The following is a 144,179-nucleotide window of genomic DNA, read 5'->3' as shown; positions in this document are numbered from 1 at the left end:
GTCAGTATATCAAATTTACCATGAATATAGGAAAATACGGCTTTGGATTCGTCAGGGAGGTCACATGTATCAGAACGGCATTGATGGCGTTGTGAATCCTTAATGATCCGGGTTATAAATTGTCTTCAGTACCCCATGCTTGTCGTAAGAGACGACTAACGGGATCGGACGGTCAAGCTCGCTGACTTGGTTGACACATGTCATCGTTAAACAAACAAACAAACACTGGCCCGAAGCTCATTCTGCTGATCACTGGATTGTCTGGTCCAGATTCGATTATTTATAGCCCGCCGCCATATAGCTGGAATATTGCTGAGTGCGGCGTACATCTAAACTCATTCACTCACTCAAACACTGGCCTTGTGAGCAGAACGTCTGCAATTTGAAAAATTACCCATAGGACGGCATGTCAAAAGGTTTTGAAGCAGTAATAGTTCTTGAAATATCCATGTACTTCACAGGTAACATGATCAGTCTCACAATGTCGGTAGAACGACTTGCTACAACAAAAATATATCATATACCTGGACTTACCCAATAAGGGTTGAAAATGTTAAACACCTACGGCGTCCTCCTGTGGCTTGCACGGGTGTTCTGATAAATATTGCGAATTGAAACTCACACCAAAAGGAGAAATTTCCTGTTCATTTAGGAGCGTGTGGTAGCCTCGTGGTTAAAGCGCCCGCTCGTTCGGCTGAAGACCCGGGTTATACTCCCCACATGGGTACAATGTGTGAAGCCCATTTCTGGTGATATTGCTCGAATATTGCTAAAGGAGTCGTAACACCATACCCACTCACTCACTCTGTTCAATTAATATAACAGTAATGCATGCAAAGCTTGTTGATATGGACTCTTGTCCTCTTCTGCAACAGCGGTTTAAGGATTTTACTTTTATTACAGGGGAAAGGTGTGATGTCTACATATTGGTTGCTGGCGTCCTCCCCTAGTCTCCTGACACTGGCGGAAGATCTCCCCCAATCGTCTTTTGTGACTAGTGATTATTGTCAATGTCAAACTTTCCTGCCTAACTTATATAAACATTAAGTGTTCATTCTTACAAAGTATTGAATAAGCACGACATGGCCACTAGCTTTGGGAGGGAGTAATTAAAGGAAGCCACAGAACTTCACCCTGAGGAAATTGGAAACGTGTGAAATCCCTCAATCAGTTAAGATTTCAAGTAACGTGAGAAACGAAGCCTCGTTTGGATACAGAGCAGCAGTTGAAATCACCGCTCGATGACTACCCTCAAGTGCCTCACCGATGTGGTACCAACAGAGACAGATTGTAATAATGTCGTCATATACTTGCATGGTTCTTGAGACAGATTGTGATGATGTCATGTGAAGCCACTCCTACCTCAAATGTCAATTATATTCAAAGGTCGACTTAATCTTTGAAGAAAACTTCAAACGGAGAAACGTTGTAATTAAGTCGTTTCATGCATATATTTGCATAAATCTTTATCAGTCCTGCCTGAGATGTCAAGTTCATTCATTGGTCGATGTAAACTTTGATAAAAGAAATTCCGTGGTTGTGGTAAATATGGCAAATGATTTATGGCCACCATTGAAGTCGAACTCTTGTCCGTGGGGTGAGAATGTCAAGGTCATAATCAAACAGAAATCATGCTAAAGCTTGTGCCGCACTTTACAAAACAAATGTTACAGCACATGTGATTAAACGATTCTGATTGGATATTACATTGAAAAGGTCAAGGTCAAAATGACTTACTGGTCAACTTCAGCTTTTGTTGTGTAAACCATAATATCTTTGTCATCATCTGAGATAAAGGATACTCTCTACAGCCTATACGCCTAAAGCAAAGCTTAATAGGAAACTCTCCATGGAGAGGACAGCACAATACAATTTAAAACGAATGACATCGGAAACCAAGCTAACTTTAAGCTTTTATTAGGATGCCTGTTAGTAAAAGAGTTTTAGTGCCCGAAGTCCATCAAGCTGGAATAGAAAGGAAAATAGATAGATAAAAACAGACAAAAATAATTTGAAAGATTTCATAAATTAAGCCTAGGCAGTCCGCCTGTCTTAAATCATTCGTCCCAGATTCTCTGATTATAATACCACAATATATATACACATTGAAGTGAATCACGATATTCCAATGAATATGTCTCGAAGATGACGACGATACTCACGTGTGTTTTGCGGAACGACACACATGCTTCCTCCGCAGTTGGTTCCGCAGCACAGCGTTCCTGTTGGCATACACACAGCAAATGGGACGTCATCGGTTATACCACAACGGGGAAATAGTTCAGTAGTTACATCACTCTTATAAACAGAGATATAGAGATACTAGCCACAAAATGACATACATGCTATGGATCATGTTTTGATATATACTCATGTCAATAATGGTTGTCACCCCCTCCACCCCACCCCACACCCCTCTCCAACTAAAACAAATGAAGGGGGTGACAACCATTATTAGCATGAGTATATTATAACAAATCGACAACGAGGATCAAAATGAACTAATACGTAATTATCTGGTAACCTCTTTTGGGCCTAAGTTTTATGATGAACTGAAAGAGGCCTGCAATACTGGGCACGGTTTTGAAAATCCAGCGTATGACAGGATCATTGCACACGCTTATCCGTGTGCAACATCAGCTACTGAAAATTGCACCTAAATGCACTTTTGCCCCGTGGTAATCCAGACAGCATGACTCAAACTAGGTCAAAGAAACATGCCATTGCAAACCACTTTCTTTGAGTGATAATAGGGTATACTATCAGTATTGGACTTTCGATCAGCTACTCGGCGACATGCAGGTGGTCGACAGTGTTCCAACCTTTCAGCGTAAAGACGGGTTTCTCATGATTGACATCACGTCCATACACACATCCAAGCATACGACAACAGCAGACCTACCTTGAGGGCACCCCGCACATCAAGCATGCGGCAACAGCAGACTTACCTTCTGGGCAGCCTGGTAGGTCATCCCGTCCACACATGATAGGGCAGATGCCGGAATAAGGCGAACGAACGCGAGGACAACCTGTTGAAAGGGGTGAGAGCTGATAGATATACCCTGCAGATGAATTCCAAGTTATATAAAAATTATAATAAAAAGGTAAGCGAGGTAATGATATCCACATGTAGAATAGGCATTCACAGAGACAGGTGGAGACTTTAGACTCATTTCCTTCCGAGGATTGCACCAAAATGCACTTTTGTCGCTCTATCAAGCGAGGGACTATTTCAGGGCGATTCCTTGAGTCCTTTTCTTCTCTGTTTGTCAGTCAATCGTAAAGAGGAAGGTTGTCGTTGCCAACCAGGAACCCATTCAGAAGAGATCTCCAAAATCTCACCTCAACTCCTTCACATAGTACCTTGAAATTATTGCCAGGGTAGAATCCACCTCGGGAAGGCGATTCTTCCTTGTCGGCTCGCCGCGAATAGCTGCTCACTTGCTGATACGGCGTTAAACAACATTTACTCTCACCCAATCCTTGTTGAGTCTTTCAAGCTCCACAAAACCAACATCATTCATCATCATTCATCTGAAACGTAGCAAAGCACAAAGAGTTGATCGGCAATTGACCTGGTGCAGAATTGATTGACTATCTGCTGGGTGGTCAAATCTGTAATACTTATGGAGACAGGTTAGAACGTCCTACCATATTCATGCGGTGTTTTTGATTGGACGAAACAGGAATTTGACACACTGACACAAAAACATTCACGTTAGACAATATCAAAATCTGTTTGAGTTTGATCTTTCCTTTGACTGCCGAAACATTAACTGAGAACAATAATATATAATATAAGGACGGGGTTCGGCCTCTAACACCAGTTAAGAGGGTGAAGCATATTCTGTCTGTCTCTCGCCGTGACAATGCTGAGGGAGTGGTGAGCTGTAACATCTCAATTCAAGTCTCTAATTTTCACAAGCTTAAAATATATTACATACTGATTATTTACATTAGATTAATCTAAATATGTATTAATATTCATACTGAAAATATCCTACTTACCACCCGTTGTTGGCCATTGCGGAAAGTTCACGCTTGCTGTAATTAAAACGAAATTATTGAAGATCTATAAATGCCAGTGCACCTGAAATCATCAAATAATTACAGAGTGGTTTACAAATATACTTACGTTATTGTTTGTGAGCATATCTTAGACGTTTGCATATGGCAACACATACCCGATGTAAGGTTATACTCTATATTACATCGTGTAACAGAACCGTTTCTATCTGAGTGAGTGAGTACGATTTTACGCCGTTCCTAGCAATATTCCAGCTATATCCTGGTAGAGGCACCAGGAATGAGCTTCACACATTGTATCCATGATGAAAACCGTAGCCTTCGACGTGATAGACCAACGCTATAACCACTAGGCTACTCCCACAGCCCCTTAAATAGACGATGTTATCTGAGACGATATTATCTGTGAACTATGTTCATCTTTTACACCAAAACTATTTGAAAAAATGGCAATAAATTCCATATTGTTCAGTGAAGCCTATTCGGGTGTCCCCTGCTGTGATATTGCTGGAATATGGCTAAAAAGCGGCGTAAAACTAGACTCACTCACTCGGTCACTCACTCCATGTTGGTCCATGCTGATCCTTGTCCTTAACCTAAATCTACTGTCAAAACCTAAATAGGGTGCATATAAAATTAAATTCACTCACTCACTCCATGCTGATCCCTATACAGTCTCTATTACAGTTACATATAGACGTTGTCCTTAATCTCTATCTACTTTCAAAACCTAAATAGAGTGAATGTAAAACCGGGGATCGTTGCGGAACGAAATATCATCATAATTAGAGGTAAAGAAAAAGGTTGTATTCATAAATTTCATTCCACCTTGAAATCATGTGATTTTGATATATATATACTCATTTCCAAAAAGAAATTTGAATCACGTGAAATTGAGACAATGGTGAATAAGGAGACTCTGTGCTCATGATAACATGCTTAGTGAACACTGCCATTACATTACATTGTAAGAGTCCTTACATTGAACACACGAATGATGTTTATTCATACTATGTAAATAAGACGTCGTATTGCGCTGTTTAGTAACGTCATTGAAGACTCATGGAACATGGCATTCCAGTCTCCATTAGCAGTCCCTACCGCCTTGATTTATGTTTCATGTCAATATGAACATTCTCGTATCTTTTGAAATTCAGTGTACTATCACAGTAACCTTCTGATCAGCAACCAATGTTAGCCGTAAAAATCAAAACAGAGTAGCGGGTGGTCATTCTCGCTGATTTGGTTAATAGATGCCATTGTATCTCATTTGCATAGACCCGTGAAGGTCCGGGTTAGAATGAGCCTTCAGTAACCCATGCTTGTCGTAAGAGGCGACTAACGGGATCGGGTGGTCAGGCTCGCTGGCTTGGTTGACACATGTCATCGGTTCCCGATTGCGTAGATCGATGCTCATGTTGTCGATCACTGGATTGTCTGGTCCAGACACGATTATTTACAGACTGCCGCCTTATAGCTGGAATATTGCTGAGTGCGGCGTGAAACTTAACTCGAGCATGACCATCGATCCCGTTAGTCGCCTCTTACGACAAGCATGGGTTGCTGAAGATTCATTCTAACCCGGGCCTTCGCGGGTCTTCTCATAACCGAACACAAACAAGTTTGGAAGTTATGGAACACTTGTTTGCATTAACAATATTTTTCACAAGGTTGTTTTTTCTGTTGCATTTCATAAGCACTACAAAGCTCGTTCTAAGTCATGATTGAAAACATCTTATAGACTAAATTTATATTCATAACATACCTGTCTTCATTTAAGGATGTGAAAATTGCAGATGCTTTTGTGCAATTTGCAAAAGAAATGGAAAGAACTACCTGTATCTATCTTCTTTATTGTAGGTGCACTGACAAATATAACCAGGAAAAAATTTGATAAATGACGCTAACCATTTATCTTTGATGATTGATCGGTTGTATTGAACCGATCACCATTTATAAGATTTTAATCAAGTCCCAACACTAGTGTCTAACACTGCGGACATGTTGGAATATCACTATGACAGACGTGCATCCAGTTTTACTGCAGAAAATAAATGAAATATGTTACCGGACAGAGCCACAGAACAGAGGCACAGCACACACCAGTAGAATCTTCATGACTTTAATAACCACTGTCTTGAACAGTGGTAAACTGGCAGATGTCTTTGTGATAACACATGCTGATTAGACATGCCTCTCATATTTCGGGTTTTTTTTTCTAAATAACTTGATAAAGGGTTATTTAAAGGCAACTAAATAAAGCTCGGTTGGAAAAATGGTAACTAATGTTAGGGTACGATGACCCGCAAGGAAGAAGGTTTTCAGGCTACCCGTGGTAAACCTGTGGGAATTTGTCATATGCATAGAGCCATACTGACTGCTATTACAGAGGTCACTAGGAACCGTTAATAATTTATGGCTAGGGGGGCTGATGATGATTTTTTAAAGGGGATTGGGGTGGGGGTGTCATCCGTATTGTTCTGGGGGAGTCAGGGGGTCATCAATTTTGTACACATGTACCTGGGGGCAATTTTGTACATAGATATATTAAAAGATATACTAAAATTATCGGAAGGGAAGGTGGGGGAGGGGATGATTGTCTTTGTACATGACATGTAGGGCGGGTGGCTTACTTTGTGTCAAAAAAAGGTAAAGGGGATGGGGTCATTCCCATTGTACACGCTTCTCCATGAAATTAAATATAGTCAAATGAACCAAATCTAAGGTTCTTAAAACTTCTTTTTGCGATTCCCGGACGCCATAAATAAACAGATTCATTTAGAAAGAATATTAACCACTTTCTGTCACGATGGAAGAACTACGCACTGCATGTCCAAGGTTACAGCAAAAATATCTGACATTCCATCATATAGATAAACATGTAGATGTCCCACACCTGTCCCATTCTATTTAAGTCCTTATCATGGTGTACAACTCAGCCAACTGACGTGGAGGTTCATTTGAACGCCTTCAGTGACCAGTCCCAGTCGTTGTTTTACAACATGAAGGTTTTACTGTGTGCGCTGCTCTCTGTACTGTGGTATTTTTCAGGTACCACATTGGCTTGTTTTGTACATCAATATTGTCAATATCTGGTTTCACGGCACAGCTAGATGTTGATACAGAACCAAACGTTCAAAATTGTCTTCGCATCAAATCTCTGTTCTTTGGTATTATTTATTTAGCTGATGACCAAAGTCTGATATTGACAAGGCAAAATGAACATTAGTTCAAATTATATACGTGGATCGGGTTATTACAGGCCCCGTTCCACTAAGCGATATCAACTCTGCGACAGGGGGCGTTGGGTAGTCAAGTAGTTAAAGCGTGGGTACAATGTGTGAAGCCCATTTCTGCAATTGTCCCCATCGTGATATTTCTGGAATATTGCTGAAAGCGGCTTGCAAAACACAACTCACTCATTATAACTTGACTCTCTTAGTGAAGGAAGGCACGACGGTTTCTGCATGCTGTACCTTTCATGCCACTGGTTACAGTCCTAGCCTTGTTATAATGCCATGTGGCATTGTGACCTGGTTGAACCCACAGTCCGCCTGTCTGTCAATAGTGCCAGCAGCAAAGCAGCAACCAGAGCTGTTAACGTATCCTTGAAATATTGGGGTTTAGAACTGGCTGTAACTCAAGCTCATGACATAACTCCATACTGAAATTCTGTCTTTTTATACAAGTGTATCCATTCTTTTTCAGCCCTGATTCCGAGTCAGTCGAATGGTCGGTATCAATTAGCTAAACATACATATATATATAAGTATTAAGTCAGTAACATGACAGCACTCAGCAATGTGATATATATATGTTGTGTGGCTTTGAGTAAAATTATAATACAATGTGAAACAGTGTGTGAGATTGTTGCTGTTATTGATTCAGTAATGGACAGTGGGGTGGATTTGGTGTGAATGCCTGCAATGTCCAAGATGGAAATGTCAGGATGATTTGCAACCTTAGAGGATCCATGTCTGCATTACACTATCCACTTATTCCACATACAACAGCGCATGCAATGTTCCATTTTGTAGGTATTTGTGAGGGCGCATTTCTGGTCAACTGTTTCTGTTGACCCCTTGCATGTTCGCCAAACGTCCATCGAAGACAACAGCAACCTGCAGGTAAGGCTATCCGACGTTATCTGTCCAAAGATGCAGGTTGAGCTAGTTTGGCGTAAGTGTGCAGTGTGTACCTGTACAGTTAGGCAGGTTAAACGAGTTTGGTGTAAGTGTGCAGTGTGTACCTGTACAGGTAGGCAGGTTGAGCTAGTTTGGTGTAAGTGTACAGTGTGTACCTGTACAGCTGGAGGCAGAGTTGAGCTAGTTTGGTGTAAGTGTGCAGTGTGTACCTGTGTACAAGGGGCAGGTTGAGATAGTTTGGTGTAAAGTGTGCAGTGTGTACCCTGTACAAGGAGGCAGGTTGAGCAGTTTGCAGTGTAAGTGTGCAGTGTGTACCTGTACAAAGGGGCAGGTTGAGCGAGTTTGGTGTAAGAAGTGAACTGTGTGTACCTGTACAAAAGGAGGGCAGGTTGAGCTAGTTTGGTGTAAGTGTGCAGTGTGTACCTGTACAAGGAGGCAGGTTGAGCTAGTTTGGTGTAAGTGTACTGTGTGTACCTGTACAAAGGAGGCAGAGTTAAGCTAGTAGTTTGGTGTAAGTGTACTGTGTGTGTACCTGTACAAGGGGCAGGTTGAGCTAGTTTGTGTGTAAGTGTGCAGTGTTTACCTGTAAAAGGAGGCAGGTTGAGCTAGTTTGGTGTAAGTGTGCAGTGTGTACCTGTAAAGGAGGCAGGTTGAGCTAGTTTGGTGTAAAGGGTACAGTGTGTACATGTACAGGGGAGGCAGGTTAAGCTAGTTTGAATTGTAAAGTGTACTGTGTGTACCTGTACAAGGAGGCAGGTTGAGCTAGTTTGGTGTAAGTGTACTGTGTGTACCTGTACAAGGAGGCAGGTTGAGCTAGTTTGGTGTAAGTGTGCAGTGTGTACCTGTACAAGGAGGCAGGTTGAGCTAGTTTGGTGTAAGTGTGCAGTGTGTACCTGTACAAGGAGGCAGGTTGAGCTAGTTTGGTGTAAGTGTGCAGTGTGTACCTGTACAAGGAGGCAGGTTGAGCTAGTTTGGTGTAAGTGTACTGTGTGTACCTGTACAAGGAGGCAGGTTGAGCTAGTTTGGTGTAAGTGTGCAGTGTGTACTGCCTGTAGAGGAGGCAGGTTGAGCTAGTTTGGTGTAAGGGTACTGTGTGTACATGTACAGGGAGGCAGAGTTAAGCTAGTTTGGTGTAGTGGTGTACTGTGTATGCCTGTACAAGGAGAGCAGGTTAAAGCTAGTTTAGTGTAGGTGTACTGTGTGTGTGTACCTGTACAAGGAGAGGCAGGTTAAGCTAGTTTGGTGTAAGTGTACTGTGTGTACCTGTGTGTACAAGGAGGCAGAGTTGAGCTATGTTTGTTGTAAGTGTGCAGTGTGTACCTGCCTGTACAAGGGGGGCAGGTTGAGCTACTTTGGTGTAAGTGTACAGTGTGTACCTGTACAAGGAGGGAGGTTGAGCGAGGGTGGTGTAAATGTGCACTGTGTATCCGTGTATGTCCATACGCTAAAAAACTTGGGTTTAACCACTGTTCAGTATCTAATTTAATACGTAGTGTAACTGTATACACTTTTATCTCTTCCTGCTCAACTCCCAACGTGACATTTGAATACATATAATACGGCATAAAATCGTGTACATTCTCAATACTATTGACAATGAGGTTTAATTTAATGTTTAAATTTCTTCCTTTTTGAGATCTTGAAAGAGTTTAAGAAGTAAGGTACTGAAACACGATGTAATACATAACTGTAAACCTACTGTAAAATGGAATATATTTATGTCAAATAATTATTTACTGTTGAAATGTCATACATATGTACATAATCAATCTTCTTCCTGTTGTATTGGAGCGGGCAATAAGATAGGCCTTTGGCTTGTTGGCCAATCCTTTCATTACGCAGAATGAATAAAAATTCTTTACATCAAATATTCCTGTTTTCAAGTCTTACAACTCGATAGCTTCCCTTCTATACCTGCTTTTAGCTCCCTAATACAGCACTGACATTGACATAGGAATATTCAGTCACCATCTTACTGGCCTTTAATGAGTTCATCTTACCAACCAAATACCCGACGTGACTTTGGTTATATACACGGCGTAAAATCACAATCATTCTCGATAATATTGACAATGAGGTTTCATTTTAATGTTTGAATTCTCTTTTCTGTTTTAAGGTCTAACTACTGTGGCGGTTGTAATGCCGACTTCTACCTGGGAGGTAAAAGCGATTGCGGCAGTTCAATCTGAATGACATATGACAATTTGAAAAATAAAATGGTCTCTCAATGACCACATTCTTTTTTATCGCCTTTGTCCGTGGTGTGCCAGGTGTATGGTACATCTCCCCATGGAAGCAGACTGACACGGCGGAAGACACGAAGATCCGGGCTATAATTGGTCTTCAGTAACCCATGCTCGTCACGTAAGAGGCAGCTAACGGGATCGGGTGGTCAGGCTCGCTGAGCTTGGTCGACATATGTCATCGTATCTATTTTACGTAGAACTATGCTCATGGTGTTGATCACTTTGGTTTGTATGGAGACTCGATTATTCACATACTGCCGCCATAAGAGCTTCATTTCTATGTTCAAATGATAAATGTGTGTAGTTATCGTACGGATATATGCGGAAGAGAGAACCATTAATTAGTTCACAACACGTTAACACATACAACGGAGAATTGCAAATTATATGAAAATATGTACGCATTTATTATATGGACCCGTGGCCTACATACCGAATAAAATACTTGACATATAAGGAAATGGCGGTCCATAATAACTTATGTCCCCTAACTGAACTGTTCTAGGACCATAAACATTTTCGTTGCTGACACAAGAGCACTTAATTCATACCAGTGTAAATATCACACTCGGTAAGAACCACAAATTGATATGGAAATGTTGGAGTCGTAACACTGAAGGACTGTTTTCGGCTGCCAACATTTCATGCAAAGATCCTTGTCAGGTATATTATTCCGCCATGATTCCTGGCACCGCGTTCTGAGGCAGGTTTAAGCTTAAACAACGCGTATATATGTATGAAGGCCGGCTCTTACTGCATGACATACTTTCCAAGCCTCATCAAAGATCACACTAGTCATAATCCGCTTTGTTTATGCTCCAGGATTCACTATCTCTTTGTTGTTTATAGTGCGGGCTTCACTATCCCGTTGTTTATACTCGCAGGCTTCAATATACTTTGTTTATAGTGCAGACTTCACCACTACCTGTTGTTTATACTCGTATTTCACTATCCCTTTGTTTACTACTGCAGGCTTTATTATTCCTTTGTTTTATACTCCAGGATTCACTATTCCTTTGTTTATAGTACAGGTTTCTGCTTCATGGAGTTGTTTATAGTGCAGGCTTCGCTAACAGTTGTTTATAGTGCAGGCCTTCAAATATCCCTTTGTCTATATGCTGCAGGCTTGCAACTATCCCTGTTTTTGCTCTGGGCTTCACTATCCCTTTGTTTTATACTGCAGGCTTAGCTCTCCCCTGTTTTATATCAAGCAGGCTTCACTCATCCCTTTGGTTTATGCTGCGGGCTTAATCCTCTGTTTTTGCTACTGCAGGCTTCACTATCCCTTTGTTTATGCTGGAAGCTTAACTATATGATGTTTTATACTACAGGCTTAACTATACCATTCTCATCTCTGCAGGCTTTCACTCTGTAAACGCTTCTATCTACGGAAGGCTATGCCTTGCAGTCCTAATCCCCATTGTATTGTATTGTGGCCAACCTCCGCGCACTTGTCTGCTATGCCTCCTCTATATTCAAATTCTCTTCTTCACTTGTTTGATAACGGTGTTGTGAACTCTACACCGAAACGTTGCCTCCCACTGTCCTGTAAAATTGTTCATCCATATATTGTCATCCTTTCTAGGAGCTCCAACTTCTAACTACTGCCTCTCAAGTAACATGATCTTTCTTGAATACTCCCCACATTCATATTGCACATACTGCGCCATGCGAGTAAGCGAACCCTATATAGGTTGCTCTGTTTTGCTGGTAAAGATAAACTTGAAACTTTGGCACACATTTTCATAGAAATAAGGGCTATGACACGTTTTGTAGATAACGACGCCTATTTATTCTTTATCATGACGCTATACCAGTCTACGATGGATTAACCTTGTGCACTGACTCAGCATTTACCCAATGAAGGAACTAGATTTAGCCTCAAAACGTCGTGTAAAGAACAACCAGAAGTGGTTAATATATCCATTAAACATGTCTTCAAAGCCCAAATGTACTGTTGCGTCAGATCTACAAACACATTTATTGTCGGTACATGTTCGTTATCTCATGTAAGCTGTGTGCATGTCACGTCTAGCAACAATACAAATATGGCAACCAGGAAATGGCATTGTACAACACCTCCTGGGAGCAAGTAATGATATTTGGAGAGGAAAGTTACACCAACTCAACAACTTCAGCTTGTGTAAACTGGCCATTACAGCTGTATATAGTTCAGGTATTTCATTGAAGGCAGCCAAAGTTATACCGTATATACTAATTTATCATAGAACATGCAATGTTTTACAGAAGTATTTGTGGGATCAATAAAGTTATACCAGTATATAGCTCAAATTTATCATGGGGCAATGGCTTTACCGTATATTACTCAAGTATCTATTATTATAAGTTAGAGGAGAATTTATGATATTTATTATATAGAACAGAATTTATAGCGTATATACATAGAGTATTTATTAGCATAGAGACAGGAGAGGGTTATATACCGTATATACCCTCAATTATTTTATTATAGAACAAGACAGGGTTATGCCGTATATTACTCAAGTATTTATTATAGAACAGAGGTTATACCGTATATACCTCAAGTATTTATAGGATTATACAGTATATACCTTAAGTATTTATTATATGGACAGGATTATACCGTATATACCCTCAAGTATTTATTATAGAACAGGAGAGGGTTATACCGTATATACCTCAAGTATTTATTATTATAGAACAAGGACAGGATTATACCGTGCCTACCTCAGTATTTATTATAGAAACAGTAGACGGTTATACCGTATATACCTCAAGTATTTATTATAGAACAGGACAGGTTTTATACCGTATATATACCTCCGTATTTATTTATTATAAGGTATACCGTATATACATCAAGTATTTATAGAACGGATTATTCCGTATACCATAAAGTATTTATAGAACAGGACAGGATTATACCGTATACCGCAAGTATTTCATTATAGAACAGGACAGGATTATACCGTACCGTATATACCAGAAGTATTTAGCTTATAGAACAAGTCAGGTTTATACCGTACATACATCAAATAAATATTATACCACATTTACCCTCGAGAATTTAATGCATGAACAGAACGGCATTATACCGTATATACCTAACATGTGGTAATCAGTACACAGGATTTTCTCTTCCCTTCATAATCTCAGTTATTCTGACATAGGTCATACATGGATCTACTCCCTGATTTCCACCCGCAGTTAATCCGACCATAATTAACGAATATCGGATTATAATTAATCCCTCTAATTTGGGAGAGTTCTTGGCTGGCTGGATATTGCCAGTTTCGGAGCATGTGGTGGACCTCCATAATTTATGTTCCTTCTGGTTTCTTTGCCAAAGAAGTACGAGTCACAGGCCAGTTTTCAAAATGTGCAGCTTTTAGTGTAGGTGATTAGCAATGTTCACCAATAATTATTAAAGAACTGTCCTATCAAATGTCATCTATAACAGTACCATGTACATTTTTATATATACTGACATATGGGTAAAGTGTAGAACTGGACTTGCGTTTTTAATCTCCTACTAATCATTTTTCTATCCCCACACTAACTTTGTTGCATCATAATCATTTTTAATCAGTTTATTGACAAAGGTGCCATTAAGGTAATACGTAAGCAAACTGACATTGCCCCTTTGGAGGTTCGACTCTATTGCAGCTAATCGTAGTAGTGTAAAGCTTCTGATTATTGTTCAAATCGGCTTCAACAATTCAAATTCGGCTTAAAGGATCAAATCAATAAATAAATAACATCTGATTAGAAACTAGTTGGGTTGGCGACAAATCCCCGCGTAACCTTGTGCATGGTCATCTTTATCTCACTATTGACATTGATCATGTATGTTGTGTGATCGTTAAGCATTAAATCCACCCCCGTCATAAATATAACGGGTTTCAGGATATTAGCTTTGGTTGGCTTATCACTGACTGCTACCGCTTGGTAATGGGAGTGATTCTGTAGGCCTGGCATGGACTGCACGTAGGTAAGTCGAACACACACATTCACAATAGTTGTTATCCGTGAGAAGATCCGGTTTATAGTGTTGGCTAGGTGAAGCTTACTATCCTGCAAGAATATCGGAGCCGTCGGTTTCAGTCTTGGGTCCTTTGGTTTCAGTGCCGATTCCCCTGAAACATGTGTTCCTGAATTAAGAATAAGTGCCAATTCCAATGTGTAAAATAGAGAGGTTTCAGCGACCCATAGAGAGGGCGACTAACGGGATCGGGTCGTCATGCTCTCTGACTTGCTGGTTACGTGTCATCAATTAATCATGATGTTGATCACAGGATTGTCTGGACCTCAGACTCGATATATTGAAGTAATTATGGAATATTGATGAGTGCGGCAGTAACCAACAAAAGAAACACATTTTGCGAATTGCAATCCATACTAGTGAAGCTAGTGCGCCTTAGGCGAGTGAAAAGTTGTGTCCGATTAGCGTAGCCTCAATCATATGACCGAGGGTTCGATGGTCCCGATTCGCAGTTCCAGGTCGGTATCACCTCGAATTCAGAAAAGCCGAAGTCCTTTTATTACTTCCGGTATTCAAACGCACACCAAGCCGACACACAGCGATGTAACGGGGACACTGTTCAAGACAGGGTGGCACGATTTAATTCACACCTGGTCGTCTGGACATACAGCGATATAACGGGGACACTCGTTCAAGATAGGGTGCACTATTTACCTCACACCGGCCGTCTGGACAACTGAGGGGTAAACTTATCATTATCGTTACAGTTATTAGTGTTAAGCATATTGATAGATTATTATCATTATTACTTTTACTGTTATCATTATCATTTACAGATTAAAATGCATAACAACAGCGGACTTTCTTAACATATACAGTGTCCTAGTTCATCATTATGCGCTCTCTTAAAATACCCATATAAACGTGAACAAGAACAGTGTATTTATTTTATATTTTTTAAGAATATTAAAACTTCACTACCTCGTCCCTTGCGCTGCAAAGCACAGGGAAGATGTCTGTTAGATAAACTTAGTTGATCTTGCGAAATCTTCATTACCACGGGTGGGTAATAAATTACCGTTAATTCTGGTAAATATCTTGAAACCGATTGGATACACACGCGTCTATGAAAGTCGAATATAAGGACTCCTCTGAGTTCATTGTCTACACCAGCAGAGTATGTGGCTCGCCAGGTGGCGGAGTAGCCCTCCGTGGTGTAGTGAGTTAGAGCGTCCGCCCGGAGAGCGGAAGGTCGCGGGTCTGATCCCCGACCCGCGTCATACCAAAAGACGTTAAAATATGGTAATTTGCTGGTCCCTGCCTGGCGCTCGGCATTAATGGGTACAACAAGGACTGGTCGGCCTGGAGTCAGTATAATGTGTCTGAGTGGGGTATTCATGCTTCACTGCGGCATGGTATCCCAGTGGGCTAGCACTATAAAACCAGCTTCAGTCTGGGCTAGTACAAGCAGCCGCACATACACATACACGCATGCATCGCGTCGTCATATGAGCGAAATATTCTCGCTAATGACGTTAAACCCAATTTCACCCTCACCTCACTCATAGCACGCTAAATACCACTACATCGCATGGTGGGAACAAAGGAAGAATTTAACAGCGTCTGTGACAAACACCTCCAGTCTGTTATTAATCGCAGTCTCAAAGCCATAAGGTCATAGGTTGAGTCAGGGTAACGCCTTGACTTGCTGCGGTGTATGTAAACAGGGCGTAATGGTCTGCATTTACAACTAGCCAGCCCGATGGTCTGGTTGAAGAAATTTGAATGGCATCATTCCATGCATCTGAGTAAATTCACCAAAATCTATTTTTTTTCAAAATTGGGCGTTACATTTAGACTTGATAATTACTGTTTGAACATTGGACTATCGCATCACAAGCTCCGTAAAGCACTGCGTTGACATATATTATCGCTACAAACAGAGACACCTGTAGCAGATGCGTGGAGTCAGATTCTCTGAAGAAAAAAGACTGTTGTAAATAGGACTTTTAGACAGAAAAATACATGCCCTCAGGTTCATTAAAGAGTATATTCATTGTAGGATGGATTGATTTAAACGACATGTATTGTTCACTGTAGAAGGCACTGTGTTCTTAATCTGATTGGTTGAAAACGTATTGATCAAATGGTATTCGATTCCCGGAAATTCGCTGCGTATTAATACATTCAAACATCGCTCACACCATTGTATTGTTATTGTCAGTCAGCTGTGATGACGTAATTAAATCATATTGTGACGGCGTAGGTCGGAATGACGTCACAATAGAGCAGCGTTCCAGATGTCTACCATGGGAGACAGCTGAAATGGCCGGCTGATGACATTCTCTCACTGCTGTCGATGTCAATGGAGCAGACACAAAAAACGTGCAGACCTTTGGCTACTTTTGTATACAATGTCGATAACATCATAAGTTGAAGCTCTCCGGGTCTTATTGGAGCATTGGAAGCACGGGAATATTTCCATTTGAAACCTCCCGCTGACGAATCTGGTTGCCAAATGAATCTCCATGCTGCAAATGTTCAATAACACCCGCAATTGGCCAATGCAGTGTTTATCTCCTAAATATGTGCAGCAGTAATAATATATTAACAAAATGGAGTGGACCTGCAAAATAAGCGCAACGAAACTATCGATGCATTTCCACGTTGCCAGAATATACAATGACGGTACACTCACATAATACAAATATATTAAAAACAAATATACACGACAAACATAAAACATAAATTCTAGTGAGCATGGAAGATCAATTTTGAATACGATAAGATGATAGATGTTAGAATCACACATTTTCTTAACATGCACTTATTTTGGTGAAATAATGCCGTACACGTGGCGGATACAGGGAAAGTGTCTTCTTTATTCAGTTTAAAAGATTAATCATCGCAACAGGAAAGAATAAAACTTGGAAAAGAAACGTGTCAGATGGATATTACATTTTGATTTCCTCGTACATTTTTATGATACTTCTTTAATGCATATTTGTAACAAAGTGTGCTTAGAATTAAATAACATTTCTACTTTGACTTCATTGTGCTACATTTCTGATTAATCTATGGACTTTCTCAGCGTAATGTTGAATTTGACTACTTCTACGTATAACGATACATGTATAATATTCCAGCTGCATCTAAAGGACTGTGAAACTAGGAATACTTACCAAATGCCTAATTCTGGTCAGTAGTTTGTAATGTAATATAGAAGAGGTGCAATGACGCAATAAAACACCTGCTGATTTTATTGTACATTATCGCATGCAAAGGAACGTACTTTATGTGTATCTAGTTGACAAATTAAACCTGGAACAATACACACATGTGTATTGAAGACTGTGCATATGACAAATTGAGAACTGGTGATTAACTAGGCAGGGAGCAAACCCTAGTTTAGAATGTGGAAGGCCGATCGCTTCGGGCTGATTTCATAGCATATGCATCATGAGATACATGGTGTAATCGAAGCTGTCAGTGTTCTTTTATTCTTTATTCTACATCGCCTTTGCATGTCCCATACATATAAAACAAGCATGAGCTCTTCTCATTTATTTTCCCAGCGAAATAAATCCACAACCATGCCGACATTCATCATTTGGCCACCCATTGATAAATGTCGCGCTTTGAATATCCGAACAAAGAATCGGAGGTCATCACAGGCATCGAGATTCCGTGGCCCTGCACGGAGATCTTGGCCTTTCACGGGAGGTCACGGGAGGGTATTGGCCTTTGATCAGGATCTTCACAGGAGGTTTGGGCCTTTGAGGGAGGTCTTGCCCTATCACAGGAGATTTGGCCTTTAACAGGACGGTCTTGCCCTATCACAGGAGATCTGGCCTTTCACAGGAGGTCTGGCCTTTAGCAGGAGGTCTTGGCCTGTCACACTAACTCAAAGCATGTTCACGGGCCAGGAAGCTGTTTCTTAGTATATCACCCAATGTTCTGAATTTTTTACAAAGTCCACAATTGAAGCAGCATATATTTGACAGAGGCCCGTCATGCATATTTCCATGTTGTATTAATAAAATGATAACTTGAAAGGCGTGTTGGTTGTTCTGGAAAATAATAAGAAGACATGAATGGCTGCTTTACACGTTCCGAAACTTCATCATTTGTGTAATGATGTCCCCGTTTATTGTGTGTTTGGTTTTAATTCTAGACATCAAGATATTCTACTGCAAGAAAAGCACATGTATATTTCAATCATTCTGAAATACATAATTGGACCCAGGACTGATCAACATTTCATGTAAAGATCTTATTTTAACTGGACCAAGCTTCAACAACACGATGCTTACTGATGTCGTCCAGGACCTGTTGTTTTTCTCCAGGAGCGAACAACCATTGCGTGACAACACTCTGCGTAACAATTGCATCTCGGTCGTCGTACAGGAAGTAATATCTTGAATAATATATGCCTCATTGCTAGGAATTGCTGTCAGTACAGGAAAAAACAGCCTCATATTCCAAAAATCAAAAGAACTCAACATACTCTTTAATATATCTTTCACCGGGGACATCCACAATCAGCCTTCGACGCGCGTGTTTCGGAGAAACAATATAGCGCTTGCGACCACCAAGCTCCTTTAAACTGCCTGATGGAAATGTTGAAGTCTGGGGTTTCTTCAATCATGGAAGTATTTCCACTGCGGCATCAGAGCCTCAATAAAAAGAAGTTCATCTTCAGACAAAAAATACATCGATCCAGTGCGGGACAGTGTTTTGAAAAATACACAAATAAGCATACAAAACCGAAGACTGTTATCGGGATTCACGTTCGGCGCCGCACGCGCCATGACTTCTGGAGGAAAGAAAAGTTATATGGCTGCCCCCTTTGTCGTATATTAAAAGGCCATTACGGCACATATGAACACAAAGTTTCACAACCCTCTGTTCCTTTATAGCTACTGGATGACAAAAATTGGTGCAGAAAATATGTTGTTTCCTCGGACATTATAATACTCATGGAAAATTCAGATCCTTGTAGACTTTGCGACCTTGACCTTGTGCGACCACAGCATAATAAATGACTGTGGGGACATTTGGATGGTGGGCTGCCTTGGCTTGGAGACGGTGCGCTGTATATTACAGAGATTTTCCCCAGGCCAGGATCGTGAGTTAGCTAAGGGATATCTCATAAAGGAAGACTCACTTTCTGCCCCACTGGGTTCCTCTTGGTGCTTGATAATGTCTCATGTGAAGATCCAGGAATAAAGCTGAGTCTGCGGCGTAAAAGTAAAGTCAATTCGCTTACTCATTTGCTGCCACTCGAATTGCCAGCTCTGTATTTCCTGCTTGTGTGTTGTGTGTTAATCGACTGCATGTGCCAGAATATGTTCCTGAAACTCTATGAATACAGATATCACTACCACATATCATTAATTTATGTGTTTAGTACAGACCCGAGTATAATAACATTCTCTGGAAACCCCCAGACAACAGTACTTACAGTATCCTCAACATAACATGTAATTTAGTGGGCTGTGGGGGTAGTCTAGTGGTTAATTTAAAGCGTTCGGCTCGTCACGCCGAAGACCGGGTTCGAATCCCAACATGGGCACAATAAGGTGAAGCCCATTTCTGGTTTTACACGCCGTGATGTTGCTGGAATATTGCTAAAAGCGGCGTAAAACCAAACTCAGTCAGTCAGTCAGTCGCCAATTTAGTGATTGTCTGAAATTTTTTAATGATAATCTTTTGACAATGAGAGAACTTCATGTTAGTGACTTGTTCGAAAGGATAAAATATTCTTGTCGTGGGAAGGAGGCGATTCACGGGATCGGGTGGTCAGGGGCTCGCTGACTTAACCCCTTGTCATCGTATCCCAATTGCGTAGATCGATGATCATGATGCTGATCACTGGATTGTCTGGTTCAGTCTCGATTTTCATGGGTAGACCGCTGCCATATCGCTCGAATATTGTTGAGTGCGGCGTTAAACACCCAGCCAACCAACCAAAGCCAACCAACCAACCAAACTTCAAAACTTCACAAAACTTCCAAGCCAAAATCGTAAAATGGCACGTTTCTTTGACTGATTCTGAAATAGCCAATGTTCATCACCAGTTGAAGTAAAATTAATCTGTGGTAACGAAAATAGCATAGCATGAAAATCTTTGCGAGACAGTGTTCCCTATGTGACAAGTATGTACAAAACTACGTAAAATGTATATATACAATATCCCTGTACATCCTAAAGGACTTGTAACTGACTGTATATATATGCCAGAGTTGCCATTTATATTCCTAAACATGATGACGACATTTGTCTGCAGTTGGTGCAGCTGCGTCATTACAAACCATGGAACCTGTATGCTGCTTGAATGTCCCTCGGTGATTGGAACCTGGAAGATTACAGAAAACACACATACGCAGACAGTTACCTTTAAGGGACTAATAAATATGTCACATTAACAATCATTCAACGTAATGTGGTAGTTACGAGAGTATGTTACGAAACATACCCAGTTGAAATGTCAATGTAAGGTGAGGAAGTGAAAGTGAGACTTAACGTCGCACTTTAAGAAGAATATTTCTCTCATATAAGGACGTGCATGCGTGTGTATGTGTGGCTGCTTGTACTAGCCGAAAGACTTAAGCTGGTTTTTATAGTGTGCTAGCTTACTGCGATATCATACCGTTGTGAAGCGCATAGAATACCCCACTCAGACATATTAAGTACTGACTCCGAGACGACCAGTCCTTGTTGTACCCATTAATGCCGCCAGGCCATATTTTAACGCGTCTTTGGTATGATGTGGCAGGGGATCGAACCCACTGACTTTCAACTCTCGGGCGGCGCTCTAACTCACTACTCCGCGAAGTCGAACAAATGCCTGTAATGGTCTACATTTGCTAATAACTTCAAGTATCAACAGCATATTAAAATTGAACTTATAATGTTGGCATATTTTAAGAAGCTGTGTGTTGCTGTGTTGTAGCATAGACACAGTTTTCGACTCTCGCTGTAAGTTTAGTGATGAGTACTGAATGAGTATAGTTTTACGCCGCTATGCAGCAATCTTCCAGCAACATCACGGCGGGGACATTCCAGAAATGGGCTTCACATTGTACCCATATGGGGATTCGAACTCCGGGCCTTTGGCGTGACGAGCGAACACTTTAACCACTAATACTCCCACCGCCCAAGTTTAGTGATGAAAGCAAGCGTTACGTCAGACATAACAGTTCCATGGTACGTCTGCAAAAAGATTGAAATATTGTGTGCAAATATTGGGAAAACTTACAAACTGGCTGATAAAACAGGTCAGTAGGTCAGTAGAGGGGAAGTAAGTATTAAAAGGTTCGGTTATAAACTTTACACAAATGTGTTTTTTTGTTTCCATGTAATGTTACCGAAAAACGATATAAAAAAAGAGACAGCCCCCTCTTAAAAGACGTCAATTACAACACACGAGCTCATAATCTTGAAAAACTGAAGATACGAACTTTAAAATTTTAACTTATTTTCACAAAGTGTCTTGAAAATATAACGTGAGCTTACATTGCATTCCAGGTTTTTGGCTTGCTGTTTTCTTCTTGCACATGATGCCTATAGATGGAGAGTTGGACTAGGAGATACATGAATTATTACGTAATGAAAATATGAACAGCTGTTGTTCATAATATCATTCACTAGATTGTATCGTACATACTGAGCATACGCTAAATACAGCAAATTATATAATGTTCGTATTGTGCCTACAGATGGATAAAATGACTTCATAGCACGAGAAAATATTAATAGGATGTCGTAGAATCAACCTCCCATTGCGGGTACCGGGTGAAGGTCGAGGTAAAATTGGTCTTCGGTGAAAAACCCATGCTTGTCGTGAGTGAGGCGACTGACGGGATCAAGTGGTCAGGCTCGCTGACTTGGTTGTTACATGTCATCGGTTCCCACGTGTGTAGATCGATGTTCATGCTGTTGATTACTGGATTGTCTGGTCCAGACTCGATTATTACATATTGCCGGCGCTATGGTTGGAACATTGTTGAGTGCGGCGTTAAACAACAAACAAAGATCTCTTCATCAGCTTGCGCAAGAAACGGACTTGTAAACAATGATCCCTTTAGTTTTAGATGAGTGGTGAGTGACTTTGGTTTTACGCCGCTTTTAGCAATATTCCTGTAATATCACTGCAGTGGACACCAGAAGTGGGCTTCATATATTGTACATATGTGGGGGAATCGAACCCGGGTCTTTGGCGTGACGGAACGAACGCTTTAATCCACCATACAATACCAACGCCCGTAAGTAACAAACAAACTGATGACGAAGTCCTACCTGGTTGCAGGAAGGCGGAGAATATTAAAGATGGAAAGGGTCATTGGGTCCTTAGGTGATATTTACGAACACCACTGTTTCAAGCTAACTTGCGCTGAAAAGGAAACACAAGATGAAACATTTAAACATATGTTATTAGATCGAGTGAGTTAAGAGTGAGTTGAAGTAACATCGACAGTATTTCCCCAGAGACATCGTGACGAAAACAAGGTCATTCTCAAGTGAAACCTAAACACAGTCTACAAATTCCTGTCGACGAAGGAAAGTTAAAACGACTTGGAAAATCATATACACGTAAAACAAAGCTCTATCAATCTAAATATTTTACCAGTAGAGAAAATACAATGTATACTCATGCCAATAATGGTTGTCACCCCCTTCATTTGTTTTAATTGGAGACCATGATTTGCATGAGTATATATAGATCATAGCCAACTGAAGGCAGATTGAGTGAGTTTAGTCTATAGCCCATTCAAAACTGACACTCACCACTGATGTGAAATATATCCGTTTCTTTGAGACATTTTGCTCAAAGTTCCATCTCCGGTACTAATCGATAATCTATAGATGTGTAGTTAAGATATCAGACTCTGTGATCTATATCGATAGACAGCCACCAAGATGGGCATATTACCAGTATTTACTGTTCCAGTAGCGACTTGGCATACAGGGTAGCAGTAGGTGCCGTCTGTGGACACGGTGGTAAGGGCGATGTCGATGTTGACATTGAGGTTTTCTCTTTCCAAAATATGTATCCTGAAGTCGGTTCTTCCGCCACCAACATGCACAGACCCCACCTTTCACAGCGTTGGCTGGATATAAAGAGGGATACAATTTAAATACATTGGACTAGCGATTCATTTAATGATCGTCACCACCTTCTGTACCATGTTCTATTCATTCACGTATGTGCATCCTAAGGCTGGAGTAAGCGACTATAATGGTTTACGCTGCTTTAGCATTATTCTAATAGTAATATCACTCAGGGAAATCAAAATGGGCTTCACACATTGTAAAAACTTGTGATTAATTAATACCGAGCGATTAAAAGTTGCCAAAAGCCGTCTGCTTCACTCTTTGCCCGCCAACGAAACCACAGAGAGGTTCCATAACACTGCAGTGAACCGGAAGTGACGTCATTCGAGGAAAGATTTTTAGTCAGTTGTATATAAAGCGTGCCAATAAGCTCGTCATTTTTGCTGATTTCTCAAGTTAAAATAAGCAACTTTACCAGTTGTTGTGAAATATGTAATATGATTGATAACCAAATTGATTTTGCATGACACAACTTTGAAACAGAACGATTTTCTTGTTCAGAAGCGAAGGTTGTGGTCGAAGTGGCAATAATATTGTAAGTAGTATTGACACCCACCTCGCTTCCAAGAGAGAAAGTGTTATGGTATAAGCCATGTCATGCAAACTCTAATATTAGCCATCAATCAACTACATAATTACTACAAGTACAAAGAAGTTTTGATTATGGAACTCGGTGAAAACAATCCTAGTAGCATTTATTCTCTGACTGTCGGATGTTCGGAGACACTACGCCGCCATGTTTACCAAAATCGTACGTCACGGCAAAAGTGTGTTCGAGAATAAATGAAATTATGGTTTGTTTTCATCCAGTCAGAAAATCAAAACTACTTTCTACATCAGTTAAATAATATTTGAATCAATGACGAAAATGATTTTGCTTGACACAACTTGTAACATAACGATTTCTTCCACGGAAGTGAGGGTGGGGAGTCGAAGCGACAATATTGTGATATTATGCGATGAATTTCAATTGTGTATCCAGGTATATTGGGAACCGTGTACTGGAGTGTCGTTTATGTAGCCACTTGGCTGTTCGCCTATCCGGGTTTTCTGCATTGACGGATTAAAATATGTTTAAAAAAGAAGTCTTGCTTCATTCACGTGGTTAACGTCCACTCCACCACTATGTAGATACTAGTCGATCGTGATGAGCGAGGCTGATCATCGTTTCATCTATCACTAGCGTCTGGGCTGGCCAAACAAATAAGACTCTAGCGTTGTTTCTTCCATTGAAGATTGAATGGAAATATTGTCGCTGTCTGAATTACTTCCGACATGTCAGAGTCTGCTTTTGTACCGAAATGCCAACCCAACTGAATTAATATATTGAAATCACTCTGGACATAAATTGTTTAGCACCTGAGTAAATTGTAGAACAAGAGCCAGACTAGCCAACAGAAGCAGGTAACCGTTATGACAAACGTGATTTTGATACAGAATCAGTCTATGAAAAACAAGCTCTAACTCGGAAGCTAAGCAAAGCAGGTGACAAGATTAAAATGACAGTAGATTGTGAAAATATAAAGCTTTATTTCTCACAACAATTGTCACGATTTCACGTTCAGACAAACCTGTAAACAAGATAATTCTACCCCTGGAAATGTATACATGAATTCTACAGTGCCCCTCATATCAATGCCTCACATTACGTCACGGAACGGGCCCTCTGATTGGTTGAAATTTCGTTCACGGGGAGAGAATTGTGCAGTGTTGTCAAAAAAAGGTCGATTTAAGTTAATTTATGGTCGAAATGAGTAGTTTTAATGACGGGGTTTCATTTATAACGATGCCATTAAATGATTTATGCATTTGTATACTCTTGAGTATATGTGTGATCTTTAAGTGAAAAAATAGCATATATTCAAATTCGATTTGATTCCATCACATTCAAGCAATGTTCTGTTTAACACTCCGCACTATATTCAGAAGCTATATGACGGCGGGGAAGTAAACAATCGAGTCTGACCAGACAATCATGTGATCAACAGCATGAGCATCGACTCACGCAATTGGGATATGTTGACATGTGTCAAACAAGTTAGCGAGCTGACCGACCACCCGATCCCGTTAGTCGCCTCTTACGAAAAGTATGGGTTACTGAAGATCAATTCTAGAAATGGGCTTCACACAGTGTACCCAAGTGGGAATCGTACCTGGGTCTTTCGGCGTGACGAGTGAACGCTTTAACCACTGGGCTACTGGACTGCCCTTCGGCGAACATAGCGAAAAACGAAAACTATTATGTAACGATGAAAGTCACACAGCTGAATCTTACCTGGGACACACGGTGGTGTAATCGGTCCAACGATCTTTTGTTTTTTGCATATTTGTTGGCCAGAGATTAGTCAATATTATACTGGATCCCTGTAGTAAAAAGTAGGTGATCATGAAACTAGATTGTATATTGATATTAAGGAAACTCTTGTGCATAGAGAAATACAATGTACTTAACCAATATTGATGTTAAGAAGAACAGAATTGCACTTAGACATTTCCGTCTCAGTTCCCATATGCTTGTGATTGAAGAAGGAAGATGGAGTGTACCTCAAACTCAACTTGCTGATAGATTATGTCCATTTTGTACATAACGACATAGAAGATGACTACCAATTACTCTCTTGATTTGTCCAAAATATGGAGCAATACAAAAATAATATTTAAGTAATATTTCATCATTGGAAAATATAATTGTGTTTAAGTTTACTAAATTGTAAATATGTGGAAAAGAGTTTTGAAAGCATTAAAACTGCGTAAGTATATTTATAAGTTTAAGTTTCATTTTTGGGATATTTAGTTTTCATATATTCTCATTCTTGGGGAATATTATTATGATTGTTGTCTATATCAGTACCTCGCCATGTGTGCACAAAACAATATGCAAATATTTCATTGAGTTGAAATGTGCATTGGTTCTTGTATGTATCTTGCCTCCTTGGCTTAACTCTTGACTTAACTACCTTTGACTTAACTACTTTGACTTAACTACTCTTGACTTAACTCTGACTGAACTCTTGACTTAACTCGGCGAAAATGTAAATAGCGTGAATCGTCTTCGGATGGGCACCATCATGATTACATCTCATTGGGTCTCGCTTTTGAATTTAAGCAAGGAATTGATTGTTTCTATCCATATATATACATACATCGAAAATCTCACCCGACTCTCTTTTGATATCAAATAGACAAGTTGATAAAGATGCACTATTTCCTTTTACTGTTATCAACTAGTGTTGATATATTTGATATCAGAAGACACAAGAGGAGATCCCATTTATTATAAAAAAATCATTCTTCAATAGTTTCCAATGAAAAATGTCCATCTCTGAACACGGTACTTCCATTAGACTTGCAGTGCAGCGATGTCATAGCATTGTAACGTCATCAGAGTTCATGACGTCACAACATTGTCAGGTATTGTACAAAAATCTACTATCAAAACGATATTCAAGGAGATATCGTTTGATCTTACACAAGCAATATTCCAGTGGAACTCAGTTTTATATGATACATATACTGAGAGACCAAGCGTTAGTTTATTATAAACGTCATTGTAAACAGGTTTGTCAACCGTGTAGTTCCCATGTTAGAATTTCTCTTCAGCAATCCATGCTTGTCGTAAAGACGCGACCACTAACGGGATCGGGGGTCAGGCTCGCTGACTTGGTTGATATACATGCCATCGTATCCTAATTGCGTGTATCATGATGTTGTATCATCGGACTGTCTTGGTCCAGACTTGATTACGTACAGACCGCCCCATATGACCTTGAATATTGCCCAGAAGTGGGACCAAACAAAACCATAACATTAACCAAACTTTGTTGCTGGTAGTCGTTAGTCGCCTTTAACGACACGAATGGCTGCTAAGCATCAATTCTAACCCGCATCTTTACGGGTAGTTCATGTTATAAATGTTATATGAAATATACCTCAATATACGTATTTCTGCCACGATAAAGAGTGACATTACTGTATTCATATCAAATTAAAATTGATATATAGCTATTCGTATTATTATTACTAAACATGGGTTTGTGAATACGGAAACAGACGTACTGGTGTACTGGCTTAGCGGATCCTGATATCGTAAGGGTAGATTACTGAAAGTACCCACCTTGTTGTAGTTTTGTATGACTCGAGTCACTGTCTGGACGGACCCATTTGTGCTGTTCACGATAAGAGCAAGTCTCGATTTTTGTTCCGTCATAGGAGATGACATTTGTGACCTGGAACAGATATACAATAAAACAGGATAAGGCAGATGAAGATTATTACACTTATGCAGCGATGGGTGCGTGTGTGCGTGTGCGTGTGCGTTCACTAATTCCACTGTCTTGTATTTCGAAATTGCTTTGGAGGACGATGGGGTAACCTAGTGGTTAAAGCGTCCGCTCGTCACGCGGAAGACCCAGGTTCGATTCCTCACATTGGTATAATGTGTAAAGCCCGTTTCTTGTATCCTTTGATATTGCTAGAATGTTGCTAAAGGTGGCGTACAAACTAAAATCACTCACTTGAGGACTTGCACTTCAGTAGACGTACACTGTCTCATAATCCAATGCCGTTGATTGTGTAATATTTTGCCTCTTTGATTTTTGCTAACGTTTTACCGATACACCTAACTTGGAGTTAGTGAACGGCAGTCGGTGGGTAGCTTTGTCACATCGAGGATCGGAGGCTCGATTCCCACATGGGTACACAATGTGAATGGGTACAATTCCAGTTATATGGCGGCGGTCGACCACCAGACAATCCAGTGATCAACAGCATGAGCATCGATCTGCGAAATTGGGATACGATGACATGTACCAAGTCAGCGAGCCTGACCACCCGATCCCGTTAGTCGCCTCTTACGACAAGCATGGATTACTGAAGATCAATATTGGTAACCCGGACCTTCAAGGGTAAGAATCACAAATATAACATGTGTCAATTAAAATAACTGTATCTTTTACGAAGCGCTGGAACTTGCGTGTTCACGTATTGGGGGTTTATGACGAACGCTAATTGTCAACTCCGAATTGAGCTATTTTTGAGTTCTTTTCGTCAGGAAAAACCCACAAACCAAAACCAAACCAAAATACCAGAAAATGTTGCAGCCTTCCACTCGTGACTGACTGTCCAATTTCATTCTGAATTCCCTTCCCATTGTTTTGGCATACAGCAACTTACTCCAGCAGCACGACACGAAGGTCAAGAGAAGGATTCCTCGTAGCATATTGAAGGTCTCGACAATCACAGTCTTCTTTGCTAGACTCCAGGTACTCTTTATCAATAAAGTCTGGACACGTTGAATCAACTCTGATATAGAAGCACGTGACTCACCTTGAAGAGGTCACCTTGAAGATAATACGCATTATTTTTCCAGAACAGTCCCTGCAATGTGTTGGTTGGTTTGCTCAGCAATGTTCCAACTATATGGCGGAGGTCTGTAAATAATCGAGTCCGGTCCAGACAATCCAGTGATCAACATCATGAGCATCGATCTACGCAATTGGGTCACGATAACATGTGTCAACCAAGTCAGCGAGCCAGACCACCCAACCCCCGTTAGTCGCCTCTCACGAAGCATGGGTTACTGAAGACCAATTTTTACCCAGACCTTCACGGGTACCCGCAATGGAGGTTGATTCTACGACATCCCATTAATATTTCTCATCATGCTATCGGCCATATATCCATCTGTGGGCAATACGACCATATAATTTGTTGTATTTAGCGTCTCAGTATGTACGACAATCTAGTGAATGATATTATGAACAACAGCTATTAATATTTTCATTACGTTATCGGTCATAATTCATGTATCTCTTAGTCCATATCTCCATCTATAGGTCATCATGTGCAAGAAGAACACAGCAAGCCTGATTCAATACGAGTGCACTTGCTCCCCGTCATGTCACTAAAGTACTGTCGGAAATAGAAAAAAAAAATGTATTTAGGGCTGTCACTCTATATCACTAAAATGTTCACAAAATGCAAATAGCATATGTCGAAATAACCCACTTTGGCCTAACTTGGCATTCAGTGGGATGCGTAGTAGGATATCCAGAAAAGCATGTTTACTCGTAAAATCGGGCAAAACTTAGAAAAAATACAAATAGCTGCTGAAAACTTAGATCAGACTATAGATGGCAATTAGGTCGCTCAGCCAGGTATGACGACGGACCGTCGACTCACCTGGCATGAAATGCATGTGCTGCCTACGGGTACGGGGGGTCACGTCAAAGATATTTTATGCTTTTTCATGTGTGTTGACTATGCCTCATCTATTGATTAACATCTTACGTGTCTTTCTTTCATGAAGTTTATGTTAAGATATGTAAAAGAGTATGATACCTGATAACCATACAAATGCATCGTCTTAAATGTCTCAAAATATATAGATCGACCGGACTGGATATTATTTGAAAATTGTTATGACATGCCGTGTACTTCCCATTATAATTGCCCTAAAGGATTATCTTATCTTAGCTGATATCTGTTTCCCCCAGCCCGACCCCAAACGATCGTATGCGACACCCGTCCAGGTTTTCCTTTTGAGACGAACCCTCCTATCTGTTTCTTTTTATAGTGACAGTGAGACTCCATGGTAGCTACATCCTTAATTGTTTCAGGATGAAAGTTATTATTTTTTACGCCAGCTATCGTTTATAATGAAGCTACGTCTAATTTCAAATTGGGCATTTAAAAAGTGTCATTTGTAATACAATATCGTTGCACACTAATTTGCATAAAGCCATGGTCTTTCCAAATAAATCGTTTTGGACTTAAAACCGCATTGCTCATTTTGCACTAATTACCCTCAGTAAAGTCCTATTTCTCCGCTTCCTATCTCTACCACTGAGACTGTAGTTAGGGCCGAACTTAGATTAACAGATATTTCACACTTTCACTTATCAACCACACAAATTGTAGAGGCAAATGAGCAAATACAGCTCTTTTCTATTTCCGACAAAGTACTTTGAAGTGAGTAGCGCCGTGTCTCACGCATCGAAGATTCCTCGTCATTTCAGTAATACCATCGAGGGTTGTTCAAAGAGATCCATAGCCGTGAAGGTCCGGGTATTGGTTAGCAGTCTGTGCGGATCTTACTCACAATTCGTCTGTCTCTCGTGCTCACGCCTTTATCAGAAACAAACAGTTTATTCTTAATTGATTCAAATAATTTACTGCCACATTGCCCTGATACACACAGGAGAATGACTGTGTTTACATACGTGACGTCACGCTCTATCCTTGATCAGCCATGCATGTCGCCTGTGTTGTTTCCGTGGTTCATCGATATGTATGAGAACTATTTCTCCGGAACATGTGATCAAACAAACACATCTTACAACCGAACGATGTGGAAGAAAACCCAGGCCCTGCTGTAAACCATGATTACTTGAAAACAGATATTAGAAATGATATGCGGACAGAGTTAAGAGATTTCAAAGAGATGTTTTTACGTCAGAGATGAATGCAATTAAAATTCAACCAAGTGTGCTGACTAAAAAATGCACCACATTAGAAGAACCCATTTCCGATATGCGTGATGAAGTCGAGAGAATCAAACATGAGCAAGCGATGCATATACGGACATGGACACCTGCGTACAGAAAACCGATAATCTCTAGAAAGTAGTGGCAGCTCACGGGGCTCCGCTCACGAGTCAGACATAGACAGACTAGAGCTTGAAGCGTTCAGTAGAAGGCACAGTATATACTTCTATGGTCTACCTGAAACAGCAAATGAATCGTTTGAGTCGTGTAGGATTATATCGTGTTAGTTTCTGAATTAACGTGAAAAATTAAAGATTGAAATAGGGCGATATTTTGGCGAGCGCATCGCATAGGTAGACGACACTCCAGACCTGATAAATCACGCCCACTTATAGCCAAGTTTAATCTCACTGATGAGAAGATCTCCGCACCAAACATCAAGACACGTTGGGAAGTTGTGGATAGGCGTGGCTAACGATCTCCGAGAGACACGTTGAGAAGTACTCGGATAGGCGTGTCTAACGATCTCACAGAGAGGCATTTAGAGAAGTAGTGGGATAGGCGTGGCTAACGATCTCACAGAGAGACACGTTGAGAAGTAGTGGGATAGGCGTGGCTAAGGATCTCACAGAGAGACACGTTGAGAAGTAGTGGGATAGGCGTGGCTAAGGATCTCACAGAGAGACACGTTGAGATGTAGTGGGATAGGCGTGGCTAAGGATCTCCGAGAGAGACACGTTGAGAAGTAGTGGGATAGGCGTGGCTAACGATCTCTCACAGAGAGACACGTTGAGAAGTAGCGGGATAGACGTGGCTAACGATCTCACAGAGAGACACGTTGAGATGTAGTGGGATAGGCGTGGCTAAGGATCTCACAGAGAGACACGTTGAGAAGTAGTGGGGTAGGCGTGGCTAACGATCTCACGGAGAGACACGTTGAGAAGTACTGGGATAGGCGTGGCTAAGGATCTCACAGAGAGACACGTTGAGAAGTACTGGGATAGGCGTGGCTAAGAATCTCACAGAGAGACACGTTGAGAAGTAGTGGGGTAGGCGTGGCTAACGATCTCAGAGAGACATTTTTGAGAAGTACTGGATAGGCGTGGCTAACGATCTCACAGAGAGACACGTTGAGAAGTAGTGGGATAGGCGTGGCTAAGGATCTCACAGAGACATTTTGAGAAGTAGTGGATAGGCGTGGCTAAGGATCTCAAGAGAGACACGTTGAGAAGTACTGGGATAGGCGTGGCTAACGATCTCACAGAGAGACATCCTGATGAAGTAGTGGATAGGCGTGGCTAACGATCTCACAGAGAGACACGTTGAGAAGTACTGGGATAGGCGTGGCTAAGGATCTCGCAGACACGCTGAGATGTAGTGGATAGGCGTGGCTAAGGATCTCACAGAGAGACACGTTGATATATAGTGGGATAGGCGTGGCTAACGATCCTCACAGAGACACGTTGAGAAGTAGTGGGGTAGGCGTGGCTAACGATCCGGCCAGAGAGACACGTTGAGAAGTACTCGGGATAGGCGTGGCTGAGGATCGCCACAGAGACACGTTGAGAAGTACTGGGATAGGCGTGGCTAAGGATCTCACAGAGAGACACGTTGAGAAGTAGTAGGGTAGGCGTGGCTAACGATCTAACAGAGACACGCTGAGAAGTACTCAGGATAGGCGTGGCTAACGATCTCACAGAGAGACACGCATTGAGAAGTAGTGGGTAGGCGTGGCTAATGATCTCACAGAGAGACACGTTGAGAAGTAGTGGGATAGGCGTGGCTAACGATCTCACAGAGAGACACGTTGAGAAGTACTGGGATAGGCGTGGCTAACGATCTCACAGAGAGACACGTTGAGAAGTACTGGGATAGGCGTGGCTAACGATCTCAGGAGAGACATTTTGAGAAGTAGTGGATAGGCGTGGCTAAGGATCTCACAGAGAGACAAGTTGAGAAGTACTGGGATAGGCGTGGCTAACGATCTCACAGAGAGATCACCGTTGAGAAGTAACTGGGATAGGCGTGGCTAAGGATCCGCCAGAGAGACACGTTGAGATGTAGTGGATAGGCGTGGCTAACGATCTCACAGAGAGACACGTTGAGAAGTAGTGGGTAGGCGTGGCTAACGATCTCCACAGAGACACGTTGAGAAGTACTGGGATAGGCGCGGGCCCATGATCTCACAGAGAGACACGTTGATATGTAGTGGGGTAGGCGTGGCTAACGATCCTCACAGAGACACGTTGAGAAGTAGTGGGTAGGGCGTGGCTAACGATCTCACAGAGAGACACGTTGAGAAGTAGTGGGGTAGGCGTGTCTAACGATCTCACAGAGACACGTTGGAGAAGTACTTCTGGATAGGCGTCACAACGATCCTCACAGAGAGACACGTTGAGAAGTACTGATAGGCGTGGCTAACGATCTCGCCAGAGGACACGTTGAGAAGTAGTGGGTAGGCGTGGCTAACGATCTCCGAGAGACACGTTGAGAAGTAGTGGGTAGGCGTGGCTAACGATCACAGAGAGACACGTTGAGAAGTAGTGGATAGGCGTGGCTAACGATCTCACAGAGACACGTTGATATGTAGTGGGTAGGCGTGGCTAACGATCTCACAGAGAGACACGTTGAGAAGTAGTGGGGTAGGCGTGGTCTAACGATCTCCGGAGAGAGACACGTTGAGAAGTAGTGGGTAGGCGTGTCTAACGATCTCACAGAGACACGTTGGGAAGTAGTGGGATATGCGTGGCTAACGATCTCACAGAGAGACATTTTGAGAAGCATTGGTAGGCGTGGCTAACGATCTCCGAGAGAGACACGTTGAGAAGTAGTGGGGTAGGCGTGGCTAACGATCTGGCCAGAGAGAGACACGTTGGAGAAGTAGTGGATAGGCGCGGCTAACGATCTCGCCAGAGAGACACGTTGAGAAGTACTGGGATAGGCGTGGCTAAGGATCTCACAGAGAGACACGTTGATATGTAGCGGGTAGGCGTGGCTAACGATCTCACAGAGAGACACGTTGATATGTAGTGGGTAGGCGTGGCTAACGATCTCACCAGAGACACGTTGAGAAGTAGTGGATAGGCGTGGCTAACGATCTCACAGAGAGACACGCTGAGAAGTAGTGGGTAGGCGTGGCTAACGATCTCCGAGAGAGACACGTTGAGAAGTAGTGGGGTAGGGCGTGGCTAACGATCTCACAGGAGAGACACGTTGAGAAGTAGTGGATAGGCGTGGCTAACGATCTCACAGGAGACACGTTGGAGAAGTAGTGGGGGTAGGCGTGTCTAACGATCTCACACAGAGACACGTTGAGTAGTGTGGGTAGGCGTGTCTAACGATCTCCCACAGAGAGACACGTTGAGAAAGTGATAGGCGTGTCTCAACGATCTCCGAGAGACACGTTGAGAAGTAGTGGGTAGGCGTGGCTAACGATCTCCGAGAGAGACAACGTTGAGAAGTAGGGGTAGGCGTGTCTAACGATCTCCCAGAGAGACACGTTGAGAAGTAGTGGATAGGCGTGGCTAACGATCTCACAGAGACATATTTGAGAAGTATTGGGGTAGGCGTGGAAGTAACGATCTCGAGAGAGACACGTTGAGAAGTAGTGGGATAGGCGTGGCTAAGGATCCCCACAGAGACACATTTTGAGAAGCAGTGGGGTAGGCGTGGCTAACGATCTCACAGAGAGACAATTTGAGAACCCGAAGTGGGGTAGGGCGTGTCTAACGATCTCACGAGAGACACGTTGAGAAGTACTTGATAGGCGTGACTAACGATCTGGCCACAGAGACACGTTGAGAAGTACTGGGATAGGCGTGGCTAACGATCTCACAGAGAGACACGTTGAGAAGTAGTGGGATAGGCGTGGCTAACGATCTCACAGAGAGACATTTTGAGAAGTATGGGATAGGCGTGGCTAAGGATCTCACAGAGACACGCTGAGAATACCGGGATAGGCGGCTAACGATCTCACAGAGAGACAACGTTTGAGAAGTACTGGGATAGGCGTGGCTAACGATCCCACCAGATATAATAACGCCGAGAAGCACCGACAGGCGTGGCTAAGGATCTCGCAGAGACACGTTGAGATGTAAGTAGGACAGGCGGCTAAGGATCCCGCCATATATATCGTTGCCGATACATGGTGGGGTAGGCGTGGCCAACGATCCTCACAGAGACACGTTGAGAAGCAGTGGTAGGCGCGGCTAACGATCCTGCAGAGACACGTTGAGAAGTAGTGGGTATGGCGTCCAACGATCCACAGAGAGACACGTTGAGAAGCACTGCTGGATAGGCGTGGCTAACGATCCTCACAGAGACACACGCTGAGAAGCAGTGGATAGGGCGCGGCCAACGATCCCGAGAGACACGCTGAGAAGTAGTGGGTAGGCGTGGCTAACGATCACAGAGAGACACGTTGAGAAGTAGTGGATAGGGCGTGGCTAACGATCTCACAGAGAGACACGTTGAGAAGTAGTGGGTAGGGCGTGGCTAACGATCTCCGGAGAGAGACACGTTGAGAAGTAGTGGGTAGGCGTGGCTAACGATCACAGAGAGACACGTTGAGAAGTAGTGGGATAGGCGTGGCTAACGATCTCACAGAGAGACACGTTGATATGTAGTGGGGTAGGCGTGGCTAACGATCTCACAGAGAGACACGTTGAGAAGTAGTGGGATAGGCGTGGCTAACGATCTCACAGAGAGACACGTTGAGAAGTACTGGGATAGGCGTGGCTAAGGATCTCGCCAGAGAGACACGTTGAGAAGTACTCGGGATAGGCGTGGCTAAGGATCTCACCAGAGACACGTTGATAAGTAGTGGGTAGGCGTGTCTAACGATCTCCGAGAGAGACACGTTGAGAAGCAGTTGGTAGGCGTGGCTAACGATCCTCTGGCCAGAGAGACACGTTGAGAGAAGTAGTGGGTAGGCGTGTCTAACGATCTCACAGAGAGACACGTTGAGAAATAGGTGGGTAGGCGTCTAACGATCCCACGAGAGAGACACGTTGAGAAGTAGTGGGTAGGCGTGTCTCAACGATCTCCGAGAGAGACACGCTGAGAAGTAGTGTGGTAGGCGTGTCTAACGATCTCCGAGACACGCCGAGAAGTAGTGGGATAGGCGTGGCTAACGATCTCACAGAGAGACATTTTGAGAAGTATTGGTGTAGGGCGTGGCTAACGATCTCCGAGAGAGACACGTTCGATGCCGAGTAGTGGTGGTAGGCGTGGCTAACGATCCTCAGAGAGACACGTTGAGAAGTAGTGGATAGGCGTGGCTTAACGATCTCATAGAGAGACACGTTGAGAAGTACTTGATAGGCGTGGCTAACGATCTCACAGAGAGACACGTTGAGAAGTACTGGATAGGCGCGGCTAACGATCTCACAGAGAGACACGTTGAGAAGTAGTGGGTAGGCGTGGCTAACGATCTCCGAGAGACACACGCTTGAGAAGTAGTGGGTAGGCGTGGCTAACGATCACAGAGAGACACGTTGAGAAGTATGGGATAGGCGTGGCTAACGATCCTCACAGAGACACATTTGAGAAGAAGTAGTGGATAGGCGTGGCTAACGATCTCACAGAGAGACACGTTGAGAAGTACTGGGATAGGCGTGGCTAACGATCCTCACAGAGACACGTTGAGAAGTACTGGGATAGGCGTGGCTAACGATCCCACAGAGAGACACGTTGAGAAGTAGTGGGATAGGCGTGGCCATGGATCCGCAGAGAGACACGTTGAGATGTAGTGGACAGGCGTGGCTAAGGATCTCCGAGAGAGACACGCCTGAGAAGTAGTGGGGTAGGCGTGGCTAACGATCCTCACAGAGACACGCTGATATGTAGTGGGTAGGCGTGGCCAACGATCCCTCACAGAGAGACACGTTGAGAAGTAGGGATAGGCGTGTCTAACGATCTCACAGAGAGACACGTTGAGAAGCAGTGGGGTAGGCGTGGCTAACGATCTCCCGAGAGACACGTTGAGAAGTAGTGGGTAGGCGTGGCTAACGATCTCACAGAGAGACACGTTGAGAAGTAGTGGGTAGGCGTGGCTAACGATCTCACAGAGAGACACGTTGAGAAGTAGTGGGTAGGCGTGTCTAACGATCTCACAGAGAGACACGTTGAGAAGTAGTGGGTAGGCGTGTCTAACGATCTCACAGAGAGACACGTTGAGAAGTAGTGGGTAGGGCGTCTAACGATCCCGAGAGAGACACACGTTGAGAAGCAGTGGGTAGGCGTGGCTAACGATCTCCCGAGAGAGACACGTTGAGAAGTAGTGGGTAGGCGGCGTCTAACGATCTCCCGAGAGACACGTTGAGAAGCAGTGGGATAGGCGTGGCTAACGATCTCACAGAGAGACATTTTGAGAAGTATTGGGGTAGGCGTGGCTAACGATCCCGAGAGAGACACGTTGAGAAGTAGTGGATAGGCGTGGCTAACGATCCTCACAGAGAGACATTTTGAGAAGTACCGGGATAGGCGTGGCTAACGATCCTCAGAGAGACACGTTGAGAAGTACTGGATAGGCGTGGCTAACGATCTCACCAGAGACACGTTGAGAAGTAGTGGATAGGCGTGGCTAACGATCTCACAGAGAGACATTTTGAGAAGTACTGGGATAGGCGTGGCTAACGATCTCACAGAGAGACACGTTGAGAAGTACTGGGATAGGCGTGGCTAACGATCTCACAGAGAGACACGTTGAGAAGTACTGGGATAGGCGTGGCTAAGGATCTCGCAGAGAGACACGTTGAGATGTAGTGGGATAGGCATGGCTAAGGATCTCACAGAGAGACACGTTGATATATAGTGGGGTAGGCGTGGCTAACGATCTCACAGAGAGACACGTTGAGAAGTAGTGGGGTAGGCGTGGCTAACGATCTCACAGAGACACGTTGAGAAGTAGTGGGTAGGCGTGTCTAACGATCCTGCCACAGAGACACGTTGAGAAGTACTTGGATAGGCGTGGCTAACGATCCACAGAGAGACACGTTGAGAAGTAGTGGATAGGCGTGGCTAACGATCTCACAGAGAGACACGTTGAGAAGTAGTGGGGTAGGCGTGGCTAACGATCTCCGAGAGAGACACGTTGAGAAGTAGTGGGGTAGGCGTGGCTAACGATCACAGAGAGACACGTTGAGAAGTAGTGGGATAGGCGTGGCTAACGATCTCACAGAGAGACACGTTGATATGTAGTGGGGTAGGCGTGGCTAACGATCTCACAGAGAGACACGTTGAGAAGTAGTGGATAGGCGTGGCTAACGATCTCACAGAGAGACACGTTGAGAAGTAGTGGGGTAGGCGTGTCTAACGATCTCCGAGAGAGACACGTTGAGAAGTAGTTGGGTAGGCGTGGCTAACGATCCTCACAGAGAGACACGTTGAGAAGTAGTGGGGTAGGCGTGTCTAACGATCTCACAGAGAGACACGTTGAGAAATAGTGGGTAGGCGCGTCTAACGATCTCGCCAGAGACACGTTGAGAAGTAGTGGGGTAGGCGTGTCTAACGATCTCCGAGAGAGACACGTTGAGAAGTAGTGGGTAGGCGTGTCTAACGATCTCCGAGAGAGACACGTTGAGAAGTAGTGGATAGGCGTGGCTAACGATCTCACAGAGAGACATTTTGAGAAGCATGGGGTAGGCGTGGCTAACGATCCCTCCGAGAGAGACACGTTGAGAAGTAGTGGGTAGGCGTGGCTAACGATCCTCACAGAGGGACACGTTGAGAAGTAGTGGATAGGCGCGGCTAACGATCCACAGAGAGACACGTTGAGAAGTACTGGGATAGGCGTGGCTAACGATCCTCACAGAGAGACACGTTGATATGTAGTGGGTAGGCGTGGCTAACGATCTCACAGAGAGACACGTTGATATGTAGTGGGTAGGCGTGGCTAACGATCTCACAGAGAGACACGTTGAGAAGTAGTGGATAGGCGTGGCTAACGATCCTCACAGAGAGACACGCTGAGAAGTAGTGGGGTAGGCGTGTCTAACGATCTCCGAGAGAGACACGTTGAGAAGCAGTGGGTAGGCGTGGCTAACGATCCTGCCAGAGAGACACGTTGAGAAGTAGTGGGGTAGGCGTGTCTAACGGTCTCACAGAGAGACACGTTGAGAAGTAGTGGGGTAGGCGTGGCTAACGATCTCACAGAGAGACACGTTGAGAAGTAGTGGGGTAGGCGTGTCTAACGATCTCACAGAGAGACACGTTGAGAAGTAGTGGGTAGGCGTGGCTAACGATCTCACAGAGAGACACGTTGAGAAGTAGTGGGATAGGCGTGCCTAACGATCTCACAGAGAGACACGTTGAGAAGTAGTGGGTAGGCGTGTCTAACGATCTCCGAGAGAGACACGTTGAGAAGTAGTGGGATAGGCGTGGCTAACGATCTCACAGAGAGACACGTTGAGAAGTACTGGGATAGGCGTGGCTAAGGATCTCGCAGAGAGACACGTTGAGATGTAGTGGGATAGGCGTGGCTAACGATCTCACAGAGAGACACGTTGAGAAGTAGTGGGGTAGGCGTGGCTAACGATCTCACAGAGAGACACGTTGAGAAGTACTGGGATAGGCGTGGCTAACGATCTCACAGAGAGACACGTTGATATATAGTGGGGTAGGCGTGGCTAACGATCTCACAGAGAGACACGTTGAGAAGTAGTGGGGTAGGCGTGGCTAACGATCTCACAGAGAGACACGTTGAGAAGTAGTGGGGTAGGCGTGTCTAACGATCTCACAGAGAGACACGTTGAGAAGTACTTGGATAGGCGTGGCTAACGATCTCACAGAGAGACACGTTGAGAAGTACTGGGATAGGCGTGGCTAACGATCTCACAGAGAGACACGTTGAGAAGTAGTGGGGTAGGCGTGGCTAACGATCTCCAGAGAGACACGTTGAGAAGTAGTGGGTAGGCGTGGCTAACGATCTCACAGAGAGACACGTTGAGAAGTAGTGGGATAGGCGTGGCTAACGATCTCACAGAGAGACACGTTGATATGTAGTGGGGTAGGCGTGGCTAACGATCTCACAGAGAGACACGTTGAGAAGTAGTGGGATAGGCGTGGCTAACGATCTCACAGAGAGACACGTTGAGAAGTAGTGGGGTAGGCGTGTCTAACGATCTCCGAGAGAGACACGTTGAGAAGTAGTTGGGTAGGCGTGGCTAACGATCTCACAGAGAGACACGTTGAGAAGTAGTGGGGTAGGCGTGTCTAACGATCTCACAGAGAGACACGTTGAGAAATAGTGGGGTAGGCGTGTCTAACGATCTCACAGAGAGACACGTTGAGAAGTAGTGGGGTAGGCGTGTCTAACGATCTCCGAGAGAGACACGTTGAGAAGTAGTGGGGTAGGCGTGTCTAACGATCTCCGAGAGAGACACGTTGAGAAGTAGTGGGATAGGCGTGGCTAACGATCTCACAGAGAGACATTTTGAGAAGTATTGGGGTAGGCGTGGCTAACGATCTCCGAGAGAGACACGTTGAGAAGTAGTGGGGTAGGCGTGGCTAACGATCTCACAGAGAGACACGTTGAGAAGTAGTGGGATAGGCGTGGCTAACGATCTCACAGAGAGACACGTTGAGAAGTACTGGGATAGGCGTGGCTAACGATCTCACAGAGAGACACGTTGATATGTAGTGGGGTAGGCGTGGCTAACGATCTCACAGAGAGACACGTTGATATGTAGTGGGTAGGCGTGGCTAACGATCTCACAGAGAGACACGTTGAGAAGTAGTGGGATAGGCGTGGCTAACGATCTCACAGAGAGACACGTTGAGAAGTAGTGGGGTAGGCGTGTCTAACGATCTCCGAGAGAGACACGTTGAGAAGTAGTGGGTAGGCGTGGCTAACGATCTCACAGAGAGACACGTTGAGAAGTAGTGGGGTAGGCGTGTCTAACGATCTCACAGAGAGACACGTTGAGAAGTAGTGGGGTAGGCGTGGCTAACGATCTCACAGAGAGACACGTTGAGAAGTAGTGGGGTAGGCGTGTCTAACGATCTCCGAGAGAGACACGTTGAGAAGTAGTGGGGTAGGCGTGGCTAACGATCTCACAGAGAGACACGTTGAGAAGTAGTGGGGTAGGCGTGTCTAACGATCTCGAGAGAGACACGTTGAGAAGTAGTGGGGTAGGCGTGTCTAACGATCTCCGAGAGAGACACGTTGAGAAGTAGTGGGATAGGCGTGGCTAACGATCTCACAGAGAGACATTTTGAGAAGTATTGGGGTAGGCGTGGCTAACGATCTCACAGAGAGACACGTTGAGAAGTAGTGGGATAGGCGTGGCTAACGATCTCACAGAGAGACATTTTGAGAAGTAGTGGGGTAGGCGTGGCTAACGATCTCACATAGCATTTCCCCAACTAAATGCGTATGAGATGTACGTAGCAAAAGCCCATTATATTGCCAAGGCTGGGAGACTCTCGCGGGGAGTTATGGTGTTTGTGCACAACTCAATTGCACAATACTGTCAACAAATGGAGACCAGCATACATAATACTTTGAATAGACACATCTATGCTATTCAGTAACCGATGCTTGTCGCGCGATCGTAAGGGGCGACTAACGTGATCGGGTGGTCAGGCTCGCTGACTTGATTGACACATGTTATCGTATCCCAGTTGATCAGATCGATGCTCATGCTGTTGATCACTGGATTGTCTGGTCCAGACTCTATTATTTACAGATCGTATAGCTGGAATATTGCTGAGAGTGGCGTTAAAGAACAGAAAAACAGAAAACAAATCCTAGCAAACCTGTACATTGGTTTCATGAGAAAGTTGGGACCATGATTTTCTGATTCAAACACATGTTCATTTTTTTTATTATCAGTGCACACTGTACTGATAATTGATTACCCGCACGAACCGACTGCTCGCCATGCTCTTATTAAACACAACAAAGTGAAGCTTGTGGAAGACCAGGAAAATGTTCAGTTAATTAGCTGTATATTTTCAAGTTGACCACACCTTAAAAGAATATAATATCACCTTAATAACATTGAACCAGTGAACGCATGGTATAATAACAATTTGATGGTGATTCATTAGCACGTGAAATGGCTGGACAGGTAAAGTAGATTCATTTTGAAGCAGGTGTTTCTTAAAATGGAATTAATTTTGTCGCTTTTATCGATATTATTAGTAGTCCTTTCACATTGTAAATAACTGTATGGGTTATGATTCAAATAAAAATGAGACTGATATTTTGAAATAAGTTATTTCCAGCCATGTCGCATTATTTAAAATATAAATGAGTTTAGATTAATAGAAATGGGATGGTCACGGATGCTTTTTGATTCAAATAGTTGATTGATACCAGTTATTCCAAATGAAAGCATTTCATTCATAAAATATATTGACCAGGATTAATATAAACCTGATCACGTGATATTTTAAGGGTATATAAAGTAGGGATGTTGAGAGATGACCTGTGTGCCAGTTGACATTTCGGTAACAGAGTGACCAGCAGCTATGATGTTTGGGTTGATCTGTATTGCTGTCGTGGTCGGTTGTTCCGTCGCTGAACAACTTTGTCCACCTGCTTCATGGCGTGCAGAAGAAGTATCCGCAGCTCTGTTTCTACCAAAAGTCGACCACGAATACCAGCCGAGAAGAGAAGAGGTGACTATTTTAACCATATCCAGTTTCTGTATGTCCTGGGCTCGCGGGAGGTGGGTGGCCTAGTGGTTAAAATGCCTTTGCTCGTCACGCCGAAGACCCAGGTTTGATTCCCTACATTGGTATAATGTGTAAAACCCATTTCTCGTATCCCTTGATACGATATTGCTGGATTATTGCTAAAAGCAGCGTAAAATCTAAAATCCCTCACTTAAGGACTTGCCCTTCAGGAAACATACACTATCACATAATCCATTGCCGTTGATTTTGCGATCTTTTGCCCTTGATTTTGCTGACAGTTTTACCGATAGACCTTAACATGGAGCAAAAGAAATAGTTCAAATGATAAAGAAATAGTTCAAATGATGAAATGTAACATCGCATTGACATTTGTCAGCCACGTAATCAGCGATGAAATCAGCGAAATAAAATTTCTTCGGAAAGCTCGGGAAAACAAACTCAGGCCAACTTTTACTCGTCCAGCTGGCGCCATTTGAATTAGCCCACGTAATCACCGGATGCCAATCAGCGACTCAATAAAATTGGTTTCGGACCAGCTGAGTGAATAAGTATGGAGCCACTTTTACAAATAGCAATAACGGCAGGGGGTATTCCACATATTTGGTGATCAGCCAGACCACAGGGTCAGCCCCTGACCAAAACATAACTTGTAATTCGTGGATCTGTTGAGAGACAAAAGCGTTATAATATTTGCATTGCCAAATCGTTATAGAAACAATATCAAAGATAAAATGTCTGTTAACTGGCTCATTTGTATATCTTATCAAAGATAAAATGTCTGTTAACGTGTATATCTTATGTAAAGTGAGGTAAGTGAAGTTTATTGCCGCACTCAGTAATATTCCAGCTATATGGCGGTTCTCAGTAAACAATCGACCACCCGACAATCCAGTGATCAACAGCATGAGCGCCTATCCACGCAAGTGGGATACGATGACATATGTCAACCTAGGCAGCGAGTCTGACCACCCGATCCCGTTATCCTCCTCTTACCACAAACATGGGTAGCTGAAGATCAATTCTAACCCGGATCTTCACGGGTTCGTTAGAAAGCGGTCAAATGTATAGGAAAGGACAGTTTCAATTACCGCTTTGGGCTGGGTCCCGTCCGGGATTCGATCACACATTGTCATAATTATTACATATAAATTATGTCTAAAATATTATTTTTTTGGTGTGCATTTCTTGATCGTAAAGCACGAAAACAATTTAATCTATGTTTTTATTGTAACCATATTATACAGTATTCACTGCCATGCATATCATATATAAATGATATGTGAAATAGTATTTATTTAATCAAAATTTCATCTTCGTTTATATTGTTAAAATATTATACAGTATTAAGAATGTCATACATATTATAGACAAATTATATCTTAGATAATATTTGTTTACATTACTTGATCGTAAAGCAAGGATACAATTTAATTGTTTATATTGTTACCGTATTATACAGTGTTTATCTTTAACCACAGGACCACGCCCTAGTGTACTATGACGCTGATCAACAGAAAACTGCCCTCGTCGCGAACTATTCCGGTGCCACTGGGAATGGGGACATCAAAATCATCTACGACTATGCAGCGGTGAGTAACGTCAGCAGATTGGACAACGGACGACGATGGGACAGTTTTCTTTCCTGTGCCCAATTTCACCCCACTCCATATTGTGCAACACCTGTTCTTCTTTTGTTGTTATTTGTTCATGCCCCTTTAATCTTATTGGCCCACTCACTACCCGTCAGTGACGTTTGTATGGAGGCCTAGATTTACATTTTTATGTGTTCAGAAAAAGGAATACAGGATCGATCTGGCGAAGAACACATGCAAGTCGAAGGCCCTGACAGACCCTTTCAAGAAATGGTGCATCTCAGGTAAGTCTAATAATGATACTAGTCCATTATTCCAATATGGATTTGGTTTCTTATGGATATCTCAAGACATAGGCTGTATATCCACATTCATGGTAATTTTTAAACAGAGATTCTATGACTGCTTCACTCAAAACTGGCATGCGTCTCTATTTTCGTCACCCAAATGTAAATACTATTCACAATTTAAATCATCTCTAAGCGTCGAACCATATTTAACCAGTGAATTGCTACCAAATCAACGTAAAATTATAACTCAGTTTCGGTGATGTAACTTCAGACTCGCAGTGGGATGTGGCCGTCATACAAACACCCCGTATAATGAACGTCTCTGCCTCTTTTGTCATGCTGCTGGCCTTGATTACATCGAAGATGAACTCCATATTTTATTAATATGTCCAAAATATTCCAAACAAAGATGATTGTGTTTCAATACAACTGACTCAACCACCGACAATTGAAACCTTCATCCGATTTTTGTCATCGGACAATATACATACTTTAAAATCATTGAGTAAATATCTTTCACAAGTTCGCCGTAGAAGGAATGAATAACTGTAAAACAAAAATACTAAACTTTACTTAGCTTTACTCAGTATGTATTAACTTTCGTCAAATGTATGTATTATGGGCCTTGGGCCTAAGGGCGGCATGGGGTAGCCTAGTGGTTAAAGCGTTCGCTCGTCACGCCGAAGACCCGGGTTCGATTCCCCACGTGGGTACAATGTGTTAAGCCCATTTCTGTTGTCCCCCGCCTTGATATTGCTGGAAAATTGCTAAAAAGCGGCGTAAAACTAAAATCACTCACTCACTCACTTGGGCCTAAATTACCGAATAAACCTGTCTGTCTGTAATAGTCTGATACCCAGTCCAGATGATCACTCAGTGACCCAAACGTTATCTGTCGCTCTGCCGTTAAACAGCCAACCAGCAACCAGAATCACACGTATTTTCAGACGACGCAACGTTCCTGTACGACGCCAAGATAGGTTTTTCTTCTGACGGCTCGGACACAGTGACTGCTAAGGTCTACTACGTTGAAAACGTCTACTCCAGCCACACAATCGGCCACGTGATCGCCATCACCAGCGACCTCAACGTGCCTGTGCAGTCTTCAACATTCGGGCGTGGTGGTGGTACGTACTATCGTATTGGTGAAGCTGAGGATGCACTGGTCGTAGAGAGTATTACACGAGCAAGTGTGTCATATGACTTATACGAAACGATTGTGAAATTTTGTAGAGCGAGGGCAATGCAAAATATTGCACGAGTTTCGTATAGGTCGTGTGGCACAGTTTCGAGTGTAATAATTTCTTTATTATCCGTTTTATTCATGTACATTTGTGCAGTAAAACACGGTAAGCAAGTGTGACTGCCCTGTTCATTGACGTCAAGTTCGGTTGTTTAATGACGTCACAGACGACGAAATACAAACAAACATTTGTATAGCGCACAATATCCAGTACAACTGCTCAAAGGCACTTTGTTTTCCCTCGATCATTGGATGTCCATCACAGCGGCACATCGTATTTTGAATCTCAACTCCCTGGGGATCATACAACTCTTGCTGCCTACTAGGCGCACCGAGTTAATGTGGCTTTCCCATCCTAACGAGGTACCCATTCACAGCTAGGTGGACTGGGACACATAGTCACAATACTTTGTCCAAGTTTACTGCACGTTGCTGTACCTGCAGCTAGGTGTTTGCACGTATTCATGTGGGTTCTTTTAAGTGCACAGGGTTGTGTACTGTACACTAGGGGTTGTGACAACACTGAAAGAGTCTGCACACAAAGTTGACTCCAAGGTTTTTTACACCCGGTCACAGGTGGGCTCGATCCCGGCACCTCCAAGCTCGCTGGATTACTAGCCTGACCCCTTAGACAGCTCGCCCACCGAATGAATTGTGTTGTCTTTACCAATGACCAGTGGTCAAGGGATCGAGTGACCAGGTAGCATTGAGGCACAGCCGCCCAAGGTGCTTCGATATGCCAATGCAATAACATCCTTTAAAATATGCTTGTCTGAAACTTATGAGTGCGGATTCGAATCCGATAAACTCGGTGATCTTCAGCCACCAGTGCTAGTTGTTATAGATGACTAATGGGATCGAATGGTCAGGCTCGATGACTTTTCTGACACATGACATCATATCCCAGTTGCGTGAATTGATACTCATGCTGTTGATCACATGATTGTCTGGTCCTGACTTCATTATTTACAGACCGCCGTCATATAACTGGAATATTGATGTGTGTAGCCTTAAACAACAATGAAACAAACACCACTGCAAACTGTAAGATCATTTTGGACTTTCGTCCCGAATCAAACCGACAGTAGTGATCTAATGTTCAGCCTGGGGACGGTGGGGTAGCTAGTGATTACAGAATGCCATTTAGAAAGTGGTCAAATGCATCATATGTGATATTTAGGATTACACTTTCTAAATGACATTGTGTAATCATAGCTTTCGGCCATGGGAGCAGTTCCGATTTACACTTATCAGAGGGGTACACAAAGTCCGCAGTCTAGACTACCAGTTGTCCGACTTCCATTTTTGTGGAAGCCGCGGTGGCTGAGCGGGTTAGGGGGCTGACTTTGTGTGCAGGCGATTAGGTGCCTTATTCTGAGATGGGACTCAACCCCAAAAGTACTAAAATCTGTACTTTACTGGAAGTGTAATTCCAATATAACATATGATGGGTTGCTAGTGGTTAAAGCGTCCGTTCATCCCACCGACAATTCGGGGTCGATGCCCCACAAGGTTAGAATGTGTGAATCCCGCCGTGATATTGCTGGAATATTGCTAAACGCGACATAAAACCAAATCCACTCACTCATATCAGCATGATTTCAGAGAGAACAACTCCAATTTTGTTTCCACAGATCTCTACCTGGACATAGCTCTGACAGGCAACATTGCATCTCCGATACCCGAAGCTGATGCCAACGTCTTCACCCCTCCGGATAGTTGCAGCAGTTCGGTGAGACGTTCATGGCGATGTTTATAAATATGTGTTCGTCAGGGATTTCTTATTTCTTTTCAGAAAGAATACACGAAGAGAGAATTTGAATTATCATGATCAGGTTGTAACGTCCGAGTAAAGGTTTTCATCAGTAATCAATGTTTGTCGAAAGAGACGAATATCAGGATAGGGTGGCCGATGACCGCTGATCAATCACGTGATTGTATGGTCCAGACTCGATTATTTAGAGCCGGCTATCCGGTTGCTGGAATATTGCTGAGAAACATGACGATGACCAATCATCCCCCCAAAAAGATGAACTCACATTAATTTCGACTCATTAAAACAGACCGTCTTTGTCACTAACGGCCATTGAGACAATTGAATGTCAAGATTAAGGTCAGTTCTCAATATATTGCATGGTCATATTCCACAACTGTAAACAAATACTATTATGAGTGAGTGAATTAGTGCGTATGAATTTAAGCCGCTTTAGCAATAAGGCAGCAAAATCACGGTGGGGGATACCATAAAATGGGTTTCATATTATAATATCATGCGTAGAGTTCATATATAAAGAAGCCGTTTGGTTTCCATACAAAGTGTCATGTATTCCCATAAGTCGATGATGAATTAGTACCCTAACACTGTGGTTTATCCTTCAGTATTTCCCTGAAGAAGAGCTGGAAGTGCTACGAGTGGGTGCTCTGAGGAGATTGTTCCAGTGAGGACTGATCAATGATGGCCGCCTTTCCCCAAAGACTGAAAATGTGTTTTGTATATGAGATTGTTCTCCGGCTTTGACATGCGTCACATATTGCTGTATCTGTGTGTTTATCTATTGTGTTGATGTTCATTTTGTTTATATTATTGCAATGTCAATAAAACTACTCTTGTAGTAAAGCAAGAGCTTTGTTCCGTGTTTGATTAACTGTAAACTACCCGTGACGATCCGGATTAGAATTGATCTTCAGCAACCCATGCTTGTCTTAAGAGATCCGCCTTCCTGACACAGTATCCCATTTTGCGGAGGACTAACAGGATCGGGTTATCAGGCTCACTGACTTGGTTGACACATGTCATCGTAGATCGATGTTCTTGATGTTGATCACTGGATTTTCTGGTCCAGACTCGATTATTTACAGACCGTCACTATATAGCTGGAATATTGCTGAGTGCGACGTAAAACTAAACTCACCCACACCCTCACTCACTCTTAAAAGCATACCATCTGACACTACTTCAGCCAAATAGTCCGTTCTAAGATATTTGTTCAGCTCTGTTTTGTGAACGAAGGTTTTTACCAAAGAGTAGGCAGCATTATTGAACTGATGGTAATAGGGTGGCATTTCAAATTGGAGTTCCTGAAGATGTAGTTTGCTACCTTGATGTTCAATGGTTGTGAGGACACTGTTTATTCCTGCTCCCCTGTCGGTGGCCTATGGGGTAAATCTTGCGAGTCATCAGTGTGATACACCTTGAACAAAATCACACCCTGGGTTGAGTATTTGAGGGCCCTGATGTCATAGACTTGTGGATCTCCAACGTTGTTACCTGGACTGATTTTAGAATAAGTGAACCTTGGAGGGAAGTCTTCGAAAAAGGCAAAACTACCATACTTGGCTTCACAGGGCTTGCTTTCTTTGGCATGCGAATAACATCCATTTGAAGTATTATAGATAGATTTGTGCCTCATATTTGAGTCTGACCCTTTTCACGGTACCTCTGGATGATAGTCACCTGCTTCTCAGATGCTAGGCTCAACGGCGCATTGGTTGGGGTTGTTTTTCTACGCATTGCATTGTGACTGTGATCCAAAGAAGTTCTGATGTCCGTGATGCAGGAGGAAACACATGAACATTTAGCTCCCCTTGACCTTCATGCCAGAAGTAGCACATGATGTCATGTGAAGCACGATCAAAGACCTTAAAGTCTCACCTGGTGTTATATTACAATGCACTGGCATTCTGTGATGACGATCTGTTTTTAATTGTTGGTAAAATTTATAAACTGTTTTTAAGTTGTATTACCTCCTATAGTTAAAAATATATTTTTAGATTTTCATAATAATTTTAAATCTCTATCTGTCATCATCTGAACATTTTACACACAAACACTCATTCAGTGACGGCGCCATCGACACAGTTTGTAGATCCGTGGTCGGAACGCATCATTAGCTTAGATTTTGTTCTGTATGTCAGATTCCTTTTCAGTTCTGGCTTCTTCATTGTGCTTCATGTGACTTAAAACACTTCATCAGATACATTGCCTGCTTTATGACCCATACATGGACCTCAAAGCTCGTTTGTAGGCCTGTTCGTTTGCCGAGTGGGGTTTAACTGTGCAGTCTTATGCGTAGATACGTTAGAAGATTGGGGTTTATGTATACGGTGTATAGTGTGGGCAAATGGGCTTAAATTCTGCAGTATGTGACTCTCAACGTAGATACGTTGTTGTTTTTTAGTTTCGTGTAAATGTGCAGTGTGTATTTGTACTGGTAAATACATTGGCGTTTAGTTTTGCTGGGCGAGTGGAGTTTAAGTGTGCTGTGTCTAAAGTTACACTTATGTACGCTGTGCGAGTGGGGTGTAAGTGTGATGTGCCTACAGTTTCACTTAGATATATTGGATGTTTATATAGCGCAACATATCCACGCACTAGTGCATGCTCAAGAAGCTGGTATTTTATTTTCCTCGATCATTGGATGTCAATCTCAACGGCACATCTTATTATCATGCGCAGCTGCCACAAGGCGCACTGAGTTATTGCGGCTTTCCCATCCTTATGAGGTACCCATTCACAGCTGGTGGACTGGGACACATAGTCACAGTACTTTGTCCAACTTCACTGCACGTTGCTGTACCCGCAAGTAGGTGTTTGCACGTATTCATGTGGCCACCATCTGGTCATATACCAACGGATTCGTGTTAAATGCACAGGGTTGTGTACTGTACACTAGGGCTTGTGACAACACTGAAATAGTCTGTACACTAAGGTTTTACACCCGATCACAGGTGGGCTCGATCCCGGCACCTCATGCTCGCTGGATCATTAGCTTGGCGCCTTAGCAAGTTCGCCCACCACGCCCAGCGCTGGGCAAGTGGGGTTTAAATCTGCAGTGTACACACGTACAAGTAGATAGTGGGGGCCTTAGTGTGTAGTGTTTACCTGTAACTGAACATGTAGTAAGTGTTAAAACGCGAGAGTTGGGGAATCAGCTCGCTTGGCAAGAGGTATGACTACACCAACCCACACACAACACAACACCTGAGTAAAATAAACAAGGAGTTTATTACACAGCAGTCACAGGATCATTTCACATAATCAATCAATAATTGTGTGGTTTATAATTAATCATTAGAACATGTTAACACTGTAATCATCTATCAAAGTACATAAATATCACACTTGGATTCGTTACACATACTACATTAATCATGATACACATTCAAAAGTATACCACGTAATGTGATTGGTCAATACTCAGAGGGCGTTCATACCGCACAAAACAGCATATTGCTCATTCATACCGCACAAAACAGCATATTGCTCATAACGCAATGTACTAGTTAGGATACACACTCAATACAATCTAGACATCACGCCAGTGGGCGTTCATACAATCTGCATTCTACAACAGTCAATAAACAACATCGTGTTTGCAAGTAATGCAACAGTTAGGATGCCCGACACACTCTATACAATCTAGACATCACGCCAGTGGGCGTTCATACAATGTGCATTCTACAACAGTCAATAAACAACATCGTGTTTGCACGTAATGCAATAGTTAGGATGCCCGACACACTCTATACAATCTACAATAGCCACATAACAACGTAGAGTTAATCATTATCAAATAAAGCAGATTAAAGAAGATCGTTGGAAAGCCCCCCCCCCCCCTCCCCCAGACGTTTTCAAGATTATAAACTTATAATTACTAGCTTGAAGTAATGTAATATGTGTAATATGAATTGTGACTCTCTAGTGATATCGATAAAATAATTAACCATGCCAGAATTGAATTGTACATGTTTGGTGCAATATTTGATACATTGATATTTCATATGATATGTATCATCTTGTGATTAATTGTGGTAACACCAAATAAATAATGTCATGCAATGTAAAATATCAGTTTAGACTTATGTCATTTCTTTACCACTTCAACTTTTCTTGTCAACCTTGTTCCTGTAAAAACATGGAATGGCCCTTATTCGAGATCAGATCATGAAGGTAATCCCCCCAAGCTCACTCCTGTGTTTTTAGAATTCTACTTTCTTGGGAACTTAATCCATAATCCTATTCCCTAACTCGACTGACGATAATGTGCCTACTGAGAAGTTAAGTTAATCTATCTTGAAAGGATTATCTAATGTTTTTGATAACGTTTTGAAGACAGCGGTGTTGATGAGTGAAGTTCACGACCAATTCGATAAGCCTATCTCAATCTGCCGACACATACAAGACACTCGTCTCGGACGTTCGTTATCAATGTGACCCTTGGCAGCTTGCAGATTGTGACACGTGGTCAGTTAGTCTGTAACATTTCCGTATTTCAATAACGTATACTGTCATGAAATATGTTAAAACATTGTGCGTTTCTATGTTAATATAAGCATGACTGAATGAATATGCCTGAGGGACTTTTGTGTGGGTGAGTTGTTTTTTAATGTCTTCCAACTTAACACCTATCCTATTACATCTCTAAACGATGAGACCCGTGAAGATCCGGGGTAGAATTGGTCTTCAGCAACCCATTCTTGTCATAAAAGGCGACTATGCTTGTCGTAAAAGGCGACTAACGGGATCGGGTGGTCAGGCTCGCTGACTTGGTTGACACATGTCATCGGTTCCCAATTGCGCAGATCGATGCTCATGCTGTTGATCACTGGATTGTCTGGTCCAGACTCGATTATTTACAGACCGCCGCCATATAGCTGGAATATAGAGTGTTGACCCTTTTGTTTGTAAACAAACTTGTTGGACATAGACGATTTCTATTTCGGCAGTATCATTGATTTTTGTAAATTAAAAATTATTAAAGCAAATCGTTTGAACCTAATACCAGTGAAGAAACTACGAAGATAGAAAATTTCGTCAGCAGCGTTCGGGTTTTAAATTAGCGGTCTTAAATATACGATAAAGGACCGCAAAATTTAAAACAGACTAGTTTCATCTTCTAATTTCAATTCAGTCACTCGTACGAATCGTGGATTTTACAAAACACGAAAAACGTAATTGTTGGACATTATCCATCCGGTGTAGTATTGTAACGCACAATGTGATTGATATAATACCGAGTCCGTACCAGACCGCCAAACCTATCTTGCGGCAGAGCCTCGTTTTGAGATTTCCAGATGTCCGTTTGTCAGAGCCCGCTGTACGACAGAGCACGATGATCCCAAACTTATTTTGTCCATTATGTACTAACTGATAAAGCGCTAGTGTTAGCAAAACACAATTTATATGTTTGAGTGAATAGTCCACATTGTCCTCCCGAACACAGACACAGTTGGCCCCCATTGATTGTCATCAATATTCCAGTTATATATTAGTAGTCAGTAAATAATCGAGTCAATCCGGTGAATAACACGATGAACATCGATCTACACGAGATGGGATATGATGACATGTGTCAACCAAGTCAAGAAAGCATGGGTTGCTGAAGACCAATTCTAACCAGGATCTTCACGGATAGTTTACAGTTAATCAAACACGGAACAAAGCTCTTGGTCTACTACAGGAGTAGTTTTAATTACAATGCAATAATACAAACGAAATGTACATCAACACAATAGATAAACAAACAGATACAGCAATATGTGACGCATGTCAAAGCCGGAGAAGAATCTCATATAACAAAACACATTTTCAGTCTTTAGGGAAAGGCGGCCATCATTGATCAGTCCTCACTGGAACACTCTTCACAGAGTGCTACCTTCACGACTTCCTTCCAGCTCTTAGTTAGGGACACCCTGAAGGATAAACCACAATGATAGGGTTCTAATTGATCATCGACTTATGTGAATACATGACGCGTTTTATGGGCACCATCCAACTTCTTTATATTTTACCTTTAAGTATGGTATTCTATGTATGTCCATACCTGTAATTTTGCTGGATACTTGCTAAAGTTTATTATTAATCATACTCACTATCATGTTCATAGTTCTAGAATCTGACAGGAGCCATGCAATATATTGAGAAAAAAGATGGCCTTCATCTAGGCAATCAATATTTTCATGTGAATCACAATGAACCTTCGCGAGTGATAAAGAATTGTTATCTATTTATTGTGAGCTGTTGATTTTGTAATATAATACAAAAAGGATACATCTCTCTTTTGTAATATAATACAAAAAGGATACAATCCTCTTTGGCGTTTCCGTTTTTTTCCTGTGAGTATATTTTCATTTGTCAGTATTACGCGTCTACCGTCTACTGACGTCCTCGGTCTGTTATTCTGATAATTGTGTCTTTCGATCAATATATGATAGTTCAAATTCCCTCATGTTGTATTTTTTCCAAAAAGGGAAGTCCCTGACAAACTCTTAATTCTGTTCTGAAACATCGTCATGAACGTCTCACCGAGCTGCTGCAACTATCCGGTGGGGTGAAGATGTCGGCGTCCGCATCAGGTATCGGAGATACAACGTTGCCTGTGAAAGTCTGGTCCAGGAACTCATCTGTGGAAACAAAATTGCCGTTGCTCTGAAATCACGCTGTTTTGAGTGAGTGAGTGAGTTGGGTTTTACGCCGCTTCTAGCAATATTCCAGCAAAATCAAGGCAGGACACACCAGAAATGGGCTTTACACGTTGTAACCGTGTGAGGAACAGACCCTGGGTCTTCGGTGGGATGAACGGATGCCTTAACCGTTGACGGCGCTATATGACGGTGCTACAGAACACAGACCCATTTGGTCCCCGTTTTACAAGTTTGTTTGTTTGATTGTCAGCAATATTCCAGCTATATATTATTGTCGAGACCGGGCCAGACAATTCAGTGATCAACAAAATGAACATTGATCTACGCAATTAGGACACGATGTGTCCACCAAGTCTGCGAGCCTGACCACCAGATACCGTTAATTGTCTGTTATGAACAGGATAGGCTGCTAAAGGGCAGTTCCAACCCGAATCTTCACGGGATTGTGGGGCTGTCAGGCTGGGAATATAACAGAGTTTACTCGATTCGAACCCGTACTGATAAGTTTCAGGCATTCATATTTTAAAAGAAATGATAGCATTGGCATATCGCAGCACCTTGAACGGCTGTGCCCCAATGCTCCCTGGTCACTGGATCCCTTGACCATTGGTCATTGGTAACGACAACACAGTTAATTCTGGGGACACGCTATCAGTGCCAGATCTTAATGCAGTTGACATTCCATGTATTGTACCTTTTCAAAATGACATTTATTAAATAGCTTATTGTTTTAGTAAATGCAAGCAAATGTGAAATGTGTAGTGACCAATTTTGGTCAGGCTCCCTACGAATGGACGAGTAATAAGAATGAGACCATATCTTCACCAACTCAATGCGACAGTACATACCTCCTTTACGTCCGAGTCTTGTAGACTGTATCGGAACGTAGGAGTCGCTGGTGATGGCGATCACTTCTCCGATTGTGTGGGTTTCGTAGACCTCTTCAATGTAGTAGACCTTGGCAGTCACCGTGTCCGAGCCATCAGAAGAAAAACCTATCTTAGCGTCGTACAGGAACGTTGCGTCGTCTGAAAGGACATGTGGTTTGTTGGTTAACGCGGTCTGTAAATAATGAAGTCTGAACCAGACAATCCAGTGATCAACATCATAAGCATCAAGTCAGCAAGCCTGACCACCCGATATCGTTAGATAACTCTGAAGACAAGCATGGGCTGTGAAGACCAGTTCTAACCCGGATCTGACTGGCACGGCAGGCTGGCAACCTAATCACCGGTGTTTACTGGATTCGAACCCGTACTGAAAAGTTTCAGTCCAGACCGAGCAATAATGCGATCTGAGATTGAATATAATTTTACGCTGCTTTTAGCAACAGACCAGCAATGTCAAGATCAGAAAATGGCCTTTACACAGTGTACCAATGTGCGGAATCGAACCGGGACTTTGGCGTGTGGAGTGACCGCTTTAACCACTAGGCTATCCTACTGCCCATGTCAGTGTCAGTTTACACCGAACAGGCGCTAATGGTCCATTCCAGACATTGTTTAAGCGTCAGTTTCTCAATAGAATCCAATGATGGAATTGGGGAGCTTCGTGGTTAAACCGTTCGCGCGTCACGCCGAAGGCCCGGGTTCGATTCTTGTGGTGTCCACCGCCGTGTTATTGTTAGAATAAGCAGCGTAATACTTAACTCACTCACTCACCATAGATTGGAGTACTGTTTTTCTGATTTCGGTATGTTTCAGCAACAGACAAACGACATACGCGTCACTTCCTCGCCCCTATGTGGCTAAATCGTCATGATCCGGATTAGAATTGGTCTTCACACGAACATCGTAAGAGGCGACTAACGGGATCGGGTGGTCAGGCTCGCTGACTTGGTTGACACATGTCACCCTACCCCAATTGCATAGATCGATGCAATCGCTTAAATGTCTGCACCAGGCTTCATTAATTACAGACTGCTGTCATACAACTGGGATATTGCATTAAACAACCAATCTTAAGGTTGATAGACGCACATGATGTCAATCACTGAATTGTCTGGTCCAGATTGAATTAATTAAAAACCGATTTCATACAGCAGGAATATTGGGTTAAACAACCATGCTTTAGGTTGATAGACGCACATGATGTCAATCACTGAATTGTCTGGTCAAGACTCAATTAATTAAAAACCGATCTCATACAGCAGGAATATTGCGTTAAAGAACCATTATTTAGGTTAATCAATGTCAATAGTTGGATTGTATGGTCCAGACTCGATTATTTACAGACTGCGGTCAAATATTGTACTACTGAGCTTGGACGAACTAAAAGCTACGTTGATGTATACATCCAAAACGTAGTGCTCATAATATCACCGAGACTTACCTCCAATGCACCGTTTCTTGAAAGGGTCTGTCAGATCCTTTGACTTGCATGTATTCTTCGCCAGATCGACCTCGTATTCCTTTTTCTAAACACATAAAAATGCATCAAGGCGTACATACAAACGCCACTGACGGGTAGGAGGTGGACTGATGAGATTAAAGGTGTGGAAGTGTTGGTAGGGGGTGGAGGTGGGGGTGGTGGGTTGGCTGCGCAGCAAAAGCAGTTGCAGCCATATTACTTACCCCTGGATAGTCTAAGATGATTTTGATGTCTCCATTCCCCGTGCCACCCGTATAGTTCGAGACGACAGCAATTTTCTGTTGACTAGCGTCATAGTAGACTAGTTCGTGGCCCTGTGGTTACAATTAAATACTGCATACTATGGTAACAATAAAAACAAGAATTACATTATGTCCTGGTTTTACGACCAAGTAATATAAAAAGGATCAATTTTGCATATATTTGTATGCAATAAATCCAAGCGCAATCAATCAACCTATTGTCGATTAATCCTTTGACTAAACATTTTTACACCAACATGCAAGACATTCGCGACATTATTGCTGAGTGCGGCGTAAAACTAAACTCACTCACTCAATTAGAGATACATAAATCTTATCTGATGGTATTTACCCTCCTGAGAGGTTACATAAGTCCCAAAACATTTCAAGTAAATTTAAATCTACCAGGTTTTTAATCGTAGTATTTTTGTCATTTTAATGTATGGCTAAATCTCAGCATAAACGCCAATGGTTGAAGGGATGGTGTAAATCCAGCTAGGGTCAATGCAGGTAGCAAGGCACTGTAAGTCCCCATGGTCCCTAGGATGGGTATCTACCTTTAGTTGTTGGCTTTGGTCTACTTTTAAAGATATATGCTAGCTAGTTTTAACTCAATCTGTGATAATCTAGTAAATTTACTGTCCTTTGCTGACAGGGTTTTATATATTACATGTATGTATTATGAATTTAGACTAGTTTTAGTCACGATATGGCTGAACTATTGCCGCTGTTACTTTAACTCACTCACTCACTCACTCAATGATGGTATTTACCTCTTCTCTGTCAGGCTCGTATTCGTTGTCTTTTTTGGGTAGAAGCAGGGCCACAGATACTTCTTCTCCGCGCCATGAATCAGGCGTACACAACTGTTCAGCAACGGAACACCCGACCAGAACGGCAACGAACATCAACCCAAACATCATGGCCGATGGTGATTCTTTAACCAAAATGCCAACTAATACATTCCTACTTTATATACCCGTAGAAACGCCATGTCACCTGGTTTATATTAATCCTGATCAATTTATTGAGTGAATAAATTATTCTTATTTGGTATAACTATCATTTTTATTTCAATCATGATGTGCACCCTGTGACGTTTCTATTCTGACCCGATTCCTTTTAATCAAAAAAATAATATTTATTGACAAAAGTGGTTTGAATGGAAATAGCTAGTGTAAATTTAAAATATTAATTTCATTTTTATTTCAGTCAAAACGCATACTATGTGACCCCTCGATGTTAATTACCATTAATTTAATTTGTCCTTTAATTGGTTTACATGAAAACCAAACCTACCCACTCGCTCCGTAAGGTAAAAATCATATGCTGAAAAACAGATTTAGGAATCAAACCTATTTGGGGGAAATTCGTTATGCAGTTGTATTCTCACTCACTCATCAAACGGAAAGTTTAGCAAAATATAATCTTTAAACCAAGGTTCCTTGGAAATATGAATAAATACGTCTGAGTGAGCCGAACAGCTTCTGAAAAGTACCTGGCTTATTACAAATATGAATAGTATCTCATGACCTTATGTTGAGATGTACTAGCACATGATCGCATGCTCTTAATACTTATGTTGTAAATACACGAGCACATTATCGTATACTGTTAATATACCAGCACAAGCTCGTATACTGTTAATATACCAGCACGTAACCGAATGCTGTTAATATACCACCACATGATCGTATGCTCTTAATATAACAGCACATGAATCTATGCTGATAATAAAAGCATACGATCGTATGCTCTTAATGTAACATCACATGAACGTAAAGCTGTTAATATTCTAACATATTATCGTATGATGCTAATATACCAGCGCATGACAGTTTGCTGTTAATGTACCAGAACATGGTCGTATTCGTTTAATATTCTAGCAAACAATGGTATGCTCTTAATATATCAGCACATGATGGTATTCTATTAATATACTAGCTCATGGTGGTATGTTGTAAATATATTAAGACATGATCGTTTATTCACGGTTTAGGGTCATTCTTCAATAGTCCAGGTAATTATCGGTGGTCTGTATATCCATGGTCGGGGCCATATTACAATCGTCAAGGTAATTAACGGAGTCCTGTAGATCCATGGTCGAAGCCATATTACAATCGTCAAGGTAATTAACGGAGTTCTGTAGATCCATGGTAAGGGCCATATTACAATAGTCAAGGTACTTAACGCCGGTCTGTATATCCATGGTCAGGGAGTGAGAATACAACTGCATAACGAATTCCCCTAAATAGTTTTGAGTCATGAATACATTTTTAATATATGATTTTCACCATCCAGAGAGAATGAGCCAATTTGGTTTCCATCTAACGCAAGTCATTTACGAGATAAATTAAATTTATGTTAATTCAAATCGAAGGGTCATAGAGTAAGCGTTTTGATTGAAATAAAAATGAAATGGATGTTTTAAAATTATGCTACTTACTTCCATTCAAACCACTTTATTCAATCCATACATTCTTTTGGATTGATAACAAGACAGCCTTCACGGTGTATGCGTCGTCATTGAAATAAAAAACAAAATGATACCAGTTATTCCAAACGAAAGCATTGTATATAAAAAATGATTAGGAGAAATTGACCAGCTTTGTCCACCTGCTTCCTGGCGCGGGGAAGAAGTATCTGCAGATCTGCTTCTACCCAAAAATGATAACGAATACCAGCCCGACAGGGAAGAGGTAGACAACATCAGATTTGGTTTCTGTATCTCTATGGTTCGCTTCGGTAGTTTAGTTTTGTTAAAGCATTTCTCGTCAGGTGATCGGAAAAAGGAAAAAAGTCGCAATAACAAAATTAATTAAATTCAATAATTTAGGTTAATATCATCATGATCATAAATCATACATTTATAATTAAATAACAGATTCAAGCACTCAGGTATTTAATTAGATAATGGAAATTGATATAGTACTCACAGTTCTACTAGCTTTCATAAATCGATAAAAATTCTTTGTTAAGTCGAATGGCTGCTTGCTTCTTCTTTTAGAGTCGAACTTTGGTCATCTCAGTATGTATAATAGCTAATTGTTGTCAAAGTGTCATTATGACCCGTGAGAAGCCACAGAGTAACTACTGTATTAACAAAGCATAATCAAAGTAATATACCAAATAATTGATTTAATTAAGAAACAGTTCAATAGCGTTTTTACAACCAACTAATATATACAGATTGTAATGTGACTTATTTCCTGTGACTTTTTCCGGGACTTTTTATCATGTGACTTTCCTCTCGTGATACGTTCGTCACGCCGAAGACCCAGGTTCGATCCCCCACACAAAAACCAAAAATTCAAGAAACTCTCCGCATTGTGGCCAGTTTCTGACAAATGATTTGACGAAATTCAACATGCAGTTATAATAAGTGTATGCTGAGGATGAACAAATAGAAACTTGAAAACAAACAGCGACAAAGTTAAACTACCTCGCTAAGAATATTTACTTTTGCTTAAAAAATCATGTTTTTACCAGGTTTGGGAGGTTGTAAGTGAATGAAAGTATTTTAATAAGTATCATGGCACAAATGTCAACTCATTTTGACTTAATTTGGCTAATGTAGAGCCCATGGCGAGAATATTTACTTTTGCTCACAATTCATGACTTATTATCATGTATCGTTGCATCGAAGAAAAACGATAAATACTTTGTTACAGACTTACCAATCGCAATATTAGTGGAGGCCAGTTTATTTTCATCAAAGAAGATAAACGAAAAAAAACCCTCCATTGTTTCACATGCCCATCCAGCGCCATTTTCTAACGGTCATCTTCTCTCAATACTGTCCATTACCCCTGTCAGATTCCAGAACAGCTAATCCCCTGGAGTTCCAATGTTTGATCGCATTATGCTCGCGAAAACCCTTCGCCTTGCAGACCCGTATATGTGTTTAAATCGGAATGTATATTTATGTAAACAAGTGAATCTCAATGTCTTTAGTTACTGTACTCAAAACAAGTTACGAATTGTGCGGACTGTACTGACAACAATGTTTTCAGCTGATGTACTCAAAACAGTAACAATCACATAATACAGCAAATTACGGATTGTGCTGACTGTACTGACAACAATGTTTTCAAATGTACTCAAAACAGCAACAATCACATAATACAGCAAATTACGAATTGTGCGGACTGTACTGACAACAATGTTTTCAGATGATGTACTCAAAACAGTAGCAATCATATAATACTACAAAATACGAATTTTGCGCATTATACTTAGAACAATGTTTTCAGATGATGTACTCAAAACAATAACTATCACATAATATAGCAAATTACGAATTTTGCGCATTGCACTGACAACAATGTTTTCAGATGATGTACTCAAAACAGCAACAATCACATAATACAGCAAATTACGAATTGGGCGGATTGTACTGACAACAATATTTTCAGATGATGTACTCAAAACAGTAACAATCATATAATACAGCGAATTACGAATTTTGCGCATTGTACTGACAACAATGTTTTCAGATGATGTACTTAAAACAGCAACAATCACATAATACAGCAAATTACGAATTGGGCGGATTGTACTGACAACAATGTTTTCAGATGATGTACTCAAAACAGTAACAATCATATAATACAGCAAATTACGAATTTTGCGCATTGTACTGACAACAATATTTTCAGATGATGTACTCAAAACAGTAACAATCATATAATACAGCAAATTACGAATTTTGCGCATTGTACTGACAACAATATTTTCAGATGATGTACTCAAAACAGTAACAATCAAATAATACAGCAAATTACGAATTTTGCGCATTGTACTGACAACAATATTTTCAGATGATGTACTCAAAACAGTAACAATCACATAATACTGCAAATTACGAATTTTGCGCATTGTACTGACAACAATGTTTTCAGATGATGTACTCAAAACAGTAACAATCACATAATACTGCAAATTACGAATTTTGCGCATTGTACTGACAACAATGTTTAAAGATGATGTACTCAAAACAGTAAAAATAATATAATACAGGAAATTACGAATTTTGCGCATTGTACTGACAACAATATTTTCAGATGATGTACTCAAAACAGTAACAATCAAATAATACAGCAAATTACGAATTTTGCGCATTGTACTGACAACAATATTTTCAGATGATGTACTCAAAACAGTAACAATCACTTAATACTGCAAATTACGAATTGTGCGCATTGTACTGACAACAATATTTTCAGATGATGTACTCAAAACAGTAACAATCATATAATACAGCAAATTACGAATTTTGCGCATTGTACTGACAACAATATTTTCAGATGATGTACTCAAAACAGTAACAATCAAATAATACAGCAAATTACGAATTTTGCGCATTGTACTGACAACAATATTTTCAGATGATGTACTCAAAACAGTAACAATCACATAATACTGCAAATTACGAATTGTGCGCATTGTACTGACAACAATGTTTTCAGATGATGTACTCAAAACAGTAACAATCACATAATACAGCAAATTACGAATTTTGCGCATTGTACTGACAACAATGTTTAAAGATGATGTACTCAAAACAGTAAAAATAATATAATACAGGAAATTACGAATTTTGCGCATTGTACTGACAACAATATTTTCAGATGATGTACTCAAAACAGTAACAATCACATAATACAGCAAATTACGAATTTTGCGCATTGTACTGACAACAATGTTTTCAGATGATGTACTCAAAACAGTAACAATCACATAATACTGCAAATTACGAATTTTGCGCATTGTACTGACAACAATGTTTAAAGATGATGTACTCAAAACAGTAAAAATAATATAATACAGGAAATTACGAATTTTGCGCATTGTACTGACAACAATATTTAAAGATGATGTACTCAAAACAGTAACAATAATATAATACAGCAAATTACGAATTTTGCGCATTGTACTGACAACAATATTTTCAGATGATGTACTCAAAACAGTAACAATCAAATAATACAGCAAATTACGAATTTTGCGCATTGTACTGACAACAATGTTTTCAGATGATGTACTCAAAACAGTAACAATCACATAATACTGCAAATTACGAATTTTGCGCATTGTACTGACAACAATGTTTTCAGATGATGTACTCAAAACAGTAACAATCACATAATACTGCAAATTACGAATTTTGCGCATTGTACTGACAACAATGTTTAAAGATGATGTACTCAAAACAGTAAAAATAATATAATACAGGAAATTACGAATTTTGCGCATTGTACTGACAACAATATTTTCAGATGATGTACTCAAAACAGTAACAATCACATAATACAGCAAATTACGAATTTTGCGCATTGTACTGACAACAATGTTTAAAGATGATGTACTCAAAACAGTAACAATCATATAATACAGCAAATTACGAATTTTGCGCATTGTCCTGACAACAATATTTTCAGATGATGTACTTAAAACAGCAACAATCACATAATACAGCAAATTACGAATTTTGCGCATTGTACTGACAACAATGTTTTCAGATGATGTACTCAAAACAGTAACAATCATATAATACAGCAAATTACGAATTTTGCGCATTGTACTGACAACAATGTTTTCAGATGATGTACTTAAAACAGCAACAATCATATAATAAAGCAAATTACGAATTTTGCGCATTGTACTGACAACAATGTTTTCAGATGATGTACTCAAAACAGTAACAATCATATAATACAGCAAATTACGAATTGTGCGCATTGTACTTAGAACAATGTTTTCAGATGATGTACTCAAAACAGTAACAATCACATAATACAGCAAATTACGAATTTTGCGCATTGTACTGACAACAATGTTTTCAGATGATGTACTCAAAACAGTAACAATCATATAATACTGCAAATTACGAATTTTGCGCATTGTACTGACAACAATGTTTAAAGATGATGTACTCAAAACAGTAAAAATAATATAATACAGGAAATTACGAATTGTGCGCATTGTACTGACAACAATATTTTCAGATGATGTAGTCAAAACAGTAACATTCATATAATACAGCAAATTACGAATTTTGCGCATTGTCCTGACAAGAATGTTTTCAGATGATGTACTCAAAACAGTAACAATCACATAATACAGCAAATTACGAATTGTGCGCATTGTACTTAGAACAGTTTTCAGATGATGTACTCAAAACAGTAACAATCATATAATACAGCAAATTACGAATTGTGCGCATTGTACTGACAACAATGTTTTCAGATGATGTACTCAAAACAGTAACAATCATATAATACAGCAAATTACGAATTGTGCGCATTGTACTGACAACAATGTTTTCAGATGATGTACTCAAAACAGTAACAATAATATAATACAGGAAATTACGAATTTTGCGCATTGTACTGACAACAATGTTTAAAGATGATGTACTCAAAACAGTAACAATAATATAATACAGGAAATTACGAATTGTGCGCATTGTACTGACAACAATGTTTTCAGATGATGTACTCAAAACAGTAACAATCATATAATACAGCAAATTACGAATTTTGCGCATTGTACTGACAACAATGTTTTCAGATGATGTACTCAAAACAATAACAATCAAATAATACAGCAAATTACGAATTGTGCGCATTGTACTGACAACAATATTTTCAGATGATGTACTCAAAACAGTAACAATCACATAATACTACAAATTACGAATTTTGCGCATTGTACTTAGAACAATGTTTTCAGATGATGTACTCAAAACAGTAACAGTCATATAATACAGCATTAACTTAACAATTCGGGTCATCTATGTTTCATCATATGTGTCCTATATTTAAGTTAAAAAAATGACTCATTACAAGTATCAATTACTGATGACAGCACTCAGATTATATTCTTTCTACTTCACCTTGACTGAGAGGGTGTGCGTGAATGGGGGAGTGAGTTTGCTTTTACGTCGCACTCAGCAATATTCCAGCTGTATGGCGGCGGTCTGTAAATAATCGAGTCTGAACCAGACAATCCAGTGAACAACAGCATGAGCATCGATCTACGCAATTGGGATACGATGACTTGTCAACCAAGTCAGCGAGCCTGACCACCCGATACCGTTAGTCGGCTCTTATGAAAAGCATGGGTTACTGAAGATCAGTTCTAACCTGGATCTTCACGGGCTGTAAGGATGTACAGCAATCACTGTTTCTCATTTGGCATTGAACATGTCTGGTGTAATTATTCAATCTAAGACTGGGTTATGAAAGGGTTAATGCCGTGAATGTCTTGCATGCTATGCAATATGCACGTGACAGCACAACAAGAAATTAATGGCCAGTTGAGGTGTAAAAATTCACTCAAAGGATTAACCAATAGTATATATACTCATGCCAATAATGGTTATCACCCCCTTCAATTTTTTTAATTGGAGAGGGGGTGTGGGGTGGGGGTGTGAGGTGTGGGTGGTTAGGGTGGGGAGGGGGGTGACAACCATTATTGGCATGAGTATACATACATTGATTGATTGCACGATGGATTTTTATTTATGAATAATATCTAAAATAGTATTGTTTAAGCTACTTGAAAATAATTTAATATCTCACCTACCCGTAAGTGACGTTTGTATGTATGCCTAGATACATTTTTATATTTTTAGAAAATGGAATATGAGATCGATCTGGCTGCGAATACATGCATGTCAACAACCCTGACAGACCCTGTCGACAAGGGCTGGTAAGTCTCGGTAATATTATGAGCACAACGTTCTGAATATATACTTCCACGTAGTTTTTTGTTCGTCCGAGCTCAGTAGTATTCCAGTTATTTGACCGCAGTCTGTAAATAATCGAGTCTGGACCAGTCAATCCAGTGATTGACATTGGTTATCCTAAAGACTGGTTGTTTAAAGCAATATTCCAGTTGTATGACAGCAGTCTGTAATTAATGAAGTCTGGTACATTCAAGACATTCAAGAGATTGCATTGTCCAACGCTTTTGGGATGCGACATGAGTAGTATTATAATGATGGTTCTATTACAGGGTACCCTATGGTATATTTTGGTTTAATTCCGCTCCCACCATCCAGTGTCCCCCGACCGTGAGACATCGTTCGATGTTCCCCATCTTATTGACTACACAACTGTCTAGGTCTCGATGTGCAGAGTGGAGTTTCTTTATAGGGGTTATAAGAATCTCATTTTCGCTAGGGTAACCCATTTTTTCAGCAACCACAAATCCATTTTCAACCAGCAAACTATATAGTTCTAGTCCATATAGTGTGGGTGCCTGAAGGGGTCCGTGGAAACTGGTTTGGGCGTTTTTGTCTTCGTCTTGTCGGCCTGTCTGTCGACTGGTCTGTCGGTCGGAAAGGTAGGTCCCCTTTTGGGCCACTTCTAGCATATGCCGCACCTTATGGATATCCAGACGCGTCTCTTCTTGTTCCTCCTCTATTTCCTCGTCGTCGTCGTCGTCCTATTCAAGCCTAGACAAGATGTCGACCAACAAATGCGCGGTTTGGTCCGCACGAGCCGACAACATGGTCGTGTTTTGCTGCACACGAGCCAACAACATCGTTGCGTTTTGATCCACACGAGCCTCGAGCCTTCCGAGACGATCGTAAAAGTCCTGGATGGTAGGCGGAGCTATCTCGCCGGCGGGCAAGAGGGCCGACGGTTCTGCAGCAGGCAATACATCTGTGCTGGAGGGTGGAGCTATCTCGGTTGAAGGTTCTGTAGCAGGCTCTTGCCATAGCTCGTACAGCATTGGGGACCCAATACCGAACCGGTTTTTTTACCAGGCTTGCTGTGAGCAAACCGTGAATGGAGCATATTTCTTGTATCTGGTCTGAAGACAAATCTCTTTTTGGTAGCGTGGTTGTTTTTCTCCTGTATATATCCCATACTCCCCATATGTCTATATGGAAATCCCAATCCTATCCCAATCCTCTCCCATTTGTTTCCTGGGGAATCCCCTCCTCTCCCAATACTATCCTAATCCTATCCTATTTGTCCTGGGAAATTCCATCCTGTCCCAATCCTGTCCCAATCCTATCCCAATCTTATCCCATTTTCCCCCAGAAAGAACTAGCCAGACTCCTAGCAAACTCCAAGCAAAGCGATAGCCTAGATCGATATCTCTGACCTACTTTTCTGTATAATGCTGTGGCTGAGAATGAAATGTGCATGGACGTTTCAACATTCATTTAGAGATTTGACTTTGCATATGGTATACAACATTTGGCCCTTGGGAACTTATTTTTGCAAATGGGTATTGCTCGGCAAGCCCACAACCTGCGCTAAACGCTATACAGATGAATATTGTCTCTTGCATGCCCACTGAGGGTCATTTCAATTACGTGTGCAAAGTATGCCGTATAGGGGTCAAATGTCATTATGGCTTGTGCAAAGCCCACGGGGCGAACATAATTCGAAATAAACTTATTTACGACAAGAAGAAAGATTATCTCAACGAACGTAGCCGACTACTCAGAATAGAAAAATAAAAAAGATTTTATGTGGGCTTCATTTCAAAACGCGTCAAAGGCTGGCGGAGTTATCTGCACATTGATAACAACCTATTAGACATTTGATTTTGCATAAGGTATACAACATGGCTGCAGTCAGCGAACTCAAAGCTATTGCAAGAGAATGTGGATTGGTTGGTTATTCTCACACGAGGAAAGCCCAACTGCTCACCTTGCTCGACATGAAAATACAGTCAAAGGGCTCAAAATTCGAGCTAAAGAACGTGGGTTGGAGGGTTATTCTCGCATGAGGAAAGCCAAACTGCTCACCTTGCTGGAAGACACCGAGCCAGTCGAATTGCGATTCGCGCTGACCTACCATGCCGTGGGTATCCATCTCCGAGGCTGGAAAATGGAAATTGATTCTAATATCACACCGTGGGTTGAGTATTTGTTAGTGACTTGTGGATCTCCAACTTTGTTAACTGGTCTGATAGAAGAATAAGCGAACTTTGGAGGGAAGTCTTTGAAGAAGTCAAAATTACCATACTTGACTTCATAGGGCATGTGGGGGCGGTGGGGTAGCCTAGTGGTTAAAGCGTTGGCTCGTCACGCCGAAGACCCGGGTTCGATTCCCCACATGGGCACAATGTGTTATGTCCATTTCTGGTGTCCCCCGCCGTGATATTGCTGGAATAGTGCTAAAAGCGGCGTAAAACCAAACTCAGTCAGTCATAGGGCATGTGAAAAACATCCAGTTGAAGTATTATAGATAGACTTGTGCCTCATATTTGAGTGTGACCCTTTTCAAGGTACCTCTGGATTATAGTCACCTGCTTCTCAGGTGCTAGGCTCAACGGTGCATTGGTTTGGGCTGCTTGCCTACGCATGACATTGTGACTGTGATCCAAAGAAGTTCTTCTGATGTCCATGATGCAGGAGGAAAACACATGAGCATTTAGCTCCCCTTGCCCTTCATGCCAGAAGTGACCTTCATGCCAGAGGTAGCACTTGGATGTCATGTGAAGCAGGAAGAAACACATGAACATTTAGCTCCCCTTGACCTTCATGCCAGAAGTAGCACTAGATGTCATGTGAAGCAGGAGGAAAACACATGAGCATTTAGCTCCCCTTGACCTTCATGCCAGAAGTGACCTTCATGCCAGAGGTAGCACTTGGATGTCATGTGAAGCAGGAAGAAACACATGAACATTTAGCTCCCCTTGACCTTCATGCCAGAAGTAGCACTTGATGTCATGTGAAGCAGGAGGAAACACATGAACATTTAGCTCCCCTTGACCTTCATGCCAGAAGTGACCTTCATGCCAGAGGTAGCACTTGGATGTCATGTGAAGCAGGAAGAAACACATGAACATTTAGCTCCCCTTGACCTTCATGCCAGAAGTGACCTTCATGCCAGAAGTAGCACTTGATGTCATGTGAAGCAGGAAGAAACACATGAACATTTAGCTCCCCTTGACCTTCATGCCAGAAGTAGCACTTGATGTCATGTGAAGCAGGAGGAAACACATGAACATTTAGCTCCCCTTGACCTTCATGCCAGAAGTGACCTTCATGCCAGAGGTAGCACTTGGATGTCATGTGAAGCAGGAAGAAACACATGAACATTTAGCTCCCCTTGACCTTCATGCCAGAAGTGACCTTCATGCCAGAAGTAGCACTTGATGTCATGTGAAGCAGGAAGAAACACATGAACATTTAGCTCCCCTTGACCTTCATGCCAGAAGTAGCACTTGATGTCATGTGAAGCAGGAGGAAAACACATGAGCATTTAGCTCCCCTTGACCTTCATGCCAGAAGTGACCTTCATGCCAGAGGTAGCACTTGGATGTCATGTGAAGCAGGAAGAAACACATGAACATTTAGCTCCCCTTGACCTTCATGCCAGAAGTAGCACTTGATGTCATGTGAAGCAGGAGGAAACACATGAACATTTAGCTCCCCTTGACCTTCATGCCAGAAGTAGCACTTGATGTCATGTGAAGCACGATCAAACACTTTAAAGTCTTAACAGTCCAACCTGGTTTTATATAACAATGCACTGGCATTCTGTGATGGTGATCGATTTTCAGCTGTTGGCAATTTATAGCCTGTCTTCATATTGCATTGCCTTCTATCGTTAAAATACTTTTTGTAGATTTTCATACTAGTTTTAAATCTCTATCTGTCATCATCTAGGCATTTTATTGCTCTATGTTGACAGCTTTTAGTTTGAAATCTTTCGTTTAAAATTATCCTACAACTGTATTACTTGATCAAGTCACAATATGGCTGACGTGACATAAGTAAACTCAATACCTCACTCAGTGATGGCGCCATCGACACAGTTTGTAGATCTGTGGTCAGAACGCATCCTTTACCTTTGATTGCTTTCAGTCTGTCAGATTATTTTAAAGATCTGGCTTCTTCCTTGTGCTTCATGTGACTTGCAAAAGCTTCATCAGATACATTGCCTGCTTTATGACCCATACATAGACCTCAATGCTCGTTTGTACACCTGTTCGTGGGGGTTTAACTGTGCAGTCTTATGCGTAGATACTTCAGAAGATTGGGTTTTAAGTATACTGTGTCTAGCTTAATACGTAGATACGCTGGGCGAGAGTTGTTTAAGTCTGCAGTATGTAACTCTATACGCATATACGTTTGGCGCAAGTGTGCAGTGTCTACCTGTACAGGTATATACGTAGAGCGATTCGTAATTAAGTGTGCAGTGCGTTCCTGTGCAAGTAGATTTTGGTGATTGGGTGTACATGTGCAGCGTTTAACTGTGTACGTAGATACGTTGGGTGAGAGGGTTTTAAGTGTGTTGTGTGTAACTGTGTAGGTAGATACGTTCAGTGGGTGAATTTTATGCGAGCAGTGTCTGACTGTGTGGCGAATGGGGTTTACGTGTGTTTTTTAACTGTGAACGTAGCTACGTTGGGTGAGTGGATTTTATGCGTGCGTTGTTTGACTGTATGCGTCGATACGTTAGGCGAGTGGGTTTTAAGTGTGCAGAGTGTGGCTGTATACATAGATACGTGTGGCGAATGGGTATTAGGTGTGCGTTGTTTGACTGTATGCGTCGATACGTTAGGCGAGTGGGTTTTAAGTGTGTAGTGTGTGACTGTATAAATAGATACGTGTGGCGTATTAGGTGTGCGTTGTTTAACTGCGTACGTAGATCCGTTGGGTGAAGGGGATTTACATGCACAGCGTCTAAGGGTATACGTCGATACATGTGGCCAGTAGGGTTTATGTAGTGCAGAGTGTACATATACAGGTAGATAGTTTTGGCAAGTTGAAGGTCTTCCAACTTTAAACCTATCCTATTTACATCCATTAACGGTCAACTGTTGACATTGAAATCGAATATCAGTCTCCATCTCAAAAAATCCAGTCAGGCCAGTAAATCTCCACAGTCACTGGCTCTACTGGCTATTGAATCTTCTTGAGGTCATTTTTTAGATATATCACCGACTTGTTAATATACAAATTACCCTTTTAAATCATGAAAGATTATGGCCCGATAAATTATGGTGTATTACCTTTTAGTAATCTTTTGCTTAGTTTCTACACTCAAATTTCGGGCTTGTGAATTATTTTGTGGGCAAGTAACTCAAGGCATAGCTAGCTTGACTGGCAAAACTATTTCGCACACTGCAGCCAAACCACCATCAGCAAATTGATAAATCGCTACCAGCAAACAAGTTCACCCAATGTCGGGACGACCAAGTGTCAAGAGAGCGCTACATTGGGCAGACAGACCAGATCAGCAGATTCAAGACAGTGAAGTCAACGGCGGTGACAACACTAGGACACACCATCAGCAGACGGACATCCCTACGACGACATGTTATGGGGCGGCATTTGTGGCCAGAGAACAACAATACCGGTTATCATCCGACGACACCTGAATGCCCAGCGATACAGGGTTCAAATGTTAAGACCTGTTGTGCGGCCCTTTATTCGACAACAGCCAAGATGAGTCACTCTGCAGCACGATAACGCAAAGCCTCACGCCGCCAGAATTGTTCGAGAACGTATTGCCTTGGTCAGCGCTTTCTTCAGATATGAAACCCACTGAACACCCCACTCCAGGATCATGCTGAGCTGAGACCACCTCCACAGAACCGACCGGAACTTGAACAGCCTCGCCTGGATTTATGGAACATGATTCCGCGTGTCGTCATCATAATGAGAACAAATGCGTAACTTAAATGTGTTTGCTGAAGGTAGAGTCCATTGCTTGGCTCCAACTTTGTCGTAAGCTTGTTTTTTTATGAAACTCTCAAACATAGGCATTTATCAAATTGCACCAGGGATCCGCGAAGACATTTGCGTCACAAACACATGCAAGGCTAGTCAATTCAAGGGAATTGAAGTTAACGTGTGTCAGTCTTGTGGATCTGGTTCTGTCACAACGCCTAGTTCTAAATGAAGACAATGACACTTTTTTACTGGTCTCGTTTCTAGTTCAGGAGGATAGATTAGTAAAAGCGATCGATGATATATCTACAGTTTAAGTAATACTTCCTGTCTGAATTCTGACAGCATTATTAACAGACCGCCACCATTTGCTGGAATATTGCTGAGTGCGGCGTAAAACTAAACCCACTCACTAAAGGCGAAGGTGATGTGCATGTTTACCTGGGTACGTGTTTGTTTATCTGGTGACATTTTTGTTTACCTGGTGATGTGCATGTTTACCTGTCGATTGTTGTTTACCTGATGACTTGTTTACGTGATGACTATTTTGTTTACCTGGTCACTTGTTGCTTACTCGGTGACTTTTTTCTTTACTTGACGGCTATTTTGTTTACCTGGTGAATATTTGGTTTACCTGGTGCCTTGTTGCTTACCTGGAGACCTTTTGTTTATTTGATGGCTATTTGTTTACCTGATGACCTGTTGTTTACCTGGTGACTTGCTTACCTGATAACTATTTTGTTTACCTGGCAACTTGTTGCTTACCTGGCGACTTGTTGCTTACCTGGCGACCTTTTGTTTACTTAATGGCTATTTTGCTTACCTGATGTCTTGTTGTTTACCTGGTGAGTAGTATACACAATGGGGGAACGGGAGCCACTCATCATTATTAAACGTTTTCATCTCAATTCTGCTCCTCAGCCCGAACTGAAAGCGACACATTTCCCATGTGTTTATCTTTTGGTGTTCCGCTAAATCTGTTGTGGGCGCAGAATTTGGGTTAGAACGCATAACGACGGTGAGTGGTCCCTCCTTGGTGACTTGTTGTTTACTTGATGACTGGTTTGTTTACCTGGTGATGTTTTTGTTTACCTGGTGACTTGTTGCTTACCTGGTGATGTGTATGTTCACCTGGTGATTGGTTTGTTTATCTGCTGACTTGTTGTTTACTTGATGACTATTTTGTTTATCTGGTCACTTGTTATTTACCTCGTGACTTGTTGCTTACCTGGTAACTTGTTTTTCTACCTGTTGACTTGTTTTTTTACCTGGTAAATTGTTTCTCTACCTGGCGACCTGATGATATGTACCTAGTCCTTTGGATCTTTATCTGGTGACGTTATTTACTTGGTTAACTTCTTTTTCTACCTGGTGACTTGTTTGTTTACTTGGTGACTTGTTGCTTACCTTGTAACTTGTTTTCTACCTGTTGACTTGTTTGTTTACCTGGTAAATTGTTTTTCTACCTGGCGACCTGATGATATGTACCTATAGCTAGTCCTTTGGATCTTTATCTGGTGACATGTTGCTTACCCGGTGAATTATTGTTTCCTTGGTGACTTGTGGTTTAGCTATTGACTTTCGCATTTACCTGGTGAGTTGTTGTGGATTTGAAGACATGTTGTTTACCTAGACGTTACCTGTTGTTCACCTGGTGACAACTTTGTTTACCTGGTGACTTGTTTGTTTACCTGGAATGCATATTTCATCGAATCCCCACGTTATGCTGTGCACAAGGCATTCATTCTTCTTGTAGTTAATCACATACCGCTTTCCCTGCAAAGAGTTTAAAAGGAGACATTTACACAACGTACTGGTCATTAAATTAACCATTCCGCGAGAAATGATTGCAAACACAGATGTTTATGTGATTATAAAAAATGCTATGTTCCCATACACGTTGCAAATGTACTATGTGTTGCGAAAATATCCCGGGCCCACTCACCACAAACAGTTTCCTGAAATTCTAGAGTTCGAAGGCTCTAAAGTGATATCACCATTACCATCTTTGGTATCGCCGACTGATGATTTCAGACCCGACTAATGCCAGTTGTATAATGCTAGCTAACAAAGTGAGTAACCCGTGAAGATCCGGGCTAGAATTGGACTTCAGTAACCCATGCTTGTCGTAAGAAGCGAGTAACGGATCAAGCGTTCAGGCTAGCTGACTTAGTTGACATATGTCATCGTACCACAATTGCGTAGTCCCGTGTTCATGCTGTTGATCACCGGGTTGTCTGGCTCTGACTCAATTATTTATATATCACCGCCATATAGCTAGATTATTCCTGAGGCGGCGTTAAACAACAACCAATCAATCAATCAATCAATGATTAAGTGAGTACTGTCTTACGCCGTCCTTACCAATAATACAGCAACATCACCAGAACACTAAGAAATGGGCTTCACTATTGTACACATGTGGACAATCGAACCCGGACCCTTCATTGTTACAATCGATCACTTTATCCTCTAGGCTACCAGAGCGCCTATCAGTAAGATACTGTGTGCCACGGTGGAAACCAGAACGAGACAGCGCCCTGGTTTCAGCAAAGTAGCCGGTAATAATAAGTACCATTTTTACGCACATCGGTATGACACGGCCGGGATCAAACCACCAAGCTACCAATCTGTCTGCATTCTCTTCATCAGCTACAGTACGTCAATGGTAATCTTCCCCTTGATGTCCGCCAGTGTCAAACCTGTTCTGCCTTCAAAACAGCTATCAAAACCCATCTTTTCAGCTAAGCTTTCTTCTGATCACTGCGCTTTGAACATAATATCCAAGTATGGAAAAGCGCAATACAAATCCACTATTATTATTATTATAATGAAAACATATCTTGTCTGCTATTGGTTTTTAGCACAAATTTATAAATGTTTCGGAAAGAAATAATTGTTTACCTCACGTGAACGATGTTTTGTTTGAAAATAGAAACAATTTTGGGGCATACATGGTTGATATATGATCGTCTTACTGATGTAATGTTTTGATATCGTGACGTATCTTTCTGTATGCTATTTTTCTTTGATTAGCTACAAAACATAGTATTACGTAATACCACTTTACATCCAAGCCATCATGCTATTACTCACATTACACTCACTTATAACCGACATGATAGCATCAACGTAAATGTCAAATTGAATAATGACAAAACATTACACATTCATTTTCAAAATGGCATATGTACTTAAGCAGTTAATTTTGATTTATTGCAAGATCAAATCGTAGATTTTGATCAATCATAATAACATATATATGCCAAACTACTTATATAGGTATAATTCATTTTCAAAACCTCATGCATACGTACGTAAGGCTAATGCACGAGTTCAATGTATTGAAATTAAAATCAAATGTTATGTGCAAGAGATGGGCAAAATCAAAATGTACAACTTTGTACATTTGTGTGACATAAATAGGGTATCATACTCGTTTGGAGAGTAAGACAGACAGACACATTCATTTTGTAGAGTGGCCATGAGGCTAAAAAGTACAGTGACACTTTTTACGTAATTTTCTTTGGAGCGCTGACATGGGAAGTACATTGCACTAAGCGTCATAAAACGTTAGGGAGTTTGTTTACAAATATAGCTAAACGTAAAATAACATTTGTATTTTGGGTATTAAGTAAATTCACAAATATCTGTATGTTTGGATTTACATAATAATATTGGGGTATATATCCGCTGCGTAAATCTGAAGAAACAGGGCATTGTAATAGAACATGGTACTCGTCCTGGACAATATTGATGCAATGGGCGCACATGGCAGAACCGATATCATCATCTTTGGATCTTCTATAGGTTTGTACATTCAGTTTACTAATGCCGCATCTAAATTTTGTGAGAGATCTGCGAAGTTGCATAGATGATAATACTTTTGAATATGTTTCAAAGACAATATCGTTTTTAAATAATGAATATTGCAGAGTAGGCTCTCGCCAGATGACAGCCTTCCAATGACTACGTTTACAGATTACGTCAGATTTGACATGCACATTGATAAAGGACAATTCGCAAATAGATGGAAGATACAATGTTAACCTAAACCTCTAAAAGTACTGATATAGACAGTCTGAAGGAGTTCATCTGGAGGTTTAGTTAAACATGTGTTCCTGTGAACTATGACTGCACGGTATTGCCGGTGTACTCTTTTACCGCAATATGTATCTCGAACCCTACTATGAGACTCGGTATACTGGGTAAAAGATTAAGACGTTTTGTTATTATCTTTGTGGTTTTAGTTACAAACCCACATACTTTCATTCGCAACTGATGTTTCTTTTCTCAGTTAAATTACAAGATGGAATACATGCTGGAAATTGTACAAATGGAAACAAATTAAAACCCCTAGTTTTCCATCTAACTTAAAAATTGTCAGAACTATAACATTATATTTTTTATGCCCTCAATATGTAAAAAGTAGGATCTTCTTGTACGATCAGTGTCACTGACAAACATCTCCTAGCATATCGCAATACATGTTGCATTATTGATTTGTGACTCGCAATACATTAAAATACAAGTTATTAGGCAATACATGTTCATATCTACTGGGATCTGTGCTGTTCATGTCAAGAAAATAAATCGTTCCTCAATATAGATGAGTGAGTGAGTGAGTTAATATTTAACGTCACATACACAAACACGCATACACAGAGACACACATTGCACACAAATCAGAAACAACACGAATACAACATTAAATCCTAATCTTGTCGCATAATCATCGCAATATCTCGCTGATTTCGAGGCGACCATTCTCCGAGCTTTAATCTAGCCAGAAGGGGAGAAGAATGCATATGTGTGTCAGAGCGCCCATAATGCCACTGTATTATGCCCACTGTGATATTGGTAGATTTTATGTTATCAACGATATGTTGTTATGCGGGTTACTTCCCTTGAGCGGATGTAAAAAACAACAACCCAAAACACATTTTTGGGGCGGTGCCATATGTGCGATTCTGTTTGCAGTTGCGACTCTAGATCAGGTTGACAAGCACAATTTGGGATGTACACAATCCTTACAATGCTTTTACGATGCCAAAGACAAGACTACATATTGAACTATTGGACACCATGAAGCTGCGTCGCAAATCTATGGAACTTCAAGTTGGCGACAAGACCGTTACACTTTTATCAAATTAGCAATCAATCAATGCAATCCGTCAGAGCTGTTTCAGAAAGGAAACAGCAGTATTATGAAGTTCACTTCATGTTGATCCCTCAACCACAGAGCTGATATTAGTAGAGGTATTGCTTGCTCACTCACTCTCGCACGCACTCCCTCACTCACTCACACATGACAGTAAATAATTCAGTCTTGACCAGACAATCCAGGGATCAACATCATGAGCATCGATTGGGACACGATGACATGTGTCTACAACGTCAGCGAGCCTGACCAGCCGATCCATTTAGTCGCCTTTTAAAACAAGCATGGTTTCCTGAAGATCATTTCTAAAGGGTTCTTCACGGGTCGACATCAGGATTGACGAATGCTTGGTATAAGTTTATTATTGTTGATAGAGATACAGTATTACATGAAACGCGTCAATGCTGGAGACTCATGGTAAGTCGAGATCTGTCAGGAGAATAGACTGGTCATCTTGCATGTCACTTGCTGATGTTTTAATGTCGCAGTAAGGTTGCCATAGCACCGGGAAGCCCATGGGAAACGACTTCCTGTGACAGATGCAGAAAATTATTTTATATAGATTGACATAAAATAAAATAAAACACATTTCAAAACAGATCCTTCGGTTTCTTTTGCGAAATATCCCCAAAACATCCGTTGTGTACCTTCTTTTATGCATCAGTATATATGCAGCGTTCAGGTAAGACCATAACAGTCAAGCTGCGTAGCATAAAAGGCTTAAGGCCCTTGACCCCTCTATACGCAGCCAAAAATTGGTAATATATTTTAACCCTAGATAGTTTGTGGTCTAGATCTCACCAGGAACGTTTTGAAGAATGTGGAAAACCCACAACACTTCCTGCATTACCCAGAGTGTCCGACGGTTTGTGTTTGTGTTCACAAAGTCAGCCAACAGATCAGGAAATACCAAACCTAAGGTACTGTTGGGAGTTGGGAATCGGGTACCTTGATGAAGGCACTGCCCTTTGTTAGCGATGCACTGCATATTGGCAATATTTTTGCGGTTTGACTACTCTTTAGATTTAATGCTCCCCATGTTGATTCCTGCTCCGTTTGACAACGTTTCAGCTTGGCTACTTAGTTTGTCTACTACTCAGCTTGGCTACTCAGTTTGACAACGTTTCAGCTTGGCTACTCAGTTTGACTACTACTCAGCTTGGCTACTCAGTTTGACTACTACTCAGTTTGACTTCTCCGTCAGCTTGGCTATTCAGTTTCACTACTCCTCAGCTTGGCTACTTAGTCTGACTACTACTCAGCTTGGCTACTCAGTTTGACTACTACTCAGCTTGGCTACTCAGTTTTACTACTCCTCAGCTTGGCTACTCAGTTTGACTACTCCTCAGCTTGGCTACTCAGTCTGACTACTACTCAGCTTGGCTACTCAGTTTGACTACTTCTCAGCTTGGCTACTCAGTTTGACTACTACTCAGTTTGACTACTCCGTCAGCTTGGCTACTCAGTTTCACTACTCCTCAGCTTGGCTACTTAGTCTGACTACTACTCAGCTTGGTTACTCAGTTTGACTACTCCTCAGCTTGGCTACTCAGTTTGACTACTCCTCAGCTTGGCTACTCCTCAGCTTGGCTACTCAGTTTGACTACTCCTCAGCTTGGCTACTCAGTTTGACTACTCCTCAGCTTGGCTACTTAGTTTGTCTACTACTCAGCTTGGCTACTCAGTCTGACTACTACTCAGCTTGGCTACTTAGTTTGTCTACTACTCAGCTTGGCTACTCAGATTGACTACTCCTCAGTTTGACTAGTTCTCAGCATGACTACTTCTCAACTGACTACTTCTCAGATTGACTACTCTTCAGTTTGAATACGCATCAGCTTGACTACGCAACTGATTCATCTCATATTGAGTACTCTTCAGTTTGACTACTCCACAGACTTACAACTCCTCACGTTCCTTACCGCCTTTGTGCAGTCATTGGGTGGAGTGAACACATCTGATTCCTCAGGTGGAAAGGGGGACACAACGTCGCCCAACAGGGAGACGGTCAGATATGTATCTGTAAAACACAGTAGCATATGGTCATCAATTTGCCAAGGGTAACGACAGGTGACCAAGTCAAAGATCAAGTATTTTACAAGGCCAAGTATTTTACAAGATACAGACATATAAATATTGGGTCATTTGTATCAAACATTCTCAGCAACATTTCGACCTATATGACTTCGGGATTTCCTCCAACGTCAATGTTAAACACCCATATTTTTATATAGTTTGAAATGGGAAATGCAGGCACCTTTTGCTTTACGAACTGCATCAACTCATGTGTCATAATTTGTTGTTTCTTGTAGCTTTTTTTCCTTGTCTTTTTTTTCTTTTTTTTACCTCAGCAAACTTACTCTGTTTCAGGCCAAGTTACTGGAGCACAACATACTACAGTAGAAGTGTAGAGACAAGCGGGGCATTTGTTTACACAAATATCTTCAGCCTGTACTTACCATCGTCCAATCCGTGTTTAAGGACCTGAACAGGTACGTAATGGTCCTTGGTGAGTGTGACAGTCAGATCTGTATGATCGCCATGGTAGTCTACCCTCTTGTTGAATCCCACAGCGTCAATATGTCCCCCTTCACTGGTGTCCAGACCAAGAACGTATTCAAATATTTTATCCGAATAATCTTAAAAGAAATCAATGAATCTTAGATTTCATTACTAGTTTTAAATTTATATCTGTGATAGTCTAGTTGCTTTACTGTCCTTTGTTGATATAGATTTTTAATAATTAAAAGTACAGTTTATAAACACCAAACTTGATTTAGTCACGATATGGCGGAAATATTGCCGATGTGACTTACAATTTTAAGTCACTCGTACGAATCATGCATTTTTCATGGTACGTGAAAAACGTAATTGTTGACATTGGTCCAAATGCACATGATTTTGGACCTAGCAAGCATGCAGTAATAAAACAAACTCAACAAGAATATGCTTAGACTTACGCAAGCGCAACGAGACAAGGTGACCGGTATGGTCAGTATGACAGCAGCTTCAACTGCAGCCAGGCAGTGTGCGAAATTGCCACTAACCCGTTAGCCGGTGGCTAGTAAAAATCCAGTCAGGCCAGTAAATCTCCACAGTCACTGGCTCTACTGGCTACTGAATCTTCTTGAGGTCATTTTTTAGATATATCACCGACTTGTTAATATACAAATTACCCTTTTAAATCATGAAAGATTATGGCCCGATAAATTATGGTGTATTACCTTTTAGTAATCTTTTGCTTAGTTTCTACACTCAAATTTCGGGCTTGTGAATTATTTTGTGGGCAAGTAACTCAAGGCATAGCTAGCTTGACTGGCAAAACTATTTCGCACACTGCAGCCAAACCACCATCAGCAAATTGATAAATCGCTACCAGCAAACAAGTTCACCCAATGTCGGGACGACCAAGTGTCAAGAGAGCGCTACATTGGGCAGACAGACCAGATCAGCAGATTCAAGACAGTGAAGTCAACGGCGGTGACAACACTAGGACACACCATCAGCAGACGGACATCCCTACGACGACATGTTATGGGGCGGCATTTGTGGCCAGAGAACAACAATACCGGTTATCATCCGACGACACCTGAATGCCCAGCGATACAGGGTTCAAATGTTAAGACCTGTTGTGCGGCCCTTTATTCGACAACAGCCAAGATGAGTCACTCTGCAGCACGATAACGCAAAGCCTCACGCCGCCAGAATTGTTCGAGAACGTATTGCCTTGGTCAGCGCTTTCTTCAGATATGAAACCCACTGAACACCCCACTCCAGGATCATGCTGAGCTGAGACCACCTCCACAGAACCGACCGGAACTTGAACAGCCTCGCCTGGATTTATGGAACATGATTCCGCGTGTCGTCATCATAATGAGAACAAATGCGTAAGTTAAATGTGTTTGCTGAAGGTAGAGTCCATTGCTTGGCTCCAACTTTGTCGTAAGCTTGTTTTTTTATGAAACTCTCAAACATAGGCATTTATCAAATTGCACCAGGGATCCGCGAAGACATTTGCGTCACAAACACATGCAAGGCTAGTCAATTCAAGGGAATTGAAGTTAACGTGTGTCAGTCTTGTGGATCTGGTTCTGTCACAACGCCTAGTTCTAAATGAAGACAATGACACTTTTTACTGGTCTCGTTTCTAGTTCAGGAGGATAGATTAGTAAAAGCGATCGATGATATATCTACAGTTTAAGTAATACTTCCTGTCTGAATTCTGACAGGATTATTAACAGACCGCCACCATTTGCTGGAATATTGCTGAGTGCGGCGTAAAACTAAACCCACTCACTAAAGGCGAAGGTGATGTGCATGTTTACCTGGGTACGTGTTTGTTTATCTGGTGACATTTTTGTTTACCTGGTGATGTGCATGTTTACCTGTCGATTGTTGTTTACCTGATGACTTGTTTACGTGATGACTATTTTGTTTACCTGGTCACTTGTTGCTTACTCGGTGACTTTTTCTTTACTTGACGGCTATTTTGTTTACCTGGTGAATATTTGGTTTACCTGGTGCCTTGTTGCTTACCTGGAGACCTTTTGTTTATTTGGTGGCTATTTGTTTACCTGATGACCTGTTGTTTACCTGGTGACTTGCTTACCTGATAACTATTTTGTTTACCTGGCAACTTGTTGCTTACCTGGCGACTTGTTGCTTACCTGGCGACCTTTTGTTTACTTAATGGCTATTTTGCTTACCTGATGTCTTGTTGTTTACCTGGTGAGTAGTATACACAATGGGGGAACGGGAGCCACTCATCATTATTAAACGTTTTCATCTCAATTCTGCTCCTCAGCCCGAACTGAAAGCGACACATTTCCCATGTGTTTATCCTTTGGTGTTCCGCTAAATCTGTTGTGGGCGCAGAATTTGGGTTAGAACGCATAACGACGGTGAGTGGTCCCTCCTTGGTGACTTGTTGTTTACTTGATGACTGGTTTGTTTACCTGGTGATGTTTTTGTTTACCTGGTGACTTGTTGCTTACCTGGTGATGTGTATGTTCACCTGGTGATTGGTTTGTTTATCTGCTGACTTGTTGTTTACTTGATGACTATTTTGTTTATCTGGTCACTTGTTATTTACCTCGTGACTTGTTGCTTACCTGGTAACTTGTTTTTCTACCTGTTGACTTGTTTTTTTACCTGGTAAATTGTTTCTCTACCTGGCGACCTGATGATATGTACCTAGTCCTTTGGATCTTTATCTGGTGACGTTATTTACTTGGTTAACTTCTTTTTCTACCTGGTGACTTGTTTGTTTACTTGGTGACTTGTTGCTTACCTTGTAACTTGTTTTCTACCTGTTGACTTGTTTGTTTACCTGGTAAATTGTTTTTCTACCTGGCGACCTGATGATATGTACCTATAGCTAGTCCTTTGGATCTTTATCTGGTGACATGTTGCTTACCCGGTGAATTATTGTTTCCTTGGTGACTTGTGGTTTAGCTATTGACTTTCGCATTTACCTGGTGAGTTGTTGTGGATTTGAAGACATGTTGTTTACCTAGACGTTACCTGTTGTTCACCTGGTGACAACTTTGTTTACCTGGTGACTTGTTTGTTTACCTGGAATGCATATTTCATCGAATCCCCACGTTATGCTGTGCACAAGGCATTCATTCTTCTTGTAGTTAATCACATACCGCTTTCCCTGCAAAGAGTTTAAAAGGAGACATTTACACAACGTACTGGTCATTAAATTAACCATTCCGCGAGAAATGATTGCAAACACAGATGTTTATGTGATTATAAAAAATGCTATGTTCCCATACACGTTGCAAATGTACTATGTGTTGCGAAAATATCCCGGGCCCACTCACCACAAACAGTTTCCTTAAATTCTAGAGTTCGAAGGCTCTAAAGTGATATCACCATTACCATCTTTGGTATCGCCGACTGATGATTTCAGACCCGACTAATGCCAGTTGTATAATGCTAGCTAACAAAGTGAGTAACCCGTGAAGATCCGGGCTAGAATTGGACTTCAGTAACCCATGCTTGTCGTAAGAAGCGAGTAACGGGATCAAGCGTTCAGGCTAGCTGACTTAGTTGACATATGTCATCGTACCACAATTGCGTAGTCCCGTGTTCATGCTGTTGATCACCGGGTTGTCTGGCTCTGACTCAATTATTTATATATCACCGCCATATAGCTAGATTATTCCTGAGGCGGCGTTAAACAACAACCAGTCAATCAATCAATCAATGATTAAGTGAGTACTGTCTTACGCCGTCCTTACCAATAATACAGCAACATCACCAGAACACTAAGAAATGGGCTTCACTATTGTACACATGTGGACAATCGAACCCGGACCCTTCATTGTTACAATCGATCACTTTATCCTCTAGGCTACCAGAGCGCCTATCAGTAAGATACTGTGTGCCACGGTGGAAACCAGAACGAGACAGCGCCCTGGTTTCAGCAAAGTAGCCGGTAATAATAAGTACCATTTTTACGCACATCGGTATGACACGGCCGGGATCAAACCACCAAGCTACCAATCTGTCCGCATTCTCTTCATCAGCTAAAGTACGTCAATGGTAATCTTCCCCTTGATGTCCGCCAGTGTCAAACCTGTTCTGCCTTCAAAACAGCTATCAAAACCCATCTTTTCAGCTAAGCTTTCTTCTGATCACTGCGCTTTGAACATAATATCCAAGTATGGAAAAGCGCAATACAAATCCACTATTATTATTATTATAATGAAAACATATCTTGTCTGCTATTGGTTTTTAGCACAAATTTATAAATGTTTCGGAAAGAAATAATTGTTTACCTCACGTGAACGATGTTTTGTTTGAAAATAGAAACAATTTTGGGGCATACATGGTTGATATATGATCGTCTTACTGATGTAATGTTTTGATATCGTGACGTATCTTTCTGTATGCTATTTTTCTTTGATTAGCTACAAAACATAGTATTACGTAATACCACTTTACATCCAAGCCATCATGCTATTACTCACATTACACTCACTTATAACCGACATGATAGCATCAACGTAAATGTCAAATTGAATAATGACAAAACATTACACATTCATTTTCAAAATGGCATATGTACTTAAGCAGTTAATTTTGATTTATTGCAAGATCAAATCGTAGATTTTGATCAATCATAATAACATATATATGCCAAACTACTTATATAGGTATAATTCATTTTCAAAACCTCATGCATACGTACGTAAGGCTAATGCACGAGTTCAATGTATTGAAATTAAAATCAAATGTTATGTGCAAGAGATGGGCAAAATCAAAATGTACAACTTTGTACATTTGTGTGACATAAATAGGGTATCATACTCGTTTGGAGAGTAAGACAGACAGACACATTCATTTTGTAGAGTGGCCATGAGGCTAAAAGTACAGTGACACTTTTTTACGTAATTTTCTTTGGAGCGCTGACATGGGAAGTACATTGCACTAAGCGTCATAAAACGTTAGGGAGTTTGTTTACAAATATAGCTAAACGTAAAATAACATTTGTATTTTGGGTATTAAGTAAATTCACAAATATCTGTATGTTTGGATTTACATAATAATATTGGGGTATATATCCGCTGCGTAAATCTGAAGAAACAGGGCATTGTAATAGAACATGGTACTCGTCCTGGACAATATTGATGCAATGGGCGCACATGGCAGAACCGATATCATCATCTTTGGATCTTCTATAGGTTTGTACATTCAGTTTACTAATGCCGCATCTAAATTTTGTGAGAGATCTGCGAAGTTGCATAGATGATAATACTTTTGAATATGTTTCAAAGACAATATCGTTTTTAAATAATGAATATTGCAGAGTAGGCTCTCGCCAGATGACAGCCTTCCAATGACTACGTTTTTACAGATTACGTCAGATTTGACATGCAAATTGATAAAGGACAATTCGCAAATAGATGGAAGATACAATGTTAACCTAAACCTCTAAAAGTACTGATATAGACAGTCTGAAGGAGTTCATCTGGAGGTTTAGTTAAACATGTGTTCCTGTGAACTATGACTGCACGGTATTGCCGGTGTACTCTTTTACCGCAATATGTATCTCGAACCCTACTATGAGACTCGGTATACTGGGTAAAAGATTAAGACGTTTTGTTATTATCTTTGTGGTTTTAGTTACAAACCCACATACTTTCATTCGCAACTGATGTTTCTTTTCTCAGTTAAATTACAAGATGGAATACATGCTGGAAATTGTACAAATGGAAACAAATTAAAACCCCTAGTTTTCCATCTAACTTAAAAATTGTCAGAACTATAACATTATATTTTTATGCCCTCAATATGTAAAAAGTAGGATCTTCTTGTACGATCAGTGTCACTGACAAACATCTCCTAGCATATCGCAATACATGTTGCATTATTGATTTGTGATTCGCAATACATTAAAATACAAGTTATTAGGCAATACATGTTCATATCTACTGGGATCTGTGCTGTTCATGTCAAGAAAATAAATCGTTCCTCAATATAGATGAGTGAGTGAGTGAGTTAATATTTAACGTCACATCGGCAATATCTCAGCCATATCGTGACGAAAACAATTTATACAATATAAAGAGAAAACGTTTTGAAGATTAAAACCTGTCGACGATGGACAGTAAAAATACTAGAGAATCACAGATATGAATAAAAATAGCGAGCAAAGCTAAAACATTTTAATTAAAGAGGACAATACAGCATAAAACACGGGCTAGAGATCGCCAACAACTGAAGGTAGATCACCATACTAAGAACCATGGGGACTTACATTACTTTTGCTACCTGCATGGACCCTAGTTGGATTTACACCATCCCTTCAGCCGCTGGCGATTGTAGAAAAATGTAGCGGGCAGTTAAAAGAACAAAGATACTACGTTTAAAATATGCTAAATTTACATTTTACTTTGAAAGTTTTGGGACTTACGTCAATATAGATGAAATGGCAAGGAACTTACGGCACTGTAATCGACAATGACCTTCTTGGATTCATAGTCGTCCCCGATGGTGTAGTTCACCAACTGAGCCGATCTGCCGTTGAGTTTGTCGTAGTACACAGTGGATATGTCCTGTAACATAGCATTACTTAATCAGTATTTCTGTGAAAGTAGTGCGTGATAAAGGTTTCTGTGAACTTAATACATGATCGGTATTTCTGTGAATGTAGTGCATGATCACTCTTTCTGTGAAAGTAGTACATGATAAATAATTATGCGAAAGTAATGCATGATACATTTTTCTGTGAAAGTAGTGCACGATGACATATATGTAATGGTAACACAGACCCAATACATCTGTAACACACACATTCATCCATCCATCCATACATACACGCACGCAAGCACGCACCGAACATAATACCAAACCCTAATCGTAACACAGCTGAACCCGCAGAAGGTTGTGGTCAGGACTGGCCAAGATTCGTCATGCAGGTAAATGGGATTCGAACCTAATAGCCATCCTGCATCGTGACACAACCAAACCCACGCCCCTTTATATACAACCTGCCATATAGAGGATAAAACTTACTTTGTCATTGAATCCTCTGTAAAACCCATTAATTTTCGAGACCGTGAAACCGATAGCCCTTTCCCGGACTCTCCATGACGGCGGAGCACATCGTTGTTTAGCCATAGCCACGGCGACGACCACGGGGACGACAGCTATCAACGTCAACACGTTCATAGTTCTGGAGGACAATCTAGTAGAACCCACAGTGGCTGACGTTTAAACCTATAAAACAAGAACGCCCTCAGAATATTGTGTTGAAGTATCTCATTTAAGTTAACACCGGGTATTTGCCAACGGCTTGTTTTATAAATACAATCTATCGTCGTGTAAATATTAATATTACAGATGAAACATATTGAATGTGCAGACTGCTTTGTTAGGAAACATAATAACAAGATACGAACAAACGGAACGGAGACAATATATTAAAACTAAACATACTGTTTTACCCGTTCAGGATTACTGAATATGATGTGTTGTTAGAGATGGATCTAATAACGTAGTGATGTGACAACCTCCAGTCTTGTGTGACCACACGAATCTAGACACATCTGTTACGTGGTATGTAGTCAAGGTTAATGCGAGTTATGCCCCTTGGGTTGACACATGTGAACTAAGTCATGATGTAAAGAAGCTCAAACGATATGTGTCGTTCTCTCTTACTGAAATCAGGTGCCATACACATGTAAACACGTAACAACATCTATTACACATTGGAATCTCAATAGTGTGTCAATTGTAATACAAGCGTAGGTTTTGAATGGGGCGTGGGGTCACGTGACGGATATATGTAAAAGGTAACACTGTTGAAAGTTGTCATAAAACATAGATTAACAGTAGTGAGTGAGTGAGCACTCACATTGCTTTTAGCAATAGTCCAGCAATATCACAGCGGGGATACTGTTACGGTTAATAATTTGCCGCGACAAACTTTGTGAGTCTCCTTTCAACCAGCAATATACAACAGAGACAAGTCTATAATATTCATCTGCATATTAAATAAAATGAGTCTGAGTCTGAGTTTTAGTTTTACGCCGCTTTTAGGAACATTCCAGCAAGATCACGGCGAGGGACACCAGGAATGGGCTTCACACATTGTGCCCATGTGGGGAATCGAACCCGGGTCTTCGGCGTGACGCGCCAAAGCTTTAACCATTAGGCTACCACACCGCCATGAACAATGTTACAATGAATGACAGTACATATTTTTAATTCAATGCAGTTGAGTCACAAATCTAAAATATTAGGTCACAAATCTAAATTATTAACTCACCAGAGTCTTGACATTCACAGTGAGAACAAACATACTGATGGACGGTTGTTGACAATGACAGCAGTGGAATAGACAAGCACGGTCGGTCTTGAAACGTTGATAAATTTGATGATGCAGACTGATGTGTATGAATCCAAAGTCCTCAAAGTCATGTGTTAGTGCCGTCACAAAACTCAACAATCATCCTTTATATAGCTCTTACACAGTTCTCGAGCGATCTATCAGAACATTATTGAATGCCATCGAAAACACAAGACTCCACGAGAAGCCATAACCGGAAGTCAAACAAATACACAAGCCAGCAAAGGGCAGGTAATTCTAAAGCTTGCCGCTAAAACTACTATTGTCATTGAACATACATGATGCTAGAGGCGAGTCAAAACCCACACTCAAAACTGTAAACTTTGTGACCCATAATATTTATCAGTTAATCAACGTGATGTTATAATTTACAAAAAACGCACTCTCATAACAACACCAGAAATGGGCTTCACACGTTGTACGTAACCCCATGAGGAGGACTCGAAACCGGGTCTTCGGCGTGACGAGCGAACACTTAAACCACTAGGCTACCCCACCACCCAGATTAACAGTAACGGAATGAACACATGTTGTAGTGTCATATATATCCTTGGTGTATCATTATAGGGACGGCGGGGTAGCCTAGAGGTTAGAGCGTTTGCATACATACATCGTAAATGTCACCACTTTTGACACGTTTTGCCTCAATTAGTGTATGTCTTGTTTTAAATGTTGTTTTCGTTGAAAATTGTTGTTTGATTAAATCACCAATGGTCATTCTGAAACATCGTCGATGAATCGCTCAGAATGTTTTGGACAATATGCACACACGAACGTCGAGGGCCATATTGCAGAGTCTTTGTAAAATACCATGTCATGATTGTCGGTTATGTTTGGCCGATAGCACCACCTATAAATCAGAATCCTTTCCTTACACGTATCCTTACACGAATCCATCATACAGTTCAATATAAGATGACAAATGATCTTTGTCACCAATACCAAGTCTCTCAGTGAAACCCAGAGAAATATATCAGATGGCGGAGCGAATGCCGCCCTGGGAAAGGACGGCTTGTTTGAATGTAAACAAAGTAAAGATCAGATTTTACAAAGTGTATCATTTTCTCATATCCGTTCGCCTACTCGTTGCATACGCTTGTACGTTTTAGCGTGCATACATTAGAAGTGTACCACAGCTGAAAATAGGTGTATTCCAATGATTTCCAAGATTCAACAGAATATATAACAGTTTCCATAAGCTGGACGCCATGACAGACACAAACTGACGCACAACGATGACGGTACTTCTCCTCATGTCTGACCATTTCCCTTGGTCACAATGAAAACATAAAGAAAATAACAACAAGCAGATTGTCAGGATGTTTCGGACCACTGACACTATTATTATTATGTTTTACAGATTAAAGATAGTATGCAGCAGAGAGGGTTCGGGTGATCCTGGCACAGTCAGGCTGGTAAGGCTCATCATCAGCTCAGGGCCCTTGCCCCCTCTACACGCAGCCCAGACAGTGAATCGAACTTTTCCCAGGAAACGCTGCCTAGTCGAACCCACCAAGAACTTTCCGGAGAATATGAAGGCTCCCCAACACTGCAGCCTTCTGCATTACCCAGAGTGTCAGAAGGGCTGTTCTCCCGGTGGAGAACCCGGGCACTCTCCTGATCTGCGCCAAGAGATCAGGAGGTACCAAACCAAGGGCACCGAGAACAATGGGGAGCCTGGCGACAGTGTACTTGGGATGCAAGCGAGACATTTCAAAGGCGAGGTCCGCATATTTATCATGCTTTTCCTGAATCTTGCCAATCAGATTGGTGTCAAAAGGGAAAGAAAATCCAATGATATAAATAAATTCATTGGCTTTATCAAAAAGGACAAGATCAGGTTTGTTGGCTGGAATTCTTCTGAGGCTGTATATGGGCCTATTCCACAGAAGTTTGAAAGCATCATTTTCCATGACGCCCTGGACATGTTCAGGGTCGTACCATGGTGGACCTCGGAGTCAAAGCCACAGGCATGTCGGAGACGGTCGTAAAAGCAACGAGCCATGCCATCATGTCGTTTAAGATATGCTGTTTGTGCCAAAGAAGGGCATCCACTGACAAGATGTTGACAGTCTCTGTAAATTCATTACATAGTCGATATTTTCGATTTTTCAACACACTGCATGTACACACGATGCAATGGCTTCTCAGAAAGCCTTTCCACAAAAGACCGACTCTGGGCAGACTTTGTGAATGACTTCACCTGGTTTACTCTCATCACTGTACCGTCCAGCAGTACATCGCCATCAACAAAATCAACCTCAAATATCAGATTCTGTCCAACAACCTTGGCACGCTTAAAATAGCTGTGGAATTCCTTGCTTTCATCATGAGTCTTCACATGCATCACCAGAGGATCATCCGATAAATAAATATGTGCAAAAGTACACAATACAATTCTATCATGAAGAGCCTCCACACTAATCAAACCCCGACCTCCAGAATTGATTGGCATGTATAAACGGTTGAGAGAGGAACGAGGGTGGTGGGCTCTGTTATCAGACATGATCCTTCTGGTCAGACGGTCAAGACTCTATATGTCTTGTTTTGTCCAAACAACTACTCCAAAGGAATAGGAAAGGACTGGCACAGCAAAAGTATTGGTGGCTTTGACCATTTAGCTCTGAGCTCCAGATTTTCTTTAAGCGAGATTTATACTCAGCCCGAAGTTTTTCTTGAATCTGGGCATTTTGGAGTTTGTCTCGAACTTGCATTCCAAGATAGGTGTAGGCCTGATCTTCCACAAGATGCTCAATAACTCCTCCCCCCTGTAACTTGACCGATCCATCATTAACTACCTTGCCACGTTTCAAATGAAGACTATTACATTTGTCCAGTCCAAATGTCATGCCAATACCATTAGAAAAGGACTCGACAAGGAGAACCTGCTCTTCAAATTGGTATCTCCTTTGGCAAGGAGCTCAATATCATACCGCCAAGTACCCATGATCCCAAACTGATTTTTTCTGTCCAGCATATACTAACTGATAAAATAGTAGGTTTAGCAAAACACAATATATATGTTTGAGTGAACAGTCCACATTGTCCTCCGGAACACAGACACAGTTGGCCCCCATTGATTGTCAGCAATATTCCACCTATATATTAGTATTCTGTAAATAATCGAGTCATTCCAGTGAATAACAGGATGAACATCGATCTACACAAGATTGCATATGATGACATGTGTCAACCAAGTCAAGAAAGCATGGGTTGCTGAAGACCAATTCTAACCAGGATCTTCACGGGTAGTTTACAGTTAATCAAACACGGAACAAAGCTCTTGCTCTACTACAGGAGTAGTTTTAATGACAATGCAATAATACAAACGAAATGTACATCAACACAATAGATAAACACACAGATACAGCAATATGTGACGCATATCAAAGCCGGAGAAGAATCTCATATAAGAAAACACATTTTCAGTCTTTAGGGAAAGGCGGCCATCATTGATCAGTCCTCAGTGGAACACTCTTCACAGAGTGCTACCTTCACTACTTCCTTCCAGCTCTTAGTTAGGAACATCCTGAAGGATAAACCACAATGATAGGGTTCTAACTGATCATTGACTTATGGGAATACATGACGCGTTTTATGCGTACCATCCAACTTCTTTATATTTTACCTTTATGCATGGTATTATATGTGTGTCCATCGCCGTCATTGTGCTGGATAGTTGCTTAAGCGGCGTAAAATTAATCATACTCACTCACATGTTCTTAGTACTAGAATGTGACAGGAGCCGTGCAAGATATTGAGAAAAAGATGGCCTTCATCTAGACAACCAATTCTTTCATGTGAATCATAATGAACCTTCGTGAGGGATAAAGAATTGTGATCAATTTATTGTGAGCTGTTGATTATTTATATAATGCATAAAGGATACATCTGAAATCCAATTTTGCGTTTCCTTTTTTCCTGTGAGTATATTTTCAGTTGACAGGATTACGCGTCTACCGTCTACTGACGTCCTTGGTCTGTTATTCTGATAATGGTCTGTTTCGAAAAATATATGATAGTTCAAATTCCCTCCTAGTGTATTCTTTTCGAAAAAAAAGGGAAATCCCTGACAAACACTTATTTCTTTTCTGAAACATCGTCATGAACGCCTCACCGAGCTGCTGCAGCTATCCGGTGGGGTGAAGACGTTGGCGTCCGCATCAGGTATCGGAGATACAACGTTGCCTGTGAAAGTCTGGTACAGGAACTCTTCTGTGGAAACAAAATTGGCGTTGTTCTCTCTGAAATCACGCTGTGTTCAGTGAGTGAGTAAGTGAATGAGTTGGGTTTTACGCTGCTTTTAGTAATATTGGAGCAAAATCAAGGCAGGACACACCAGTAACGGTCTTTACACATTGTAAACGTGTGGGGAATAGACCCCGGGTCTTCGGCGGGATGAACGGACGCCTTAACCATAGGGCGATATATACGGTGCTACAAAACACAGACCCATCCGAAAACATTTGGTCCCCGTTTTACAAGTTTGTTTGTTTGATTGTCAGCAATATTCCAGCTATATATTAGTGTCGAGACCGGGCCACACAATTCAGTGATCAACAAAATGAACATTAGGACACGATGTGACCACCAAGTCGGCGAGCCTGACCACCAGATACCGTTAGTTGTCTGTTATGAAAAGCATAGGCTGCTGAAGACCAGTTCTATCCTGAATCTTAACGGGATTGTGGGGCTGTCAGGCTGGGAAAATAATAACAGAGTTTAGTGGATTCGAACTCGTACTGATAAGTTTCAGGCAATCATATTTTAAAAGAAATGATACCATTGGCACTTTGGACGGCTGTGCCCCTGTTTGGTCAGACTCCCTACGAATGGACGAGTAATAAGAATGAGACCATATCTTCACCATCTCAGTGCGATAGTACATACCCCCATTACGCCCCATTTTTGTAGACTGTATCGGAACGTAGGTGTCGCTGGTGATGGCGATCACTTCTCCGATTGTGCGGTCTTGATCGACCCCTTCAACGTAGTAGACCTTGGCAGTCACCGTGTCCGAACCATCAGCAGAAAAACCCATCTTAGCGTCGTACAGGAACGTTGCGTTGTCTGAAAGTACGTGTGGTTTTGTTTGTTTGTTGTTCAATGCACTCATCAATATTACAGCTGTATGGAGGCGGTCTGTAAATAATGAAGTCTGAACCAGACAATCCAGTGATCAACATTATAAGCATCGATCTACGCAATTGGGATACCAGGTCAGCAAGCCTGACAACCCGATACCGTTAGTCAGCTGCTGAAGACCAGTTCTAACCCGGATCTTCACGGGGTTGTCGTGCTGATACGCTGGCAACATAATCACCGGTGTGTTCTGGATTCGAACCCGTACAGAAAAGTTTCAGGCACGCAAAGGTGTACTGGAATCCAGACACCGAGTAAAAATCCGATCTGACACGTCTCTACGTGTGAGAGATTGAGTATCATTTTACGCTGCTTTTAGCAATAGACCAGCAATGTCAAGTTCCGGAAATCGAACCAATACTTTGGCATGAGGAGTCAGTGCCAGTGCCAGTTTACACCGAACAGGCCGCAATGTTCCATTCCAGACATTGTTTAAGCGTCAGTTTCTCTATAGAATCAAATGATGGAATTGGGTAGCTTTGTGGTTAAACCGTTCGCGCGTCACGCCGAAGACCCTGGTTCGATTCCCCACATGGTCCACCTCCGTGTTATTGTTTGAACATTCTTAGAATAAGCAGCGTAAGACTTAACTCACTCACTCACTCACTCTAGATTGGAGTACTGTTCTTATGATTTCAGTATGTTTCATCAAGAGACAAACGACATACGCGTCACTTCCTCGCCCCTAGGTGGCCAAATCGTCATGACCCGGATTAGAATCGGTCTTCATATGAACGTCGTAAGAGGAGACTAACGGGATCGGGTGGTCAGGCTCGCTGACTTAGTTGACACATGTCATCCTATCCCAGTTGCATAGATTGATGCAATCGCTTGAATGTCTGCACCAGGCTTCATTAATTACAGACTGCTGTCATACAGCTGGAATATTGCGTTAAACAACCAATCTTTAGGTTGATAGACGCACATGATGTCAATCACTGAATTGTCTGGTCCAGACTCAATTAATTAAAAAACGACCTCATACAGCAGGAATATTGCGTTAAACAACACATCTTTAGGTTGATAGACGCACATGATGCCAATCACTGAATTGTCTGGTCAAGACTCAATTAATTAAAAAACGACCTCATACAGCAGGAATATTGCGTTAAACAACCATTCTTTAGGTTGATAGACGCACATGATGCCAATCACTGAATTGTCTGGTCCAGACTCAATTAATTAAAAAACGATCTCATACAGCAGGAATATTGCGTTAAACAACCATTCTTTAGGTAAATCAATGTCAATCACTGGATTGTATGGTCCAGGGTCGATTATTTACAGACTGCGGTCAAATATTATACTACTGAGCTCGGACGAACAAAATGCTACGTGGATGTATATATTCAAAATGTGGTGCTCATAATATTACCGAGGCTTACCTGCAACGCACCATTCGTCGAAAGGGTCTGTCAGGGCCTTTGACTCGCATGTATTGTTAACCAGATAGATCTTGTATTCCTTTTTCTAAACACAAAAGAATGTTTCTAGGCATACAAACAAAATTCACTGACGGGTAGGGATTAAAGGGGTGGAAGTGTTGGTAAGTAGGGGTGGAGAGGTTGGCTGTGCAGCAAAACCAGGTGCCGCCAAGTTACTTACCCCTGCATAGTCTAAGATGACTTTGACGTCACCATTCCATATGCTACCCGAAGAGTTCGAGAGGACAGCAATTTTCTGTTGATTAGCGTCATAGTAGAATTGTTCGTGGACCTGTAGTTACATTTAAATACTGTATAATATGGTAACAATAAAAACATGAATAAAAATATTTTCCTTGCTTTAAGACCAAGTAATATAGAACAAATTGCATATATTTATGTGTAATAAATCCACGTGCAATCAATCAACGTATTGTCGATTAATTCTTTGATTGAATATTTTTACACGTCAACTGCTCAATTCCGTTATTGTGGTTCTACGTGCATACTGCATGACATGCAAGACATTCACGACATTATTGGTGAGTGCGGCGTAAAACTAAACTCACTCACTCACTTAGAGATACAAAAATCAAATCTGGTAGTATTTACCTCATCTCTGTAGGGCTCGTATTCGTTGTCTATTTTGGGTACTGACAGGACTGCAGATACTCGTTCCCCGCGCCATGAAGCAGGCGGACAAAACTGTTCAGCTACTGAACACCCGACCAGAACGGCAAAGCACATCAACCCAAACATCATGGCTAATGGTGATTCTTTAACCAAAATGCCAACTGATACATTCCTACTTTATATACCCATAAACACGCCATGTTACCTGGTTTATATTAATTTATTACTCAATTTATTGAGTAATACATTTTATTTGGTATGACTATCATTTTTTTATTTCAATCGCGATGTGTACCATGTGACGTTTCTAGATTGACCCGAGTCTTTGTAATAATTTAAAAAATAAAATAAAAATATTTATTGACTAAAGTGGTTTGAATGGGAATAACTAGTGTAATTTGAAAATTAATTTCATTTTCATTTCAGTCAAAACGTATACTGTCTGACCCTTAAATTTATATTTACCATAAATTTTATTTGTCCCTTAATTGAGATGGTTTACATGAAAATCAAACCTACCAACTCTCTCCGTAAGGTAAAAATCATATGCTGAAAAACGGATTTAGGAATCAAAACTATTTGGGGGGAATTCGTTATGCAGTTGTATTCTCGCTCACTGATCAAACGGAAAGTTTAGCAAAATATAATCTGCAAACCAAGGTTCCTTGGAAATGTGAATAAATATGTCTGAGTGAGCCGAACAGCTTCTGAAAAGTACCTGGCTTATGCCAAACATGAATAGTATCTAATGACTTTATGTTGAGATGTACTAGCACACGACCGTATGCTCTTAATACACCATCACACGACCGTGTGCAGTAAATATACCAGCACATTACCGTATGCTGTTAGTTTTAATTTTCCACACTAGTTTTAGTTGAAATTGTGATATTCTAGTTGTTTTATTGTCCTTCGTCGACAGGTTTTTATAATATACATCTATTCCATTTCAATGTCACATATATTCTCGTCACGATATGGCTTAAATATTGCCGATGTGACGTTAAATAATAACTCACTCACTCACTCACTCACTGTTAACTTACTTGCACATGAGCCTATGCTCTTAATACAACAGCACATGATCGTATGCGAATAATATACCAGCACACGATCGTATGTTGTAAATACAACGGCACATGCATGTATGCTGTAAATATACCAGCGCACGATCGTATGTTGTAAATACAACAGCGCATGCACGTATGCTGTAAATATACCAGCACACGATCGTTTGCTGCTAATATACCAGCAAATGACCGTTTGCTGTTAATATACCAGCACACGATCGTATGTTGTAAATACAACAGCACATGCACGTATGCTGTAAATATACGAGCACACGATCGTTTGCTGCTAATATACCAGCAAATGACTGTTTGCTGTTAATTTACTAGCACACGGTCGTATGTTGTAAATACACCAGCACAAGCGCGTATTTTGTTATTATACTAGCTCACGATGGTATGCTCTGAATATATCAGCACATGATGGTATGCTATTAACATATTAGTTCATGGTCGTATGCTGTTAATACAATAATACATGGTCGTTTATTCACAGTTTAGGGTCATTCCACAATAGTCAAGGTAATTATCGGTAGTCTGTATATGCATGATCAAGGCCATATTACAATCGTCAAGGTAATTAACGGAGGTCTGTATGTTAATGGTAAGGCCCATATTACAAAAGTCTGGGTACTTAACGCCGGTCTGTACATGCATGGTCAAGGCCATATTACAATCGTCAAGGTAATTAACGGAGGTCCGTATGTTGATGGTAAGGCCCATATTACAAAAGTCCATGCATGGTCAAGGCCATATTAACGCCGGTCTGTATATGCATGATCAAGGCCATATTACAATCGTCAAGGTAATTAACGAATGTCTGTATGTTGATGGTAAGGCCCATATTACAAAAGTCCGGGTACTTAACGCCGGTCTGTATATGCATGGTCAAGGCCATATTACAATCGTTAAGGTAATTAACGGAGGTCTGTATGTTGATGGTAAGGCCCATATTACAAAAGTCTGGGTACTTAACGCCGGTCTGTACATGCATGGTCAAGGCCATATTACAATCGTCAAGGTAATTAACGGAGGTCTGTATGTTGATGGTAAGGCCCATATTACAAAAGTCCAGGTATTTAACGGCGGTCTGTATATGCATGGTCAAGGCCATGTTACAATCGTCAAGGTAATTAACGGAGGTCTGCATGTTCATGGTAAGGCCAATATTACAAAAGTCTGGGTACTTAACGCCGGTCTGTATATGCATGATCAAGGCCATGTTACAATCGTCAAGGTAATTAACGGAGGTCTGCATGTTGATGGTAAGGCCCATATTACAAAAGTCTGGGTACTTAACGCCGGTCTGTATATGCATGATCAAGGCCATATTACAATCGTCAAGGTAATAAACGGAGGTCTGTATGTTAATGGTAAGGCCCATATTACAAAAGTCCGGGTACTTAACGCCGGTCTGTATATGCATGATCAAGGCCATATTACAATCGTTAAGGTAATTAACGGAGGTCTGTATGTTAATGGTAAGGCCCATATTACAAAAGTCTGGGTACTTAACGCCGGTCTGTACATGCATGGTCAAGGCCATATTACAATCGTCAGGGTAATTAACGGAGGTCTGTATGTTGATGGTAAGGCCCATATTACAAAAGTCCAGGTATTTAACGGCGGTCTGTATATGCATGGTAAAGGCCATGTTACAATCGTCAGGGTAATTAACGGAGGTCTGCATGTTCATGGTAAGGCCAATATTACAAAAGTCCGGGTACTTAACGCCGGTCTGTATATGCATGATCAAGGCCATATTACAATCGTCAAGGTAATAAACGGAGGTCTGTATGTTAATGGTAAGGCCCATATTACAAAAGTCTGGGTACTTAACGCCGATCTGTATATGCATGATCAAGGCCATATTAACGGAGTCAGGGTTATTAACGGAGGTCTGTATGTTAATGGTAAGGCCCATATTACAAAAGTCCAGGTATTTAACGCCGGTCTGTATATCCATGGCCCGGGCCATCTCACAATTGCCTGTATATCCATGGTCAGGGAGTGAGAATACAACTGCATGATGAATTCCCCTAAAAAGTTTTGAGCCCTGAATCCATGTTAATACATGATTTTCACCATCCGGAGAGAATGAGTCAGTTTGGTTTAAATTGAATTTATGTGAATTGAAATTGAAGGGTGACAGAGTATGCGTTTTAATTGAAATAAAAATGAAATGGATGTTTTGAAATTATGCTACCTACTTCCATTCACCCCAGTTTATTCAATCCGTACATTTTTTGGGATCGATAACAATCGGGCCGCCACAGTGTATGCGTCGTCATTGAAATAAAAAAAAATGATACCAGTTATTCTTAATGAAAGCATTCGATTCACTAAATAAATTGATCAGGAGAAATGATTAGATTTGTCCACCTGCTTCATGGCGCGGAGAAGAGTATCTAAGCATCTGCAGCCCTGCTACTAAAAACGACAACGAATACCAGCCCGACAGAGAAGAGTTAGACACCATCAGATCAGGTTCTGTATCCCTATGGTTCGCCAGGGTAGTTAAGTTTTGTTAAAGCATTTCTCATCAGGTGATTGGTAAAAGATCACAGGGAAAAGAGTCGCAATAACAAAATAAATAAATTCAATAATTTAGGTTGATATCATCATGATCATAAATCATACATATATAATTAAATAACAGATTCAAGCACACAGTTATTAAATCAGATAATAGAAATTGATATAGTCCACTAGCTTTCAGAAATCAATAAAAATTCTTTGTTAAGTCGAATGGCTGCTTGCTTCTTCATTTGGAGTCGAACTTTGGTCATCTCAATCTCGACGTAGCATGTATAATAGCTAATTGTGGTCAAAGTGCCATTATGACTTTTGAGAAGCCACATAGAAACTACTGTGTTAACAAAGCATAGGCAAAGTAATATACTAAGTCATTGATTTTATTTAGAAACAGATAAATAGCGTTTTACAACCCAGTATTATATATCTTGTAGTGAGTGAGTTTGGTTTTACGCCGCTTTAGCAATATTCCAGCAATATCACGGCTGGGGACACCATAAATGGGCTTCACACATTGTACCCATGTGGGGAATCGAACCCGGATCTTCGGCGTGACGAGCGAACGCTTTAACCGCTAGGTTACCCCACCGCTCCAAACATATATCGTTATGTGACTTATTTCCTGTGACTTTTTTTCCGGGACTTTTTATCATGTGACTTTCCGTTCGTGATTCGCTCGTCACGCCGAAGACCCAGGTTCGATGCCCCACATAACCCCCCCAAATTCCAGAAACACTCTGCACTGTGGCCAGTTTCTGACAAATGATTTGACCTGGGGTCTAAGAGCTTGGTCGATGTAGCGCACCACTGTGATGCCGCCTCCTCTCCCTAGACCAAGGTTCCGGAACACCACAGGGCCCACTCCCTGGTTCAGGCCTGTTCCACCCCATACACATTGGTCTGAGTAACGATGGCCACGTGGTCGCCATATTCTTGTTCTGACATCTGCAGTTGATACGCAGTACCGACTCTCATCTGTGAACAGAACAGTTCTCCATTGCCTGTATCGCCAGTTTTGGTGTTGTAGGGCAAACTGACGGCTCGGACACTGTGACTACCAATGTCTACTATAGTTTGGCATAAAATGCATGTGGACCCGGTTTTTTTGTAAATATCTCTTCATCCAATGACCCAAACGATCTCAAACTGTGCAAGTGGATGTTTTGTCAGACAACCTAATCACATTGTAAATCAATTTTATGCATTTGTATTAAAGAATCTGTCTATGCAACTGTGATTGTTACAGGTCATTGGCTCCCTCCCTCTGCAAGCAGTTTGCGTTCTGCTGTTTATTTTGTTGACAGTTACATAGACAGATTCTTTAATACCAATGCATAAAATCGGTGATTTACAATGTGTTTATGTTGTCTGACAAAACATCCACTTGCACAGTTTGAGATCGTTTGGGTCATTGGATGAAGAGATATTTACAAAAAAACGGGTCCACATGCATTTCATGCCAAATTATACGTTGAAAAGGTCTTTTCCGGCCACACAATCGGCCACGTGATCGCCATCACCAGCGACCTCAACGTGCCAGTACAGTCCTCAGTATTTGGGCGTGGTGGTGGTACGTGCTATCGTATTGGTGAAGCTGAGGACGCACTGGTCCCGTTCTTAACACTCATCCAGTCACGGGGAACGTGACTAAAACTTGTCACTATATTTTTTCTCTTTTGCTTGCATCTACTAAAACAATAAGCTATTTTATAAATGTCATTTCAAAAAGGTACAAACATAGTGGATACTACGCAAATGTGCCCACCTAGGGACCCGAACCTAGGTGCCTCCAATGGGGATCCAACCCAGGGATCAGCATGGTAGGCAGGCTCCGTACCACTGCACTATTGCGCTCCACTGGTCTAGTTGTTTAATAATCGTCCTGTCATAGGGAACCTCACCAAAACTGATTACTGTATATTTTCATTTGCTTGCATTTACTTTAATAAGAAGCTATTTAATACATAGGTAATGGGGATATTGAAAAGGGAAAGGACATCAAACGATGCCCCCGCTTGTGGATCATGATATTTTGGGGTCGCTGGGAGCTGAATTAGTCAGGAATAACGCCATTTGGGTTACCTGTACTCGTACCCCCATTACTAGTACTGGGATCTGTGTTTTACATGTCAAGAAAATAAGTCGTTCCTCATTATAGATGAAACAGTAAGGCAATTGTAGTCGACAATGACCTTCATAGTCGTCCCCGATGGTGTAGTTCACCAACTGAGCCGATCTGCCGTAGAGTGTGTCGTAGTAGACAGTGGAAATGTCCTGTAACATAGCAGTAGTATTTCTGTGAAAGTAGGTAGTGTGTGATAAATATTTCTGCGAACGTAATGCATGGTCGATATTTCTGTGAATGTAGTGAATGATCACTATATCTGTGGTGCACGATAAATATTTTCTGCATGATGACACACATTTCATGATAACACTGAATACATCTGTAACACACATCCATCCATCCATCCATCCATCCCATCCCATCCCATCCATCCATCCACCCATCCATCCATCCATCCATCCATTCATCTATCCATCCGGACGGACGGACGGCAGGACGGACATACGTACGTACGTACGTACGTACAAACATACATACATACACACACACATACATACATACATACACACACATACATACATACATACACACACATAGCACACACATACATACATACACACACATACATACATACATACATACATACATACATACACACATACATACATAATACACACACATACATACATACATACATACATACATACATACATACATACATACATACATACATACATACATACATACATACATACATACATACATACATACATACATACACACATACACACACATACACACATACATACATACATACATACATACATACATACATACATACATACATACATACATACATACATACATACATACATACACACACACACGTGCACACACACATACATACACACATACACACACATACATACATACATACACATACACACACACACACACGGTCAGGATTACTCATTACGTTGGAGATGGAGCTAATTACGTAGTCATGTGACAACCTCCAGTCTTGCGTGACCACACCACACCTATCTTTAGCTGGCGTTATGATGCGTGGACGTCCACTTCATGGTCTGTCTACGGTGACCCCAGTCTGTCTGAAGCCCTGAATAAGTTTGATAACCGTGATACGATGGCATCCGAGGGCGTTGGCAACATCATTGTTTTTCGACCCCATCTGCACAACCCCAGTGGCTCTGTTTCTCTCTCTCTTCAGCTGTTAATCGTGGCATATTTCTCGTTCTTGTGTATCATATCTTTGCATTCTAGTTTCTCTTTATACCCTTTAGAATCATTCTACACGTGAAATGGATGCAAATACGGCTTGAATATTGCTACGTTTTTCGCGATTAATATTGCTTTGTGTAAACAGGAAATGAAACAAAGTTACTTTGCAAGCAAAAATGTTAACACAGATAATCTTAGATGTTCCTGAACACTTTTCCACAACATCAAAGACACGTTTTGCTTGTTTTCACTACTGCAAATCAGCAGAAAATGTTATAAAAGACTGAAATCATAAGAATGATTCTTTTACAATTTTACACACTATACAGTTATTTCTTGTTTTAATAGTTGGTAAATGGTGACTATAAATGGTTTATCTTTGTCTCAAAGCAGAATTTTATTTCAACCTTTCTTTCGGACATCTAAATCGCTGTTATTGGTTTATTTCGGCATGGACGAATATAGGACAGTTTAATTCTTCTGAAAAAAGATGCATTTCACCTAAATATGAATGCATTTGAGACAATTTTTTCGTGATTTGCATAAAGCTGTGTTGTTCAGCTTTCTTGTAAACTAATGCCTTCCAAGATATCTTTGATAGTTTTTCAGTAATTCCTAAAAAGTAGGAGGGTAACGTTTCTTTTGGCGTTTAGTGTATATATACATAACTTATAGTGAATGCTTTAAGTGAGTCTAAACTTTTGATGGGTAGTATAGATCAACAGTAATAAAATTACCACATGTTGTAGTGTCATAAAGCAAACTAACCGTATATATCCTTGCTGTATCATTATATAGGCGCTTATATTGTAAGAAAACGTATATTTTCAAGTATTTGTGTTAGCCAATTAAAAATTCCATTTGTTTCACATAAGAAAAAAAGGTGATTATTCCGTGCACACTTCCCCTTTAACAACAAAAACAACAACAAAATACCACCAAGTACCCATGAATCCAAACTGTTATATAACAACGCTTGTGTTATCAAAACACAATTTATATGTTTGAGTGAATAGTCCACATTGTCCTCCCCTTTATCAACAACAAAAAAACAGCAACAACGTACCACCAAGTACCCATGATCCCAAACATATTTTGTCCATTATGTACTAACTGATAAAACGCTAGGGTTAGCCAAACACAATTTATATGTTTGAGTGAATAGTCCACATTGTCCTCCGGAACACAGACACAGTTGGCCCCCATTGATTGTCAGCAATATTCCATATATATATTAGTATTCAGTAAATAATCGAGTCATTCCGGTGAATAACACGATGAGCATCGATCTACACAAGATGGGATATGATGACATGTGTCAACCAAGTCAAGAAAGCATGGGTTGCTGAAGACCAATTCTAACCAGGATCTTCACGGATAGTTTACAGTTAATCAAACACAGAACAAAGCTCTTGCTCTACTACAGGAGTAGTTTTAATTACAATGCAATAATACAAACGAAATGTACATCAACACAAAAGATAAACACACAGATACAGCAATATGTGACGCATGTCAAAGCCGGAGAAGAATCTCATGTAAAGAAACACATTTTCAGTCTTTAGGGAAAGGCGGCCATCATTGATCAGTCCTCACTGGAACAATCTCCTCTGAGCACCCACTCGCAGCACTTCCAGCTCTTCTTCAGGGAAATGCTGAAGGATAAACCACAGTGTTAGGGTACTAACTGATCATCGACTTATGGGAATACATGACACTTTGTATGGAAACCAAACAGCTTCTTTATATATGAACTCTACGCATGATATTAAAATATGAAACCCATTTCTGGTACCCCCCTCCGTGATTTTGCTGGCTTATTGAAAAAGCGGCGTAAAAGCATACTCACTAATTCACTCACTCATAATACAGTTCTGTAATCTGACACGGGGTTATTGAGAAGCGACCTTCATTTTTGACATTCAATTGCCTCATATGTGTACCATAATGGCCGTTAGTGACAAAGACTTCTTGACAATTTATTGTAATCTGTTGATTATTTATGTAATACAAAACAAACATATCTGAAATCCATATTAGCGTTTCTTTCGTCTGCAGATTATATTTTTAATTGTCAGTATTACGCGTGTAACGTACTCCGGCGTCTTCGGTCTGTTTTAATGAGCTTAAATAAATTCGAGTTCATTTTTCCTTGTTGGAGTCATTGGTAGGTTCATCGTCGTTTTTCTTCTGAGCAATATTCCAGCAACCTGATGGCCAACTAGAACCTTCCCATTCCTACGTACGAATTCAGTTTGCGGACTTTTCTTCAGCTTTTAATACTATCCAGTCTCATATTTTAATTCAAAAGCTCTGTAATATGTCAGTCAATCCATGTGTTACAACACGGATAGAATATTGTCTTTTAAACAGACCCCACTTTTGTAATTGTTAACAACACATAATAAGCAACAACATTTATATCCACTGGTGCCCCGCAAGATTATGTTCTTTCCTCCGTTTTATTTATTTTATAAACAAATGACTGTATCAATAATGCTTCACAATATTCAACTGTAAAGTTTGCAAATGACGCCTTACCCTACCCAACCCCACCCCACCCCACCCCACTTCACCTCACCTTTTCTTATCTTATCTTATGTTACCTTATCTTTAAATATTCGAGTCTGGACCTTATCTTATCTGGACTATACAGTCACGTGATTGATTGATCAGCGATCATCGACCGCCCTATCTTTTAACAAACATCGATTACTGATGAAGAATTGAACTCGGAGGTTACAAACTGATCACTTTGGTTGTCAAGAGCAATATATGATAGTGCAAATTCTCTCCTTGTGTATTCTTTCTCGAATAGAAGAAATCCTTGATGAACACGTCTTTATTTTATGAAACATCGTCATGAACGTCTCACCGAGCTGCTGCAACTATCCGGTGGGGTGAAGACGTTGGCATCAGCTTCGGCCATCGGAGATACAACGTTTCCTGTCACACTTATGTCCAGGTAGATATCTGTGGAAACAAATAATGACCTTGTTCTCTCTGAATCCATGCTGATTTAAGTGAGTGAGTTGGAGTTTACGCCGCTTCTAGCAATATACCAGCAGGGATCCCCAGGGAGTTGAAAATGTATCAGATCGTACGATAGGATAGTGTCCTCTGACCAGGGATAGTAATGTACCCAGCGCCCTGAGCGAGCAATGTGCCTCGATATTGGCGCCTATAAGCGGATTATTCCTCACGCCCAAATACTGAGGTCTCTACTGGCACTTTGAGGTCGCTAGTGATGGCGAGCACCTCGCCGATTGTGTGGCCGGAGAAGACCTTTTCCACGTAGTAGACCTTAGCAGTCACAGTGTGCGAGCCGTCAGCTGAAAAACCTAACTTGGCGTCGTACATGAACGTTGCGTCGTCCGAAAATATGTGTGATTTTGTTTGTTGAATGGTTGTTTAACGCACCCAGCTATATTCCAGATATATGGAGGCAGTTTGTAAATAGTGGAATCTGGACCAGACAATCCAGTGATCATCAGCATGTCAAGACTTGTGTCAAACGACCGCCTCCGTGGTGTAGTGGTTAGAGCGTAAAGTTAGACCGGAGAGGGAAAGTCGCAGGGTCGATCCCCGACCGCGTCATACCAAAAAGGCGTTAAAATATGGTACTTGTTGGTCCCTGCCTGGCGCTCGGCATTACGTGGTATAACAAGGACTGGTCGACTCGGAATCAGTATTTTGTGTCTGAGTTGGGTATTCGTGCTTCACTGCGGCATGGTATCTCAGTGGGCTAGCACTATAAAACCAGCTTCAGTCTGGGCTGGTACAAGTAGCCGCACATGTTTATACGCTGGTGCATCATCGAATCCAGTTGATATAGATAGTCAGTGAGGTGAGTTTTACGCCGCACTCAGCGATATTCCAGCTGTATGGGGACATTCTGTAAATAATCGAGTCTGGACCAGACAATCCAGTGATCAACATATTTTTGTGTATATCTGGATGTTTTTTTTGTTTTGTTTTTTTTTGTTTTTCGCTTGATGAGTTTTTATTAACGGCAGCCATACGACAATAGTCCAGATACTTAACGGTGGTCAGTATATCCATGGCCAGAGCCATACAAAAATAGTTTAGGTGTCTAAAGGCGGTCTGAATATCCATTATCAGGGCCATACGACATAGCCCAGGTACTAAAAATAGAGCTCAGTCATGAACCGAAAGTCCAATGATTGATAGTGAGAGCCACAATTATCGCCACATATGCGCTCGCTCACTCTAGAGTAGGTCGGGAAGCGGCACACCGACGAAATCAAGACACCAGCAGTACATTGTACTCGAGGTCAGGCTGCACTGTACTGTACAACGGGATATATCACTACAGCACACTCCCCGTATCGGACTTTAGACAGTAACAAGTGGCCTTCTTCAGTGTTACGAAGCAACGCCGTGGATACACAGCCCCGAGGATTGGACGCCTGCTGTTGAGGTAACTCATATGAAATACCCATGGTTATAAGTGTGTCGAGACAGTTTGGGCGTGTCTCCTGTCTCATTCTGGCTTTTGTGTACGTGGCTACAACCTTGAGGAGGTTTGTTTGGAGGGGTGGAATAGCTGGCGTTGCTGAGAGATGGAGATTGAAATTGATGCCCGATGCACGACTGTGTTTGTGTCTCCCTCCCTCTCTCTCTCTCTCTCTCTCACGCCTCTCTCTCTCTCTCTCTCGTAGAGGCTCTCAGAAGGATCTCTCTCTCTCTCTCTCTCTCTCTCTCTCTCTCAACACACCGCCACCCCCACCACCCGCCACCCCTCTCTCTCTCTGCACTAAAGCCGGTTACACAATGCTAATTACTGGCCTGGTGACATAGCATACCACAGCTTATCAAAGATAAGTGACATTGTATTTAAGATATGGTGCAATACCGATTACGCGCAGGGAGCGTTGTGAACCGAAATAGTACGCTAGGTCATCTCGACTCGCGTGACGGAAATAACCACAACAGTGCACCCTGTTCAGAGTCCACAGTTACTGTAAGAAACCCGAGAGGTCCTGATAAATGATAAATACGTTTATCTCACAGACACTGACAGTTGTATACGCCTATTGTATGACGGCTGTCGCTACAGCCATGTTGTCAGTGTCGGTTGAGTAAAGCTTCCAAATAGGTCATGTCAAAGGGCAGGTCAAAGGTTATGTCAGAGCGAGTATGGTTTTATGCCGCTTTTAGCAACACCCCAGTAACATCGCGAAAAACCAGAAATGTGGACATGGATTTTAGCCATGTGTGGAATCGAACCCGGATCTTTGGCGTCATGAGCGAACACTTTAACCACTAGGCTACCCCACCGCTGCAGGTTAAGTCATAGTGAGTGAGTATGTTTTTCGAAGCTTTAAGTATTATTCCAGCAATATCACGGCAGGAGACAGAAATAGGCAGAAATAGGCTTCACACATTGTACCCATTAGGAGCATCGAACCCGGATCTATGGCGTCATGAGCGAACACTTTAACCACTAGGCTACCCCACTGCTCCAGGTTAAGTCGTAGTGAGTGAGTATGTTTTTCGAAGCTTTAAGTATTATTCCAGCAATATCACGGCAGGAGACAGAAATAGGCAGAAATAGGCTTCACATATTGTACCCATTAGGACCATCGAACCCGGATCTATGGCGTCATGAGCGAACACTTTAACCACTAGGCTACCCCACCGCTCCAGGTTAAGTCACAGTGAGTGAGTATGTTTTTCGAAGCTTTAAGTATTGTTCCAGCAATATCACGGCAGGAGACAGAAATAGGCAGAAATAGGCTTCACACATTGTACCCATTAGGAGCATCGAACCCGGTTCTTTGACGTGACAAGCGAACGCTTTTTCCACTAGGCTACCCCACCGTCCCGTTAAGTCAGAAAATACTGACAGGTAATATGTGAATCATGCTTTGATGATTTGAATCATGATAAATTGTTTCATGTATATTTTCACCACAGTGCGTTTAAAGGTTAAAGTGAAGTTACCTGGATGAAACGAAACAAAAAAGAGATGCTATTTGATTTTCAGGGGACTTGAACTGTGTTTCTTAAAAAGAATAAAACAAAACAATGTATTCCTGCAAATATGCTGTCTGTATGGAAAACATCCACATGCCCTTGTCTGTTTTGTTGTATTTGTCACAGGGGCTTGTAACGCTAAAATCACTAACGACCGTTCGCCATTGACGACCTTGGCCTTAACCTGCCCCGCACTGAAAAGAGCAAGGGAGCTCACTGGCTATAAATAGAATATGTCCCATCACATCGCTCACTCTTTTCAGCGCGGGGCAGGTTAAGGCCAATGTCGTCAATGGCGAACGGGCACGACACAATTCTGTTTGCGATGAATAAATGTACGTAATCTCATTATGACAGTGAGGTCTAAGTGTCTCCGAAAGAATGGCGACTAGCGCGCTGACAGGTGACATCAGTTCAACATGTTTTGGTGCATGTCGTTCGTGTATACTGTGAAATAAACCAGAAAATTGGTGAGTTACCGCTACTGACTGACTGACTGAGTTTTAGCAATATTCCAGCAATATCACGGCGGGGGACACCAGAAATGGGCTTCACACATTGTACCCAAGTTACCGCTACAAATTCTGAGCAGGGATTTTGGCTCCGAAGACCCTAGCTCGTAAAGTACTGCTTTGATTTTTGTGCTGTATGCCTTATTTTGTAGGTAAATCTATTGGCGTGAAATATGTGCATACTTTAATGGGATAAATACAGTGAACATTGTTGAATTCTCCCTGAAACGAACTTGGTGTGTTGACCTCGTTACATCCCTTTCCTTTTATATAGTGCTTAAACCCCGTTAGTGACAGTACATACCTTGATGGCGGTATTAAGCGTTACAAGGCCCTCTGGTATTTTGAACGTATTTTTTTTTTTTTTTTTCACAATAATCATCAATAATCCAGTAATTTGACGGCGATCTGTACTTGTTTTGATATCTCTGAAATTGTTTGATACAGATAATTTATTAAATCAGAACCAACACATGCAAGGCAGAGCAACATGGTTATACGCTGCCTGGGTTCGAAATGTAAGCGCAATGTAAACTCGCGACGACGTCATCAATGAAATGTTAAACGTTTTAGGATTCGCATGGCATATATGGAGTTTTGAGAAAGTAGTTCGTGGATTGACGTGATTTGCATAGTTATCAGATTTTGATTATCGTATTGCTTTATTGCACCGATAACACCCTCCATTAGATGATAAGTGTAAATATCATGAGTGGCCTTCTAGAAGTTAATGGTATAAAGATGACAAACCTTGATTCATGCGTGACTTCATGCTTGAAAACAGTGTAAGAATATATACCGAAACATCGCCACGAAGATTCGGATTCGACTCCCCACACGGGTACAATGTGTGAAGCTCATTTTTGGTGTCACTCGCCGTGATATAGCTGGAATATTGATAAAAGCGGCCTAAAACCGCACTCACTCACTCACTCACTCACTCACTCACTCACTCTAGCTAATCCAAACAGATTCAGGTGTTTAAGTAGTTCATGAATTTGTGTTCAATAACATGTTTCTGTTTTGTTTTCCACAGATGGCGACCCAATCAAATTTCTATGTGCAATGTATCCCCGTAGCGGCCACGGCGGTCTTCGCAACGTTGATATACTACTTCATCGACTACATATTCTGGTGCATGATAGCAGGTTGCGTTTTCTACGCCGTTGTGCTGTACTTCTTCAAATCGGATACACCCAATCACATAGATCCGACAGGGAAGGCTATACTCATTACTGGATGTGATGCAGGTGAGCTTGATGGGCGGTGGGGTGGCCTAGTGGTTAAAGCGTTCGCTCGTCACGCCGAAGACCCGGGTTCGATTTCCTAAATGGATATAATGTGTGAAGACCATTTCTGGTGTCCCCCGCAGTGATATTGCTAAAATATTTCTAAAAACGGCGTAAAACTAACTCACTCACTCATGTGTACAGGATGGGCGGTGGGGTGACGTAGTGGTTAAAGCGTTCGCTCGTCATGCCAGAAGACCAGGGTTCGATTCCCTACATATGGGTACAATGTGTGAAGACCATTTTTGGTGTACCCCGCCGTGATATTGCTAAAATATTTCTAAAAACGCCGTAAAACTAAACTCACTCACTCATGTTTACAGGAGGGGCAGTGGGGTGACCTAGTGGTTACAGCGTTCGCTTGTCACGCCGAAGACCCGGGTTCGATTCCCTAAATGGACATAATGTGTGAAGACCTATTCCGATGTCCCCCGCAGTGGTATTGCTGCAATATTTCTAAAAGCGGCGTAAAACTTAACTCAATCACTCACTGGTATAAGACCCGTGAAGATCTGGGCCAGAATTTGACTTCAGTAACCCATGGATGCGCAGGCTGTTGAACAATGTATGATCACGATAGTTCAGGCTCGATTATTTACAGACCGCCGCCATATATAAAAAATATTACTGAGTGCGGCGTAAAACAACAATCAAACAAAGAAACTGTAACCCACGTTCACAACGAACACGCTTCTAACGACTGACTGACTGAGTGTGGTTTTACGCCGCTTTTCGCAATATTCCAGCAACATCACGGCGGGGGACGTCAGATATGGGCTTCACACATTGTACCCATGCGCTTCTAATGAAACGAGTGATATATGTCGTGTTTTTGGTCTTTGTCACTTGCTATCAAAATGCGTGTAATGAACTATACTATAGTCCGTTTGACTTCATTTGAGACCGGGCGGTGGGGTAGCCTAGTGGTTAAAGCGTTGGCTCGTCACGCCGAAGACCCGGGTTCGATTCCCCACATGGGCACATTGTGTGAAGCCCATTTCTGGTGTCCCCCGCCGTGATATTGCTGGAATATTGCGAAAAGCGGCGTAAAAGTAAACTCAGTCAGTCAGTCAGTCATTTGAGACCGATGAAGAGCATAGTCATTAATACCTGGGGTACAGCGTTGAATATATAGATTGGAAAGGCTTCAAAATTTCAGTGTCAAAGTAACTGATATGTAGACCCTGGTGGGACGAGCAAAACTTTGGAACAGCCAGGTAATCAACAAGCGTGCAGTGAAATTTCAATTTCACACGTACAACTCGCACACCTGGCTGTTTTACTAGCAAGCGGTCCTCCCTCGTAAGAAATAGCGGTAAGTGACAACAAAATAATGATCGTTTGTTAAACAACTTTTTTATCCGGGTGTCCAAAATTATGAGACAAATCATCGTATTTGGTCTGTCGATTTCATGTGACAGTGCAAAATTTGTTTTTGTTGCAATTATTAGATTTTGTGTTAGTGAGCAATTCATCGGTCTCAAATGAAGTCAAACGCACTATACGTTTATATAGGTGGAATATTGCTGAGTGCGGCGTTAAGCAACAAACCGACCAGTTATGATCTGTGTTAAGAAATATTTATTGCACAGAAACCATCACAAGCATTTGGATTTGCGCGAATGTGAAATCTTGTTATCTCCCACGGGGAATAATCTGCCACCAACAGAAAGACAACATAGAATTGTGGACTTGGGCAAACACTTTCTCGCTCAACAGTTTACCAAACTTACCATACGTCACCCTTTTATGATATCATACTAACATTTGTATAGCGCCAATATCCAGCTCAGCTACTCAAAGGCGCTTTGTTTTGCCCCCGATCATTGGATGTCAATCTCAACGGCACGTCGTATTATCAATCTCAACCCCTTGGGATCATACAACTCTTGCTGCCTACTAGGCGCACCGAGTTAATGTGGCTTTCCCATCCCTACGAGGTACCCATTCACAGCTGGGTGGACTGGGACACATAGTCACAGTACTTTGACCAAGTTCACTGCACGTTGTTGTAACCACAACTGGGTGTTTGCACGTATTCATGTGGCCACCATCTGGTCACTTACCAAAGGATTCGTGGGTTCTTTTAAGTGCACAGGGTTGTGTACTGTACACTTGGGGTTGTGACAACACTGAAAGAGTCTGCACACAAAGTTGACTCCAAGGTTTGAACACCCGGTCACAGGTGGGCTCGATTCCGGCACCTTGAGGTCGCTGGATCACTAGCCTGGCGCTATATACAGCTCGCCCACCATGCCACATGTCTTTAAAAAGTCTGCGACTATAAAACAAAACCGCACGTTAGTGAGTATTTTGGCTTGAGACTCTTAACACTTTTAAAGTTACATCACAGCGTGCCTGGCTAATGTGGAAGGACATCCCGAAGTAATGCAGGTCTCAGGGTAGCCTAGAGGTTAAAGGTTCGCTTGTCACGGCAAAGGCACTGTTCTCTTCCCCACATGGGTACAACGTGTGAAACCCATTTTCGTGGTGTGTCCCCCCACCGTGATATTACTGGAATATTGCTACGAGCGCCGTAAGGGCGCATGACTGAACTAGTGGATAAAGCGTTGGCCTTCATCCCGAAGACATGGGTACAATGTGTGAAACCCATTTCTGGAGTCTATATATTGCTGGAATATTGCTAAAAGCGGCGTAAAAGCATACTCATTCACTAAAAGCGGCATAAAACCATACTCATTCACTAAAAGCAGAGTAAACCCATGTAAAGCCATACTAACCTACTTAAAGCAGAGATAAACATTACTCACTGATTATTCTGTCTTGATAGGGTTTGGTAATATGCTGGCGACGCGAGCGCACAAGCTCGGCTTTACGGTGTTCGCTGGCTGTCTGAACGACAACACAGAGGGGCCGCGAGAACTGCAGAGTACGTTCGAGGAGAGGATGCACGTGTTGAAGATGGATGTGACGAAGGATAGGGAAGTGAATGATGCCCTTAAGTACGTCCAGGAGAGATGTCGAAGTACAGGTGGGGATACTTGCTTTTGTTGTCTCTTGATAATGATAGATGGTTTCTTGATCGCGAATAGGAAGCGATGACGTTGCTGTAGCGATCGATCTATGAACGCTGCTTATATTGTTAATAGTAACGAACATATATGTCTTTCAGAGAGTGGTAAGATGTAATACCCGTGATGGTCCGGGTTAGAATGAACCTTCGGTAACCCATGCTTGTCGTAAGAGGCGACTGATGGGATCGGGTGGTCTGGCTCGCTGGCTTGGTGGACACATGTCATCGGTTCCCAATTGCGTAGATCGATGCTCATGCTGTTGATCACTGGATTGTCTGGTCTATTTACAGACCGCCGCCATATAGCTGGAATATTGCTGAGTGCCGCGTAAAACTAAGCTCACTCACTCATTCAAATGTAACATGTTATATTTGGGATTACACTACCTGAGTAAGTGCAGGTTCTATTACTTGTGTTGAGCTGATTCAATGTGGAAGCCGCTGTAGCTGAGTGGGCTAGATGGATGAATTTGTGTGCTGGCGACTAGGTGCCTTACTCTGAGAGGGTGGGTTGGCATCCGGGATATTAGTCAGGCCAATAAAAGTCCTAAAACCTGTACTGTACTGAGAAAGTGCAATCCAAAATATAGCATGTGTTACACTAATAGTAATAACCGCAACAATATCATCATAAGCAGCAGCAGCAGCAGCAGCAGCAGCAACACTTTCAAGCACAATGCATTAATAACAGAATCTGCGAGGGTACAACGATGGCGACAGTAACGTCGTCCTCCTCCTCCTACTACTACTACAACTACTACTACTACTACTACTACTACTACCATTACTACTACTACTACCATTGCTACTACTACTACTGCTACTACTACTACTACTACTGCTACCGTCGTTGCACATTTATGAAATGTTTATAAGAGGTCATTTGTACGATTAGTCTTATGTGACATTAACATTCATCTTTTCTGTAATTTGAAATGAAAATATCTGACTCAAAGAAATAAGAAGAAAAAAAAAACATTGAAGAAATATTGGCAACGATTGTAATACGAGAAAAGGAGCAACTTTTTACACGTCAAACATCATCCACGAATCCTTACATACAAACATAATGAGCCATATTACAATACAACACTGGAGGGAAGAAAGGGTTGCACCTCTGGCGTCTATGTTGCAGGCTTGTGGGCTGTTGTGAACAACGCCGGCATTGACGGAGGAGGCCCAGTGGAGCTGTGCAGCTTGCAGTTCTACAAAGAAGTGTGTGAAGTCAACCTGTTCGGGGCCATTAGAGTGTCCAAAACGTTCCTGCCACTTGTGAGGCAAGCTAAAGGTGAGAAAACAAATAGGACATGAATGAATGAAAATTGATATACGCCGCATCAACGACAGTGAGGAGAGACATCCCGATACCAAGATGGAGAAGATCCTAATGTCGTTTAATAAACGATCATAGATTCAAATCGCTGTTATTGGTTTGTATTACAAGGGGGTAAGTGCAGTAGTTGGAACACTGAAACAAATGCACGTGTGGTACGTGATGAGCGTTAACTTAGACCAACCCTATTTGTTCTCGGTGTTTCATTTAATGTGCACACACCCTTGTAATACAAACAAATAATAACGATTTGAAACTAAGATCGTTTGTTAAACAACTTTTTATCTTAAGTTTAATAAAATTATGATACATGTATTTATATGTTCAGTTGGCAAGGTACAATTATGAGGATTCGCAATCTTAATTTCACTTTATTCGATTTGCTTTCTTGTTGAAATTCATCGGTACGTTTTCACTGCAAACAGACTAGAGATTGCCTGGTCCAGACTCAATTACGTCTTGACCACCGTCATGTGACGTTAAACAAACAAACAAAACAAACAAACAAACATGGTCTCACATGCTTCATCGATATCAGGGGCAGTGGGGTAGCCTAGTGGTTAAAGCGTTGGCTCGTCACGCCGAAGACATGGGTACAATGTGTGAAGCCCATTTCTGGTGTCCCCCGCCGTGATGTTGCTGGAATATTGCTAAAAGCGGCGTAAAACCAAACTCAGTCAGTCAGTCAGTCTTCGATATCATATTGGTTGCTTTATATAAACGATTCCGTCCTTCACCCTTGAATGTAATGCAATGACGTATTGAGGCCATGGTTCCCATTGATATCAAAATGCAGTATTGCAGACAAATTAAGTACATAAGGTGCATAATTTCAGGTCGGATAATAAACGTGTCCAGTGAAAGAGGCCGCCTGGCAAGGGGAGGTAACTCGACGTACTGCATTTCGAAGTACGGTTTAGAAGCTTTCTCTGATGCGTTGCGGCAAGAGATGAGGCGATTTGGCGTGCAAGTCAGTGTGATTGAGCCAGGACATTTCGGGGGAGCAACAGCCATTCTTCGCGAACACAATGTAAGTGGTCCATCAGCATCCAAGGCGAAACGTGTCGGCAAATGTCACACAGATGCACTAAAAATATGGGGGTTCAGTGGAGTCAAGAAGCAGAACTAAGCAAAAGATAACAAAAAGGTAAAATACCATCATTTATCAGACCATAATCTTGCATGATTTAAAAGTGTATTATAACATAACAATTCGGAGAGAGTGGTATATTTACAAAATGACCCCATGAAAATTCACTAGCCAGTCGGGCCAGTGACTGTGCATTTTTACTAGCCACGGGCTTGAGCGCCAGTGGCTATTTCGCACACTGGCGTAGTACACATGAATCATGTGACAGGCACCTGACTACTTTGATTGTATGTCATTTTACCGATGACGCGGTTTGTTCGCTTAGACGAATGGTTCCTTTTTCACTGCTCTAAAGAATATCAAGCAACTCTTTATCCCTTTATAACTTTTAAAACATAAATCATTTGTTTAATTAACACATCTTTATTTCAATTATTTGTTCCTTTAAGACATTTCGACTTTTTTCGATTATTCTTGTTACATTTCGAGTATATTTTAAAACTTTAAATTTCGATTATTATTTTTTTTATCTATTTCAATTATATTTCACGATGTGAGGAAGTGTTTAAATTGGAAACAAAATGTACCACAGGTATAACACAAAATAGTTTGTTTGAAATCCTGTTAATTATTTTTCCCCCAAACCAGGTTAGCCAGACTTGAACGTCTTACGTTGTATGACAATACTTCCAATGACAAAGAAAAGTCTTTCTCGTGACAAATGTAAATTCATTGAATCGAGTGACAGAGGCGAATTAGAATGAGTCAATCGTTAGGCTGCTTGCATTCGTAACCGAGTCGTGTTGTACTACTCATAGTAATGGGCGAAGGTTCCGATAGCTGTCGCTCGGACTGCTCCGTGTTACCCTTTCCGAGGTTGCACAGTTACAAGACACATTCGGACTGTCTCATTCCCGTTCTGTTACGAGACGCTTGATACTTTTCTGTTATTGCATGCAGATTGAAATGTTCAGAAGGAGACTGTTTGACGGTTTCAACTCGGCCAGTGATGACGTCAGGAGGGTGTACCCACAACAACTGGCAGAACAGGTTGTCGATGACCTGTACACCGCTGCAAAGAAATCACCGACATCATGCGACGCCGTCCTAGACATCATGGAACGTCAGTTGGTAGAGGTCAAGGTCAGCCCGAGATATCTCATCGGGGGAACGAATTCACTGGTGGACTTTCGTGTGGTAGGTGCCCCTGAAAATACGGCTTACAATTGTTCTTCAGCAGCCAATGTTTGTCGCAAGATACAGTGAGTATGGGGATCTGGCCCCAATTTCTCGAAACAAACTTAAGTCTGAGTTTTGATTTCAGTAAGAGTTTTTACTCAAATATGAGAAAACGCAGAAAAAATGCATTGCCCAGAATAAACTGAAATCTACAGAGTAGACAATTTGAGTTTGTTGAATAGATTACATAAGCTGTTTGGACTTTACTTATTTTGAAAATGCCGTTGAGTTAAAAATTCAGCTGTTTCAAAATGTCAAAATTGTCAGTTTGAAATTTGAGTACAAACTTAAATTTGTTTCGCGAAATCGGGGCCAGGCGGCCAGTTTTGCAAACTTGGCTGACACATGTCATCGTATCCCGATTACGTAGATCAATGCTCTTAATGTTGATCACTGGGTTGTCGGGTCGATCATTTACAGACCGCCGCCATAGACCTGGAATAAGGGTGAGTGTGGCATTAAAAAGACAACCAATCCAAAATATATATCTCAACCTCTGTTCATACACATGACCAGGTTTGGGAAACAAAAAACGTTTTCAGATATCCCCGTGTTATCGCCATCGAAGCTAAATGTTTGCCATATGAAACCCCCGACTACCCTCCTACTTTCCTCATGAACTATATTGCTATTCCACGTTTTAATCGATGAGGTCAAATGGCTATGACACACTATAATCGATGAATTCATATGTCATATGAATATCTTAGTTAAATGGATGGAAAAATGGCGAATATAATTGCGAATACAATACATTGAATATTGCCTTCTTGTCGTCAGCGATATTGTCCCTGTTCTTCAGTTTGGGTTTTGATACTTTTGTCAATAAATTGTGATATTTACAATAAATTCTCAATAACAAGTAAATATTTGAGTTCTGGATGCGTTACCGCTCTGGCTGGATATATATAGTTTAGCTATTTATTATTGAATCCTAGAAGGGACACTGTCGCGTTGTCGCCCTCTCAAAAACAAGCAAAAAGAGGCAAAATTATCCAAAGCGCGACAATGCGACATTTCGGTTATTTGTCACATTGTCGCTATGTCACTATTCACTCGTCACCCAATTTAAATGTCACTCATAGAAGGATGATAAGACCGATTATCGATCTTTTATCCAGTCTTACCTCCTTCCATCTACCTGTAATACGTATTCAATTGCCGGGTAATCCTTTTTTCAGGTGTACATATTTCTGAAACCGTTCCTGCCGGACCAAGTGTTGGATTACCTGTTAGAGACTGTACCAGTCTGAGAATTGTGGTAACATCGAGTAACCAATATATTAAACACGCAATGCACGAGCGGACATGTAGCAGCATAACGAGTTCACTGTTGCAAATATACGATACGTAGGAAAAGGTATCCCATTATTACTTTTAAAGCATAAATTATTTTACCATGATTTTCTCTTCATTTAAAGTTATTGTTTGTGTCTTTCTTTTCGAAATTTCGAGTTTTTTGTCGTTATTTCTAATATACTTTCGTGATTTCGAATATGTTCTCTTTATTTCAATCACTTTCTCGTAATTTCAAATTAATTTAATTCTCGTTACTTCGATAAATATCTGGTATTTGGAGTGTATTCCCGATGTCACGTGTTTGTCACATGGGTAATGATTGGTGACGCCTTTTCGAACACGTGTTAATACGTTCAAAAGTAGTCAGCCTCACTTAGAAAATTATACAAATGCAGCTGATTTTATGTTTTATCATTCGACATATTGCCTGTCAACCTCAAGCAAAATAGTTTTCTGCCAGCCTCATGATTTCCAATTTGTTTGACTTTTATCTTGGAAAAGAAAATTTGTAAGAAAAAACATTTTGAGTGTTTGGGATATGCAGAAGTCTGCTACAATCAGACTTAGATGTTAAAGTGCATAAGAAAGCAACTTGAAACTACAATCGTTTGTTAAAGTTGGACACTACCCACCCCCATTTCAGATGACGAAATCACATCGACATAACTGTCTGAATATAAATCATGCAATCCAAATCACGGAATGTTAATTATCACGGGAACATATTTTTTATGATGTTGTCTAAGGGCATACCATCATCCAAGAGGTACCACATGACAGATCGTTTTTCGTTTTCTGCAATTTTATATTCCATATATGTGTGTATTTTATATATGTCTGTATGTCTGTCTGTCTATCTGTCTGTCTGTGTATGTATGGATCTGTGTATGTGTGTGGGACGGATGGATGGATGGATGGATGGATGGAAAATTAACTGTTAGTTAAATTAACAATGACGGTCGATGATATAAACTGACAATATGTTTGGGATCTGGACAATTCGAGAGAACCATGTCTGTGACACAAGCACATAGCAGGTTCAACGAAAATGAAAGATAAAGTACAACGCATTACGTAGACAACCGCTACTTCACCATATCAAAGTTCGTCAAAAGAGTGTTTGATTGTCCATGGTGCATTTTTATCGATTAGTACGAAAGAACATTAGATGCTGCTAGATATGTTCTTTTTACCATGGATGGTAGTAACATCTGCACAGCTGTATTGCCCACTCGTGAACAATTAATAAATCTATCCAGAGGTTATTAAATGTTATATGTATGTAATATAATATATATTATAATGTATACGTTGAACCTAGTGACATTTGCAAATCAATTGTGAACTTCATGTTTATCACTATATTCGTTTGTGTATTAAATATTTCATATTTCTCATAGAATAAATGTGCGCAGCATGATTGGTTCATATGATATTGCACGTGTTGTTATCATGGGTACTTACAATTTCATTACAAGTTAGTGTGTGCAAATGTGCAGTGCACATGACGAGGAATCACTCTGAGTTTATTCAACATTCACTAAGATTTGTGTTTCATGGTTTCGTTTACTACGTACTGACCAGGCCGATTTATGTTAAATCTTTGCGTAGCTACGTGGTGACTACGCCAAGTTATGTGTAGTTTCTGTGTACATACTTTGGAACTACGCCGAGTTATGTGTAGTTTCTGTGCAGCTACTTTGTGACTGCACCGAGTTATGTGTAGTTTCTGTGTAGCAACGTGGGAACTACGCCGAGTAATGTGTAGTTTCTGTGCAGCTACTTTGTGACTACGCCGAGTTATGTGTAGTTTCTGTGTATCTACGTAGTGACTAGGCCGAGTTATTTTTAGTTTCTGTGCAGCTACGTGTGAACTACGCCGAGTTATGTGTAGTTTCTGTGTAGCTACGTGGTGACTACGCCGAGTTATGTGTAGTTTCTGTGTAGCTACGTTGGAACTGCGCCGAGTTATATTTAGTTTCTGTGTACCTACGTGGGAACTACGCCGAGTTATGTGTAGTTTATGTGTAGCTGCTGAATGTAGTATTTAGGAAGAATTGTATTATTACCGTTTACATGTTTGAGTGGACGTTGGCAGCTGCAGTTTATCAGATATTCATGTAAAAGATTCGCATAAGCAGAGAGAATATTTATTTTTTCAAATTGGACATTGTGATCTCACCAAAACAATGAGAGGGATACCAGAAATGGATTTCACACATTGTACCCATGTAGGGCATCAAATCCGGGTCCTCGGCGTAACGAGAAATAAGCTTTAACTTTTATGCTCAGAAATCTGAGGATTGCTCGCAAATTATTGAAATATATAAGCGGATTATTTGCAGTTTTTCTGTAGAAGACCACCACGGCAATCGGCGCTGTCATGTAAGTGAGTATACAAGCTTGAACGTATGATCTGAACAAACCATCAGCTGAGAGTGAACCTACAAGTGATTAAATGGTTAAATGCAAGTGTAAACGTGAGTAAAGTAATGAGAAGAGTGGGTGAGTGAGTTAACATATTATATCACCTCAGTGAGTGAGGGAATAGGTTTGGTTTTACGCCTCTTTAGCAATATTCCAGAAATATCATAGTGGAGGACTCCAGAAATGGACTTCAAGCATTGTACCCATGAGGGGAATGGAACTCCACTTATTGAACCAGCAGGATGGCAACAAACATAATGTGAGGGGTCCCATCAGATGTTGGCGAACATATCAAAGAAAAAACGAACACATTTTCTACCAGTAAAATGTGGTAGAAATAAGCAGACTTTGAAAGACGTGGTCTTATGCGCCCTGTTAGGAGGACATGCTGCATACGATTAAATTATCAGCAGAATATTCGCAAACAAGGTCGCACAATGTTCACGGGCATAGAAACGACAAAATGAAAGTAACGTGTGGATGCTTTGTAGAATAAATGAGCGCATGAATATGGTTTTGCACCCCTTTTAGCAATAATCCAGCAATATCACGGCGGGGGACAACAGTTTTGGCTTCACACATTGTACCCATGTGGGGAATCGATCCCGGGTATTCGGTGTGACGAGAGCACTTTCAACACAAAACCAGTCCCACGACCCCGTTGTCGTTTGAAAATGACCATTTTAGAATTAACATATTCTAAAGTAATTACATGCTTAAATGTGTGTGATTAAAGATATCAGAAGAAAAAAGCTACATGTGATTATATTATCACCAGGACATTCGCAAACATACACATGAAAAACGTAGCACAATGTTCACGAGCATAGACCTCACAAAGAGAAAGTAACACAAGTGCAAAATGTGCTATTTGGATGCTTTGATACAGAATCAGTGAGTGAGTAACTGTTTACACCGCTTATAACAATGGCCCAGAAATATCATGACGGGGGACACCAGAAATAGATTTCACACATTGTACCCATGTTGAGAATCGAATCCGGGTCTTCGGCATGAGGAGCGAACGCTTAACCATTAGGCTACCCTTCCGCCAGTTTCAGAATCAGCGATAAACAGATCAAGAAATGTGACAGATGTAACACCCCCGGCACTCTTCAAACAATGCGAGTCGTGGTGGCGTACAGAGAATGGGTGTTTTCATAATCACCGGTTGGCAGAAATAAACTTTCACAAACTGAAACCAACAATCGGTTATACCTACTTGGGTTGTCAGTCAACACGTGATGACGTAATTCTACGACGATGTCGTATTGACCACAGTCGGTTTACTCATGACTATCTCTGAAAACAGATGTAGATCGACCTCCTAAATGTATCTCGTGCGACGAAGTGTTCACCATCAACCATATTCTCCTTGACTTTGTAGACTTTTCAAATGCAAGGGATTCACGTGCACGTTATGAAGCCATAATCTGAAAGATCTGTTTTCTTGTACAGTAGAGATTTCTGATGCAATACGACTGAGTCACAAATATATAATATTAACTGAATGTCTATAGTCATCAAAGTCTTGATTTTTCAAGCAAAACAGAGATTCAACAAACCAGTGGTTGATAGAGTGACAGAGATTCTACAAACCAGTGGTTAATAGAATGACAGACATTCAGAAAAATCAGTGGTTAATAGAATGACAGAGATTCAACAAACCAGTGGTTGATAGAGTGGCTGAGGTTCTACAAACCAGTGGTTAATATAATGACAGACATTCAGAAAAATCAGTGGTTAATAGAATGACAGAGATTCAACAAACCAGTGGTTGATAGAGTGGCTGAGGTTCTACAAACCAGTGGTTGATATAATGACAGACATTCAGAAAAATCAGTGGTTAATAGAATGACAGAGATTCAACAAACCATTTTCCTTACTCCTGATTTCACCAGCCACGTGAACATGCACGAAGCAATCTGGCAGCATGAAAGTTCAATGTCGGCATCTTGAGAGGTAGGTCTTGAAACGTGGATGTTAGCAGACAGATGAGCGTAAATCAAACGTCGTCCCCCTATACATCTTAAAACCCATTCCTACTATGCCCATTATACAGTTTTAGATAATTATGGTAAAAGACACGTCATATCACAAGCATTTCGAACTTTCTGGAATCCGACAGTCTTCCACCGAAAACACCGAAAACAAGGCAAAGGGGAGGCAACTCCCCAGCCCACTCTCAACAGGTGAAAATACGTAGCCTAAGTTGAAGGTGTGAGTTCAAATCCCCACTCAGCGCTTTACATTTTGTGACCCATAACAACTAAAAGTTAATGTGACATTATAATTAACAAAAACACATCATCATAACAGTAGATAGTGTTACAAGTGGAGTATATGTGTGTGAGGCTGTGAGGTAGCCTAGACATTAAAGCGTTCGCTCGTCACGCCGAAGACCCGGGTTCGATTCCCCACATTGGTACAACGTGAGAAGCCCATTTCTGGTGTCCCCCCGCTGTGATGTTGCTGGAATATTGTAAGAGTGGCGTAAAACTAAACTCACACTTGAGTAAATGTGCATTATTCAACGTTGAGTGGAGCGTCATCAACCAATCTCTGGCCACGTTAACCTCTCAAGTTGTGCTTCAAACCTCACTCTGGAGCGGTGGGGTAGTCTAGTGGTTAAAGCGTTGGGTCGTCACGCCGAAGACCCGGGTTCGAATCCCCACATGGGTACAATGAGTGAAGCCCATTTCTGGTGTCCCCCGCCGTGATATTGTTGGAATATTGCTAAAAGCGGCGTAAAACCAAACTCAGTCAGTCAGTTAGTCAAACCTCACTCACTCACTCACGCACGCACTCACTCACTCAAACACTCACTCCCAACATACATCTATTCACTACCCACTATAGTGAATACAAAAAAGATTCAAGTGTTTAGGTAATTCATGAATTTGTGTTCAGTAACATTTTTCTGTTTTGTTCTTCTCAGATGGCCATCTAAATCGAATTTCATTCTGCAATATACTCTCCGATTGTTTCCGATCACACCCATGCACGTGGAGGAAAGGGATGATATATCTGCATGTTGCAGATAACAATATCCGATTATTGGATCCGCTCATCTCTGGTTCGATTTCTCGATCTGATCCTGGATTATTTGCTTATGATAAAATAGTGTTATTTTTAGTGCAATGAACAGCTGTGCTAAGCTAACAGACCCTGAGTCTTTATCCAATAAATGGGTTACTGCAAACATAATATCAGTATGTCACAATACAATTCAACGTGGTGCTTTGTCCGTGAACAATGCGTGTGGACACAGAAAACTTCATTTAGTCAACATATTACACTGTGTATTTATTGATAAAACATACGAGTGAATCCTCTGTTGCACAAGCTCATATGACATGGTATGATATGACAAGTTATAACATGGTGGGTGTAGGTCCAATCAGTAACCTGTCCATTGGGGGCTTTCTCAAAATTACTACATATGAATAATTGTAGTAGGATTGGTGGGCTTGTTGTTTAACTCCGCACTCAGCAATATTGCAGCTATATGGCGGCGGTCTGTAAATAGTCGAGTCTGGACCAAGCAATCCAGTGATCAACATCATGAGCATCGATCTACGCAATTGGGATACGATGACATGTGTCATCAAATCAGCGAACCTGACCCCCCTTATCCCGTTGGTCACCTAACAAGCATGGGTTACCGATGACAATTCTAACCCTGATTTTTATCAATATTTAGTAGGCAATGACTCCATTTCGACATTAGCAACATTTCATGTACGACCTGCTTGGTAGTAAGGCATATACAATGATTGAGAGGTCAGTATACTGAGTTCGAATTGGGTGGTCAGGTTGTACTGCTGCAATGTCTCGATGGGTGGGCACAATGTCCGGAATAGAAAAATAGTAGTAATAATAATAATAATAATAATAATCATCATCATCATCATCATCATCATCATCATCATCATCATCATCATCATCATCATATTCTCTGGAAAGTTCTTGGTGGGTTCGACTAGGCAGCGTTTCCTGGGAGAAGTCCCATTCGCTGTCTGGGCTGCGTGTCTGATGATGAGCCTTACCAGCCTGACTGTGCCAGGATCACCCGAACCCTCTCTGCTGCATACTATCTTTAATCTGTAAAACATAATAATAATGAGAAAGGGGGCAAGGGCCCTGGGCTGATGATGAGCCTTACCAGCCTGACTGTGCCAGGAACACCCGAACCCTCTCTGCTGCATTTTGCACCTTAGTCCGTAAAACATAATAATGAGAATAATTATAACGTGCCCATTCCAGGCTAGATATCCTGCTCAAAGTGAACAATCTGATAATTATTACCCCAGATAACCCAAGCTGCCTGTTAGGCGCTAGAAGGTTAATAGTCTCACGACTTATTTCACCGGGTACCCATGTTCTGCTTGGTGAACAGATGCAATTTTGAACCAACTCACTTGCATAAGGTGAGACCAAATGTGTCATATGTGCTCCGTTGTGAGGCAGGACTGAAGTCCTAGAAACTCTCAGGAGTCAAGCTGCCAAACACGGTCACCCATCCAAGGACTCTCCGGCGTCCAACGTTATTTAACTTCAACTGATTTTCGTGACCTGAGTTCTATGCACATGACCACATACCTCCAGACAGCTATATACACGTTCACACACAAACACGGACGCACGCACGCACACATACATGCATGCACACACGCATATCATATGCGCACACGTACATACAAAAAGACGTATGCACGCACACACACATGGAAATACGAAGATAAACACAAACACACAAACACGTGCAATGCCCAATCCGTACTGTAATCATGAACTTGAAGTTTCAATTTCACCCTACTCTTAAAAACTAAACCAGTCTTTATCAAATTATATACGAAAAATATTCGAAATACCGACAGAAGCTTTGAGACAACCCCCAGTCAGTGACCATGTTTAAAAGCATCTGTTTGCTAGTCCGTGTTGCCTTGAGGTAACCAACGACGATGCAGCTTAAGAGTATATGTCTGTTCGCTGTGGTTCTCAGTGCAACTGATGCTTACCAATGCTGCCCTCCAGCTAGATGGAAAGCACAATCTTTCTACACACGTTTAGAGCTGCAGAACAACGTGGCCAGTTACCACTGGGTAAGTTTGTTTGTTTGTTTGTTTTGTTTGTTTTTAACGCTGTACAGCAAAGTTCCAGCTACTTGGGCTTCACACGGCGGGGACACCAGAAACGGGCTTCACACATTGTACCCATGGTTTCAAAAGGTTTCGTTGGTTGGTGTGATGGTACACGCCGCACTCAGAAATGTTCCAGCTATAGCTTGATGGTCTGTAAATAGTTGACATGGACCGGTGATCAACAGAATGAGCATCGATCTCCTCAATTGGGATGCTTTGGTTAAGAGACCAAATGTGAAGTAATTGATTTATTAATTACAGAAAAGATGAAATTAATAATGTTTAATGTGTGAATTAATACGTTGATGAATTAACTTGTAACTGCGTTCTGAGGACTGCGTTTCGGGTGCTGAAAGTGTTGTCAGGTGATGGTTGAAACCCAAGATTGAAACAATGTGTGAAGGTGGGTTGCGATGTCTGGCCCAAATACGATCTGGGCAATCCTGGAAGAGTGAGTGAGTTAGTATTGTTTAAAGCCGCTTTTAGCAATATACTAGCAATATCACGGCGGGGGACACCAGAAATGGGCTTCACACAGTGTACCTATGCGGGGAATTGAACCCGGGTCTTCGGCGTGACGAGCGAACGCTTTAACCACTAGGCTACTTCACCGCCCCTGCTGAAAGTGAAGCAGGACGCGGGTTGTTTGGCTTTGTTATAATGCCAATTGTCTGAACATCTGGATGATGTCCAATGAAAGTTTTACGCCGCTTTTAGCAATATTCCAGCAACATCATGGCAAGGTACACCAGGAATGGGCTTCGGACATTGTACCTATGGTTTGAAAGGGAAACTTCTGAAGCTAGCCAGGAATTGTCGCTCGTCATCGGGCGTAAGACACCCCTCTAAGCAACTTGCATTACCGTGAATGATTATCAAATTCGTTAAACGATAGGTCTAAGAAAAAAAAGCGAATACGTACCTACGTGTACATGCACACTATTGCCACACACGCACGCACAGGCACACGCACACAATCTAATCAACAACGAAAAAAGGCACACACAAAAGGCAAAGTTTCTCTTTCACTTTTTCAGGAACTCGAAGAATTCTATCAAGACCTTGACAATAGCAGATTTGCTTCAGTAGTGGAAAGGCGCTATTATGGGAATATTCAACATCTGAAAATAATCTCCGATCACAAAACTGTAAGTAATATTAGACACTCATGCATTTGTGTATTTGGTGTGCAATGCCGCACTCATCAACGATTGCATGTGTCAATCTTCCTCTGTGTCTGTTTATAATACTTTCTCTTGACGGGTTTTAAGAGTTGTAAGAATTTGTTTCCCGATCCTTTTCACTTTGTGAATTTAACATGTTTTAACGAAACTGTTCAGAATCAGTCTGAAAAATAAAACAAAATTGGAAAAACAGACAATATGGACTTGAACTGTGCGGAAGCGTAGTAGGGCCACTGTGAAAATATTTGGGGGGTCACTATCTCCTACGTAGGACTTAGTATCTCCTACGTAGGACTAAGTATCCTACGTAGGACTTAGTATCTCCTACGTAGGACTTAGTATCTCTTACGTAGGACTTAATATCTCCTACGTAGGACATACTAAGTTCTACGTAGGAGATACTAAGTCCTACGTAGGAGATACTAAGTCCTACGTTGGACTTAGTACCTCCTAAGTCCTATGATCGGAGACTTAGTATCTCTTACGTAGGACTTAATATCTCCTATAAGGACATAATATGTCCTACGTAGGTGATACTAAGTCCTACGTAGGTGATACTAAGTCCTACGAAGGAGATAGTAAGTCCTACGTAGGAGATAGTGACCCCCCCAAAAATGTTCACCGTGGCCCTACTACGCTTCCGTAGAACTGAGACTTTCTTATGAAACAAACCCACATGGTCTGTAAATTATCGCGTCTGGACCAGACAATCCAGTGATCAACATCATGAGCATCAGACAATCCAGAAATCAGCTCTATGAACATTGATCTAAGCAACTGGGATACGATGGTACGTGTCAACCGTGTCAGCGAGCCTGACCTCCTGATCCCGTCAATCGCGTCTTACGACAAGCATGGGTTGCTGAACACTGGTTCTAATCCGGATTTTTACGGGCACATGACTCGAGATATGGCGAAATAAATAGATAAATAAGAGATGGGTCATTCTTCGAACTCTTGGTCAAATCTGGTGTGCTCACGTGTGTGGGGGGTGTTTAGTTTTACGCCGCTTTCAGCAATATTCCAGCAAAATCACGGCGGGGGACACCAGAAATGGGATTCACACATTGTACCATGGTGGCGGTCTGTAAGTAATCGAGTCTGGACCAGACAATCCAGTGATCAACATCATGAGCATCGATCTAAGCAACTGGGATACGATGGCATGTGTCAACCAAGTCAGCGAGTCTGGTCAGCGAGACCACCCGATCCCGTTAGTTGCCTCTTACGACAAGCATGTGTTACTGAAGACGAATTCCAACCCGGATGTTTTAGCAAATTAGGTTTGAATATTGTTGAAGATTCGAACAATTCTGATCTTCGTTCTATAACCTATCGAACTGACGGATATAACGAACTGTTAATTCCCCAACGGATCTCTTCAGAAATTTCTTTTCCGTAAATGGGATACAACGACGTGTCAAATACGTCAGCAAGTCTGGCGACAAACGTGGCATGGGTTCAAGTTTAATCTGGACTTTCACCGGAACATGAAGTATGTATGCACTCATGCGTTAATGCATTTTTCATTCAGATGTTAAAGTACACCATCGACAGAGACAGAAACAGATGTTCTGTAGAAAACAACCCCGACCCAGTTCACACATTTTGTATTCCAGGTATGTACGTGCCGAACTCTATTAGTTGGCTGTTTTTTGTTTAACGCAACACTCAGCAATATACTACACTACAGCAATATATAAATAGTAAATAAAAAATAATCGAGTCTGGACCACACAATCCAGTGATCAACAGCATGAACATCGATCTACGCAACTAGGTTTAGATCTGGTTTGTTGTTTAACGCCACACTCCAACTAATATATATGGCGGCGGTCGCTAAATAATCGAGTCAGCACCAGACAATCCAGTGATCAACAACATGAGCATCGATCAAAATGGGTTACGATGACATGTGTCAAGCGGGCCTGACCACCCAATCCCGTTAGTCGCCTCTTACGACAAGCATGGGTTACTGGAGACCAATTTTAACCCGGGTCCTAGGGACCCAAAGTAAGATACATATATATACTGACATTCAAAATAAAGTACGCACATGTGGTCTACTTTATTTTATGTTTCAGTATACTAAGAAGACGCTAGTGTTTACAGCTATTATTGGAGTTGCGCATGGTAATCGTTACGAATTGTAGAATTTCTAGGTGAAGCCCAACTGATTACGGTATTGCCAACCACCATCCTGGTATTAATATTAAAGTCAGTTTACAAAACAATTGCGTATCCGTTAGACCTGGGTTAGAATTGGTCTTCAGCAACCCATACTTGTTGTAAGAGGCGAATAACGGGTCTGGGTGGTCAGAGTGGTCTGACTGGTTGGCACATGTCATTGTATTCTAGCTGCGTAGATCACTTGATTGTCTTTTCAAGGCTCGATTATTGAAACACCATATCGCTGGAATATTGCCGCGAGTTGTGTTACAACAAAGAGAACTCAACCTTGCCTGACGCTAATTGGACAATCACAGTCCTCTGTATTAAAATTACTGGATTTTCGTAGACACGGTTTCACACTTTCCGACTTTAACACAAGATCCACCTTTGTACGAACACCACCTTTGTACGAACACCGCCTTTGTACGAACACCACCTTTGTACGAACACCACCTTTGTACGAACACCGCCTTTGTACGAACACCGCCTTTGTACGAACACCACAAGCTTATGTAATGAATCATAAGCCTAAAATGTTCCACCCTTCTTTGATATGTATTACACTCCAGAATATAAAATATATTGTCAATTATTGAATAACCTACTCTAAATCCAGCCTATTTTACTTCTACCTTATGAAAACAGCTTGCCCAGAATACCAATCTATTATTGAGAATATTTGTGTCAACATTTCAACAAACACTTAATATACATACCGCGATAGTTATCTAAGCTGTTTTAGCCTCCTTTCATATAAAGAGATAGTTAAGTATGGCCCTGGGCCCGGATAATGTTAACTTTCCTTTATCGTATAGATTGTTAAATATAATTTCTAAAATTGTTTAAATTGAATCAAGTAGATCTTTTTTATCTAGCGTTGATGTCATAAATTTGTCTTGTCCATCTCAATGCTATAAGTTGTATTTCAGATAGTGCTACTCCCGGTTTCCAGGTGAAACTGGGGTTTGGTGATAACTCCCTTAAAGCCACTGCTTATTATGATGAAGATACACTCAAGGATGACAAGTACCAAAGAGGCATATGGTACATCGTCAACGAGGGATGTATTCCTCTGCAACGTGACAGGAATGGTCTGACAAGGGTGGGTGTTGACGAGGAGGTGGGTGAGTGTTGTGAGTGATGACGTGAGTGGGTGGGTGAGTGGAGTGAGTGAGTGAGTGAGTGAGTGAGTGAGGTGAGTGGGTGAGTGGGTGAGTGAGGTGAGTGAGGATGGGTGGGTGGAGTGAGTGGTGGTGAGTGAGGGGGTTTGTGGGTGAGGGTGGGTGGGTGGGTGAGTGGAGTGAGTGAGTGAGTGAGTGGGTGGGTGGAGTGAGTGAGTGAGTGAGTGAGTGGTGGAGTGAGTGGGTTTGGGTGGGTTGCCTTTAGTGAGTGATTCCAGTGAGTGAGTGGCTTTACGGCGATATAGGCGATTATCATCAGCAGATCATTCGCAAACTTGAACACGAAAAGTAGCACACTGTTCATTACATAGTAACGACCAAAACGAAAGTAACGGTCAAAGCAAATTGGATACAGTGACATCAATCCTAATAGTCGCCTCTTTAGACTAATTCTGACGCGGATCATCGCAAGTTTTTCTAATAAAGTTTATTATAATCTATTTATATAGCGCCGATTTCCAGCTAGGCTGCTCACAGGCGCTTTTGTTTTGTTTTTCCCTCGATAATAGGAAGCTTGATAACGGTGTTAGCTACTACACGAAAACGTCCCATGTTTTTTGCTAGAAGAAGTTGTCTATCCATAAAAAAATACTTCTCTGCATATGTTTTCTTTATTACATTCGGTATATGTACATCTCTTCTACCTCGTATTACATTACTGATTGATAATAGTACCGAAACGCCGCACCCACGAAATATATAAAAATGTTACCCATCATCAGGCTTGTCCGTATCAAGTACCCAGTTTTAATGTTCGGGCAACAACTCGAAATAACGGTGACGAATCTGCTTTTACGATAACATTACCCAAAACAGGTATTGGCTTTCGAAAGCAGTAGTATTTGAATTATGAGTTTTGAAAAATTACAAAGCAATCCTTTCCCGTTGGTTTTACATCAACCTTTTTCATTGGTTTTGTTGACAGAAAAGTTTCTCGACTCAGAGACGTTCGGATCAATCACCATGGACTATGATGATTCCATATTCGATATCCCATCGATCTGCCCTACAGTCATTCCACCGACGGTACGGTTTGAACAATTTTAAGTCAATATAACTAAAATAGGAAGTTCCACCAAATGAAATATGTGTCTTAACAATGCACAAAACGGATTAAAGGGCAGAGTGAAGAATAGCCAATCTTCCAGAGACACTGGCTCTTCATTTTACTAGAAGACGGGATATATTCATGTGTTCTCAATAAATGAGAATGAGTCATTGACCCAATAATGTTTGTTGTGATCTATTTCAGGAACAGAAGGCAATGAACTTCTTTGAAGTTCTCCTTTACAAGGCCTCCATTGAGAAGTTGAACCAGTCACGTTTGTAAGGCACATAACCGATATGGGGAAATGTGTACTCTGCTGGTAATTCCCCATATATACTCTTAAAAAAAAGTAGGGGAATCTGAACTTTAAATTTGGATAGGAAGTATAAGCCTTGACAAACTTTTCAAAAACAGACGTCTTATGAAAGCACCACCATTTCTCTATATCACCACCCCTAAACGAATGCATGGGGTGTAAACCTTTAGGGACCACGAACATTTAATATGGACAGGAGTTATGAAAAAAATGACAAAATCGTAAATTGATCTTACCCTATTCAGATAAAACCAACCATATAATTTATTATTTGTCTTTTTTTCCATTAAAACACGGTTCTGTAAGCTAAACTAAAGTGGAATTAGACATCTGGATGAAAAACATCTGCCAGAAATGATAGTTAAAAGAAAAATATTATGGCGGCCATCTTGGATTTTTGATTGGCCAACGTTATTTTCTGAACAGGGAGCCCATGGTGAACGATCATGCCAATTTTGGTGCTTGTATCACAAAGTGTACGATTCGGCCTATTTTGGTTTGTTATCCGCCCTACTAATGCACGTGCAGAACGCAGTAGCCCAATGCACGTACATAGGGTGTGATTTGATATTTTGAGGTACTCTAGAAGGTCGATAAATCACTGTAGACCATTCATTGCGACAGTCATCTTGTCATCTTGTCATCTTGTCATCTTGCATAAGGAAGTGCTAGTGTTGGTGTACTCTCAAGACATTCATCATTACCATATCAACATTGATGGACTCCGATATATTTCCGAATTGTTTCAATCGTAAGTTAAAAATGAAATTCCCCTACTTTTTTAAAGAGTATAGTTGATCATCTGTCCGTTTGTTCCTTGCTGTAGTACATGAAGCGCGTCAAAGCTGTATAAACTAGAACCATTCCTGGACGCTTTTTGTTCTTATTTGACCCCGCAAACGTGAGTTTAGTTTTACGCCACTTTTAGCAATATTCCAGCAATATCACGGCGGGATACCAGAAATGGGCTTCACACATTGAACCCATGTGGGGAATTGAACCCGAGTCTTCAGCATGACGAACGAACGCTTTAACTACTAGCCTACCTCTCCGTCTAGAAGGAAGGGTAGAAGGTTACTCTCAGTAACAGAGTCATTGAAGACAATAGGAGAACTTGAACAGCAATTAGTCGCAGCTGTCAAGAGGGACATGGTGGTTCAATCCGCTAACACCTATCTCTTCAAATTTGCCTGAACCATCCCTCAATCTACCAACGCTGGCTATTGCATCCTTTAAATGGAGGCGTATGTCCCCGATCCATTCCGGTGGTACATCAACCAAATATATGGACATGGATCCTCGTCCTTCCGTGCTGATAAGTAAGTGCTGGTTGCAGGAAGGACGTGAAGTGTGAAAACTACTACTACTACTACTACTACTACTACGACTACTACTACTGCTGCTGCTGCTACTACTGCAAATACTACTACGACTACTACTATGGCTACTACTACTACTGCTGCTGCTGCTAATACTGCTACTACTACTGCTGCTGCTACTACTACTACTACTACTACTACTACTACTACTACTACTACTACGACTACTACTATCACGGCTACTGCTGCGACTACTACTACTACTACTGCTACTGCTACTACTACTACTACTACTGCTGCTGCTACTACTACTACTACTGCTGCTGCTACTACTACTACTACTACTACTACTACTACTACTGCTACTACTACTACTACTACTACTACTACTACTACGACCACTACTACTACTACTACTACTACTACTACTACTACTACGACCACTACTACTACTATTACTACTACTACTACGACTACTACTACTACTACCACTACTACTACTACTACTACTACTACTACTACTACAACTACTACTACTACTACTACGACCACTACTACTGCTGCTGCTGCTACTGCTGCTGTGACCTGACACGTATCAAATATGTCCAACCAGTTTGAGCCGCATGGTGACAACAATCGGCTTGTACCTGGGGATCGATAACGTTCTCATTGACATCCAGTGTGGTTTCAGAAAAAAACAAACACATTTCATTAAAGGTCATGGAGTCCCCCTAGGCGGCAAATGAACATGGAAATTAAAAGTTCCACTGAAGTTATGAACACTTGAACAGATTCAAGATTTCGAAATCCCAGGCAAACTGAATTCATGTTTTGTCGTAAATACAAACCCTTCAAGATTCCTGGCTTCCAAGCCACAAAACGTTCGTAGCCCTACGACACTCGTAAGCCTATGACAAACTATGGAGTTACAACAGGTCGTAACGTTACGAATGCCTCGTGGACTGTGAAGGGAGAAGAGCAGGACAAATCCTAGGCCTCATATTTCACCATCACGTAACATTTGTATAAATTATATAGAGTATATACTACTCACACTTTGCTAAGAATCACAAAATTTCCCAATTTTACTTAAACATAGATTTATAATTTGAAATTGTATCCATTCAAAACTGGATAAATAATAATATAGTAACCCTACTTTAGGCGAACAACCAGTTTAATCAAACCTTATGCTCTTGATACATGAGTAACCATAAAAATGGTTTTCATGGCACCAATCAACCATTTTGCAAATCATGGAACGAGTCATTTACAAGTGCACAGCATCTGTCAATAGCAGGTATGGGATCCACAAGATGAAATGACATACTGAAACCTAGGATCCATACTTACAATAAGCTTAGATATTTAAACCAAATTAGACCCCCCATCATACTTTTCTGTTGAATCAATGATTTGATCCATGGCAAAGTGTGAATAGTATATATGACATTATCAGGTACCTAACCAATGGTTACAACAATCTATCAACAGTCACATGCATAACACAGAGTCTCTCAGACATCGATTCACTAACATCAAAAGTATCTCATGTACCTAACAGACAATGCTTCACAATTATCTATCAACAGTCACATGCATAACACAGAGTCTCTCAGACATCGATTCACTAACAACGACATACCATTCACACATTATCTCAGGTACCTTACAGACAATGTTCACAACAATCTATCAACAGTCACATGTATAACACAGAGTCTCTCAGACATCGATTCACTAACAACTACAGACCACAACATTATCTCATGTACCTTACAGACAATGTTCACAACAATCTATCAACAGTCACATGTATAACACAGAGTCTCTCAGACATCGATTCACTAACAACGACATACCATTCACACATTATCTCAGGTACCTTACAGACAATGTTCACAACAATCTTGCCGAGCACAATGCAAGGCAATAGCAAGTATCATCCGTTAGCGTCTTTCTGTATGTCTTATCAAGGGGGTTGAACAGAAGAGCTTCCGGTGTTCCCCGCAGAGGGTACTTCTGTTACACTAATAAGAAGTGATTTATGCATGCATTGTATCATTTTTTCATAATTTGTTTGTTTGTCCGAGACGAAAATGGCCAAATTAAGATGGAGGGAGGTGCACGGAACTTTTACGTCCCACTCAGCAATAATCCGGATGCAAGCCGGCGGTCTGTAAATAATCGTGTCTGGACCAGATAATCCAGTGATCAACATCATAAGCATCGATCTATGTAACTGGGATACGGGTACGATGACGGGCGAACCAAGTCATCGAACCTGACGACAGACGTGGCATGGGTTCACGGGAACCTAGAAGTATGCTCGCTCTCCTCCCTTCATTCGTTTTTATTATTCAGATGTTAAAGTACAATATCGACACACCCTTCCTCACAGGTTTCATTAAGAATGAAAACGTCTGAGATCTGTTTCTGTCCCTTTTAGTTTCCACTAAGATATTGGTCCTAAACTCTTCTGTTTTCACAAATCATATGGTTACCACAAGCAAGCCTTAACGTATAAAGTGTTCATGTTCCCGTGTACGGTTCTTTTAAAAAAATAACTATTAATCTGAAATTGTTAGAGGCATTCAGTGATATACATTTATTAAAATCGGTGCATATTACAATTGATCGCAGCTGTATAGAGGTTATATTAAATGAACGTGGCAAACTGTGTGATGTCAGTAATTCACAATCCAACCGTAAAAATACACTTTGTCATAAATGGTTTTTACTGGAAAAGGTGAATCAATTATAACCGTTTCATTAAATTATAAATTAAAACGAGACAACATAACAGTTTCCTTTTAACTTGATAAACTCGGGGGGAAATTTGAGAAAAAATTCAGAGATTTTGTTGAATAACATTTATCAAAACGAAAGTAAAATGTAATCTGCAAAATGAAAACACATGGCTGAGAAATACGTTACGATAAATAGAAAGAAGGCTTTATAAGTCTGAATCTAGCAGCAATCTAGCATAATAACAAAACAGAAAACGAACGCTTGAGACGTCCCTCAGTAGGTGGTATTGCTTATAAGGAAGAGAACCTCGGCTCACACCACACATCTGACGATCACCTGGAATGATGTTGGGGTACATAGTCCTGCTGTCCGTGCTGTCCACGTGTGTGGGAGCGGCAAATATCTGCTGTGCTCCTGATAAGTGGTTCGCCCACAAATTCACCGCTGGCCTTCTCATGAAAACAATAGAGGGGGTGAATGTTCCCATCTCCGATGACGTAAGAATTCTCTTTCTCTCATCAATTGCACATATATTGACAGTACTTCATTGCAATCAGTGGATAGCCTGGTCCGTATTCACGCTTCCACTGCCACCAAACAGCTGGAACATTGCTGAGAGGACATTTACACCAACAAAGTGTCAATACCAAGTTTATTGGCCACACTGTGTTTGACAAGACTATCGTCCATACGTGTGGGTAGCGATGTTTGACAAGACCATCCTCCATACATGTGGGTAGCGATGTTTGTCAAGACCGTCATCCATACGTGTGGGTAGCAATGTTTGACAAGACCATCCTCCATACGTGTGGGTAACGATGTTTGAGAAGACCATCATCCATACATGTGGGTAACGATGTTTGGCAATACCGTCATCCATACATGTGGGTAATGATGTTTGACAAGGCCGTCATCCACGCACGTGGGTAACGATGTTTGACAAGACCATCCTCCATACGTGTGGGTAGTGATGTTTGACAAGACCATCATACATACATGTGGGTAGCGATGTTTGGCAAGACCATCATCCATAAATGTGGGTTGCGATGTTTGACCAAGCCGTCATCCATGCACATGGGTAACGATGTTTGACAAGACCGTCATCCATACATGTGGGTAGCGATGTTTGACAAGACCATCATCCATAAATGTGGGTAGCGATGTTTGACAAGACCGCCATCCATACATGTGGGTAACGATGTTTGGCAAGACCGTCATCCATACATGTGGGTAGCGATGTTTGACAAGACCGTCATCTATACATGTGGGTAGCGATGAGACGGTACCAACCACTGACCAACTACTCTATTAGTTTCTCTTTTTAACATATGTGGGTTCTGGAAGCCCCGCTAAATTATGAGTACATGTATGTATGAATACCTGTTATTTACTGTTTCAGGGGAATTCTGAAGAATACTTTGATTCCGTCAGTGAAAGGTCGGTTACTGTGGGCAACTACAGCCTCGACGACACCGCAGGGGAATCTAAAACCATATCCGACCACAAGGCGGTAACGTTCACCTTGCCTTTCATTGTGTTTCGCTCTTTTTAAGATCCGATTAATCATTGGTCTTCAGCAACCCATGCTTGTCGTAAGAGGCGACTAACGGGATCGGGTGGTCTGGCTCGCTGACTTGGTTGACAAATCATGATATGGTAGGTTTGCCGTCGACTTGGTTAGAATTAGTCTTCAGCAACCCATGCTTGTCGTAAGAGGCGACTAACGGGATCGGGTGGTCTGGCTCGCTGACTTGGTTGACACATCATGATATGGTAGGTTTGCCGTCGACTTGGTTAGAATTAGTCTTCAGCAACCCATGCTTGTCGTAAGAGCCGACTAACGGGATCGGGTGGTCTGGCAGGCTGACTTGGTTGACACATCATGGTATGGTAGGTTTGCCGTCGACTTGGTTAGAATTAGTCTTCAGCAACCCATGCTTGTCGTAAGAGCCGACTAACGGGATCGGGTGGTCTGGCTCGCTGACTTGGTTGACACATCATGATATGGTAGGTTTGCCGTCGACTTGGTTAGAATTAGTCTTCAGCAACCCATGCTTGTCGTAAGAGGCGACTAACGGGATCGGGTGGTCTGGCAGGCTGACTTGGTTGACACATCATGATATGGTAGGTTTGCCGTCGACTTGGTTAGAATTAGTCTTCAGCAACCCATGCTTGTCGTAAGAGCCGACTAACGGGATCGGGTGGTCTGGCAGGCTGACTTGGTTGACACATCATGGTATGGTAGGTTTGCCGTCGACTTGGTTAGAATTAGTCTTCAGCAACCCATGCTTGTCGTAAGAGCCGACTAACGGGATCGGATGGTCTGGCTCGCTGACTTGGTTGACACATCATGATATGGTAGGTTTGCCGTCGACTTGGTTAGAATTAGTCTTCAGTAACCCATGCTTGTCGTAAGAGGCGACTAACGGGATCGGGTGGTCTGGCTCGCTGACTTGGTTGACACATCATGGTATGGTAGGTTTGCCGTCGACTTGGTTAGAATTAGTCTTCAGCAACCCATGCTTGTCGTAAGAGGCGACTAACGGGATCGGGTGGTCTGGCTCGCTGACTTGGTTGACACATCATGATATGGTAGGTTTGCCGTCGACTTGGTTAGAATTAGTCTTCAGCAACCCATGCTTGTCGTAAGTGGCGACTAACGGGATCGGGTGGTCTGGCTCGCTGACTTGGTTGACACATCATGATATGGTAGGTTTGCCGTCGACTTGGTTAGAATTAGTCTTCAGTAACCCATGCTTGTCGTAAGTGGCGACTAACGGGATCGGGTGGTCTGGCTCGCTGGCTTGGTTGGAACTTTATAAGCCGAAACTGTCCCAGCTGGATCACCATTTTAATGCCACTGTTCGCTTTATTGTTTATCACAACTTTATGATTTATTATAAACCAAACGTCACTGTGTTCTGTGATCTTATTGGTTGAAAAACAAAATCGAATGGTATTCGATTCTCTGAAATCGCAAGAGTGTTAGCTGGGTATTAATACGTACAAATATTGCACACAATTGTATTGTTGCGTCGTCAGCAGGTGACGTCATTCAAATCATATTCTGACGCAAAGTCAGAATGACGTTCCAAATGAGCAGTTCCAGATGTTACCATGGGAACCAGCCGAAACGTCCGGCTGATGACACTTCTATGCTGTACCCGTACTCTATGTCAATGAGTGCAGACAGAAAAACGCGTGTGGACCTTTCGGTTTACTTTTGTGTTTACAATGTCGATAAACATCATGCATTGGCCAGTTTCCGGGTGAATTGAATGTTTGAATATTTGAAGCACGGGAATATTTCATCTGAAACCTCCGGCTAATGTAAAACCTGAAGATCTCGTGTTTCAGAATCGGCGTTATAAGATCGATCTCAAGAAGAAAACATGCACAGTCGAAACGTTTACCGATCCATTTGAGAAGTTCTGTGTGACAGGTTAGTGTCCTGCATTGTCTTGTTAATGTTGGTGGGTGGTTGTTTTACGCCGCTATCAGCAATATTCCTGCTATATGGCGGCGGTGTGTAAACAATCGAATCTGGACCAGACAATCCAGTGAACATCGATCATCCTGAGCATCAACCTATACTGTTGATCGATTCCGGGTTGGACCTGGTCTTCAGCAACCCATGTTTGTCGTAAGAGGCGACTAACGGAATCGGCTGGTCAGACTGGCTGACTTGGTTGACACATGTCATGGTATTCCAAGATCTATGCTCAAGCTGTTGATCACCTGTTTGTCTGGTCAAGACTCGACTATTTCCAGAACACCATCATATGACTGAACCCAGATCTCTGGTTTAGATCCCGTTACAGCATCGGTTGGATGAGCTCGGTAGGCGTGAGCCTTCGCCACATAAACTTGCACAACTTACCAACGTTTTGTGGATAATCCTCGAAGCAACGAGTTAGTGAGTGAGTGAGTTAAGGTTTAAAGTCACATCGGCAATATTTCACCCATATCGTGACTAAAACTATTCCTAAATTCATTACACATACATACAATATATAAAAAACCCTTCAAAGATGTACAGTAAAATTACTAGATTATCACAAAACGAGTTAAAACTAGTTATCATATATCTGTACAAGCAGATAACTATTTTCGAACAATACAATGTAAAAATGGCCTTTTGATCGCCAACAACTGAAGGTAGATCACCATGCTAGGGACCATGGGGACTTACAGTACTTTTGCTACCTGCATGGACCCTAGCTGGATTTACACCCTTCCTTCAGCCGCTGGCGATTGTAGTGGAATTTAGCCATAAATTAAAACAACAAAAATACTACGTTTAAAGAATCTGGAAAGTTTAATATACTTTGAATTTTCCGGGACTTACGTACCCTCTCAAGATCGAAGCAACGAAACAGATCATCATATCTCAATTGCATAGATTTATGCTCAATCACAGGAGTGCTGGCCCAACGCTGATTATTTACAAACCATAGCTGGAATATTTGCTGTGTTGAAACAACAAACAAATAAGTACATTTCTGGAACAAGGAGCATGAGAGTTATTGAGTCATTTCTTTTTCAGATCAATTCACAAAAGTGTATGAATATGTTCTTGGATTCGGAAGTAACACCCTGTCATCAACAGCTTACAAAGCAGAGAAAAGCGGAGTTGTAGAAGTCGTTCAAGTCTCGAAAGAGTGCATTCCTGTACAAGCATACACAGTTGGTAAAGACGAAAGTGAGTAGCAACCATCGAAGGTGGGTACGTTCCTACACCTTCCTGCCTAGTATTAGTCTTTCGTGAATTCTTAGTTGATTTATTTCTTTGTCAGGTTCTACGATATTTCCATAATTATTTATAATTACACTCTTCAGAGAAGGAGTGAGGGAATATGGTTTTACGCCATTTTATCGATATTCCAGCAATGTCACGGCGGGGACACACCAGAAATTGTAGTCATTGAGCCCATATGGGAATCAAACCGTGGTCTTCAGCATAACGATCGGACGTTTGAACCATGAGCCTACCTAGCCTAGTGGTTAAAGCGTTGGTGCGTCACGCCGAAGACCCGGGTTCAATTCCCCACATGGTTACAATGTGTGAAGCTCATTTGTGGTGTCCCCCGCCGTGATATTGCTGGAATATTGCTAAAAGCGGCGTAAAACCAAACTCACTCACTCACTCACTAGCCAAACCCACCGCCCCTCCAAATAAAGAATCGCCCCGTATATACTGAGAATGTTTATTCAGTAAGATTCATGACAAATGCACTATTTTGGATTGAACGAGATGAGCCACACGTTCTTGAAGTAGAGAAATGTTACCGTGTAAACACTTGTAAAATATGACATGTCTGTAGGGCTGCACGACACTGTCATGCAGAGGAAATCAAAAGAAGAACGCAAAAACCGTGCAGATCTGACTTGGTTGACACATGTCATCGTATCCCAATAGCGTGGATCGATGTTCATGCTGTTGATCACTGGATTTACAGACTGCTGTCCTATAGCTTGAATATTGCTGAGTGCAGCATAAAACTAAACTCACTCACTTGGTTGTGTTTAAACCCATGCCACCTCGCAATAACGCATTATGAAGGAATAGTTATGCGACCAGAGCATGTTTGTTTAAAACTAGCATACTGTGCATCATTATTCAGACTACTTCCTGGAGACAGTTGGCTATACAACCTTCGGTTCAGACTTCGAGGACTCTGTCTTTGATGTCCCCGATTACTGCCCAAAGTGTTCAGAGGTAGGTGATGTTATTTTAAAAGCTGTATCTTAGTGCAAACCAACTGCTTATATTCTAATTTGTAATTTCTATATTTTCCAACCTTTTTCTGCTCAGCATATTTGATGGTTTAGGAAGGGAGAGCTGGTTATACGTATACAGTGTGCTAGTCACGTCAGCACTATTTCAGCTATGTAAAATGTCAAATCATTACATCCCACCCGGTCGCTTTATGACTGAAATAAAGCAGATATGACGTTAATCTTTAACTCACTCACTTAAAGCTTAAAGCTACATACAGAAATGTTCTTGGAAAACAAAGTAACAGCAGCAATGTATTCAACGTACAACACACTAACCCAATGCTGCTGAGATTACCCGTGGTGATCCGGGTTAGAGTTGGTCTTCAGTAACCCATGCTTGTCGTAAGAGGCGACTAACGGGATCGGGTGGTCAGGCCCGCTGACTTGGTTGACACATGCCATCGTCTGCAAATTGCCCAGATCGATGCTCATGCTGTTGATCACTGGTTTGTCCGGTCCAGACTAGATTATTTACAAACCGCCGACATATAGCTGAAATACTGCTGAATAAGGGTTAAACAACAACCAGCCAACGATTCCAGCCCTGATGGGTCTATAATGCTACTGTTTGTTCTTTTCAGGCCACGGAAAAACATGAGACTCTCTCTTTTCAAGAGATCCCTCTCCCGTGGAGAAGATTTGTCAAACTGTAACAAGAACCCCTCCGGATGCCACCACAGAAATGAATGCTCAGCGGGTTTTTTTATCTCATGAAACGAGAATTTAAGGAAGAACAAAACAATGTGTCATCTCACAATATCTGCTGTAATTCTTTCTTCCTGATTGCGTACAGGGAATCCTTAAAACGTATGAATCGCTGTAAATCTTAGGTCGAAAGAAATATCTATATCCCTACGTTGATCAGCTCACAAAGAGTGATATTAGTTTTACGATGCTTTGAGCAATATTCAAGCAATATCACGGTTAGGGACACCAGAAATAGACATCACACATTGCACCTATGTGTTGAATCGAACGTCTTCGGCGTGACGAGCGAACGCTTTAACCACTAGGCCACCACACCGACCCTGCTGGAAGTGACGCAGGACCCGGGTTGTTTGGTCTTGTTATAATGGTCGAGGAGCAACGCAGATCAACAGGTATTATTCTGATCTCGTATATTATCCCTAATCGGTTAACACAAATGCATTAGTGCTTGTGCAGCTAGGGTCGCTGGGGTGGCCTAGCGGTTAAAGCGTCTGCTCGTCACGCCGAAGACCCGAGTTCGATTCCCAACATGGGTACAATGTGTGTGAAGCCCATTCCTAGTGTCCCCAGCCGTGATGTTGCTGCAATGTTGCTGAAAGCGGCGTAAAGGCAAATTCACTCACTCACTCTTGTGCAACTAAACAGTGACCAGGAAGCCGGACACAGTGGTAACATGGCTGTCTCGAGTGAGTGAGTGAGTGAGTTTAAAGTAGGCCGTATTTCAGTCATATAGTGACTTTATATAGTAATAAAAGAAACCCCATTTATATAACAATGTTCCCATCAAGGACAGTAACATTACTGATTATCACAGGTTGTTCTAAAAAACTAGTGTGTGATAATATATGGGTCAGATCAAACAGCACATACGCCTCTTTTCAGTGTGAAAGTTTCCTATCTAAGACGAAAATCGAGACTGCATCAAATCCTAAAATGTAAACAATACATAAAAATACATCCCAAACCAGCAGACTTTCTGGGGTATAATTACTCGAAGAAACGCTGAACATTCGAGACTGTGGATACGTTCTTATATAATCATGTATCGTATATAATGATCCTTGTATACGCCCCTCGCTGCAGTATGAAATGCATGTCAAAGCCGAAATAAATATTTTGTTTGTAGCATGGACAAGTTGTATTTGAGTTGTTATTCCACATCCTCAAGTGTGATATTAATCCACTCCCAGGTCACCCGTGAAGGGCTGTCTTAGAATTAGCCTTCAACAACACATGCTTGTTGTAAGATGCCACTGACAGGACTAGGTGGTCAGGCTTGCTGACTTGGTTGACACATGTCATCGTACCCTGATCACTTAGACGGATGCTCATGCTGTTGATCACTGGATTGTCTGGTCCAGATATTACTCAATGTGGCGTTAAACAAGATGTCACTGACAGGACTAGGTGGTCAGGCTTGCTGACTTGGTTGACACATGTCATCGTATCCTGATCACTTAGACGGATGTTCATGCTGTTGATCACTGGATTGTCTGGTCCAGATATTACTCAATATGGCGTTAAACAAACAAACATAATCCATTCTGAGCTCACCAGTATCAGTTTCCAACGAAATCAGTCTTATATATTTCTAGAATAACGAAGACAAAGAAGATTAACTTAATTAGATGTCACGGGTGTTGTGTATACAGGTAATGGAAATATATAGTTTGATATTATACCATACAGGCATCCAGCCCAAAGGCCTATGATACATCAAAAGGCTAAGTAAAATATTTAAAAAGGTAAAATTACACAATGCAGACTTTGTGTTTACAAGGCAAACTATACGATTGTATAAATACAATAACACAATGTATCTGGGTTTGTCAAACACCCTGTGAATATTTTAGATTGAGTAATTAAACATGTGATAGGGAAGAAGTTTATTATTAAAAGAAAACAATAGGACATGCTCGATACATATAAAACATCTATTACTTTCCAGAAATCCTTGCCGTCTAAGATTAGGTTAAACTGTCAAAGTAGAGGTGAAGATATTGCTCAGCTTCGACGTTAGATGTAACACGGGTTCAATACCTTGTGGCAATTGTACTCAAGTCAGGAAACAAGGTAACGACTAAAACGAAAGGTGTGTGCTTTAGATTTGGGCTGTTGTTTAACGGCACACTCAGGGACATTCCTACTAATTCATATGGCGGCGGTTTGTAAATAATCGAGTCAGCACCAGACAATCCAGTGATCAACAGCATGAGCATCCATCTACGCAACTGGGTTACGATAACATGGTGTGAACCAAGTCAGCGAGCCTGACCATCCGAACCCGTTAGTCGCCTTTTACGACAAGCATGGGTTACTGAAGACCAAATCTAAACCGAGTCAAAATGGCACTGACACAGTATACAAAACAACTTATAAGCAGAACTCAGAGAGTTATACAAATGAAGCAATGTAATTGCGGCTCAAATGAAGTATTTTAAAGATGCTATTGAAAATATCAAAATAGTAGGCCATTCATCTTGTCTTATTTTAATCTGAACAATGTCACTGACACGTAACATACCTGGTAACAAGACACAGACCCATTTGCTATACATAGGGGTAGTGTAGACCCATTTGCTATACATAGGGGTAGTGTAGGCAGGTTGGTTTGTTATTTCACGCCGCACACGGCAGTATCCCAGCTATATGGCAGCGGTCTGTAATTAACCGAGTCGGGACCAGACAATCCTGTGATCAACAGCATGAGCATCGATTTGCGCAATTGGGATACGATGGCATGTGTCAAACAAGTCAGCGAGCCTGACCACCCGATCCCG

The 144,179-nt window shown here is 41.4% G+C and overlaps 6 protein-coding genes, 2 long non-coding RNA genes and 1 pseudogene across 8 annotated transcripts; 6 read left to right on the top strand and 3 right to left on the bottom strand.

Moving 5' to 3' along the window:
• The window catches only part of LOC124264384, a 5,435-nt pseudogene extending 4,388 nt beyond the window's left edge, over positions 1-1,047 (top strand).
• Positions 1,048-1,901: 854 nt separating this feature from the next.
• Positions 1,902-6,207, bottom strand: LOC124264392. The gene is made up of 5 exons (XR_006895121.1): positions 6,095-6,207; positions 4,009-4,044; positions 2,949-3,029; positions 2,163-2,222; positions 1,902-1,965 (listed from the first exon to the last, which is right to left on the bottom strand). It is a non-coding gene; the product is annotated as an uncharacterized LOC124264392 (long non-coding RNA).
• Positions 6,208-7,725: 1,518 nt separating this feature from the next.
• On the top strand, positions 7,726-10,383 carry LOC124264374. Its single transcript, XR_006895119.1, has 3 exons — positions 7,726-7,758; positions 8,064-8,153; positions 10,288-10,383. It is a non-coding gene; the product is annotated as an uncharacterized LOC124264374 (long non-coding RNA).
• Positions 10,384-42,420: 32,037 nt separating this feature from the next.
• Positions 42,421-48,345, top strand: LOC124264377. The gene is made up of 6 exons (XM_046699127.1): positions 42,421-42,607; positions 44,104-44,214; positions 44,417-44,501; positions 45,455-45,634; positions 47,385-47,482; positions 48,130-48,345. The coding sequence occupies exons 1-6, from the start codon at positions 42,458-42,460 to the stop codon at positions 48,190-48,192; spliced, it is 687 nt and encodes a 228-aa protein (XP_046555083.1). The 5' UTR covers positions 42,421-42,457; the 3' UTR covers positions 48,193-48,345.
• A 4,857-nt stretch (positions 48,346-53,202) lies between these two features.
• On the bottom strand, positions 53,203-94,820 carry LOC124264388. The gene is made up of 6 exons (XM_046699136.1): positions 94,643-94,820; positions 56,748-56,858; positions 56,506-56,590; positions 55,023-55,202; positions 54,056-54,153; positions 53,203-53,442 (listed from the first exon to the last, which is right to left on the bottom strand). Exons 1-6 carry the CDS (start codon positions 94,790-94,792, stop codon positions 53,428-53,430), a joined length of 639 nt encoding a protein of 212 aa, XP_046555092.1. The 5' UTR covers positions 94,793-94,820; the 3' UTR covers positions 53,203-53,427.
• Positions 76,943-86,418, bottom strand: LOC124264387. Its single transcript, XM_046699135.1, has 6 exons — positions 86,129-86,418; positions 85,558-85,668; positions 82,175-82,259; positions 79,060-79,239; positions 78,523-78,620; positions 76,943-77,130 (listed from the first exon to the last, which is right to left on the bottom strand). The coding sequence occupies exons 1-6, from the start codon at positions 86,282-86,284 to the stop codon at positions 77,077-77,079; spliced, it is 684 nt and encodes a 227-aa protein (XP_046555091.1). The 5' UTR covers positions 86,285-86,418; the 3' UTR covers positions 76,943-77,076.
• Positions 94,821-105,734: 10,914 nt separating the features above from the next.
• Positions 105,735-118,803, top strand: LOC124264386 (D-beta-hydroxybutyrate dehydrogenase, mitochondrial-like). The gene is made up of 7 exons (XM_046699133.1): positions 105,735-106,013; positions 109,121-109,334; positions 112,165-112,365; positions 113,543-113,695; positions 114,577-114,770; positions 115,791-116,027; positions 117,251-118,803. Exons 2-7 carry the CDS (start codon positions 109,121-109,123, stop codon positions 117,320-117,322), a joined length of 1,071 nt encoding a protein of 356 aa, XP_046555089.1. The 5' UTR covers positions 105,735-106,013; the 3' UTR covers positions 117,323-118,803.
• Positions 118,804-124,818: 6,015 nt separating this feature from the next.
• On the top strand, positions 124,819-130,897 carry LOC124264376. Its single transcript, XM_046699126.1, has 6 exons — positions 124,819-124,900; positions 125,977-126,087; positions 127,658-127,742; positions 129,225-129,397; positions 130,402-130,502; positions 130,729-130,897. Exons 3-6 carry the CDS (start codon positions 127,658-127,660, stop codon positions 130,742-130,744), a joined length of 375 nt encoding a protein of 124 aa, XP_046555082.1. The 5' UTR covers positions 124,819-124,900; positions 125,977-126,087; the 3' UTR covers positions 130,745-130,897.
• Positions 130,898-135,252: 4,355 nt separating this feature from the next.
• On the top strand, positions 135,253-141,926 carry LOC124264375. Its single transcript, XM_046699124.1, has 6 exons — positions 135,253-135,407; positions 136,310-136,420; positions 138,268-138,352; positions 139,457-139,612; positions 140,535-140,629; positions 141,273-141,926. Exons 1-6 carry the CDS (start codon positions 135,255-135,257, stop codon positions 141,342-141,344), a joined length of 672 nt encoding a protein of 223 aa, XP_046555080.1. The 5' UTR covers positions 135,253-135,254; the 3' UTR covers positions 141,345-141,926.
• Positions 141,927-144,179: the final 2,253 nt, after the last annotated feature.

This window comes from Haliotis rubra, unplaced genomic scaffold (assembly GCF_003918875.1).
Source record: "Haliotis rubra isolate DU_JTF1 unplaced genomic scaffold, ASM391887v1 Scf920, whole genome shotgun sequence".
In the NCBI taxonomy this organism is placed as follows: Eukaryota; Metazoa; Mollusca; class Gastropoda; order Lepetellida; family Haliotidae; genus Haliotis; species Haliotis rubra.
This window is presented reverse-complemented; position numbering and strand designations above follow the sequence as displayed.

Excerpts from the sequence above, each read along its gene's own strand:
- LOC124264388 (XM_046699136.1), bottom strand. The coding sequence starts at position 94,792 with ATGATGTTTGGGTTGATGTGCTTTGCCGTTCTGGTCGGGTGTTCAGTA. Across the intron at positions 56,591-56,747 it reads TCATCTTAGACTATCCAGGG|AAAAAGGAATACGAGGTCGA; the intron begins GTAAGTAATATG and ends TTATGTGTTTAG. Across the intron at positions 54,154-55,022 it reads AAGACTCGGACGTAAAGGAG|ATGAGTTCCTGGACCAGACT; the intron begins GTATGTACTGTC and ends TTGTTTCCACAG.
- LOC124264376 (XM_046699126.1), top strand. The coding sequence starts at position 127,658 with ATGTTAAAGTACACCATCGACAGAGACAGAAACAGATGTTCTGTAGAA. Across the intron at positions 127,743-129,224 it reads TCACACATTTTGTATTCCAG|ATAGTGCTACTCCCGGTTTC; the intron begins GTATGTACGTGC and ends GTTGTATTTCAG. Across the intron at positions 129,398-130,401 it reads ACAGGAATGGTCTGACAAGG|AAAAGTTTCTCGACTCAGAG; the intron begins GTGGGTGTTGAC and ends TTTTGTTGACAG.
- LOC124264387 (XM_046699135.1), bottom strand. The coding sequence starts at position 86,284 with ATGAACGTGTTGACGTTGATAGCTGTCGTCCCCGTGGTCGTCGCCGTG. Across the intron at positions 85,669-86,128 it reads ACAGAGGATTCAATGACAAA|GACATATCCACTGTGTACTA; the intron begins GTAAGTTTTATC and ends GCTATGTTACAG. Across the intron at positions 79,240-82,174 it reads CGATGAAATATGCATTCCAG|ATTATTCGGATAAAATATTT; the intron begins GTAAACAAACAA and ends ATTTCTTTTAAG.
- LOC124264375 (XM_046699124.1), top strand. The coding sequence starts at position 135,255 with ATGTTGGGGTACATAGTCCTGCTGTCCGTGCTGTCCACGTGTGTGGGA. Across the intron at positions 136,421-138,267 it reads CCATATCCGACCACAAGGCG|AATCGGCGTTATAAGATCGA; the intron begins GTAACGTTCACC and ends CTCGTGTTTCAG. Across the intron at positions 140,630-141,272 it reads ACTGCCCAAAGTGTTCAGAG|GCCACGGAAAAACATGAGAC; the intron begins GTAGGTGATGTT and ends TGTTCTTTTCAG.
- LOC124264386 (XM_046699133.1), top strand. The coding sequence starts at position 109,121 with ATGGCGACCCAATCAAATTTCTATGTGCAATGTATCCCCGTAGCGGCC. Across the intron at positions 109,335-112,164 it reads CATTACTGGATGTGATGCAG|GGTTTGGTAATATGCTGGCG; the intron begins GTGAGCTTGATG and ends CTGTCTTGATAG. Across the intron at positions 112,366-113,542 it reads GGAGAGATGTCGAAGTACAG|GCTTGTGGGCTGTTGTGAAC; the intron begins GTGGGGATACTT and ends TCTATGTTGCAG.
- LOC124264377 (XM_046699127.1), top strand. The coding sequence starts at position 42,458 with ATGATGTTTGGGTTGATCTGTATTGCTGTCGTGGTCGGTTGTTCCGTC. Across the intron at positions 44,215-44,416 it reads TCATCTACGACTATGCAGCG|AAAAAGGAATACAGGATCGA; the intron begins GTGAGTAACGTC and ends TTATGTGTTCAG. Across the intron at positions 47,483-48,129 it reads CGGATAGTTGCAGCAGTTCG|TATTTCCCTGAAGAAGAGCT; the intron begins GTGAGACGTTCA and ends TTTATCCTTCAG.